The sequence below is a fragment of the Salvelinus sp. IW2-2015 genome, linkage group LG22 (assembly GCF_002910315.2).
Source record: "Salvelinus sp. IW2-2015 linkage group LG22, ASM291031v2, whole genome shotgun sequence".
NCBI lineage: Eukaryota > Metazoa > Chordata > Actinopteri > Salmoniformes > Salmonidae > Salvelinus > Salvelinus sp. IW2-2015.
In genome coordinates, this window is record NC_036862.1 from 13,792,560 (window position 1) to 13,914,959 (window position 122,400).

The window sequence follows — 122,400 nt, forward strand, 5'->3', positions numbered from 1 at the left end:
CCTGTCAAGAAAGCACATATACATGCCCGTCTGAAGTTTGCCAATGAACATCTGAATGATTCAGAGGACAACTGTCGCTGAACGTGTTGTGGTCAGATGAGACCAAAATGGAGTTCTTTGGCATCAACCAACTTTGCCGTGTTTGGAGGAGGAGGAATGCTGGCTATTGACCCCAAGAAACCATCCCCACCGTCAAACATGGAGGTGGAAACATTATGCTTTGGGGGTGTTTATCTGCTAAAGGACAGGACAACTTCACCGCATCAAAGGGACGATGACGGGGCCATGTACCGTCAAATCTTGGGTGAAAACCTCCTTCCCTCAGCCAGGGTTATTGAAAATGGGTCGTGGATGGGTTATTCCAGCATGACAATGACCCAAAACACACGGCCAAGGCAACAAAGGAGTGGCTCAAGAAGAAGCACATTTAAGGTCCCGAAGTGGCCTAGCCAGTCTCAGACCTTAATCCCATAGAAAATCTGTGGAGGGAGCTGAAGGTTCGAGTTGCCAAACGTCAGCCTCGAAACCTTAATGGACTTGAAGAGATTTGCAAAGAGGAAGTGGGAAAAAATCCCTCCTGAGATGTATGCAAACCTGGTGGCCAATACAAGAAACATCTGACCTCTGAGATTTCCAACAAGGTTTTGCCACCAAGTCTAAGTCATGTTTTGCGAGGGGTCAAATACTTATTTCCCTCATTAAAATGCAAATCAATTCATAACATTTTTGACATGCGTTTTTCTGGATTTTTTTGTTGATATTCTGTCTCTCACTGTTCAAATAAACCTACCATTAAAATTATAGACTGATCATTTCTTTGTCAGTGGGCAAACGTACAAAATCGCAGGGGATCAAAATACTTTTTCCCCTCACTGCATATAGCGACTGCGCAGCGCAGCTCGCCGACACAAAGTATTTGCAGCACCACTCGCACTATTTCGATGGGGTCGCGCCCCTGTGCTGCCGATAACTAGATAACCGTGACCAATGATTATTATGACGCTTAAAGAGGGTCTTTCACCTTGTTAACTGGAAATAGCAGTCTTTTTAAAAATGCGGTTTGAAGACTCATTAATTTCTTGGTCAACAGGCTATGACGTCGCTTCCATTTCATTGTAGTTTCTGTTCATTGTACGTTGATATTATTTCCAGGTCAATTTCAGTTTCCTGTGCGGCTTGTTTGTAGGCTACTAAAAAATGGCCGGTGATGGAGGCGCTCTGAAGGATATCAAATGAGATTAATCCCAGTTCAGGACTAGAGAGGGTTTTTACAAAACTGCTGACCCTCTCGGATTCACAACAACGAGGCGGACTACCTCGGGGTCTGTCCGCAGGTACCACGGTGGGCCCGGGGTTGACCGGTTCGATACCCGGTGGTGGTTATGTTCGGTGCAGGGGCCCGGAGGTGCCCTCCTCCATGCCGCAGCCAACTCCTCTCGGCGGGTTCCTCCCTCCTGTCGCTCCAAAGCCACCGGAGGACCCGATGAAGAATCCGAGAAGTGTGTTTAACATCGGAAGAGAGCTTTACTACACTTACACAAATATCAAGAAGGTAAATTGAATAACGGCGTTGCAAGTAATGAATCTATTAATGACTTAGATCTATATAAACTAACGTTAGCCAATTTGCTTTATTTGTTGTAAACTCACCTATTTTCTCGGGTGACAGTAGCCGCCATGTCCCAGATTATATGCTCGTAGTCGTGTTAATCCAAATTTGCATATCCAGTAAATCGTGATCACGTTATTTGAGCAATCAATGGTGCGACATTATTGGGTTATTTTTTCATATTTAACCATTATTTAACTAGGCAAGTCATTAAGAACAAATTCTTATTTACAATGACGGCCTCCCGTAGACCACAGAAATGTACATGCACGTAAAGGCGTGTAAGACGCGCTGGAATGCAACACTGTTGCAACATTCAGAAAACAGTTGCAAGAATGTAGCTGCCATGATGCAAGTCGGCGTCTTTTTGATAGCAAATGTTGCATCCGGGGTTTACACAACAATCAATCTTAGTTTTGTAATGCAAAAAATGCCTCAATGGGGGGGATCTCAATATACAACAGTTTATTTCCTCTAATATTCTATACTCAAAAATGTATTTTAAACATGTACAAATTGAACTTTCACAAAGGGACAAACACTGAAGTAGAACACAGAAACAGGGAAACATTTTTGAAAAGCGGAACCTTATACCTTCACTTGTTCTTTTAAAAGCTGCTTGCTCCTAACTCTCCCCTCTGTGATGTCTGATGGCGACCTCAGTAAACCATGACAAGCTATCTACACAAGGGCACCCAGCCCACCGCATGACTTCAACCAGTACTCTGCCACAACAGGACGTATGGCCCTCATGGTGGCTTCTCAGCAGCCAGGTTTCAATAACCACCCATTAAGAAGTGAGACAAGCAGACTTCAATGGGAGAGTCGTCTGTCTGTCTGGTGTGTTGTTTTGTGTCTTTGCTTTGTTGTCATGTCTGGTGTGTCTTGTTTTGTGATCATTGTCTGTGTGTGATCTTTGTTTGTCTGATCTCCCTCTTTGACCTCTGAGATTGCCAACAAGGGTTTTGCCACCAAGTACTAAGTCATGTTTTGCAGAGGGGTCAAATACTTATTTCCCTCATTAAAATGCAAATCAATTCATAACATTTTTGACATGCGTTTTTCTGGATTTTTTTGTTGATATTCTGTCTCTCACTGTTCAAATAAACCTACCATTAAAATTATAGACTGATCATTTCTTTGTCAGTGGGCAAACGTACAAAATCAGCAGGGGATCAAATACTTTTTRCCCTCACTGTATAGCGACTGCGCAGCGCAGCTCGCCGACACACAAGTATTTGCAGCACCACTCGCACTATTCGATGGGGTGCGCGCCCCTGTGCTGCCGATAACTAGATAACCGTGACCAATGATTTATGACGCTTAAAGAGGGTCTTTCACCTTGTTAACTGAATAGCAGTCTTTTAAAAATGCGTTTGAAGACTCATTAATTTCTTGGATCAACAGGCTATGCCCGTCGCTCCCATTTTCATTGTAGTTTCGATAATTATTTCCAGGTCAATTTCAGTTTCCTGTGCGGCTTGTTTGTAGGCTACTAAAAATGGCCGGTGATGGAGGCGCTCTGAAGGATATCAATGAGATTAAATCCCAGTTCAGGACTAGAGAGGGTTTTTACAAACTGCTGACCCTCTCGGATTCACAACAACGAGGCGGACTACCTCGGGGTCTGTCCGCAGGTACCACGGTGGGCCCCGGGGTTGGACCGGGTTCGATACCCGGTGGTGGTTTAGGTCTGGTGCAGGGGCCCGGAGGTGCCTCCTCCTCCAATGCCGCAGCCAACTCCTCTCCGGCGGGCTTCCTCCCTCCTGTCAGGGTCTCCATGGTGAAYCTTCAACCGGAGGACCCGAGTGAAGAATCCGAGAGAGTGTGTTTTAACATCGGAAGAGAGCTTTATTTCTACACTTACACAAATATCAAGAAGGTAAATTGAATAACGGCGTTGCAAGTAATGAACTTAMTAATGACTTAGATCTATTATAAACTAACGTTAGCCAATTTGCTTTAGTTTGTTGTAAACTCACCTATTTTCTCGGGTGACAGTAGCCGCCATGTCCCAGATTATACTGCTCTAGTGGTGTTAATCCAAATTGCATATCCAGTAAAATCGTGATCACGTTATTTTGAGGCAATCAAGTRGTGCATTCATTATTGTTTTGTTATTTTTTTCATTTATTTAACCTTTATTTAACTAGGCAAGTCATTAAGAACAAATTCTTATTTACAATGACGGCCTCCGTAGACCACAGAAAATGTTACATGCACGTAAAGGCGTGTAGACGCGCTGGAATGCAACACTGTTGCAACATTTCAGAAATACAGTTGCAAGAATGTAGCTGCATTGATGTTGCAAGTAGCGCGTCTTTTTTGATAGCAAATGTTTGCATCCGGTTTTACACAACAATCAATCTTAGTTTGTAATGCAAAAAATGCCTCAATGGGGGGGGATCTCAATATACAACAGTTATTTCCTCTAATATTCTATACTCAWAAAATGTATTTTAAACATGTACCAAATTGAACTTTCACAAAGGGGACAAACACTGAAGTAGAACACAGAAACAGGGAAACATTTTTGAAAAGGTTCTGTTGGATGACCTTATACCTTCACTTGTTCTTTTTAAAAGCTGCTTGCTCCTAACTCTCTTCCCCTCTGTGTTGTCTGTGTAGGCTGTGGACCTCAGTAAACCCATAGACAAGCGTATCTACAAGGGCACCCAGCCCACCTGCCATGACTTCAACCAGTACTCTGCCACAACAGAGACTAGTGGATGCGACCTCATGTTGCCTGTTGTTTTTCATCCCTAGAGGCTAGTACAGCCACGCGCTTCAATATATACACTGAGAGCTGCCGGTTCATTAATAAAGAAGGAGACAAGCAAGCCTTCAATGAGGAGGTGCGTCTGTCTGTCTGTGTGTGTCTCTTGTGTTTTTCTGTCTGTGTGTGTCTTGTTGTTTTGTCTGTCTGTGTGTGGATCTGTGTTTTTGTCCTGGGTGTGTTTCTGTGTGTCTTGTGTTGTGTGTCTTTTGGTGTGTGCTGTTGTGTGGTGCCCTGTGCATGGCGTTTGTTTCGTGTGTTGTCTCGCGATCTTTGTTTCTGTGTTTGGTGTGCGTTTTGGTTCTCGCTGTTTGTGTGCGTTTTGTTTCTGTCTGTGTGTGTTTGTTGTGCGTCTTTGTTTCTGTCTGTAGTGTGTGTGTTGGTTGTGCGTCTTTTGTTTTCTGTCGTGTGTGTGTGTGTGTACGTCTTTGTTTCTGTGTGTGTGTGTGTGCGTCTTTGTTTCTGTGTTGTGTGTGTGTTGTCGTCTTGTTTCTCTGGTGTGTGTGTTGTGTGTGTGGCGTGCGTTTCTGTCTTGTGTGTGTCTTTGTTTCTGTGTGTTTGTGTTGTGCTTTGTTTCTGTCCTGTGTGTGTGTGTGGTCTTTGTTTCTGTCTCTGTGTGTGTGTGGTCTTTGTTTCTGTCTGTCTGTGTGTGTTTGCTGTGTGTCTTCTTTGGTTTCTGTCTTGTGTGTGGTGTCTTTGGTTTCTGTGTGTTTCTGTGTGTTTGTGTGTGTCTTTGTTTCTGTCTGTGTGTTGTCTTTGTTCTGCTTTGTTTCTGTCTGTGTGTGTGTGCGTCTTTGTTTCTGTCTGTGTGTTTGTCTGTCTGTGTGTGTCTGTCTGAGTGTGTCTTTGTGTTTGTGTCTGACTCTGTCTGACTGTCTGTGTTGGAGGGGGGCTTTGAGCTATAGCCTATGTCTGTGTTGGTAGGTATGGCCTTGGTTTTGAGCTATAGCCTCAATGTCTTAGTGTTTGGGTAGGGGGTTGAGCGATCCTAAGCCGCCTCAATGTCTGTAAGTTGCGCGGGGGTTATAGAAAGCTTATTAAGGACTATGGTCTGTTGTTTGCCATTATGCTTTAATTATATTGTAAATATTTTGGAAACTGCAATACTTTTTCAAGAGCTCTTCTTTGAAGTAACTTGCCTGCCTTCTTGGAGAAATTTATGATTCTTAAAGGCCCAATGTAGCCATTTGTATATAAATATCAAATAATTTATGAGTAACAATTAAGTACTTTACTGTAATACATTTCCATTAAAATGGGGGGGGGAATATTTTTTAGCAAAAAACATTCTAWAGCAAGAATGTTGCTAGTGAAACTGAAAAAAATCTGTTATTGACAGAGAGGTTTGGAGCTGTCTTTGTTATTGGTTTATTAACTAATTTACAGAATGCTGATGTCACCATGGAAATCCAAAACTACTGGAAATGCAAACCTGCTGATTAGAATGTCCTGTGTAGATTGTATTTTCAACCAGCAGCTATCAGGATTTAACACTGATAACATTTTTCATCAGCTGTTGTACAATATGATATTAAAAACATAATTTTGACTGCACAGGGACTTTAATTAAATTCAGATGATGGAGTGTGATGATGATAAACAGTACTTCTCTTTGCCTTTGCTTGGTTCCTCCTCTGTCAATGAACCTCCTCCGGAGCACTGGATCTAAATCCGCTCTCTCTGCTGTTCTATCTCTGTCACAGAGCTCAGATATATCAACATGCCTCACTTTTATCATAGGATAACATAGAAAGTGGATAATATAGAAAGTGGATAACATAGAAACCATAGAAAGTGGATAACATAGAAACAAGTTGATGATATACAGTGCCCTCTGTAATTATTGGGACGGTGAAGCATTTTTTTCTTCTTTTGGCTCGATACTTAAAAAGTTTGGAAAGAATGACCGAGGTTAAAGTGCATACTTTAAATTTGAGGGTATTTTCATCCATATCGGGTGAACCGTTTAGAAATTACAGCACTTTTTGTACATAGTCCCTCTATAGGCGAGCAAAAGTATTGGGACAAATTCACTTAGTGGGGAGAACAAGTATTTGATACACTGCCGATTTTGCAGGTTTTCCTACTTACAAAGCATGTAGAGGTCTGTCATTTTTATCATAGGTACACTTCAACTGTGAGAGACGGATCTAAAAGCAAAAATCCAGAAAAATCACATGTATGATTTAAGAATTATTTGCATTTTATTGCATGGACATAAGTATTTGATCACCTACCAACCAGTAAGAATTCCGGGCTCTCACAGACCCGTTAGTTTTTCTTAAGAACCCTCCTGTCTCCACTCATTACCTGTATTAAACTGCACCGTTTTGAACTCGTTCACTGTAGAAAAGACAACCTGTCCACACACTCAAATCAAACAGACTCCAACCTCTCCACAATGGCCAAGACCAGGAGCTGTGTAAGGAACTCAGGGATAAATTGTAGACCTGCACAAGGCTGGATGGGCTACAGGACAATAGGCAAGCAGCTTGGTGAGAAGCAACAACTGTTGGCGCAATTATAGAAATGGAAGAAGTTCAAGATGACGTCAATCACCCTCGGTCTGGGGCTCCATGCAAGATCTCACCTCGTGGGGCATCAATGATCATGAGGAAGGTGAGGGATCAGCCCAGAACACACGGCAGGACCTGGTCAATGGACCTTGAAGAAGAGCTGGGACCACAGTCTCAAAGAAAACCATTAGTAACACACTACGCCGTCATGGATTAAAATCCTGCAGCGCACGCAAGGTCCCCCTGCTCAAGCCACACGCGCATGTCCAGGCCCGTCTGAAGTTTGCAAATGACCATCTGGATTGATCCAGAGGAGGAATGGGAGAAGATCATGTGGTCGATGAGACAAAAATAGGAGCTTTTTGGTCTAAAACTCCACTCGCTTGTTTGGAGGAAGAAGAAGGATGAGTACAACCCCAAGAACACCATCCCAACCGTGAGCATGGAGGTGGAAACATCATTCTTTTGGGATGCTTTTCTGCAAAGGGGACAGGACGACTGCACCGTATTGAGGGGAGGATGGATGGGCCATGTATCGCGAGATCTTGGCCAACAACCTCCTTCCCTCAGTAAGAGCATTGAAGATGGTCGTGGCTGGGTCTTCCAGCATGACAACGACCCGAAACACACAGCCAGGGCAACTAAGGAGTGGCTCCGTAAGAAGCATCTCAAGGTCCTGGAGTGCCTAGCCAGTCTCCAGACCTGAACCCAATAGAAAATCTTTGGAGGAGGCTGAAAGTCCGTATTGCCCAGCGACAGCCCCGAAACCTGAAGGATCTGGAGAAGGTCTGTATTGGAGGAAGTGGGCCAAAATCCCTGCTGCAGTGTGTGCAAACCTGGTCAAGAACTACAGGAAACATATGATCTCTGTAATTGCAAACAAAGGTTTCTGTACCAAATATTAAGTTCCTGCTTTTCTGATGTATCAAATACTTATGTCATGCAATAAAATGCAAATTAATTACTTAAAAATCATACAATGTGATTTTCTGGATTTTTGTTTTAGATTCCGTCTCTCACAGTCGAAGTGTACCTATGATAAAAAATTACAGACCTCTACATGCTTTGTAAGTAGGAAAACCTGCAAAATCGGCAGTGTATCCAATACTTGTTCTCCCCCACTGTATGTGTAGTAAAAAGTGTTGTATTTAGTCCCGTATTCATAGCACGCAATGACTACATTAAGCTTGGGACTCTACACATTTTTTGGATGCATTTGCTGTTCGTTCTGGTTGTGTTTTTATTTCAAATCCAAACTTTGAGTATAGAGCTAAAATAAGAACTAATGGTTCACTGTATGTCTGGTTGTCCYGACAAACCTTAGTCCTGGACTTAAATCACTTTGAGTGGAGAATCTCCCTTGAACATGCTTCTTTGTCCAGGACTGTAATCTATGTCTAGGAAGCTGACCCATAGTCTTTCACTCCAGATGTCATTTCATTTAGGCTGTTGTTTTTTAACACTATTTTATGAGGACATATAACCTCTAACAGTTCAGATATTAGTTACAGTTGTTGTGACACCTGGCGTCCTCTTTCAGAGAAATCTCTTACCACTGTCACTGAACATAGCATATAAGCTTATCAAATGTACCAGTGTTGCTAATATCAAATTCTTCATGTTGCCTTTCAGAGGATGATAGACAAGTCCAAGGTGACCTGTCTGAAATGGCTGCCCAAGTCCGAGAACCTGTTCCTGGCCTCTTACGCCAGTGGCCACCTCTACCTCTACAACGTGGAGCACCCGTGTGGCACCGCCGCCCCGCAGTACTCCCTGCTCCGCCAGGGCGAGGGCTTTGCAGTCTATTCCTGCAAGACGAAGACGCCCCGAAACCCGCTGCTGCGCTGGGCCGTGGGCAATGGAGGCCTCAACGAGTTTGCCTTCTCGCCAGACGGCGTGCATGTGGCGTGTGTGGGCCAGGATGGCTGCCTGCGCATCTTCCACTTTGACTCCATGGAGCTGCAGGGCGTGATGAAGAGCTACTTCGGCGGCCTGCTGTGCGTCTCCTGGAGCCCTGATGGCAAATACCTGGCCACGGGCGGCGAGGACGACTTGGTGACGGTGTGGTCTTTCGCAGAGAGCCGCGTGGTGGCCCGGGGACACGGCCACAAGTCCTGGGTGAACGTGGTGGCCTTTGACCCCTTCACCACCAGCCTGGAGGACGAGGAGCCCATGGAGCTGAGCGGCAGCGAGGAGGACCTACAGCAGGGGCCGCTGCACTTTGGCCGTGTGCGCACAAGCAGCACGCTGTCACGCCTCTCCCGCCACAGCTCCAAGGGAGGCTCGCCCTCCGTCACCTACCGCTTCGGCTCGGTGGGCCAGGACACCCAGTTCTGCCTGTGGGACCTGACGGATGACGTGCTGTACCCAAGGCTGCCCCTGTCCCGTGCCCTCACCAACACCTTCGGCCCCACCATCCCTCCCTCGGTCAGCAGCACCATCAACAACACTACAGGCGGAGGGAGTGGAGGGGTCGTAGGCGGGGTAGAGGGCCACCACCACCCCACCACTAACCCCCACCAGCCCCCCACCATGCCCCTGCCACTCCCCCGCTCCCTGTCGCGCTCCAACTCCCTCCCCCACCCCGCCGTGGCCAACGTCTCTAAGGGCCAGAGCACGACGGAGGGCGGGGGAGGGAGCGGAGGGGGCAACGCCACCCCCTTCAGTATCGGCCGCTTCGCCACGCTCTCCCTGCAGGAGCGTAAATCGGACAAGTCTGGAGGGAGCGGGGTGGGCGGGGAGAAGGAGCACAAGCGCTACCARAGCCTGGGKAACATCAGCAAGAGCAACGACAAGATCAACGTAGCGCCACGCAGCAGTCGCCTGGACGCCGCCAAGGTCCTGGGCACCACCCTGTGTCCGCGGATGCACGAGGTGCCCCTGCTGGAGCCCCTGGTGTGTAAGAAGATCGCCCACGAGAGGCTGACCGTGCTGGTGTTCATGGACGACTGCATCATCACCGCGTGCCAGGAGGGCCTCATCTGCACCTGGGCACGGCCGGGTAAAGTGGTGAGTCCTGCGCCCAGCGTCCGTAACGTTATGGTAGCAAAACATCTATCAATGAATAATGCTCTTTAGGCTGTCCTATCAGCTTTTAGTTTACTAGTTTATACTCCAAGTTATTAGAAAGGACTTGAGGGTATTTATGGATTACTTGCCATGAGTCTAAACTTTCTTCCTTCCTTTCTCTCCCTCCCTGATGCTGCCTGCCCCCTCCTCCAGAACTTGACAGCACAGAACGGGAACTCTCCCAGTGGCACGGTAGTATAGCTGGAAGTGGAACTTTGACTCCCCTCTCCCCCACCAAACCCCATCATGGCTGAAGAGGGGCCAGCATCTGCACCCTATCATCCCAGTATTGACCCCTGATGTATCCCCTTGCCTCTTCTCAGCCTCTCACCGCTTCTCTTTAGGAAGACTACAAAACAAAAATGGGGACCGTCCCTCTTTTCCCAGAAGCATAGAGAAGGCCGACTCCTCTCCACCCTGCAAACACGAAAGTAATTGTATTTTATTTATTTACCTTATCTCAAGACTGAAGTAATTTATATTGTAAATAATACGAATACTCTATCAATACAAATGACAAAGAGTATCAAAATATTGACTCAAGCGAGTGGAAAGACATAAAATATTACTATATGAAGATCCTATATTGTACATAGCGACACAGTTAACATTGAATGTCTGCAGTTAGGGACCTGAAGATAGTGTTTTTGTGTGATAGAGGTCCTTGATTTGTCGTCTCTTGAAGCAAACTGGTTTGTCGATGAAGATGGATGCATTTAGGGTCTCCGGCATCAAAGACTTCACCCTTGTGCAGTACAGAGAACAATCTTCCTATGGCTGCTACTGTACTCTTCAGCTGAGACTGTCCGCTCCCAATGATACTTGTTCCTAACATTACTGCACAGTGACACACCGTACGCTTTCAAGCAGTGTAGCATCCATTAGCCTCCATTCCCCCTCACACCTGTAATGCCTCTTGCAAGATTTTGCACATTCAACATTGGTCATTTTAGCCCACAAAAGGAAACTGGAGGCAATTTGTCTTGTGATTTTCCGTTTGTGTTTTGTTAATTGACATGGCTTTTATTTCATGTCATTTTAAGCTACTGATTCTAACTCGGCTGTATTATTTGTGGATTATTCTGTGTACGTGACATCCATGATATTTTACCAACCTGGATAAATGACAATGATCAGTGGGTCTTGCATCAAACCATTGTTTTACCTAGAAATGATTTAATGTGTGGGGTTTGAGGTTCGGTATGCTGAAAGGCATGCGACTGTCATGAATCAAAGCTACCGGTGTAATAACACCAGACTAGAAATGGTGGTGGACCAACTAAAATTATTTGTAGAGAAGAAGTGACTGTGTTTAGGATCTGGCCAGTTAAGATAAGAACACTGTTTATAATGGAATGTACACTGAAGACTACCATTTTATTAGTGTGTGTATGTCCTAATAACAGTTATGTGAAATGGCAAAAGGTGACACTAAAACCATCAACACTAAAATCATTTACTGTACACTGAAGAATACCCTCTGATTGAAGGCCTTTTTCAATACTGCAAGAGAATGGGAACTAACCATTTTATGCCAAGGGAAGAAAACCCATTACATTTGTTTTTCTTTTTGACCGTTTACAACAGACCATAGCATGTAATGTCATTTTTTTTATTCAGTGTGCATTATACACACACACTTACATGTGAGGTGGTAAAGTTAGTGGCAAATTATATCACAGTATTAAGTTTGTATATAGGGGGATCTGTTATTAAAATTCTAAACCCAAATGCTACCTGTTACTCTCAGGCTATAGCCGTCTCATTGATTTGCAATAGGAATATCTGAATCGAATTCTGTTTTTTGTAGTTATAAACTCTCCAAGCTCTTGCACTTTATAATCCCAAAATATAGTGCTCTTGTCATCCAATATCTATTATCTTGTTGTCAAAGTTAAGTTTTTCATGACTTTGATAAATGTGCAGCTGTATGACAGAACGCAACTAGTTTCTTTAACATTGAAACCCTGTCATGATTGTAATCATCGTGGGCATCTTTCATGACAAATGTTGAGTCAAAAACATGCCAGAGAATGGTAATTTAAAGAAAGAGCAATATGTAGACAGATATACTTGCGTTTYACAGAGACAGACAGGCTTGTTTGAGTTTGCAATGAGAGTTTTTATTTCACTGAGCTGTAAGATTGAGTCCAGAGAAATTACATTGAATAGGATTAAAACCGTCTCTTGCTCAGACAAGGTAAGCAGAGAAACAAACCACCTTATGCACCCTGACTTTCAGTACAAATGACATGGAGCACATAAATGACATAGATCTGTCAATACATCTGACTTAGTCGTTATTGTTTGGAAAACACTTCACATTACCTATGCATAACTATGAAGGAGTAACCTATGGAGTAATAAGTAAATACAGTCACGTAGTAATGTTTGGTAACGTGTATGAAGAACATCATGAAAAGTGTGAAGGTTGCTCACTTTAGCATGTCATTAAGGGACATGCTCCCCTTGTACTGTAAAATAGTTTGCACACCATCCCAAGAATAATTACGACCACAAATAACTGTAGCGACCCTGTGTTTGTTTATAAGCGCGGATATCGACTTTACCACTACCAGCATGCTTTTGTGGCGCAGTTGATGCCATGCACGGCTAAGGTTGAGGGTTCGCCGACCACCACGGACGAGCTCACTCTCTCTGCCTGTTTCATTACACTACGATCAGAGCCAGCTGCAGATGATCAACTAGGGGGAAATAAGATTTTCAAAATGTAAATGCTATATAATTATATAAAATATATGCAATGCATTTTCCAACAACACATTTCTGTGCCAATGCCCCAAACAACCAATAAGCAAAGCATAGCATCCCCGATTACCGACTTTGGGCTCTTCAAAATRATGGTTTGCGTTTACAACACCAAAATCAAATAGACTATGTCAATCTCYACAAAAATAAAATACAWCCCTTCCTACCTTGTACACAGTATCGAAGGCTTGACAATCTCAGAATTTCAGTCYTTGGTGTTTTGTAGCAGATATCTCTTTCCATTCATCAGTTTGAATGCTGGAAGTATATTAGAGTAGAGTGGACGAACGTGCGCAGGTCGGCTATAGGAGACTTCTGAAGTAGCCTAATCAGATTAAAACATGGTACTGGGCACAGCACATCATTTCAACGTGGAGAATTTGGGTAATATTAGGTAGAAACGTTGATTAATCAGATTCCAACCTATTTTCAACCACTCAAAAACTGCCAAAAYTTTGTTGAATTGCCAATGTGTTATCACTATGCTTTCAACCATATAAAAACACAACCAAATTCCAATGGAAAATCATTGTAAAATGTTSTTTATTTAAGTACAACTGAATGTGTTATCACTGTTCTTGATCTAATAGCACAGCCAAATGACCTGGATTGCKGAAAATTGAGATTACATTAAAGTACATGGTGCAAGTGATCAATGCGTTTGAGGTTTTATGTAGATTATTATAACAATTGAAGATTTCTACAGACCTGCAGAATTGTGTTTGGTTGTCAGCGCAACCAAATAWCAATTTATGAAGGAGATGTATCTTCTGATTGGATAGCTCCATCTGTGCCACTGAGCCTGGCTTTAATTCCAGTTTGTCTACAAATTAATAATTGATATGTTGGATTCACGTCTTCATTTCAACCAAATCTAAATTGAGGAATAGGACTACATTTTAAATGTATTTTAAATACAGTTTGATTTGATTTAATCCTATTCTTTAACTTTTATTTTTGGTTGAGATGTGAATCCAACATATTTTATACAAGGTTTGTCTATGTTGAAATTACTTACCACCATGACATAATCCTGTGGTTGAAATGAGTTCTCCTCAAAGCAACAGTTTACGTTGATGACTTTCTTCAAATCCAATGTATTTTCCACATAGATTACAAGTCACAATTCGTTGACAAATTACGTGGAAACAATTTGACTCCAATGCATCKCACAGTTGTGTCAAGTTGCCTGGATGTCCTTTGGGTGGTGGACCATTCTTGATACACACGGGAAACTGTTGAGTGTGAAGAACCCAGCAGCGTTGCAGTTCTTGACACTCAAACCGGTGCGCCTTGCGCATGCTACCATGCGCTGTTCAAAGGCACTTAAGTCTTTTGTCTTGCCCATTCACCCTCTGAATGGCGCACACACACAATCCATGTCTCAAGGCTTAAAAATCCTTCTTTAACCTGTCCCCTCATCTACACTGATTTGAAGTCGATTTAACAAGTGATATCAATAATGAATCATAGCTTTCACCTGGATTCACCTGGTCAGTCTATGTCATGGAAAGAGCAGGTGTTCCACAATTTGTCAACTTATTCATTTTGTGTATGGTTTCCTAGAATCAAGGGTGGCTCAATTTACCCTTTTAGCCCAACTTACACCACTCTCCCCTCCACCATGGACACATGTCCATTTAATATCAAATTTGGTGTGTCAATCTGTCTGTTATATTTGTTGTTTGTGCACCACGCTGTGGGCATTTGTGATGCTCTGGACTGGATACTGGCCCCTTTAGGGATTGGGGGACTCTGAGGACTGTCATGTTATTCACAGCCCTACAGGGGGCACTCTACTAACCTTCCCCTGGACAAGGTGAGTCTCACACAAGCTCAAAGTACTTTTCTTTATTTTAAAGGAGTCAAAACAATCAAACACCACATTTGTTCCTTATAGATACATTTTCAAAAGGGTGAATTAACTATTTGTGAAATTTAGCTGTTGCCAATATTACACAATGTTTGAGACACTACCCTTTGTATTATTGGCCAACGTGCAATCATTGGAAAACAAACTGGACGATCTAAGATTAAGACTATCCTACCAACGGGACATWAAAAATTGTAATATCTCATGTTTCACGAGACGTGGCTAAASGACAACACAGATAATATAGAGCTGGCTGGCTTTTCCTTGATTCTGTAGGACAGAGCAGCTACCTCTGGTAAGAGGTAGGGCAGGGGTGTGTGTCGATTTGTTAATAACTGCTGGTGCGCAATGTCTAATATTAAAGAAGTCTCAAGGTATTGCTCGCCTGAGGTAGAGTACCTCATGATAAGCTGTAGARCACACTATCTACAGAGAGAGTTCTCATCTATATTATTCATAGCCGTCTTTTACCACCACAAACCGATGCTGGCACTAAGACTGCACTCAACGAGCTGTATAAAGCCCTAACCAAACAAGAAAATGCTCATCTAGAAGCGGCGCTCCTAGTGGCAGACAAACAAATCTGTTTTACCTCATTTCTACCAGCATGTCACATCTGCAACCAGAGTGAAAAAAGCTCTAGACCACCTTTACTCCACACACAGAGACACATGCAAAGCTCTCCCTCGCCTCCATTTGGCGAATCTGACCATAATTAAACTCAGCAAAAAATGATACGTCCTCTCACTGTCAACCGTTTATTTTCAGCAAACTTAACATGTGTAAATATTTGTATGAACATAACAAGATTCAACAACAGAGACATAAACTGAACAAGTTCCACAGACATGTGACTYACAGAAGTGGAATAATGTGTCCCTGAACAAAGGGGGATAAAAATCAAAAGTAACAGTCAGTATCTGGTGTGGCCACCAGCTGCATTAAGTACTGCAGTGCATCTCCTCCTCATGGACTGTACCAGATTTGCCAGTTCTTGTTGTGAGWTGTTACTCCACTCTTCCACCAAGGCACCTGCAAGTTCCTGGACATTTCTGGGGGGAAGGACCCTAGCCCTCACCCGCCGATCCAACAGGTCCTAAACGTGCTCAATGGGATTGAGATCCGGGCTCTTCGCTGGCAATGGCAGAACACTGACATTCCTGCCTTGCAGGAAATCACYCACAGAACGAGCAGTATGGCTGGTGGACTTGTCATGCTGGATGGTCATGTCAGGATGAGCCTGCAGGAAGGGTACCGAAGGAGGATGTCTTCCCTGTAACGCACAGCGTTGAGATTGCCTGCAATGACAACAAGTTCAGTCCGATGATGCTGTGACACACTGCCCCAGACCATGATGGACCCTCCACCTCCAAATCAATCCCGCTCCAGAGTACAGGCCTCGGTGTAACGCTCATTCCTTCGACGATAAACGCAAATCCGACCATCACCTCTGGTGAGACAAAACCTGTCAGTGAAGAGCACTTTTTGCTAGTCCTGTCTGGTCCAGCGACGGTGGGTTTGTGCCCATTGGTGACGTTGTTGCCGATGATGTCTGGTGAGGAACTGCCTTACAWCAGGCCTACAAGCCCTCAGTCCAGCCTCTCTCAGCCTATTGCGGACAGTCTGAGCATTGATGGAGGGATTGTGTGTTCCTGGTGTAACTCGGGCAGTTGTTGTGGCTATCTTGTTCCTGTCCCGCAGGTGTGATGTTCGGATGTACCGAGTCAGCTCGGTCAGCTGTCCGTCCTGTCTCCCTGTAGCGCTGTCTTAAGCGTCTCACAGTACGGACATTGCAATTTATTGCCCTGGCCACATCTGCAGTCCTCATGCCTCCTTGCAGCATGCCTAAGGCACATTCACGCAGATGAGCAGGGACCCTGAGCATCTTTCTTTTGGTGTTTTTCAGAGTCAGTAGAAAGGCCTCTTTAGTGTCCTAAGTTTTCATAACTGTGACCCTAATTGCCTACTGTCCGTAAACTGTTAGTGTCTTAACGACCGTTCCACAGGTGCATATTCATTAATTGTTTATGGTTTATTGAACAAGCATGGGAAACAGTGTTTTTAAACCCTTTACAATAAAGATCTGTGAAGTTATTTGGATTTTTATGAATTATCTTTGAAAGACAGGGTCCTGAAAAAGGTAGGTTTCTTTTTTTGCTGAGTTTTCATGTTTCAAACATACCACTGTAGTCCCTGTGCCCAAGAAAGCGAAGGTAACCTGCCCAAATGATTACCTCCCCTTAGCACACACGTTGGTAGCCATGAAGTGCTGTGAAAGGCTGGTCATGACTCACATCAACACCATCGTGCCGGAAACSCTAGACCTGCTCCAATTCGCATACCGCTCCAACAGATACACAGATGACACAAACTCAATCGTAATCCACACTGCCCTTTCCCACCTGGACAAAAGGATCACCTATGTGAGAATGCTGTTCATTGACTACAGCTCAGTGTTCAACACCATAGTACCCACAGAGCTCATCACTAAGCTAAGGCCCTTGGGACTAAACACCTCCCTCTGCAACTGGATCCTGGACTGGAATGGGCAGCCGCCAGGTGGTAAGGGTAAGCAACAACACATCTGCCACGCTGATCCTCAACACTGGGGCCCCTTAAGGGTGCGTGCTTAGTCCCCTCTTGTACTACCTGTTCACCCACGAATGCGTGGTCAAGCATGACTCCAACACCATCATAATTGCTAACGACACAACATGGTAGGCTGAAATCACAGACAACGAGGAGACAGCCTATAGGAGGAGGTCAGAGACCTGGCAGTGTGGTGCCAGGACAACAACCTCTCCCTAAATGTGAGCAAGACAAAGGAGTTGATCYTGGACTATGGGAAAAGGAGGGCCGAACAGGCCCCCATTAACATCGACGGGGTTGAAGTGGAGCGGGTCGATAGTTTCAAGTTCCTTGGTTTTTACATCACCAACAAACTATCATGGTCCAAACACACCAAGACAGTTGTGAAGAGGGCARGACAACACCTTTTCCCCCTCAGSAGACTGAAAAGATTTGGCATGGGCCCTTAGATTCTCAAAAGGTTTTACAGCTGCACCATTGAGAGCACCCTGACCAGTTGAACCACCGCKTGGTATGGCAACTGCTCGGCATCTGATCGTAAGGTGCCACAGAGGGTAATGCGTACAGCCCAGTACATCACTGGGGCCAAGCTTCCTGACATCCAGGACCTATATACTAGGCGGTGTCAGAGGAAGGCACAAAAATGAAGCCCCAAAAGGGACACCCAAGTCATAGACTGTTTTCTCTGCTACCGCACGGCAAGCGGTACCGGAGTGCCAAGTCTAGGACCAAAAGGCTCCTTAACAGCTTCTACCCCCAACCCATAAGACTGCTGAACAATTAATAATATGGCCACCCAGACTATTTACATTGTTAATTATCTATGAAAAGTCATTTTTCAAATTCCCTCGACTAACCTGTACCCGCACACATTGACTTGGTACCAGTACCCCCTGTATATAGCCTTGTTATTGTTATGTAATTTTCTTGTTWCTTTTTCTTTTCTTTTTTACTTTAGTTTATTTAGTAAATATTTTCTTAACCCTATTTCTTGAACTGCATTGTTGGCTTGTAAGTAAGCATTTCAAGGTAAGGTCTACTACACCTGTTGTATTCAGCACATGTGACAAATAAGATTTGATTTGATCAATGTTCACCAATGCATTCTGCTTTTCGCCACCCAACTCTCTAAGCCAATATGTGGTGGTAGTCAGACAATGATAGCAAAATACCACTGATCCATCCATAGAAGTAGAAGAAGAAATTGGACCGCTCAAGTGGATCAATTTCCCTAAGTCGGTGAACATTGTTGGTCATTGCCTTTCAAAATGTCGACTGCATGTCGACTGCATGGCTACATGTCGACTGCATGAACTTTACAAAAAAACATGTAATCAAAGGTCCTGCAGTTTTTTTATGAAGTCACCTTCAAGTTGCTGCAGTTGCTTCTCACTGGCTGCACCATGCAGCCATCAGCCTGGCAAGTGGGAGGCACTATTTGTCAACCAATCATTAGGGTGTTTTTAAATGGTGAATCCCAAACCCGCCCCTCACCCCTGCCAACTAGCAGGGCTCCAGGTCGTCACGTGTTGCTGACGAAACTCTGAGGGTGACTTCCAGAGAGTGGTGAGGGGATCAATAAACCCATCGGGTGTGTTAGAGCAGTAAGGCTTTAACGCAGCCGACTGTAGACGAAAGTCAARGAGTGAAGTCGGAGGAGGGGCARGGTTTGCCTACAGCAAGAGAGAGACTATAAGGACACTGCTGACCTGCAAAATGACTATCCAAAATCTAAAACTGACCCTTAACTTTAACCTACACTAAATCCTTAACTACTTTGGTCCCAGGGATTATTTTAACTGGCTAAATCCTGTGTAACACCTAGTAATTACTTTGTATTTATGTAGATATTATATGTCCTCTGTGGTYTACTAGTGTGTTTATCTTCCCACTTGGATTGCACTTCCAAAAGCTTTAAAATTAGGGCCAAGTTGAGACCCAGACCCGAACCCTAACCTCATTTTTACCAATTCAGAAATGAAATGTAGATTTGCAGGTCAGGAGTGTCCATATAGCCTTTTCCCTACAACAAGGCTCCTAGCAACATGACAGTGTTGCCATTGTTTATAAAAATGTTTAATTGTTTGTAATGTCAAAAATAAACATGGAATAAGCAGCTACAGCGACTTGGAGGCGCTTGCATAAAAAACTGCATGACCTTTGATCACATGGGTTTTGCAAAGTTCATGCAGTTGACATGTTGATGCAAGGCAGGTTTYCAACACACTTTGAAAGGCATGACCACAGACAGAATTGATCAGCTCAAACTCCTCCATATAAAGAATAATGGGCCCGTTCGAGCTGATCACTTTTGTCATGTCGGTCACCGGCTTTCAAAGTCTATTACATTATTGGGGAAAAAATTGTCGGACTTGCAGCTTCATGTCCACTGCATGAACATAAATCATGTGATCAAAGGTCATGACATTTTGACTGCAGTCGACTGTTTTGTTTCTGCAGTTGCTCTTCACCAACTTCATCCTGCAGCCACCAACTGCATTGTGGGAGGCTCTAATTGTCAACCAATCACTATTGTCTTTTTGTTTGYCCTACAAAGACGTTACTGAAACAGGAACCAACTTTGCTGCAATTCATGTATACAGTGGATATGTACAAATTCATGTGATATTTGGGACTGTCACTAATTGATTGAACAATGTACACACATTTGATTTCAGTTTGTGCTTGCGTGATATGGAGGTTGGAGGCATGTTTATTTTGACATTATAAAGAAAAACRTTGATAAACAATGACCCCGCCATGTTGATCTGAGTCTTGCTGTTGGAAAACCACATTGGTGTCCGACCATTCGGCTGACACCAAATGCACCTCCCCCCGACTTTACTCCAAGTTATTCTACTGTCGTGGCTTCACTCAAACGAGCACAATAGACAAAGTTGTGCCAGGGGTTCGTTCAGTTCGATTGAATGTCTGCTACGTTACGTCWTGGTTTGTYCTGAACGGCACGTTTCCTCAGAACGTCCTTCAACGTTCTTGAACAGACTTTGAGGTACGTTTGGTGGGTATAGTTTTAAAGCAGTGAGTGACGTTTTTAAAGTGCCGGTCCCCAACCCACCATCTCTCCGTTTTTGAACTGGTCGTTCAGAACCGCACCATGTCCTTTTAATTGAACGTTGCAGTACGTTTTTTCTAACTGAACGCATCCCTGTTGTTCATGCGAATCTTCCCTCTCATTGGCTAGAATGTCTGCCAAGGCGGAAGCCAGTCGGGATGAGGCGTTGTTGTTAGAGCTTTCTCGAGTCAAACAGTATCAGCATAGAATTGAACAATAATAAAACAAATCAGAAGTCTGATCCTTGAAGTTTAAGTGTTTAATATGGATACGAAGGAAGAGCCTGTTGGACAACGGTAAGACATTTATAAATTAGTTATACATGTGCGTTTTCGGTTTCAATTAAACATCGTCGACATATCACAAGTGTTCTCATAGCCTATTGTCTGCCGACTCAAATAACTTGGACATGCGCACGAATGTACAGATACGAGATATCAAAAAGTAAAATCAATTTTTTTTCATTTTTTTCCCCAAGTCTTCTCCCAGGGGCGTCATGCACCCAAATTCGAGGGGGCACAAAGTATGTGCATTTTCAAACACCTGAAARGGCTTTTTCCTGCAATCTAGGGCCCAAAATATTGCTTGCCTTTCTGAAGTCTACGAACCTTGCCAGCAGGCATGTGTAGCACATGGGGATGTGTGAAACGTATTCCTCAGCCACTTCAGACTTTAGCTAGTTTTTCATGTGGCGCTGACTGGTAAGATGTTTCAGGGTGGCGGTCATGTGTGCTAGCAAGGCAGAGGTCCAGAGTTTGCGCCAGGTATGCTCCAACTCGGGATGAAGTGGTACTAGCTAAGCAAGCAACGTGACATCCTTTACACATGCCAGCTAAGATAATTGGACAAGCTAGCTACTCTAACTTGATTGATAGCCTGAAATGGCTTCTTGGTACCAAGTTATGAGGTTGGGATATTGGAAACCTATCTGGGCTAGCTTAACCCAACTTGATCAAATTGTGGCTAGTAGTATTACAGAGAAATATATATATATATTTTTTTACAGGACAAATCTGAGGGGGCACTTACCCCTGTGCCCCCTATGGGCATGACGCCTCTGTGTCTCTGCATTTAGATCTTGGCAGTGGAAATTGTGCAACAACTATTAGACAACCTTATTTAAGTATATATTTTACTACATAGTTTTGGTTGAGAGATTCTATATAGTTTAGGATAGGATTGAGCCTACCCAATTCACACATCTCAATATCATCAACTCATTTTGAGGCGGATTACATTTAGAGCCTAGTAAACCTGTAAAGTGTGGGGTTGAAGACGTCATTGACCTTATTCCAGGGGGGTAGAGAGGATAGGGTGGCTTATTCTTAATGTTTGTCCATAGGCTACCAGAGTGAAGACAGACATTTTTCGGAATAAACGTGGTGAGTGAAAAACTTAATGAAATAGCCRACTCCCTACCCGGTATCTTATTCTGCCGCTATACAACTTTGTATGTGTTGTTTGTTGGCAACCTTGTTATTTACGTTTTTGGAACAGATTCCTGTTGGACCGTTCCACAAATTATACCCACCCGAGAGTACATGTTCCATTGGTTTTCATTCATGTTTCCCAGGTCAAATTGACACTGCCTACAGTCAGTCTTGCCGTTAGGACTCCAATTGCCATGGGTCACTTCACATAGCCTACCAAAATGCCGGGCGGGGTAAATGCTCTGACGCTGCCCAAATGCTCTATCTAAATATTGATACGCCTCGCTTTCGATCTACGGTTTTGGAACCCTTTGGAGCCTACATTTTATATCGACGATAAATGATTTTCAAAAAGTAAAAGGTTAAAGAGAGGCCTAGTTCAGTCAATCTATATRTGGGTCGATTTACCTTAACCTTGAGATGTCTAAACTGAAGACCCACGGTGACAATATATTCTTAGGAGACTTCAGCTTGCAGTGGAGCATTGCTAACATCGGGTTGGCTGTTTACATTCATGACATTTGACGATGCGGACTGTGGCAGAAGTAATAAATAGATTGTTGTGGATTCTGTCACCGGGGACCTTGAGACACAACTCAAGTTCAGGGTAATTAGACCCAAATATAGATTTGGACTAAACTATGCCTGAACAACACATTTTATAGGGCTCTATCCTGTTCCTGTGGAGGGCTAAAACAGTCACACACACTTTTTTTCCCACAGTGTTGAAGTCGTCAGGCAAGCTCAGTGGGTCAATATTTCATTCCAGTGATTCCCCAACATCTTGTCAACATGTGCACCAAAAAATGTAGCAGATATCTCATACCAATCTGTCTGTATACATGTTTATCCTTAACAAGGCCCAGGTGTCCTTTAGGTGRCAAAAATCTCTCAAATGTCAACTTGTGTAAAATATTTCCATTAATTCCTGTAATTTATGACAGTATTTGTATGGCCAAAATGGCATTCGTTGATATATACAATCATTTTTTCATGTTGTCTTGAGTGTTTGAGTTTAGGTCAATATATGGTCAAAAACCTCTCCAAATACAATTATGTTTTTAGACATATTCACAAAATATCTTGCACTCTCTTTTGTAAAATCGGTGATACTATCAAGAGCAGTGTGTGGTTTCCTTTTTCCTTAATAATTTCAAAAGCCAACAGTCTGGCTGAGAGGTTCCAGCTCACTCAAATACCCCTCCCCCACTCTAGCATACCAGCCACTGAGCTATGAAGATCCCAGGAGCAGAAAAGGAGCTGACTCCATTGAACTGACCAATCAGCAGTCAGGGGGCTTGGCAGGCAGTGCACTCTAACCCCTTAAACACAACAACTGTTACTTCAAAAGCAACTAGTGTATTATGGGACAGTATGGGTAAGCTGCAGTATTGCTGTGAGATAGGAGTGTGACGTCTTTGCCTATTTAATCTCAGAGTCTATACAAGACAGGAGATAGAAGCACAATCCTCTATTGACAAACAAAATATTATTTTGCATAGTGTGGGCTGTAGCATTTACTTTTAAATTGTTTGAATAATTGAGTAACAATCAATCATGCACAATGCGCGGCCAGTGTTGGAGAAATACAGAAAACCGCTCATCTGTAGCCCAAACCGTTCAAAACTAAAGACCGGGGCTGTAAATGAAGCTGCTTCACATACACCTAAAATAACTTTGCGGGACTGGGGTTGGGTTCAGGACCAGTTCTTGCGGGAGCAGGTGGGAGTCGGACAAGAAGTCAGCGGGAGCGGGTGGACGCGGTATGAAAAGCAGCCTGAGCGGGATATAGAAATCAGTCCCGTACTGTACTGTATTATCTACTGTGGTGTACTACTGTGGTGTACCAAACTTGTGAAACATAGACTTCTATGATTGGTTCAGATTTTGTCTGGATTTTAAGTGAAAAATCAAAATTCTGTTACCATGGAAGTGCCCTTATGTTGCCTGTTACTTAGGCTAATACTTTGAGAACACATATCTGACCATATTAGAATCAAACCGAGCACGTTCTGTCACACCCTGGCCAATGACGAAACTCATTACTCTCACTTCATATTACCACAGCTGGTAAGGATCAATTACAGTTATTAAATAATCAATTACATTTTCTTTGGATAAACACAGATTGTGAGATGCTAAGGGACTGGGAGAACTCCTGAACCGTTTCACCCAGCCTGCAGTCATACATGGAGATACACATTGCTTCTGTTTAAACTTCCTGTGAAAAGCCAGGGGGAAAGAAGTGAGGGCACAATCTCAGAAGCTCTCTGAGACTATAGAGGACAGAGGGACAATGGAGGACACGAGGGGGGGTCTGTTGATTGGGGTCAGATGCCATAAACGGGTTAACAGAGCCTGCCTGTATCCCCMTGGTGCGAAGGAGGAAGCTAAGGGGAGGGAGGTAAGAGGAGATTAAGGGCTGTGGTTCAGGGAGGATCGTTTCCCTGCCCCCTCACAGACACAGTGTGAGACTCGGTGAACACTTCAACTACACAAAGAGAAAACAATTTAGGAAATACATTTTTGTTCCATCTGTTTGTATGTGTGAGTTTGAATATTTGCCTATTTGCTTGTTCGGTTATGGAGGTGTGATAGAGTAAAGAGAGGATCAGAGACGTTTGATGAAGAAGAGTAATAAACAATGTTTGAATTTTGTTTTGTCTGAGAAGGAAGTGAATATTACACTGTAGATAGTAAGTGGATGTTAATTATCTGGTTTGACTTTGTATACACAATGACTGACTTCACAGAAAAAGTATATTGAAATGTGTGTTGAAAGGGTTTTGGGCGTTTTGTGATTTGTTAGAATTTCACACATCGGAAAATTGGGTTACATTTGTGAACGCAAGAAATCACAAAGGATTTATCTTCATGAATGAACACCTCCTCAGTATGCCTTGCTCCTACACCGCCTTGGTCTGTTCTACTTCTCTTCCTGATTCATCACTTCCTCACCACTCCTTTTCTCTCTCTCTCCCTCTTCCCTCTGTCCAGGTCGAGTACAGCTCAGCGGAAGGTGCGTTCCCGGGATGCGGCGCGCTGCAGGCGGAGTCTGGAGACGGAGCTGTTCTACGAGCTGGCCCATACCCTGCCCCTCCCCCGCAGAGTCTCCGCCGACCTGGACAAGGCCGCCATCATGAGGGTGACGCTCAGCTTCCTTCGCATGCACCACCTCCGCTCAGGTGGGCTCCCATTGGCCAGTCATGTCCGTGTCCTGTGAATGGTTGAGAGCCTACTTTCTGTACTACTTTCCAAGTAATAACCAACTCCCAAGATGGTGGTAGTCTAGACCCTTGAGTCGAAAAGGTGGTGACATGACGTAGGACACGTGTATTTTCTAATGACGTGGGTTTTATGTCGTAGCAGGGGATACGAGTGAGGAGCGCGTCACAGATGGGGACGAGGACACGATGGATGGGTTCTACCCCCGGGCGTTGGCAGGCTTCATCATGGTGATGACAGAGGAGGGGGATATGATTTACCTGGGTGACAGCGTCGACAAACACCTGGGCATCCAACAGGTACATACAGCCGCACATGGTCTTGGTAACATCAGGGTCATGGGTTTGATTCCCACTGGGGCGATCCATATGAAAATGGATGCACTCGCTGTTGTAAGTCTCCTTGGATAAAAAGCATCTGCTTAATGGCATATAGTAGTACTATAGTAATATACAGTTCCACTGCTGTTGTGTGATTTTGTTTACAGTCAGTCTGTATCCACGAAGCTCTAATTGAGTATAGTCAAGTAGAATGAATCCGTTATAGACTTACTAGAATGTCGACTGCAGACTCGATACAAAAAGTGGATTCTCCCACTTAACGCATGGCAACGAGTAATGTTAATAATATTCAGTTATTAATGCATGTTTTACAACGTTTTTATTCATGGCCTTTGATGAWCAATTTGGTTGTCCAATTGGTTAGTTTTATGTTGCATAATTGATTTAACGGTTTGAAATCATGAGGCTTTTTGGTTTTTCAGTGTCTGACGTGAGTTAAACCACACGTGATATGTGTTCTTTATACATGCTTCCTTTTCTTCCTTCAAAACAGGCTGTGGTCTCTGAGAGCCCTCAAGTTCTACAGAAAAAAACAAGTCATCTCTCCCCCCCCTTTCTTAGCTTATCTTTCTTTTTATTATTTGACATGCAGGCTTGTAGTACAATCATAGCCATTACAAATAATCATCCCACAATAGTGAAATGGGAGCTAAAAGTTTATGGTCCCCTAGATTACCCTGCGGAACAAATTTAAAAGTCTGGTTGGTTGGATTACTAAGAAAATGCAGACATCATCATGTTTGTAGAAGTTAGCAAATAGATGCAAGCTACGAAGCACCAGGTGTGATATTCTCGGATTTGCAGTGCAGCTTTTCCTAATCTGCAGTTCATGGAAAAGGCGCCTGTGTGGCGTTGTATTGACATGGTTGTATTATTGTTGTTGTCCAGCTGGAGATGCTGGGCCAGAGTGTGTATGACTTTGTCCACCCATGTGACCAAGAGGAGCTACGGGATCTCCTGGTGCCTAGGCCAGGTGAGACAAACTACCCTTTGTGTGTGTGTGTGTTCATCATGCATCCTCACACAGAGCTATAGGCCTAAAGCCTGGGACCTATTCTCTCCATCCCAGGTGTATTCAAGAAGAAACCAGTGCAGCAACACACAGAGATGAACTTCTTCCTTAGGATGAAGAGCACTCTGACTAGTAGAGGGCGCACTGTCAACATAAAGTCTGCCACCTGGAAGGTACGCCCCCCCCCCACACACACACACACACACACACACACACACAGCTGAGCCCTAATGAGCCACCAACACCCCAAGCCCCGTACACCTGCGTATTCCACACCTACATAGGGCGTTAGGCTTTGGCTGTATACCGGGGTATTTTGAAATATTCAATATCATCAATACCGTTAACTATTTGTAGCTTGTTTTTTCATAAATGTGAATATTTGTTTTTAAATAAATACCTGCAGTCAACTTGTGCACTAAGTTAATAGATAAAGCAGATCGCGTCCTTCATTTTGCACGTTTCGTTATTTTTTTCATTAAGAAGTCGTTCCCCAAAGCAGTTGATTGAGCCAGTCACATGGTATGTTGGTTTACAAAGAGCACACTGAGCAAATGGAAGCTTTGTGACATGACGTGAATATTGATCTTCACACTTGAAATTCACACTTGAAATGCACAACTAATGCTTGCGAGCAAAATGTCTTATAACTATACATTTGACTATCTAAGATGTGCCATATCAATTCTCTTCAGCTCTGCATTTGGTTTGCTAACTTCCTCTCTAGCTAAGTTGCTAGCTTTCAAGATTTACAGCAGAGACGATCAATCCTCTCCTTGATCAAGATCCCCGTTGTCTAATATTTATTTTGTGCATGCAGAAAAATAGTAGCCTTTTGAGTATAACTCTATGAGCTGGGCTGTCTGTTCTTGCGATTCGTTTATGTCCGATTGCGCTTGGAGAGAGAGCGCCAGGCGCAATGGAGAGAGAGCGCATACAAGGGGCTGCTATAACGGTAATACCATGTACCCCGCTATGGTACAGGATTGGTATGAAGGGAAAGGTACAACTGAAATGCGTCTTCCGCATTTAACCCAACCCCTCTGAATCAGAAGGTCTGGATATGGCCAACCCTATTCGGGCCGTCTTTCACCATTCACTGAGATTCATATGTTGCTGTTACCAGTGGCGTTGCTAAGACATTAGCGAAACATCCGAGCTATAAACATGAGATGTGTTTTGGATTTAGAAGGCCAGGACACTTAATCCAGCTGAAAGGTTAGGTAGGACAGTCTGGCTGGCCTAGATATCAGGGATCTGTCTCCATTCTAATGATGAGACGTGGGGATTAACCATATCTCTCTGGTTTATGAGTCTGGTTCTTTACTTAATCCAGCCTGCCACCCTGCCTTACTTTCTTTCCTATTGGAGCGACTATCATTGGTAGTATAGATGGTGTCCCCTCACCTTCATTTCTCTCATTTCTGCTTGGCTCAGTGTCCAGCATCGAGAGGTTGATCCAGGGGATTACAGRTTTATTTTTGTGAAATTTATGTAGTTTTTGGGGAGTCATTTTTTTGGACCTTTTAAAAATACTATTTTCCCTAACCTTAACCCCTAAACCTAACCTTAACTTAAAACTCTAAAACCTAACCCTTAAACTTTAAATATAATTTTAACAAATTCCAGACAAGAAAAAAGTTAGTGTTTTCCTACCTTGTCAGGACGTTTGGGTGAATTGTTAGAACATTGGGGTCCTGATAAGGTCGTAAAACAAGTGCGCACACACACACAGGGCAGGGGTCCATCAGTGACCATGACTGTCAGAAAGCCTTGGCCTGGTTATACTCTGGATTCCAGTAGAGGTGTGTGAACAGTGTTGACTCAGCATTTGTGTTATTGAAATGAGTCTGTGTTCTCACTCTTGGCCGTGTTACAAGGGCATCACATCCCATTTGTATACTGCTGTTCCAGTATACTGCTGTTCCTCTCCATCTCTGGTTATTTGGTCTGCTCCAGAGCTCTGGTCTGAAGTAGTGCACTATATAGGGAATAGAGCTCTGGTCTGAAGTAGTCCACTATAAGGGAATAGAGCTCTGGTCTGAAGTAGTCCACTATATAGGGATAGAGCTCTGGTCTGAAATAGTCCACTATATAGGGAATAGAGCTCTGGTCTGAAATAGTCACCTATATAGGGAATAGAGCTCTGGTCTGAAATGTGCACTATATAGGGAATAGAGCTCTGGTCTGAAGTGTGCACTATATAGGGAATAGAGCTCTGGTCTGAAGTAGTGCACTATATAGGGAATAGAGCTCTGGTCTAAGTAGTGCACTATATAGGGAATAGAGCTCTGGTCTGAAGTAGTGCACTATATAGGGAATAGAGCTCTGGTCTGAAGTAGTGCACTATATAGGGAATAGAGCTCTGGTCTGAAGTAGTGCACTATATAGGGAATAGAGCTCTGGTCTGAAGTAGTGCACTATATAGGGAATAGAGCTCTGGTCTGAAGTAGTGCACTATATAGGGAATAGAGCTCTGGTCTGAAGTAGTGCACTATATAGGGAATAGAGCTCTGGTCTGAAGTAGTGCACTATATAGGGAATAGAGCTCTGGTCTGAAGTAGTGCACTATATAGGGAATAGAGCTCTGGTCTGAAGTAGTGCACTATATAGGGAATAGAGCTCTGGTCTGAAGTAGTGCACTATATAGGGAATAGAGCTCTGGTCTGAAGTAGTGCACTATATAGGGAATAGAGCTCTGGTCTGAAGTAGTGCACTATATAGGGAATAGAGCTCTGGTCTGAAGTAGTGCACTATATAGGATAGGTCTGGTCTGAGTAGTGCACATATAGGGAATAGGCTCTGGTCTAAAGTAGTGCACTATATAGGGAATAGAGCTCTGGTCTGAAGTAGTGCACTATATAGGGAATAGAGCTCTGGTCTGAAGTAGTGCACTATATAGGAAATAGAGCTCTGGTCTGAAGTAGTGCACTAATATGGGAATAGAGCTCTGGTCTGAAGTAGTGCACTATATGGGAACAGAGCTCTGGTCTGAAGTAGTGCACTATATAGGGAACAGAGCTCTGGCTGAAGAAGTGCGACTTAATAGGGAATAGAGCTCTGGTATGAAGAAGTGCATATATAGGGATAGAGCTCTGGTCTGAAGTAGTGCATATATATAGGGATATGCTGCCATTTGGGACGGAGCGTTCCTCTTGTATAGAATAATCCTTACATTCCTTTATTTTTTTCTAACACGCCATGTCAAGTCCCACTGTGAATGTTGCTTAACATAGTTATGTCTGCCCTGAATTGTCTCTGCCACAGGAATGGGCAACTAGCGGGCAGCCCGTGGCACAGCCCCCATTTTTTAAAGGCCCTCGTATCAATTTCCATACAACAAAAAAGCGAGCCAATGCGGCCCCTCATGATGAGTTGTGATTTTTTTGGTGCCCCCCACCCCCATCAAAGTTGCCCATCCCTGCTCGACAACATTCACATTGGGACTTATTGGTTCTGTTGCTCATGCATGTGCCCTGTTATGTAAATATGGATAGTCATGGTTATCAAACTAACCTTCCTGCACTCTGTGGCCCCCAGGTGCTGCACTGTACAGGCCACATGCGTGTGTGCTGCAGTGACGAGGACTCGTCACRTCCTGCAGGCAGCTTCATGACGGTGCTGTGTGAGCCCATCCCCCACCCGTCCAGTGTGGAGTTCCCTCTGGACCGCAGTACCTTCCTCACTCGACACAGCATGGACCTGCGCTTCACACACTGCGAGGGCAGGTGAGGCTGAGCAGACACACACACACAACACAACACACACAACAACACACACACACACACACACACACACCACACACAAACAGGGGTGAATTCAATTACGCCAATGTCTGTTTGCAAAACGTTTAGTTCCTGTTGAACCTTTTTGCAACAAAGAAACCATTTAATCCAAACACTTTCACGTGAACGTATAAGCCTGTTTTTCATTCTTAATGGAATAGTCATTTAAATGTGGCTAGTTTACAAGTTGCCGTTCAATATGACAAGTCTGAAAGTAATTGGGCAACAAGGCTGCACATCTATCAATGAATCAATTCTTCATGGCTCTAAAGGCAGGGTTTCCCCACACCCTCACCGGGGCAAACCTTTTGGTTTTTTGCCCCTACACTACACAGCTGATACAATAACCAAGTCATCTTCCAGCTTTGATTATTTGAATCGCTGTGTAGTCGTTAGGGGCAAAACACTAAAAACGGTAGCACAGGGGGGGGGGGGGGGGCACGGAACCGAGTTTGGGGAAACCCTGGGGCTCCATCCAAATCTTTCCAGAAAGAGACACGACTGAACAACAATTGTCATTTGAGAACAAAACGTAACTCAACAGCATTTGAAGTAAACAGTTTCGGTTGCAAAACGTTTTGCAATAGATTTGGCCGTAATGGATACACCCATGATTAAACGAGACTGAACGCTACACTCACTTTTAGGCTAATACACACATGCATAGCAACAGAAACCTCGCACACAAACACACACCCACATACACACTCTGTAAAGGGGATTGTGAAATGAATAAAAGCAGGGGTTGGAAACGGTTCAGGGAAAAGAGTGAACTAATTAGAGGGAAGGAAACAGAACCGGAAACGAAAGTGATCTCTAGGCTTTCGAAAGAGAAAAGTTATTTTAAAATCATGAGAAACYGGTAATAATATGAATTTATAGATTTTTTTCATTTTTTTCCAAAATAATCACAATATCTATTATATAATTCTGTTATTCAGTGAAGTTCTGATGCTAGTAATAGCCTAAACACATTCCAAGTCATGCCATGATGTTCAGGACATCAAGCCACCTAAAAGTTCACCCCTCTGTCTCGATCTCTCCCTACCCGTTATATTTTGGTTCCAACCCCTGAATAAAAGAGAAGAGTAGTCGCGGTTATAGTCAATCATAAATCAATTCGGTTTCATACAAGTTTCAACGGGAGACAGCCTCCAGCATAGAAAAGGTCTGCCTGGCCTCCTCGGAGAAGGCCCTTATATCCACTATCAGCAGACAACTGTTCTGTCTTCAAGGTCACTAAATCTTCTGACTCCACTAAATCTTCTGACTCCAAATAAGACCTTAGCCACTGTCGACACAGATTACCAGAAAGTATACCATCAGCACTTAAACAGGTCAAAGGTCTAAGAAGTAAAAGGATATCAGTAGTCAGTTACAACATAATTATAGACTAACAGAAGAAAACTACTTAACCAAACATGGAGTTAACATGGGGGTACATGGCTAATTCCGGTTTCACCTCCCAGGGGAATGCCTCGGTCCACGTCTCTCCGCTTATACAATTATATTTAGAACATATCATTAACAAATCAAGTACAGAAAATCGTGAATGAAATAATTCCCCACTACACACAAACAAACAGACCGCTGGAGATGGCCATCCCCATACCATGGGAACGGTTATAACCATTGTTTGTTGCCTACAATGTGGGGCTCATTACAATAACTCATAACTTAATCTGCTGGGGTAAATGAATCATTTTCCCTCTTGCAAAACTACCATACTGCATCATCGATGGGTTGTTGACTACAAGCTGACCTCTGACCCCCTCCTTCTGTATCCACTGTGTTGCCAGGGTGGCAGAGCTAGTGGGATACGAGCCAGAAGATCTGATTGGCAAATCTGCCTACGAATTCCATCATGCCCTGGACTCGGATCATGTGACCAAGAGCCTGCACATCCGTGAGTCTCTGAGCAGGGTGTGTGTGGATTGTAGGTGGAAGGGCCCATGCTAAAACATTGGTTTCACCGAGCTAGTCTCCTTTGTAACATTATCATGTGACATATAACAGTTCCGTGAGAGTCAGTGTAACACTGTAAGGCGTTATGCCGGTGAGTGACACATAAGTAAAATGACTTTGTGTGAGTACTGGGGACGACGTGTTGTTGTGACAGCTGTTGTCAGGCGGACTTGCTACTGCTCAGCCTTTCCTCCTGAGTGTCTGGGAAGCAGACTGAACAGTAAGGACAGGATTGGACAAATACAACTACTGCTAGACTGCGTGAATACATGGGGTGTTTCTCAATTTGCGTACTACTGTGAGAAGCGCTTACACTCCCCCTACTGTATTGCCTCACGCTGCACCTCCCATTCACTGAAACCTTCTTTCAGCCAGCAAAAATAGAGACGAGACCACACAGGCAAAAATGACCTAAAAGTATTGTTGTGCAAGGTAGATGTCAATTCTTTGTGGGTAGCTAGCTAACAATTGTTCGTGACTATCGGGCTAGCTAACAGTAGTGTCAAGTGCAGCGTCTGTTTGCTCCTCATTACACACCACGGACCAACAAATATTCTTTACATCAACAACATAGGAATCACTACAAAACTTATTGTATGACCTCTTATACACTATATTAGGCCCAGCCATTGGAACTTTGGTTTTCCTAGATATGGCTACTATATTGTGATCACTACATCCGATGGATCTGGATACTGCTTGGATCTGGATACTGCTTTCAAGCACATTTCTGCAGCATTAGTAAAGATGTGATCAATACATGTTGATAATTTCATTCCTGTGCTGTTTGTAACTACCCTGGTAGGTTGACTGACAACCTGAACCAGGTTGCAGGCACTGGTTACAGTTTGAAGCTTTTTCTTGAGTGGGCAGCTTGATGAAAGCCAGTCCATATTTAAATCACCCAGAAAATATACCTCTGTTGATATCGCACACATTATCAAGCATTTTACACATATTATCCAGATACTGACTGTTAGCACTTGGTGGTCTATAGCAACTTCCCAGCAGAAGGGGCTTTAGGTGAGGCAGATTAACCTGTAGCCATATTACTAGTATTTATATTAACAGTATTTAACATGAGATCCTCTCTAATCTTTACAGGAATGTGGTTCTGAATATAAACAGCAACACCTCCACCATTGGCATTTCTATATTTTCTATAAAAGTTATAACCTTGTATTGCTACCACTATCGTCAAAGGTATTATCTAAGTGAGTTTCAGAGATAGTCAGAATATGAATGTCATCTGTTACTAGCAAATTATTGATTTCATAAACCTTGCTTCTTAAGCTATGTATGTTAACGTGGGCTATTTTGAGAACTTTTCTTTTGGGATGCTTACTTGCTCAGCAGATGTAGACATTGCTCATGTATTTTATTGTTAGTGCAGGTTTGAGCTGCACTCATGGGTGGACTTCCCTTCTAGGGCACACCACCTCCAAGCTGGGTAAGTATAAATTGGTTCATCAGGCATGATTAACTGTATACAATAGCGTTAGGATTTCAACAGAGGCAGTCTCAGCAGTAAGAGGGAGATTAGGACTTTATTACTTGTGTTCTACCAACGCCGCTTGGTGTAATTCCATTTGCTGATAAGGCCATCTATGACAACTCTGCGACCACATATGGTAGGGATTACAACTTGAGCTGGGCTTGGGTCATTTGATAAGTCATCTGTCTCAACACAGGCTCTTATAATGCTGTGAAAGGATTCCAGGAACCAAACCGATTGGGATTCCCATGTCTCCTTTAAAATGTGTTGGTTTCCAAAAATGGTTCGGATTGTCAACAAAAATTACACACATTTGAGCTGCTAAATAATTTCACGGTAGCCAGTTGTGAAAGAGAAAGATCCTGCTAAATGCGTTCAATAACTGACATTCATGAGCAGGCAGATTCAGAGAGCCCAGGGCCAATATGATAGTTAGAGGCCAGCCAGTATGATCAGAGGCCGCTGGCCAGATATGATCAGAAGGCCACCAGGGCCAGATAATGAATCAGGAGGCCACAGGGCCAGATTGATCGAGTGAGGCCACAGGCCGTAGATTAACACAGTCGATATATCAGGACAGGCCAGTCAGAAAATCAGGAGAGCCAGAGGCATGATGGGCACGCTATGATGCGGCGATGCGAGATGCCACAGGGCAGATATGAATCAGAGAGGCCACAAGGTGCCAGATATAGATCAGGACGAGGGGCCACACAGGGCCAAAGATCATGAGACAATCAGAGGCCACGAGGGCCAGAATATGATCAGAAGAGGGCCACAGGCCAAGATATGATTCAGAGAGCCCACAGGGCCAGGATCAATGATCAGAAGAGGCCACAGGGCCAGATATATCAAGAGAGGCACAGGGCAGTATCGAGTCAGAGAGGCACCAAGGGCCTCACACTATCGATCACGAGACGCGCTGCCACAGGGGCCAGTATCATACAGAGACGGCCACAGGGCCAGATATGATCAGAGAGGCCACAGGGCCAGATATGATCAGAGAGGCCACAGGGCCAGATATGATCAGAGAGGCCACAGGGCCAGATATGATGGGTCATCTATTAGTGTCTAGCAGAGAGTCAGTCAGCTCTTTTAAAATCCAGTTTCAACTGTTCAGAGCTGCCCTTCATAATGTCATTAAAACCCACATGGACACCTGACGTAGGACATTCGGGAGCAGCTTAGTAATGTCATTTACTCCACCTCCGGGAAAGGACATTGATTTATGAGCCCTGCTCGGCCTTTTAAGAGTGCTATAGTGAAGTGGTCAACTTGAAGTGTGCCTGTGGGTGTGTGCGCGTGTTTGTATGTGTACATTGATATGTCCACTGTCCCCACCCATCCCAGTTCTGTCTAAAGGCCAGGTGTGCACCAGCCAATACCGTTTCCTGGCTAAGAGTGGGGGCTTTGTGTGGGCAGAGACCCAGGCTACAGTCKTCTACAACAACAAGACCTCCCAACCAGAGGCTGTGGTCTGTCTTAACTTTATCCTCAGGTAATGCCCCACCARCTCTACTCTCATCTCCTTTTTCATGACACATACGTTCACCCCTTTCCATTCTCCCTACCCTACATAATCTCTTTCTGTCTGTCTCTCTCTGCCTATCTATCCCTCTTTCTCTCTCCATCTCTCTCTCAGTGTGGTGGAGCAGGCAGATGTGGTGTTCTCAGTAGAGCAGACTGGCTGTGGGCTGAAGAGTGATCCTGTCTCTGAGGCCTCAGGGGAGACCTTGTGTGACAGTGACAACAGCAGCAGTGGAGAGCTCTTCCAACAGCTGAAGGAGAACCCAGAGGACCTCCTCCAACTGGCCCCTGTCTCAGGAGACCCCATCGTACCCGTCACAGGTCATCCTCACACTTTAATTCACACCTTAGTACTGTACCATCTTGTGGTTAGTGTCTCCCCTGAGGTTGGGAGTTTGATCCCCGGGTCGAGTACCAAAAGATTCTAGGGCCTGAGGCAGACCTGCGACAGACTAGTGTACTAGTAGATCAAGCTGCCTCACGTGGCAGCCTCCTGCCCTATGGGCCATTCTGGCTCAGACAGGGCTGGCTTACTACATATTCATTCACTGTCATAAGTGCTCAAAAGACTGTTTATGTTGTTTCTGCAGACTTTGCGGAGCTGTCGTTCAGCCTTCCATCAAGCCCTGACTCCGCCCCAGTTTTCCCACAGGACCTGTGCACCCCCGAGCTGTGGACGCTCCTCTCACCCATATTCGACAAGCCCACCTCATCACCAACACCAGCGCTGGTAAGAACTTTAGTTGATTCTTAAATGTCAGTGAGGATACAGTATCTCCTTAGAGTCTATAACATATGAACCCGGTGTGTTCTCACTGATGAGAAGTCCACTATATATCTGTCCTCGTCAGATCCCCATTGAGGAGCTGCCAATAGAGGATGAGGTGGAGAAGTTGTTTGCCGTCTGTCCAGAAGAGGTCGTGCAGAAGGAAGACCAGCCTGAGGTACATGCAGAACACAGCCGAACACTTAATGATGAGCATAGTTCTTTCCTATTTCTTCAATAAGTCAAACTATTTTGAGAGGGAAATTAGGAAGAGGGAGCCTATACCTGTGATTGAGCAGTCTGTCTCCTMTGCTGGCAGGACATGGAAGTGGTTGATCTGGACATGCTGGCTCCGTATATCTCCATGGATGATGATTTCCTGCTCAGCGTCCAGCTCCCTGAGCCCCCTGACAGCCCCTCCCCAGAGCCCCCCACTGCTACCAGGAAACGGTAAAAATCTATTCTACTCTACTGAACCACTGCTGTCTGGGTCACACCAGTGAGAGAGACGAGACGCCCGGTTGGATTGAGTGTTTGAGTGACAGACAGTAGTTTTGGAGTGACAGACAGTGGTGTTGGGTGTTTTGGAGTGACAGACGGTGGTGTTGGAGTGACAGACGGTGGTGTTGGAGTGACAGACGGTGGTGTTGGAGTGACAGACAGTGGTGTTGGAGTGACAACAGTTCGGATCGTTTTGGAGTGACAGACAGTGAGTGTTGGGTGTTTTGAGTGAAGCCAGTGTGTGGGTGTTTGAGTGAAGTGTTCGGCTGAAGGTTTAACGTTCCTAACTGTAACTTCTACAGGAGCCGAGGCAGGATGAAGACATGCCTCCCGCTGATGAGTCAGCACAGAGACTGAGACACTCGGTGTCTCCCATCGAGCAGGAAACTGCTCTTCTCAGCTACACCCTACTGGGTAAGGAAGGGGTTTAGGGTTGGGTGAGGAAGGGGGTTTAGTTGTGTGGGGTGAGGAAGGGGTTTAGGTGGGGTGAGGAAGGGGGTTTAGGGTGGGGTGAGGAAGGGTTTTAGGGTGGGGTGAGGAAGGGGGTTTAGGGTGGGTGAGGAAGGGGGTTTAGGTGGGTGAGGAAGGGGGTTGTTAGGGTTGGGGTGAGGAAGGGGGTTTAGGGTGGGGTGAGGAGGGTAGGGTGGGGTGAGGAGAGGGGTTTAGGTGGGGTTGGGTGGAGGGGTTTAGGGTGGGGTGAGGAGAGGGTGGGTAGGGTGGTGGGTGAGGAAGGGGGTTTAGGGTGGGTGAGGTGGGGGTTAGGGTTGGGTGAGGGTTGGTAGAAAGGGGGTTTAGGGTGGGGTGAGGAGGGGGTTAGGGTGGGTGAGGAGGGGGTTTAGGGTTGGGGAGGAAGGGGGTTTAGGATGGGGTGAGAAGGGGGTTTAGGGTGGGGTGAGGAGGGTGTTTAGGGTTGGGTGAGGGTTGGGTGAGGAAGGGGTTTAGGGTGGGGTAGGAGGGGTTTAGGGTGAGAGTTTGGGCGAGGGTGTATGAAATTACTTAATGAACAATGATGTGCTATTAAAGTTGAAACTGTGTGTGTGTTTCAGGACTGCCTGGAGGATATAGACAGCCCAGAGTTGGAGCCACGCAGGCGGAGTCAACTGCTGACGGACAGGGACCCCATCCTCGGGGAAGCCCAGGGACGATGTGACACCGCAGGTACAAACACACGGACATGCGTCATGGTACTACTGTATCTTAGGCAAATATTTAGGCTTCATGTGTGGCATTTGCATGCTATGTCATACTGTACCTACCAAATGCACTCTTGCTAATATCTACTGAAATAGGTGATGACCAATTCAACTCAGTTCTCCTCCTCTTCCCCTTCTCTCTCATGTTCTCCCCCAGCCTTGATGAGGGACCTCTTCTTGTGCCGCCCACCTGACCCCCTGACCTCCTCTCTGACTTGAGGAAGCAGCTGCCAATCATCCCCTGCCAGCTGCGGAGTTCTGAGATCATGGCGCCTCAACAGGATTCACACACTCCCCAACCAGACGTGCGCATTCTCTCTYCCAGCGCCTCCAACTCAGACTTCGTCACGCTGGCCAGCTATGTCCACAACAACAACAGCCTACTATGGTTTTCTGCAAGGATGCCTGTAGCTTAAGAAACCTTGTTCCTCCTCTTCTCCCCACTCTTGTATGTCTCATGTTCTAGGGGGCAGGTGGCAGTACTAGGTTTAGCCCCCCCTCCCCTCTCATTCAGGGTTGATAAAAGTGTTCTCAGTTCTTGCGAACACTTGTAGACTTTAGTCTAAACACTACACTTGACCCAATGGTGCTTCCGAGGTCAGAACAGACTCAAAAAACACGCGCACAAATCAAGCTTCAGACACACACGTCCAGTAAATCTGAGAGTGGTGTTTTAGGACACAGCGATGACCCTTCAGTTGGTCTACTGTTCTTCAGTACGGTATGTGGACCTTTGGGTTTATTATTATGATATTATTTTGTAACAGAAACGCACAACGGTTGTAAGATATTCCAATATTACCTCAGAACGATCGTCTATGGGTCATTTTTATAAGGAAGGATCAAATGAATTACTAACATCCTAAGCCATTGCTATTGACCAGTTGGATGCAGTACTCAGGCAGTTGTTGCCTCAACAGATGAGCTGTATGTCACGTACTCGACTGCCATCTCTTTCCAACCAAACAGACAAATTATTTCAGTGGCATCTTTTTACTTAGTATTTTATATACTTTACATGCTAGACTTTAGAAAGAAAAAAAACATGTATTAAATGAATGTTTTGTATGCTCGCTTATGGACTATTGTATAAACCGCAGTGTTTTCGTTGCTTTTATCATGTATTTCTAGGTGGTGCAAGATCTTGTCATATTCAAGCAGTAATTATTTCTTTTCGGAATATGGTTGCTGTTTTGCAAATTCAGTGGATAAAATATCTGATATACGCCTTTTGCGCATTCATTTCACGTACTGTAGAAATGATTACTTAACATCTTATCAATTACTCCCCCGTTGTTGTCTTTATTATGAATCTATTGTTTAAGAATACGAAAGAGATTGAAAGATAATTGGTTTGAAGCACACAGGATTTATTTTACCTGCATGATTAAATGATCCTATGGTGGCATTTGGTTCATCTCTATAGATTCATCAGAATGTGTTGTTTGTTCGCCCTGTATGATGAAAGAAGCAACATAGCCTTCTCACCTGTACGCTCTGTAGTGTAAACCTTGCCCTCCATATGTTTTTGGGGTGCCATTTGAGCTTTGGTTTTTTAAAGAATGTACTTTGCTTTTCATTACAAAATCATCTTCAATAGCAGGGTGGCATGGGGTTAAACCCCCCCCACTTTAGGTGACTCCAATAAAATGATTGAAGTACATTGATCTAATATTTTTTAATAAACTGATATAATCTAATGAAGTTAGATCTATACACTTTTTTTTTTAAATATACCAATAGGGAAAGAGAATTTCTCTCAAATAAAGTGGATTATTTATCCGTTTTTAATCAAGTAGTACAATTTATGGTGAGTATGTTTGGCAAAAAGTGTAATTATGCCCACCCACCTATTTCCCTTCAAAATGTGTTTACCTACGGATGGCACATATCAGTCTTACCCCAACCTACCCTATAATGATGTAGGTCTACCACCATTTGTAGTTATGTAATTTACATATAATACTTCTGTTTCTAAATTTGGCTTTTATCATCATTTTCAAAGACTAGTGTTTGTCTGTTTTGCGTATTATTCACTGAATAGGATATAAATGCACTTTTTATTCAAGAGGATGTAATGTAAAGAAATACTGCCATCTTGTGGTGTTTATGGTAGYTTCATATTTTCGTAGTGCAGGTTGCTGCCTGACTTCGGATTGCAGCATGTTTCTTTACTTGATATTTAATAATGCTCGTTTGTTTCCCCCCAAAAACCCAAGCTAATCTCGGAAACCCAGAACTAAAAAATCTCAGTTATGTTACATGCGTCCACGAGAGATTAGGTTACTTCTGACCTAGTTTTATTCAGTTAATGTAAAGTTTATGCAGTACCCCCAGACTAGTTATAAATTGTGTAACGGTGTAGTCTACACATTAGTCACTCTAAACACAGCACACCATGTGTAAATGGCATCACCTTTAAGTTTGGCGGTGCCAAATAAGTTGAACATATCATGAACATAACACCCATATGTATAATGGCCACAATAGTTACAAATTAACTGGCACTTTAGAGCAGAGGTGTCAAACATACAGCCCGCGGGCCAGATCCGGCCCACGAGGGGTCCAATCCAGCCCGTGGGTGGTTTGAGTAAAACTAAAAAAACAATAYTATACAGTATGTATTTTTTGGGGGGTGGGGGAAACAAACTCCATATACTTTAAAATGACTAAAACCAAATCTAAACTGTGTTAATGGACCTACATTCATAGTTTCTTGACTGTGTCCAGCTCACGAACAATCACAGAAATTAAAGCTATCCGGACAACGTTGAAGACCGAATGCGCGCATCTCGGAAAATTGGCTCCTTCTTCTTCAAGTACTTTTCTGTACATAGGTGAGCTTCCTTCATGCCAATCCCTCTGGTACTTTATTATTCCTATAAAAGAGGAAAATAATGGTCTTTTTCATCAGGGATCCCCCTTGTTTTCCCATCTATTAGATCTTTGGAGTGACATAATGATAATGTTGACTGTCTTACTGATGCAAACTATATTATGTGTAAATATTTCATTTTTCATGGTTTTTACCATAATGCACCAACTCTGTTTTGTCAATGGGTCTTTCCATTCACTAACTACAACCTCAAAATCAGGGCTAACACAGTAATTTCTCAACTGATTCCAGTAAATAGGTCAGTATAGTAGTTCTGCATTCCTCATAAGCGGATGTTGTACTTCTCCATTTGGACACAGTTAGCAGGCTTGACAAGTTAAAGTGAGTCTACTCCACTTCCCTCACAGTGCCTTGCCCTGGCCATCCTGCTTGTACAAAGTTCTGAGTAACATAACAGAAGAATGAGTTGGTCAGAATGTCAGATCCCATGTTACAACTTGGCTAAAACTATACTTTTTATATCATGGATGGTCAGTCCTACATCCTCTGACCATTTGAGAGTGGTTAAATTTCTCAGGCCCATCCTTCAGCTTTTTACTGAAACGGGGTGGCTTATTGTTTCAACTGCTGATAGCCGCTTTAAGCTGAAATTCCCACATAGAACTTTAACTTAATTATTCAACATGAGCTGGTTATTACAGTCATTTGGTGTCCCAAATGGTGCCCTATTCCCTACTTATTTTTTTACCCCCTTTTTCGTGGTATCCAATTGGTAGTAGTTACTGTCTTGTCTCATCGCTGCAGCTCCCGTACGGACTCGGGAGAGGCGAAGGTCGAGAGCCATGTGCCCTCCGAAACACAACCCAACCGCACTGCTTCTTGACACAACGCACATCCAACCCGGAAGCCAGCCGCACCATGTGTCGGAGGAAACACCGTACACCAAGCGACCTGGTCAACGTGCACTGCGCCCGGCCCGCCACATGAGTCGCTAGTGCGCGATGAGACAAGGATATCCCTTCCGGCCAAACCCTCCCTAACTCGGACGACGCTGGGTCAATTGTGCGCTGCCCCAAGGGCCTCCCGGTCGCGGCCGGCTGCGACAGAGCCTGGGCTCGAACCTAGAATCTCTGGTGGCACAACCACTGCGCCACCCGGGAGYCCTATAGTGCCCTACTTTTGACTAGGGTCTATATGGCTCTGGTCAAAAGTAGGGCACTTTATAGGTAATCGAGTGCCATTTGGGTGCAGACTGTGTCTCAGATCAACCATGCGATCTACTTTCCTTTGACTAATTCTTCCCAGAGAGCACCATAACTGAGTAAGGCCAAGAGGTTTTACAATTAGAAACAATGTTGACTTTTAGTCTTCTGTGCAATGCAACAATTGCAATATTATGTATATGTTACATTACATACATCCATTACATTTTTTTCTATTGAAAAGAAAAAGAGAAACAACTACATTCAATGTCTATAACAAATAAGTACATTCTGGGGGTTTCTACCCCCAAGTCTCCCCAAACTGGTCAATAATTCTAAGCAGATAGGGGAGAGGTGCAAGGTGGGAACAGGGTCGGTCTGCTGGTTTCTATATCGACGCTACAACTCTGCCATCATCGCAAATCATAAACCAACAAGAAGGACGTGCAGGTCCCTGTGATGTAACAGTAATGGCATTACCAAAGTCACCTCAACAAATGAGGCTCAGGTCCCATCACTGATGGGATATAAACCATGTCTCCATGGCAGGATACGTCTCATAACATTACAAATAGCCAATCAGAACTGGTGTGCTATGTATAAGGTTAAAACCTGAAAAGAAAGTCGATCCATGCTGGTAGGCTTGAATCCATATAAGTGCCTGAGCACATGATTTTACAAGTCAGTACATCATTGGTGGGTAACACAAATACGCCAGCCACTCAAATGTCCTTGTCATCGGGAAGTGCAACTTGTATGGCCCGCACGTCCACCTCACTCTGACTCTCTCTGGGACGGGATTGGATCTCCTCGTAAGGGGGCGGAAGGATCTCGGGGCTTTGATTGGATTGATGGATAAGGTGACTGGAATCTGATTGGTTGTGAGCTAATGATGGACCTGGAGCCTCCTGGGCCAATAGGAGCTGGGTGGGCCCTCTGCAGGGGGGCAGGTGTTGCCCCCAGCTCCCGTAGACAGCCTCCTCATAGGTGGGCAGAGACACAGGCAGGCCATCCACCATCAGATCCATCTGGTCAGAGGAGCGCCTGCTGAACAACAGTAGAGAGATGATCAGATCACTTCACAGACAGCACTCACACAGTGGGTGGATTTACCTACAATCTAACTTGACACTACAGCTATGAAACACCCAGCATTGATGATAAGATGACTATCAAACCACTGAATTTCCTTCATCCTCCTCCTCCTCCTCCACAGTCTTTCAACTTTCACTCATCAGATTATAAAGATGCTTTCATTACAGGATGTGATGCATTTCCAAGCCTCTACTGTACAAAGCCACTACAGCGCTGTAACCACCCAACAGATCAACACACCTGATTCAACCAATCATCAATCGTACACAATGTGTAATGGCGGATGGTTGTAAATCTGAGTCCATAGAGGTGCGCRCAGGTGTTCCGCAAGGTTCTATTTTGGGCCCACTGTTGTTCATTTTGTATATCAACAACATTGGGGATCTTATTGAAACAGCGGATGTTCATTTTTATGCAGATGATACTGTTCTTTATTCAAGTGGTAGTACTTTATCTTTAGCTTTTGAAAATGCCCAAAGAGCATTTAACATCATACAACAGAATCTGTATGATTTAAAGCTGATTCTAAATTCGGGTAAAACAAAATGCATGGTATTTTCAAATGCCAGGCATGTTACAAATCATGTCATTGCTACATTGGCTGGACATACTATAGAGCAAGTTAAAGTGTACAAATATTTGGGTGTGTGGGTTGATGATAAGCTGAGCTTCACTGTGCATGTAGAGAACTTGATAAGGAAGCTCAAGCTGAAAATAGGATTTTATTACCAATATAAGGCTTGTTTTTCTTTTGAGGCCAGGAAGGAGCTGGTACGATATACATTACTGTCGGTTTTAGATTTTAGTGATGTTATATATATATAACATCACTAAAATCTAAAACCGACAGTATATATATATATATATCTATATATATATATATATCTATATATATATAGATATATATAGATATATCTCAGCCACTACCCTGAGAGCACTTGATTCAGTGTATCATGCAGCCCTCAGGTTCATTACAAATCAGAAACGTCTAAGACATCATTGTGATCTCTACAGTGCTGTTGGCTGGTCGTCATTGACCTTGCGTAGGCTTAAACATTGGTATACACTGATTTATAAGGCCATATTGGGTAAAATGCCATTTTATCTCTGTTCTTTTTTAGTCAGGTCAGTAAATAAATATCAATTACGGTCCCATTCTGATTTGCTTCTAACAGTACCAAAAATTAGAACAGGACATGGTAGAAATAGTTTTAGTTACTAAGCTCCGTGGTCCTGGAATTCTGTCATGAACATTTAAAATGTGATGATCTAGTTTCGTTGGTGGAGTTTAAACACTTGATCGATGTATATATCATAGAAGAGTGTAAGGCCAGCTGTTTTTAGTCAAGACGTTTGTGTTTTTAATGTACAATGTTTTTGTTGTGTTTATAGTTTTGTTTAATGTTGTGTTAGTTTAGGTAAGTTGTTTTGTCTGAAACGTTGTTCCCTCTGCTGCTATTGGACCAGGTCTCTCTTGGAAAAGAGATGTTATCTCAATGAGAAAAAACCTGTATAAATAAAGGTAAAATAAAAAAGAAATGAAAAAAATCAAGACCTTGGTTAGCTGAATCAGGTGTGTTAGTCCTGGGCTGGAACAAAACCTACGTACACATGCTCCAGGACCAGGGTTAGTAGTGACAACACCGCTATAGAGGATCCAGTCATATGAATATAGCTGTGTGAGTGACAGGGATAAGAGCCAGTCATATGTGCCTACCTGTGTGAGTGACAGGGAAAAAGGCGGGACTTGATCACCAAGCAGGCCGTGGTGGTGAGAAGGAATATGGACACTCCCACCGCCGTCGTGGCAACGCTGGGGAGTGAGTGTGCCACCTGGTCCTCATAGTTAACATGTATGTCTGAGAGAAAACACAACACAAACAATCAACACACACACCCATCAACTACCTACAACACACTTAGCTGTGGTCCAGTGCGTTAGTGTGTGCACTCACTAACGCCCCCGAACGCACACTGTCACCCTGGACCAGAGCTACAACACACTCAACAAATACATTCAGGAAGTACACACGTCATTTAGGTGAAACATACTACTGATACACATATGGACAGTATAAAACAGGGTCTCTCAAAAGGGAGTCAGTCATGCATCTGCAGGTGTGGTTTCCTATATCCATGACGCACTACATTTCCGTGAGGTTTAATATGGCAGAGGAAAGAGACTGGTTAGTTTGGTGACTTTGCTCACTTCCCGTTTCTTGATGCTGGTTTCCTGCCTCGATGCATCACAGGCCGAAAGAGGAAGCAAGAGGCTCTAAAGTAGCATGTTAAGAATCTGCTATGTCGGCTTTTGCATCTCAAGGGTCATTGACCTCGTGTGGAACTACGGGGTTGGTACCAGAAAGTTACGACAATCAAATCTTAGCACTTAACAGGCCACACACCATCCTGTTAACCACCCTAACACACTGCTCAGCTCTAGTGCCACTCAATGCTCATGTAGGCTATACTCAAGGTCATTGAAACTATAGCACAACAGTCATGGAGTGGTATCGAGTGCATGCTTCCACTTGCCTCTTCCACATTCAATAAGACATGGGTGGGCAATTCCAGTCCTCGAGGGCCTGATTGGTGTCACAGTTTTGCCCCAGTCCCAGCTAACACACCTGACTCCAATAATCACCTAATCATGATCTTCAGTTTAGAATTAGAGTAATCAGCTGTGTTTGCTAGGGATGTAGAAAAAGTGTGACGCCAATCAGGCCCTCGAGGACTGGAGTTATCCATCCCTGCAATAAGAGGACGAATGAAGGAGGGTGGTCATAGCATTGCTATTAATCAGCTTATGAGATGACTATGTGGAAGAAAGCCATGTAACATTTAAATCATCAACTCATAACCTCCATGCATGCATATACCCAAACCCAGAATCAGCCAAAGTAATTGTTAGGTGTCTGAGTTAATGCATTTACAAAGGCGGTGAGTGATTGAGTACAGAACCTACCTTAAATCACACTGCAACCTTTGACCTGACTGTAGTTAACCTAACACTTATCTCATATCAGTCACTCATGGACATACTCCACACACATGCGCTAGACCAGGGATGGGCAACTGGCGACCTCCTTTTGTAGGCCCGCGGATCCATTTCCAAAAATAAATAAGCTGCAATTTCAACATTTGGTTGTGTGCATCAGCAGTTTTTCTCTTGTTATGTCAGTCACTGACAGTCACTCAATTAGCCCATTGAGTGACATTTTTTAGATTGGTAAATTAGTATAGCAGCCAGCTAGCTAAATGTATAGTAATCATGGTCTAATACTGACCAGGGGACCCCCATTGATTTTGTTAGTCACTCTCACTCAGATATCATATTAAAAACTGTTTCTCTCTCCGTCCCACGGCAAAATGAGTAGAATTGCAGGAAATTGACTTGTCATTTTTTCCCAAATTTTTTAAAATCTTCCCTCCGCCCCATGGCAAAACATGTAGAATTGCAGCAAATTGTCTTTAAAACTGCAACATTTTATCTACGCCCCATGGCAAAATTGCAAGAAATGAACAATAAAACATCAATGTTTTCTCTCTGCTGCCACTAAAATGTTTTGCTCGCAAAGTGGGGCTCTGACTGCATATGTGGGTATGGATGTGGGTACACAGACCCGTGAGCCACCGCAGCCCCTCATGATGAGTTCAGATTTATTGTGCCCCCACCCCCATCAAAGTTGCCCATCCCTGCTCTAGTCCATTACACTAGGAGCAAAGGTTTACCCCTCCTCCCACACGGCCGTAGTGACTCACCTGGTGTGGACAGACAYGTGGGCACGCTGGGGATCCATTTGCCGTGGCGGCAGCGCGAGCTGTGCACCTCTTTTGGGATGGTGTAGCCGGGCTCACAGAAGTAGTAGATCAAGCTCTTCTGTGGGAAGCCTCGGCAGGGGGAGGGCTCGCAGCGGAAGCCCCCGTGTTCTGGCACCAGAGGGTGGCTGCAGTTCCCTAGCCTGCCTGCGGATGAGGCATACAGTTTAGTTGTCAGACCTTGTTGTTAAATCTAACCGGCAGTTATTGTATCTCAAAGATCTGTGATTCAGGTTGAAGAGGAAAAAAGCTTTTGGTAGAGAGTTTTTTTAATAGATACGGTCGTATGGATGGGGTAAGACCGGTGGAGTCTGGGAGGAGGAGTCTTACAGGTCTGGGGAGAGGGCTAAGTATCATTGCAGCATGATGCAGGTTGTATGTCCAGATAGCTATAAAATTAGCTCTTACAGATGGATTACAGCTTTTGGGTGCAGTGGTGACTGTTTCAACAAGTGCATGGTGGTGCAACTTGGATGCCTAGCAGAGGTGATGACCGGGATGGGCAATTGTGGGTGGTTAGGGTGGGTGGTTGGGGAGGGAGACGGGTACCTGTGGCGAGGTCTGGAAGGGCGACCAGGAGAAAGAGCCCGTAGCCCAGAGTGACGTGTCCACACAGCCATAGAGACTCCCGCCGCGCAGACATCAAAACAGTCTTCCTGCAGGTGCAATAAACAGAGGACTCAGTGCCCTGCAGATAGTCACGCACATACATATGCATACAAACAAGCATGCACGCATGWGCACACACACAGTTGCAAAATATCGACAAATATCTAATCATGCACTTGGAAAGCCTCCCCTTTTGCCCTAACAAAATCAGGGGACAGTGGTTCACAGCTGCAGCTACCATAAACACCCACAGCCTGACTCTGAATGAGTGAATCATTCCCCAACCCTGTACCCTTTAATTTCCAGAAACTGGAACTAAACTTGGGTTATTGTTTAACACCGGACATTTATCTACATTACTTATATGACTGGTCGTGTTTTTTTTTTCTTCACCTGGCCCATATTTCCTCTCTTAGCACTGAACTTCACACACAGGTATGGCACAAACACAAATCCCATGGTGGGTTTCGGAGCGCTTTCATATTGGGGGTGCAAGTCATCTCTGGAACAGCAGGGGAGGTCCCTGCCAACACCATGTGTGCCGTTCTCACATAGCCTACAGGTGTAGGATCTTAAATTGAGCCAGTTTGCTACAGCAGGAAAATAATCCTGCAGCAACAGGAAATGTGAATTATTTTGTGGATTATAATTAATTTACATTTTTTAGGGGTTGATACAATTTTCATAAGGGAAAATCCAGTCTGAAATTTCTAAACATTATTTACAAATTTCCGAAGCCTTTTTAAACCTCAAACACACTACAAATGTTATATTTCCTGCATTGCTGGAAGGTTCTCCTGCAACAGAGTGAACACATTACTATCCTACACCTGTATCTATCAGGCAGTGAGCTGTGACCACAATGTAGGTGGGTGGCATCTTACTCACCATCTTATTAAAACATGCCTTCTGTTCATGAACAAGCTGTGAAGTATGCCATTAGAAATTGCTCCAGTTCCATTATAAAGCACTACTTTAAAACGCAACACTATAAAATGAAATGTAATGAACATCTATCAATACATTTACTAATGTAGACACAATAAGTTGTCATCAACAAATCTAGTAAAAAATAAACATGTTTTTCTCCTCTGTATGGATTTGGTAACTGTTTGTCTTCTGTGTGCCTGTAATGATTCCCATGTTTGATAGGTTAGTTAGTTAAGCAACAAGGCCAGAGGGGGTGTAGTATATGGCCAATATACCACGGCTAAGGGCTGTTCTTAAGCACGARGCAAGGCAGAGTAAAAATAAATGTTTTGTCATACCCATGGTATACCGTCCGATATACAACGGCTTTCAGCCAATCAGCATTCGGGGCTTGAACCACCCAGTTTATAATCAGTATTATAAACTGGGTGGTTCGAGCCCTGAATGCTGACAGCTGTGGTATATGAGACCATATACCAGGGGTATGACAAAACATTTATTTGTACTGCTCTAATTACGTTGGTAACCAGTTTATAATAGCAATAAGGCATAGCTAAGGGCTGTGTCCAGGCACTCCACGTTGCAGATCTGCTCTGATTGTCAAACTACCCAGCTGCATCCCTGTGAGATGGTTCTGCAAGTGTCATACATGTATGACATTGACACACAGTAACACTTTTCATGCCATCCCACTCATCCAAGAGGTATAAGCAAGTGTTCAATTATAATATGACTCACACTACCTATGTCTTTGTGTTGTCATGTAAAGTGAGGAAATATTATCAATGGTCATTTTATGCGTCCTATCAAAACACATCCAGGCACAAATTATAAGGAAGGACCTTGTAGACTACGGCAGAATATGGTAAGCAAATGCTATTGTGTTAATCAAAACCAGGTAGGCTCATAGAAATAAGGCTAGTGTTTGTGGTACGTTCATGACAAACCGACTAAATAGCCTACCAGCGCTCGCTGAACATAAATGCGAAACGGAGCGGAATGCACAGGTGCATACCCAGAAATCCCCAGATATCCCCAAATAAATACAAATGCCAAAGCTGACGCATTTATAACATATCCAGAATACTAATATTAACATTAAAAATCCCAATTTTCTTTAGCCGACTAAACTCAACTCCCAATAATTCAAAAAAATATTCCTACAGCCTACATCAACACTCTGTCCTACAGGCTCGCTATATCCTACATATCACATGCTCTTTTATTGGGGTTAAACTTATCTTTAGGCAAGTTTAAAAAAAGACTTGGCTAAAGATAACCTCTCACCAATAAGGCTACTCACCTGTAGATTCTAGATAGGAATATTCCGTCCAAGGACTAGTCCAAAATGGTATAAATCAAAACTTCCCCGTCTGTTTGATATACGATCCGCTCGAGATCAAAATCTAATTTGTTTTATTCGACAAACCTCCAGATGAATGGGGCATATAGCAACAACTGGATCTATTTCTCAGCTGTGTTTTTGACAGTATCACAGGCTCCAGTCCCGACTACGCGCGCTGGTGACATTGATCGAGTTAGTTTTGCAGGGTGGGTGGAGTTGCCTCATTTTAGGCCATTCCATTGGTCCTTAAGCGAACTCTCCACCGGGCCATGCAAAACGAACTCAACCACTGTATACAGTGCGTCTTCACACAAACCCCGCCCTGAGCACGCGTCCGCTGGACCTTGTCATATTCAGTAAATTCGAGCTATATTTCGCAGAACTGTGGAAATTGAACGTTCAGTTCATCGCAGTATAATGAGGGGTCATTGTTTTGGACCACGCTTTTCACAAATCCTCTGTTTACAACACTGTCCCCACCGTGGTCGCCTGCTAAGATGAGTGAGTATACAGTGCAAGGCCAGATGATACAGAATCACATCTGACAGAATGACTAGYCGGAAGTGCTAAACATATAGTGCGCCAATGCAACAGAATTTAGTTCCTTCGAGATACATTAATATTGTATTGTGTAATATTTGACCTTAACATATTTCTCCAATGTATCAGGTTGAGAAATATGAAAATAGACAAACGTCTGGCCGTACCTAAGACACAATATAACTAACGAACTTATTAGCTATCAACCACCTATAGGACATGGGCTCCAGCCCATACCTTCAAATGTATGACGATTTAAAACCATAAATCATAGCCAAATGTTATCAATCATCAACACCATCATAATCATCCTCACATAACCACAGTCCAAGTATTTTTATTTAACCTTTATTTAACTAGGCAAGTCATTTAAGAACACAAACCTGGACGACGCAGGGCCAATTGTGCGCCGCCCTATGGGACTCCCAATCACAGCCGGATGTGATTCAGCCTGGATTTGAACCAGGGACTGTAGTGACGCCTCTTGCACCGAGATGCAGTGCCTGACCGCTGCACCACTCGGGAGCCCAAGATGATTAGTACCATCTGAGACAAAGGCTATTGCTATAACACAACTTTGAAATGGTTGACATCCTCAAATGGTCACACGATACACAATGATAGTGCATGACAAAAAAAAATACATTTTTAGAAGAACTGTATTTGCCAAAAATATTTAAAATTGCAGTAAAAAAAAAATCATTACCAGCAGAAATGCAAAAATCCAGGGGGGGTTGGGACTCAAGAAAAACGGTCAACCATCACAAACTTGACAATACTGACGCCTAAATGATTTAGCACACAAAAAAAGTGTGAGAAAGGATCATACAAACAAGTAAGAGAAATTCACACAAATATATTTCCAAGTAGGCCAGTCAGTAGGTGTCACAGCTCCTAATTGGAATTTGAGCATCCTCTCAACAAACACAAACCAACGATAACAATGAGTTTACTCTGAGGCACTACAGATTCCCGGAGATTTGTAAAATCATGTACATTTGCAATTAACAGCAATTACAAAGAAAGGGAATCATATTGATCATGTTACTTTCTGAACGTTAAGGCATTAACACACAAAATAACCGGGGGAAAACTATGTTAAGCCGTTCTAACCTTGACAGGCATTCCATTATATAGAAGCTACAGGAATGTCAAATACCAACTGCGGAATGTATGTGATTGGTTTCATACCAGCCACTGAAAACTGTAGTTGACGTGAGTGAAACCAATGAGACGATTCAATTCTGTAGTTTGAGAAATGATACGTCTGTTTTTTGTTGTTGTTGCATTCATCTTTACAGTATTTGATAAAAAAAAACACAAAATACCAGTGTGCCATCACTTCACGGTAATAATTAGTTAAGCGATTTAGAAATATACCGTATGCAAAGATGGATTTAATGAGTATCAAAATAGTATTTGTTTAGAAAATTTGTTTATCAAAATGCTGCACAATTATAGTTACAAAACTTTGTGAGCAATGAAAAGTGATCAGTTTAGAATATTGTTGAAAAAGCAGACAGTGAATTACTAACTTTGATTGTCATTCTTTCAGCCCATCTTTTCACTCAGTTTTGCAAAACTAAACTGGAAGAACATTTATTTTTTTACACATGGAACACAGACGGATCACATCTTACTCAGGCRTGCCAATCATGTCACTTTTAAACAGACGTCCACTTGTCTTTCGGAAATATGGAATATTGACAGAATGTTAAAACCGTACAGTAACCTCTGACACATCTAATTAACAACAGTACTTCACAATGTAGTGTTAGTGTCTACTTATGGAGTCTGTTCCGATTTCCTCACTGAAACTCAGAACAGACACATTGGCTACTCTGCTGTGCACTAAGGCCTCGTGGTCTTTGGATGCTCTCTAGGGTGAATGTACATATGCGACTTCGTCTTGCTACTCTAGAATGAGGGGGAAGCGCAGAGAAAAATGAGGACTAACGATGAATAGGGCCCTATAATATCTGTTCGATTTTTTGCCCAAATTCTGTTTTTCCAAGTTTCCCTCTGTTTTTTCATGTGTTCGCTCTCAACAACAAAAAATCACGTTATAAATAGAAAAACAGCAGCATTTGATGTTCTAAGTCCACCACAATGCTTAAACCACATCAGGAGATCACTCTCGAGGTCTGTGAAAAATCAAAGACATTAAAATTTTGGGCTGTAGTGTACACCAGCCAATAGACTTGTTTGGTTAGCTGTGTTTCTGTAGCGTGTGATTGCAGTCTGCTGAACTATTTTTTTTATTTATTAGAAGACGGTGATTATTTGCATCATTGCTAACGGCTACACAAAGTGGTAGACAAACGTGCACTCAGACAGGGGCATTACCATGCCTTTGCTTCTGAAAGTTGAAGGAAAATACAAATCACTGATGCAATTTGTTAATGTCTTATAATAATCTTGGCTAAAAACTACATTTTCAAATACATTTAGTTGATTTCCTACCAAAGTTCAATAAATGTTTTAATATTATTGAATTCCGTTTTAATATCTGGATTTGTGATTCCACCCGCATAGACTTTTGTAGGGCCCTGCATGAAGTGTGGGTGGGTGATTGTGGTGAGTGTTTACTATTTGAGTTTGCATCTGTGGGTCTGTTTTCTGCCATACAGTTCCTGTCATTGCTACATTGTGGATAAGAGTTCAGTTCTAGCATCTGTTGCACACTTCATTTAGCTAAGCGCGGATTTTCACCTTGTGTGTCCGTTTCCTGTTCTAATAAGCCCTTAAAGCTGGGATCCTTATCCAAAATGGTGAAAGTCACGTCCATTTGCGATATTACAACAAAGTAGTAACTGCAAACACCCCCCCACCTCATTGCACATACGATAGAAGAGGACAATATTTTCTGCTTTGTTTTTTTTAACCATGCTGCTCGATGCTCCTCAGCTCGGCATCAAAAAAATAATGGTGGTGGGGCAGCCGGTGGCACTGTTTCCCCCTACTGCAGATTCCATCTTTAAACACAGAGCCAGTTTGTGGCTCAGCACTACATTCACATAGTCCAGAACCATTGTCCAGACTGGCCAGGTCAGGCATTTAAGAAATGAATCATTAGAAAAATGACAAAAAATATACTTTCTGTATATACAGGTGTGTGTGTGTGTGGGGGGGGGGCTTTCATAAGGGTTGTCACTACTATAAACTAACAGCTGAGGTCTACAGCAGCAGATCGAGGGGTTACAGGGAGCACAATCTACATTGCTAAATTCCTGAAGTATAAATACGCCTTTAGAAAAAAACTGCTGAAACTCTGCCTTGATGTTCAATTTATCATGATATTCTATTGAACACAGGTATATTAAAATAAACAAATTATCTTGTAATAAAAAATAATTTAAAAAAAACTATATGATATATTGGAATCAACCAGGAGTGCAGCTTCTATCTCAGAACAGTGCTTCAAATCTCACTGTAACCCCCCCAAAAATAATCACAAAATAGAGAAAACAAAGCGGATATATCTATGCTACAAGAAAAATAAAGAAAATAATCTAAAACACAACTCCAGTGTCTACTTTTGCTTAGTGTTTGTAACAGGAACCAAGTGTTTACTTTCATTAAAAAAATACTTCGATGCATCATGTGGTAAGAGAAAAGCATGGTCCTCCTTCAGTAGTCTTTTCTGATGTCCTGTCTATTGGAATAGAGTTGAGTCTGGGCCATGTAGTGAGGAAGTCCTGTAGTGTGGAAGCATGGTTCATCCCTTCAGCTAGGATGCTAACAGTGTTTTTTGTGAGTCACCCCAGCAGCACTTTCCAAGCCTCATTCTGCACCAAACCGCTCAAGCTATACATCCTTGTAGTGTCAAAATCTTTTCTCCCACAGGAAAAGGGACAGCGCTCCTTTTCATTTCAAAAGGTTCTTTAAAAAAAAATCTTGACCAGTAAAAATGCTAATATGAGCTGGGCAGTGTTTCTCCGCTGCCCCCCCAACCTCCTCGCTCCAGAACAGTGTGAGTCCGAGGTGTGAGCTTGGGGAGTTGAGGGTCCATGTGACACTACTCCGTAGTGGGCGAGAGGTCTCCGCTCGCTCTCATCTCATGCGGTTCTGCCTCATGAGAGGCACAATGCAGGAGGGCGGGCCAGCCTTGCTCAGGAAGGGGTGCTTGAGTAGCTCATTGGCTGAGGCCCTCTGGGTGGGGTCTCGCACCAACAATTTGTCCAGGAAGCCCTTGAGGAGAGGAGAAACCTGGGAAAAATAACACCAAAGGATGACTATCAATTTCAAAATGTTGAATAACAGGGCCTTGTGTGAGAGAGAGGCTCTTTGTAGTGTGCCTAGTACCTTGTGTAAGTTCTTGAGTTTGGGTGGTAGGTTGTCACGGATCATCTTCATAGCTTTGAGGGGGGGCTCATTGAAATAAGGGGGCTCTCCGTCCACCATCTCGATCACCATCACCCCCAAGGACCAGATGTCCACCTACGGGGTAGAATATTGATCACACAGTGATCAGCGATAGTTTCGAATTATAATGCATGCACACCGACACAACTAACTGGACATTACCTCAGGCCCATAAGGCAGTCGTGAGATGAGCTCCGGGGCCATCCAGTACGGTGTGCCCACCAGGGACTTGCGCCGCTGGACCTCTTTCGACACCTGGGCGCAGAAGCCAAAGTCTGACAGCTTCACCTGGGATGGGCATAGAGGAAAGGGTCAGAGTTTTTAATGAATTATTTACGGGGAAAAAAACAGGCATTCTAAAAATACTGCCATCTTTACAAATGACTAAATTACAGACTTTTCAGCTGACACGGACGTTGTGTGTTATAGATTGACAGGCTTAACTCTTAGCGTACCACAAACATTCCTCTATCTAGCAATGTGCTGCTTTACAGTATTACACATCACAGTAGAACACCTCCCAGTTTTCTGAGAAAACCTTTGCAATGCCTGGGTGGATAAATATCCTGTCTGCCAATGGTGACCTCTGAAGAACAGGGCTCACTGACTACAGCATGCTTTGAATTGGTAAGGGGAAATGTGAATACACACAAACTCGCGCAAGCACACACACACACACTCTTCTGCCGAGAATCAGCTGAGGGTAACTGTCTACACTTCCCCTTGGGTCAACCACAATAAGAGTTAAGCACAGCCCTTAGCATGCCAACCATGACAGCTACAAGTGACTTCAGGGGGCTTCAGGTTGACACTTGGGCTCAATAAAAGATCAAACGGTTGTATCTACAAACTGTTGTCGGGTAACGTAAGATCTAAATTAACAGCGTGAGCTTCAAGCCCTCCATTACCTCTCATACTGTATATTACAATACTTTGGGAACAAACATGACTGCAGCAAGTTCCTCTTTTCCCATATCCTAATTTTCACAGCTGGTTTCATATCGTTTCGATATGTAAATGAGATAGCCTGTTATGACTGGGTGGTATGGGGAGGGTTGTCACGATACCAGTAACCCCAATACTCGGAAGTATATCATGGCAAAGAAACAAAACATGAATCAGACATTCTGTTGGATACACAGAGCCTTCTTTTGTCACTCAGAGTCACATGAGTTATTTTCCAAAGCTAGGCCTATATCACACAATATTTTATATCATACAGCAGGTTTTTCAAGGACCATAGAGGTCAGTCTATTTCGTGTTTTCTTCTTTTGCCATGGAAAATTATCATATCATTGTGTATGAAGCAGGGTTGGGGTGAGTGAGGTGTACATACGCCAGTCTTATAATTGTCTATGAGGGAGGTGGTGATGTAGGGTTGGGGTCAAATAGCAAAAAAAACAACCCACGACTGAAACTTACGTCGATCTCAGATCAATTGTCTGGGGACAAGTTAACCTCCCTTTCATGTAAGAAAGTCATGACCATCATGTTTGACCAATTCTAGTCCCCTTGCTTAGGTTCCTACCTGGGATCATTTTTATGTAGAAGTACTGAGAAGCTCAGTTATGGTGACTTTTTGAAAGGACATTCTACTCCAAAATTAATGAAAACATGATGCAGACACCAGCTGAAATATAATTTCTATCGCCTAAAATGGGCCCAATAACATATTGGYAAAATGTTAGTTATTTTAACATATTGGACCATGTCCATATAACCTATGCATGGTCTATATTATCAGATGTGCTATTAGCAAGAAGCATTATCACCTGTAGCCCAACTGATGAAGCATAGTGGCTATAAAATGTACATAGGCTGAAGCATTGGGTTTGTCCTTCTGCATTCACCCTATTGGACACAACATCCTGATTGTTATTGATTATTATTATTTTATTATAAATACATATAAATTAAAATTCACCATTAGTGTCATTGCCCTTGTAAGATGACTATGCCCATTTAAGTGGTCTGTTGCACAGCTGCCCCTAAACCATGCTTGAAACTAAGTGTAAAACTGCATTTGTACAACTATGCCACGCGCGATTAAAGGAGTAGAGAAATAAAAGTGGGAGCAATGTAAAACCGGGATATTAGTCTTAAATAAAAAAGCATAAAATAAAAAAAGGCCAGTACTGCTTTCAAAATACATTTGCCAAAACTGATTTCAAAAGTGTTTCCCGCTATTGCATTAAGAATTGCTGTGCATTGACTGCTTGTCAGAATACGTTTCCCTCCTACGGCTCTCGCAACTTGAATGTGCCTCGAGAGGAATATAGTATCTAGCATAGAACACATAAGATCAAGACGACTAGGTAACTATTCTACTATGGGGTTGTTGTATTTTGTTTTAATTACAATACTACATGGGAAAATAGTAGCAGTGGAAAGTTCCATCCTGAGTGATAAAGTAGAGGCTTTGAATGACTTTGCCAGCGCATTAAAGAATGTCAGTTCAGTGCACACAGCTTAACAGAGAAAATTAAATATTTGAGAAGAAACTTATTTGGGAATATATTTAACAGAACAGACATGGCCCGGAACACCCCCCATATATGAAGGAAATCCAATGCAGTCACAGAACTTTAACCTCTGAATTCAGGTATACGTACTCTGCCGTCGTGGGTGAGCAAGATGGAGTCACTCTTGATGTCCCTGTGGATGACACCCTGGGTGTGCAGCACTGACAGAGCCTTCAGCACAGACAGGCACACTGTGGCTATCTGCTCCTCATTCATCCTGGACACACACACACYKACAGGTCATTAGCACTCAGAGCTGACAGAGAAATAACATCTCACACTACAGGTTGCATTGCAGTGACATGAGGGTGTAGCCATGCGACACTACCACCTAGTGGTGAAACATAACTAAACAAAAKACTTAAGAGTGGTTATTTTTTATTTACCTAGGCAAGTCAGTTAAGAACAAATTCTTATTTACAATGAGGGCCTACACCGGCCAAACCCGGACGAAGCTGGGCCAATTGTGCGCCGTCCTATGGGACACCCAATCACAGCCAGTTGTGATACAGCCGGTATGGCCGGCTGTGATGCAGTGCCTTAGACCGCTGCGCCACTCGGGAGCCCTTACCATTGCTTGTACTGTAAAAACAGCTACGATATGAGCAGTTGAACACTATYTGACTAGTATGAAACACAGACATCTTAAATCTAATCACCATAGCCCAGGGCTGCCCATGGCCCTTCCTTGAGATCTACCGTCCTGTAGGTTCAGTCCAAATCTATTTAACACACCTGATTCTGCTCACCAAGACCTTAACTAGCTGAATCAGGTATGTTATGTTAGGGTTGGACTGAAAACCTACAGGACGGTATAGTTCCAGGAAAAGGGTGGGCAGCCCTACCATAGTCTATAGTCCTGCTGGTCAGTTGTCAGAGCAGCAGATCAACGGTCATTGCTATCCGGGATCCTTGGTACATCCAACTCTGACATCACCCCATTGAAGTTGAAATTTAAAATAGTTGGGGTTTAGGCTATGGAAATCCCAAGGATGCCAGATAGCACTAAACCGCAGATCAACAGACAAGCACCTGGTGTGTGTGACAATGTCAGTCAGAGCCCCTCCCTCCAGGAACTCCATGACGACCCAGAGTTCATCTCCCACCAGGTAGCTGTTGTACATCTCCACCACGTTGTCATGGTGATAGTCCCGCATGATCACCACCTGAAGAGCACAGGAACCAGCGTTACTAAGGAGACCGTGGGCAATTACACGGCACATGACATCACTCATTACACCACTGCAAAGATATGCATGAACCGCACCCCCCATGCAGGACAAATCTTTCAAACGTTAGCAAATCAGCTCTGTAATAGCCACTATAAAAGATTATGGATCACAAAACTAATAGCTTATAAATTCATTATACTGTATTCCCTGAACATCAAAAATCTTAAAGACCTTCATCATCTCAATTGCATTCTGTTCAAGTCAATACATGCCGTAAAACCCCACCTCATTGAARAGCAGCTCCCGGCGCTGCTGCTTGCGCAGGTCCATCTTCTTGACAGCCACCAGTTTGCCGGTGCTCTTGACGGTGGCAATGCACACAATGCCGGTGGAGCCCTCTCCGATCTTGATGTAGTGGTCCAGGTAGGTGCGCGGGTCACCCGGGTCCACCACCATCTGCAGCGCGGCACGGAACTGTTCATGGGACACCCGCTGGGGCTCCCTCTGGGGCGATAGGGCCTGCTGTGGTGGTAGGGCAGGGGCCGGGGGGCGGGGAACGGGAGCCTTCTGCTGCTGGTGGCCGTGTGGGGGCTCAGGGCCCAGGACAGGGTGGGAGGTGTGGTGGGGGTCTCCTCGTAGCTGGCCCTTCTGTGGTGCTTTTCCCCCGTCTCGGCTGGAGGCACTAGAAGGACCGTTGTGTGGCGGTGCTTCGTGTGGTCTGGCTGGCTTCAGCTCCTAGAAGGGAGAGAAAATGACACTGTATGAACAACACTTATGTCAGAGGTCTGTTAAAGACATGCGATAGAACATTAGCGGCACTGGTTTCCATATCTCCCAATGTCCTGGTGTTCTCCAAGCAGCCTGTCAGTACCTGGCTGGTGGGGCTCCTTCCTCCTTCACTGTCAGCGCGGGGGTAGGTGTTGAACGGCCTGCTGCTCTGCTGTGCTGTTTTTATCACCCCCTCTGTGACAGGCAGGTTAGGCATACGGATGTTGGGCCCCGAGAGAGGCCTCTTATCCCGGGGCGACTGGGGGCTGCCGTCCCTGCCCGTGTAGCTGGACTTAGGCCTCTTGTCGCTGGGCCCGTCCCTGCGGACTACCTGGTCGTGGTGGTCCAGTGGGTCCATGTCACTGGGCTTTGGCGGGGGAGGGGGTAGGCCGGGACGCTCCCTCTCTCGGTGCCTGCTGCTTGGTTCCTGGCCCCGGGGCTGCTGCTGTGGCCTGCCGTCCTCTCGCTGAGAGCGGGGTACCCGCTGGGGCTGCCGGGGGTCTCCACCAGCTAACTGGTCCGGCCTGGGCCGCTCCCTAGTGCAACAGAGAAACGGTAAACAGGTTACATCTCTCTGGAGTGGTGGAAACATTTCTTCAGAGCCATTTTACAGCTGAGATCTGAATACCCCGTGGGCCCCTACTGCCGACACTGTACCTGTCTCTGATGTCTCCATAGTGATCTGGGTGGTGGTGTGGCCGGTGTGCCAGGTCCCCGTTCTCATGGCCTCCTCCCCCCGAGGACCCGGAGTCTCTGCGGGGCTGGATAGGGGGGCTGCCTCGCCTCAGGGAGTTGGAGCGGGTCACCGACATGGTGTCAAACTCATCCAGCAGCCATGTCAGCGAGCCGTCCACAGCGATCTTACTACCCCGCACTATGGTCTACAGGAGGGAGAGGCAGAGACACCAAGTAAGGATGGGTTGAGATCAGACCAGTCAGGACAAGAGAGACTTCCTGGACTGTCACAGCTTCATTCTAAAAAGAGATATGATGACCGGCAGATTCTATTTTCAGTGATGTCTTTCGCCTTCACTGCGTTTATTGTTCAGGAAAGAAGACAATCYTGTTTACTGTTTAGGTTCTGTGGATTCAGACTGTGATCCAAATCTGACGTACAGTGAGCTGAGACAGCTACAGTTCTGTGCCCTTTCCCATGGCCTACACACTGAAGGCAACAAAGCCGAAACGTCTGTGTACGCTATCCCTGATCAAGTGAAAATAACTTTAAAAAACATTGAAAATTAAGTAAGAGTCATGTGACATCTTCGAGTGCATGACTCATTACAGCTTTTTACCATGGCATTCTCTCAAATTACAACAACAGAGAATGCCACTACAGTGAAAATATCACTTCATGTTTGTGACACGCCCCTTTCCTCCCACATCCCATTTTGATGACCCCTGACCTTGCGGGGCTCCACCGTGGTGATGACGGTGACGTCGATGAAGGGCTTGGGCCTCTTGGCCGTGTCCTCGATCAGAGACTGCCATTGCCGCGGCAGCCCCACAAACTTCTGTTCCTGCTCGTCAAAGTCTGTGTGCACGCGGTGCTCGAAGTTGGAGGGCGCCGAGATCTGGACACGGGGCTTCTTCTTCTTACTGAACATGGCGGCAGCTGGGCATCAGACCTGGAACACAGAGAGGAGAACAGGGATGTATTCAATAGTGCACAGCGTGGTAAACTGTAGCAAAACATTTTGCAAGGAKAAACAGTTTGCAACTAAAAAAACAAGTTTCTTATGTGACAATTCCAGGTGGCTCCCTTCCCTCTACGGTCTGTTTGCTTCCGTTTGTTTCCAAAATAATACACGCCAGGAATGACTTGGGAACAGCGTTAAACACATCAGCAGTTCATCATTGATAATACCAAGGAAGTCCTGTTTCTTTTCAATAGAGCTGAGAGGCTAACGCATGAAAACTTGGTCTGTCATGTGGCCACATTGACACTTCAGACTATAGAGCTGAAAACKTTTTCATGTAGACTGACATAATCACACAGTGAATATCCTTTGGCAAATGCACAGAGAGAGAGATCAGAGTACACAACCGTGTATGTAACTTCGACAAGTTGACATTAGAATATGACAGTATCATTTATAGGGACATCTCCCATAAAGACAAATACCTTATACAAGTAGCAGCCACTTTCTTCAGAGCCAAAACATTTATTAGTCAGGTAAGTATTACTCCAGGGTGAGCACAAGGCCCCCAGAAAAATGACTTCCCCTTTCCTTCACAAGCACATTTTCCCACTATCTTATTTCTCTACGCTCAAACATTCTGGATTCCTTCTCTTGCTTTAGATAGAGGCAGCTCTCCCTGAATCCAAACACTGTGCTGCCTGCCTGCGATATGCTGCCCGTTCGTGTCCACGGTCCAAGACCCACCCAAGCTGCAGGGAAGGGGTGCTTGGCGAGGGGATGAGGGATACCACCTGACTGGCCCAAAAAGCAYAACTGACTCAGTGAGTGTTTGAAGTGTAATGGGATCATCCACCCATCTGCACAAACCTGTACAAAGGGCCAGAGAGGAGGTCAACACGGGCCTTCCATTAACTATTTAAAAGCCACCATTGCTGGTCAGAGTTGAACGACTAAGTCAGCATGATGACTAAATCAAATGTAACAAATAAGGCGGCTGCTACTGACAGTACCGGTAGATGATTTATTTGCGTCGAAAAACTGCTAGAGGGGCCTCCCGAGTGACGCAGCGATCTAAGGTACTGTATCACAGATCCGGGTTTGATCCCAGGCTGTAGCACAACCGGCCGTGATCGGGGGTCCCATAGGGAGGCGCACAATTGGCCCAGCGCTGTCCGGGTTAGGGGAGGGTTTGGCCGAGGGGGGGGGGCTTTATTTGGCTCTTCGCGCTCTAGCGAGTCCTTGTGGCGGGCCGGGCGCCGGCAGGCTGACTTCTGTCGTCAGTTGAACGGTGTTTCCACCAACACATTGGTGCGGCTGGCTTCCGAATTAAGCGGGCGGGTGTTAAGGAGCGCGGTTTGGCTGGTAATGTTTCGGAGGACCCATGACTCGACCTTCGCCTCCCGAGCCCATTGGGGAGTTGCAGCGATGAAAAAAATAAAAAAGGTTAGATGAGTTTACAAAAACTGYCTGAATGGGAAACATACTGAGCAGCAACCACAGAGCCCCACATTACAAGTCTGTCAGCAAGATTCAGTTAAGWGGTTTTCTGAAGTATTCGGTTGCTCCTCTGAAACCCTGCCTTAGTGGAGCCAAGCAACAAAGYGGGAAATAGTTTAACACAGCCAAGGAAAAATGATTATTCAATGTCAGACGTTTRTTTGGCCATCAGCAACTGCTGAGATGACAAAAACATGTCCAAACTGATATTCAATAATTCTGAGTCAGAGAGACTGACAGAATTGAGTTGCATTATGATCTGGTTGACAACTTGGGTGTCATGAAAACAGCAATAACATGGCATAGGCTTAGGATAAGTGACAGAATGAAAGCGGAAAGCACCACAAACCACATGGTGGAGCTCAGGCTGCAGCCTGCAGGCAGTGCACCGGTGAGACAGGTTTGAACAGGTGAGGCCCAGCTGTGAGTGACGCAGCAGCAGGTGTAGTAGCACCTCCCCCAGAACAGACCTCTCTCTTCCGTGTTGTACACTTCCCCCTACAAAGCAGGTAGCAGGGGAAGAGAGATTCAAGTGTCCATGCACTCAGACTAGACAGACAGTTACAAGACAGAAAATAAGATGCCCCTGGGAGACCAACAGATGCACACATTTTCAACTATAACTGTGCCAATTTATCATTTCCATTTTCTTCTTCCAGTCTGTCAGGAAAGCGGTCATAAAGCCTAGCTTGTATAACTACCATTCATTGATAATTTCCCTCTGTGTATGAAGAGAGTAGAGCTGCAACCACCCACGCAGTGAAGGAAAAAACGGTGCCGTTCACGACACACTATCCCGTTTATGGAGTCTCTCACATTAGCATACTATTATGCACCGGTGAYCAGTAAGAAAGGCACTTCAGTGGCAGCGTAGACCCAGATGGGTCATGGCCAAAGAGCTACCYTCTGTCCAAGCACAAGGGGTGGTCCACCAGACTCCAGGCACCGCCATGGGTGTCAACTTTGTGCTGTAGCAACGCAAAACACTTKATTTGAGCTCTGTGATGGGTTAATGCGGGGCTCTCAGTCAAAGTAGTTAACATCAAAACAATTGTGCTCAGGGCAGGCCCACTCTGGAGGAGGATAAACCGTAAGGCATGACTGACGAGGCGGCCATTCAAAAGGTAAGCCCCTCATCATTAAGACTGCACTGTCACCACACAGATCCGGACAACGGCACCTCTAGTCGTCAATTGTCTTATTCTGTTAACTCAAATGGTTTTCCRCTGTCCCATTTACGCATACCATTTTACAAGGACTACACTTGAAGGTTAAAGGATATGTAAACATCTCAAAACCAAAAATAGATTTAGGTGWTGACTTATTTCCAGGAAGGCTTTTTAAAGAGAACCTGTATGAGTCATAGCTAATCACTATTCCAAATGCACGCATGTCAAATATAGTAAGAGTACACACCTATATTGTATAGTACAACACATGCATGCCTTTGACATGAAAACGAATCAGGTTAACTATTTTCATTGCATTTCTATCGGCAATGTTCAGTGTGTTGCATTCCCTCCTGATTGCAAATGCAGTAGGTTGTGTCATCGCGGACACTATGCAGGGTTTAGAGGTGACAAAATGAGGTCACATCTTCAGGGATTTGTCTCACCTCGTCCTGCATCCCTCTGCCTGTAGCAATCATCATTCTGTCAACTTATCATGATGTAGCTTAGCCTAGATGTTTGTGGGCATGCTCCACTGTCCCACCCTTTCATTTGAAGTTTAGCCTAGTGCCCCGTGATGAGTCAGAAATGCTAACTAACAGAATTCTACCCTCTAACTGAGGTTCCCTGATTTAGGAAGTGCAGTGGAAACAGTGTGACCTTGGAGCCGACCCAGATTCCAGCCAGAGTGCTTCTTATCAAGACTTGCCTATCTGTTGTTGTTTAACAAGCCTGGTGTTAGGGTGCAATTTGCAGCAAAACAAACGAGGATAGGTCTGTGAGCAATTACCGTAAATGTAGGAATTAAGAAGAGTACCAGTTTCCCATCCACAAGCCTGTGGGCTACAAGCAGTGACTATACTGACAGTGTCAGATCCAACTAAATAACAGCTACTACACCATTGGTTTCATGACCTTGTTATGCTTTCTTTAGTGTCAAACATTACGTTAGGCTATAGCTTGCAAAAACACTACCAAAAGAGAAACTATGGTCTGAAAAATATCGTTACTTCGCGGTGTAGCCTACCTCCCTCAATTTCATGAGCGTAATCCCGTTGTTTCTTATCACTTTGACAGTTGTTTACATGTGAAACAGCACTAGGGAAGTAGTCTCATGATCGTATAGCAAAATAAAAKTAAAACAACAGACATGATGAGCAGGTTTACGAACCAAACGTCAGATGGGAGAAAATAAATACCAGAATTCCACATGCTGGTGGTAAAGATTATGTGTAGCTTAATGTGTAGTGAGAAATCACTGCGTTTATTACTCATGTAATGGCTGTACATAGAGCATTTGTTGGATTTGACCGCTATAATAACGTTTCAAGTTGATTTGAGGCTAATCTTATGAGTGAGTTTTGACCTCAGAAATACAAATATACATTCTGCAGTGGAGATAAACTTCTCACGGTCGAGAAGCATATTATCTTAAATTCTATTCGATATTTTGACGTAAGAATGACTATGAAAACAATGATTAACGACAGTAAAACTGCCTTTGATTTACTCACCAGAATGTCTATCCAACGCGATACAATACACCTGATACCATTTCACGATCACGCATGAGAACAAGGAAGAAAATTAACCCAGGCAGCCTCGCTCTGTGAGGAAAGACTCTCCAAAGTGAGATCAAGAAGTTATTTCCGCAGCGTTTCAAATAGGTAKAGAGCTGCTGTTAGTGCACACGCCGTATTTATCCAAAATGTACGTTTATGATAAAACGACTTATGAATAACTTCCGAAATAGAACTGTAAACCTCTAAAATCAATGTTGTCGCATTCCGATGGTTTCACTAACGCGGGCCAGTATCATGACGTCACCGGGAAACAGGGGTAAAATGAGAGTCACGTCTGACTCATTCAAATCCCGGAACGCCCACTGCCTGCGGTGTCTGTTCAATGATCAGTCTTGGTCTTCTTACTAGTCATTATGATTGTTATGTAATCTATTATATGACACGACCAAGCTGAAAGCTTGACCTAGGCACATCAGGGGGAAACAGGAATGTTCAACTACTGGTAAATACTAATGTACTCGCTTATTTATTATAGCACTGTCTTATCAATACTTTAACGGCATCTTGTGAAATACCCAGAGTGACTGCTAATTTGAACAGGATTGTCTGCGGATGAACACAAGCAACCAGCGAAGAGAAAGGCCTCGGAACAAAAACATGCACTGTAGCTTCCTCCATCAAAACTGTTCATAGTGTAAGCAAATGTTGTCAAATTATAATGTTGAAGCAAATTACTAATCTTTTTGACAAGATCTCATGACTGCCATCATAATGAGTTGCTGCTAATGTGCTGGGGAACACTGATATATATATATATATAAAATATTATTGTCACATACACATATACAAAAGTATGTGGACACCCCTTCAAATGAGTGGATTAGGCTATTTCAGCCACACCCATTGCTGACAGGTGTATAAAAATCGAGCACACAGCCATGCAATCTCCATAGACAAACATGGGCAGTAGAATGGCCTTTCTGAAGAGCTTAATGACTTTCAATGTGAAACAGTCATAGGATGCCACCTTTCCAACAAGTCAGTTAATCACATTTCTGCCCTGCTAGAGGTGCCCCAATCAACTAAGTGCTGTTATTGTGAATGSAAACATCTAGGAGCAACAACGGCTTAACTGCGAAGTGTTAGGCCACAAGCTCTGAACGGGACTGCCGAGTGCTGAAGCGCATAAAAAACATCTGTCCTCAGTTGCAACTCTCACTACTGAGTTCCCAACTGCCTCTGGACACAACGTCAGCACAATAACTGTTAGTCTGGAGCTTTATGAAATATACAAGCCTAAGATCACCATGCGCAATGCCAAGGGTCGGCTGGAGTGATGTAAAGCTCGCCACCATTGGACTCTGGAGCAGTGTAAACGCGTTCTCTGGCATGATGAATCACGCTTCACCATCTGGCAGATGGATGCCAGGAGAACGCTACCTGCCCGAGTGCATAGTGCCAACTGTAAAGTTTGGTGGAGGAGGAATAATGTTCTGGGGCTGTTTTTCATGGTCCGGGCTAGGTCCCTTAGTTCCAGTGAAGGGAAATCATAATGCAGTTTGGAACTCTGTAGTGAAGCCACTAATTTGAAGGGGTGTCCACACACTTTTGTATATAGTGTATTCAGACCCCTTGACTTTTGACAGTTTGTTACATTACAGCCTTATGCTAAAAATGTATGAATTCGTTTTTTACCCTCAATCTTCACACAAAACCCCATAACACATTTTGAGATTTTGGCAAATTTTCAAATATAAAAACAGATACCTTACTTAAATAAGTATTCAGACCCTTTGCCATGAGAATCGAAATTGAGCTCAGGTGCATCCTGTTTCCATTGATCATCCTTGAAGTGTTTCTACAGCTTGATTGGAGTCCACCTGTGGTAAATTCAATTGACTGGACATGATTTGGAAAGGCCTATATAAAAAGGTCCCACAGTTGACAGTGCATGTCAGAGCAAAAAGCATGCCATCGAAGGAATTGTCCGTAGAGCTCAGAGACAGGATTGTGTCGAGGTACAGATCTGGGGAAGGGTACCAAAAACATTTCTACAGCATTGAAGGTCCCCAAGAACAGTGGCCTCCACTCGTAAATGGAAGAAGTTTGGAACCACCAAGACTAACTAGAGCTGGCCCCCCTGGCCCAAAACTGAGCAATCGGGGGATAAGGGCCTTGGTCAGGAAGGTGACCAAGAACCCGATGGTCACTCTGACAGAACTCCAGAGTTGCTCTGTGGAAATGGGAGAACCCTCTAGAAGGATAACCATCTCTGCAGGACTCCACCAATCAGGCCTGTATGGGAGAGTGGCCAGACAGAAGCCACATGACAGCCCACTTGGAGTTTGCCAAAAGGCACCAAGATTGAGCTCTTTGGCCTAAATGCCAAGCGTCACGTCTGGAGGAAACCTGGCACCATCCCTATGGTGAAGCATGGTGGCAGCATCATGCTGTGGCAATGTTTTTCAGCGGCAGGGACCGGGAGACTAGTCAGAATCGAGGGAAAGATGAACGGAGCAAAGTACAGAGAGATCCTTAATGAAAACCTGCTCCAGGACCTTGGACTGGGGCGAAGGTTCACCTTCCAACAGAAGAACGACCCTAAGCACACAGCCAAGACAACGCAGGAGTGGCTTCGGAACAAGTCTCAATGTCCATTAGTGGCCCAGCTAGAGCCTGGACTTAAACCCGATCGAACATCTCTGGAGTCCTGAAAATACCTGTGCAGCAATGCTACCCACCTAACCTGACAGAGCTTGAGAGGATATGCAGAGAAAAATGGGAGAAACTCCCCAAATACAGGTGTGCCATGCTTGTAGCGTCATACCAAAGAAGACTCGAGGCTGTAATAGCTGCCAAAGGTGCTTCAATAAAGTACTGTGTAAAACATATTAATACTTACGTAAATGTGATCAGTTATTTATTTTTAATAAATTTGCAAAAAATTCTAAACCTGGATTTGCTTTGTCATTGTGGGGTATTGTGTGTAGATTGATGAAGAAAACAATTTAATCAATTTTAGAATAAGGCTGTAACGTAACAAATTGTGGAAAAAGTCAAGGGGTCGGAATACTTTCAGAATGCATTGTATCAAATTTGCATAAAGTAACATTTTCTAAGTTCATAAATAGTTTCAAATTGTTAAACTCTTCAGTTTTGCATAAGGCATGAAGATCTGTTAATAATATGACCACCCTACCTTAAATTGGGTTAAATTACTGTAATTATGTATTCCGTACTGCCTCATTTGCAAATTAAGTTCCTCATTTGTATAATTTCCTGTTTGCTATTCATTGACTACAGCTCAGCGTTCAACACCATAGTACCCTCAAATCTCATCACTAAACTAAGGATCCTGGGACTAAACACCTCCCTCTGCAACTGGATCCTGGACTTCCTGACGGGCCGCTCCCTGGTGGTGAAGGTAGGTAGCAACATCTGCCACGCTGATCCTCAACACTGGAGCTCCCCAGGGGTGCGTGCTCAGTCCCCTCCTGTACTCCCTGTTCACCCACGACTGCATGGCCAGGCACGACTCCAACACCATCATTAAGTTTGCAGACGACACAACAGTGGTAGGCCTGATCACCGACAACAACGAGACAGTCTATAAGGAGGTCAGAGACCTGGCCGGGTGGTGCCAGAATAACAACCTATCCCTCAACGTAACCAAGACTAAGGAGATGATTGTGGACTACAGGAAAAGGAGGACCGAGCATGCCCCCATTCTCATCGATGGGGCTGTAGTGGAGCAGGTTGAGAGCTTCAAGTTCCTTGGTGTCCACATCAACAACAAACTAGAATGGTCCAAACACACCAAGACAGTCGTGAAGAGGGCACGACAAGAGGGCACGAAAAAGATTTGGCATGGGTCCTGAGATCCTCAAAAGGTTCTACAGCTGCAACATCGAGAGCATCACTGCCTGGTACGGCAATTGCTCGGCCTCTGACCGCAAGGCACTACAGAGGGTAGTGCGTACGGCCCAGTACATCACTGGGGCTAAGCTGCCTGCCATCCAGGACCTCTACACCAGGCGGTGTCAGAGAAAGGCCCTAAAAATTGTCAAAGACCCCGGCCACCCCAGTCAGACTGTTCTCTCTACTACCGCATGGCAAGCGGTACCAGAGTGCCAAGTCTAGGACAAAAAGACTTCAACAGTTTTTACCCCCAAGCCATAAGACTCCTGAACAGGTAATCAAATGGCTACTCGGACTATCTGCATTGTGTCCCGCCACCCCCTCTTTTACGCTGCTGCTACTCTCTGTTCATCATATATGCATAGTCACTTTAACCATATCTACATGTACATACTACCTCAATCAGCCTGACTAACCGGTGTCTGTATGTAGCCTCGCTACTTTTATAGCCTGTCTTTTTACTGTCGTTTTATTTCTTTACCTACCTATTGTTCACCTAATACCTTTTTTGCACTATTGGTTAGAGCCTGTAAGTAAGCATTTCACTGTAAAGTCTACACCTGTTGTATTCGGCGCAAGTGACAACTTTGATTTAAATGTAACTTCTGTGTTCTACAGCAACCCTGAAAATGTCATAACAATATGACCACTATCTTAAGATATTGGACTAAATGTGTTGAAATTAAGAATTCAGACAGGTGATTTGGTGCCTTTTTGACAAGGGATTACCATTTACCTGTCCGTGACCTTTTTGACCTTTTCTGATCATGTGAAAATAAGATCTCAGCAATGGTAAATCCTAACCTCATAAACTAAAGTGTTCTGTGTTCCTGATAAGCTGCTCTATAACATGGAATACAAAGTATAACACCAGAAAAAACATTATCATTTTGAAGGGGCAATCGTCTACATTGGGTGTACAATTTTCTATTATTTAATCTGCAGTTATTCTTCTGCTATCTATTCTGTTACCAATAACATTTACATGTTTAAAGTATCTTCTGATTACAATTATTATGTCTCCTCTTTCAACTAAATGCAATCTATTAGATTCCAAAATGTATGTAGGTATATCTAGCTGTCCGATAACACATTCTGCCCTTTGTAAAAACCCAGAGTGCATTGAGTAAATGTTGGAAATAGATCTTGGTTTCTTTCTAAACCTAGCAATGTGAATGCAGAGGACTCAGGCCAAAAAATATGTGAAGTGAACTGTCAAAAGAGTTTAGTCCGCATTTCACACTGCCCTAACCCATCTGGACAAGAGGAATACCTATGTAAGAATGCTGTTCATTGATGACAGCTCAGCATTTAACACCATAGTACCCTCCAAACTCGTCATTAAGCTCGAGACCCTGGGTCTCGACCCCGCCCTGTGCAACTGGGTCCTGGACTTCCTGACGGGCCGCCCCCAGGTGGTGAGGATAGGTAACATCTCCACCCCGCTGATCCTCAACACTGGGGCCCCGCAAGGGTGCGTTCTCAGCCCTCTCCTGTACACCCATGACTGCGTGGTCATGCACGCCTCCAACTCAATCATCAAGTTTGCAGACGACACTACAGTGGTCGGCTTGATTACCAACAACGACGAGACGGCCTATAGGGAGGAGGTGAGGCCCCTCGGAGTGTGGGGTCAGGAAAATAACCTCACACTCAATGTCAACAAAACTAAGGAGATGATCGTGGACTTCATGAAACAGCAGAGGGAGCAGCTCCCTATCCACATCGAGGGGACAGTAGTGGAGAAGGTGGAAAGTTTTAGGTTCCTCGGAGTACACATCACGGACAAACTGAAATGGTCCACCCACACAGACAGCGTGGTGAAGAAGGCGCAGCAGGAGGCCGAAGAAATTCAGCTTGTCACCAAAAACAATCACAAACCTTTACAGATGCACAATCGAGAGCATCCTGTCGGGCTGCATCACCGCCTGGTACGGCAACTGCCCCGCCCACAACCGTAAGGCTCTCCAGAGGGTAGTGAGGTCTGCACAACGCATCACCGGGGGCAAACTACCTGCCCTCCAGGACACCTACACCACCCGATGTCACAGGAAGGCCAAAAAGATCATCAAGGACAACAACCACCCGAGCCACTGCCTGATCACCTCGCTATCATCCAGAATGCGAGGTCAGTACAGGTGCATCAAAGCGGGGACCGAGAGACTGAAAAACAGCTTCTATCTCAAGGTCATCAAACTGTTAGCCATCACTAACATTGAGTGGCTGCCAACATACTGACTCATCTCTAGCCACTTTAATAATGGAAAAATGTATGTAATAAATGTATCACTAGCCACTTTAAACAATGCCACTTTATATGTTTACATACCCTACATTACTCATCTCATATGTATATACTGTACTCTATACCATCTACTGCATCTTGCCTATGCCGTTTGGCCATCGCTCATTCATATATTTTTATGTACATATTCTTATTCATTCCTTTACACTTGTGTGTATAAGGTAGTTGTTGTGAAATTGTTAGGTTAGATTACTTGTTAGATATTACTGCATGGTCAGAACTAGAAGCACAAGCATTTCGCTACACTCGCATTAACATCTGCTAACCATGTGTATGTGACAAATAAAATTTGATTTAATATATTGTTGTCTCTACCATCTTGCCCTTTGTGCTGTTGTCTGTGCCCAATAATGTTTGTACCATGTTTTGTTGCTACCATGCTGTGTTGTCATGTGTTTGCTGCCTTGCTATGTTGTCTTAGGTCTCTATGTTGTGTTGTCTCTGTTGTCGTGATGTGTGTTTTGTCATATTTTATTTTTAATCCCAGCTCCCGTCCCCGCAGGAGGCCTTTTGGTAGACTGTCATTGTAAATAAGAATTGGTTCTTAACTGACTTGCCTAGTTAAATAAATAAATGGCATGGGGTAGTGTGGATACAAAGAGAACAGTTCTCTATATGGAAAAAAACAACAACAATGCAATGTGAATGGGGCTTGACATGTCAGATACTAACCAATCCAGAAGCTGGGTTCAAACAAAGCCCTTGCTGCCTTAGCCAATCCATGCAGACTTCCAGGTCTGGCTGAGGAATGTGGAAAGGTCAATGATAGAGGGAACGTGAGCTTCCACTGGGATACGGGTCAGTCGGTTCAAAGTGCTTTGATAGATTATTTAAAATGTAGTGTTGGCTGTCTGTCTGGACTTTGACAGTCAGAGAGAAGGGCCTCCCTAAAATTCTCATAAATACATGCCGTCACAGAGGTCAAGAAAAAGAGAGAACTATGAGATTAATTTCCTAAGCTTCCAGCTTGCAACTCAATAGTCATAATAATTGTTCTCTTTAGTTGAGCCTAAAGCACACTGCAGAGGTTGACAAGCCAGGCTTTCATTGCATAACGACTCGGGTGCTATTCAAACAACTTGTCAAACTACGCTAACAAGCATGTTTGACATATCAAGCTACGCTAATTCAGTTGAGAAACAAAACAATGACATTTCAAATTAGGAGAGTTCATGTTAACTGAATCGGTCAATCAAGTTAAAGGTAGAGTCAGCGATTCATGAACTAAACAACAGTATCGGGCTGACCTCCACAACAACTAAGAGGAACAAGAGTGGGGCTAAACTCCTCTGCTGTCTTTGTCCAGCTGCGGTCATGTTGTAGCTTAGTGAAGCGGACCCATGCACATGCTCAGCTACTCTGAGTGTGCATAATCTCACATTGCATTCATTTACAATATCTGTAGCTTGTGGTAACGTCACACCACGGAGTCTCAATTTTAACATGTGATCGTAACAAAACTGTCCCTTCCACCCAGCCTGTCTGCAGTTGARGCCAAGCCAACCTTAAACAAGCCCAAAAGGTTGACTCATACAATGTGATGACAAACTTGCCAGGTGACAAGGAAGAGGAAGTAATGAATTATGCAACTGCTATGAGAGTTGTGTTGCGAGAGATATGTCACAGTATGTAATTGTGCTGCTGGGCCCAGGAACTAGTTGGCTTGACTAGAGCAGGGATGGGGAAACTCCAGTCCTCGGTGTCCTGATTTGTGTCACTTTTGTCCCAGCTAACACACCTAATAATAATCATGACCTTCAGTTTAGAATGAAATTAGTTTAAATCAGCCGTGTTTGCTACAGATGGGGAAAAAGTGACACCACTCCGGCCCCTCGAGGACTGGAGTTATCCATTCCTACTCTAACCCTCCATCTCTTCTGGAGTTATCCATTCCTACTCTAACCCTCCATCTCTTCAGCTCAAACAACAAACCACACAAAGCCTAGCAGCCCATGTAGGGCTGCACCTCAACGTATTAGGTCCACACATCAAAAAGGACCTGGGAGAAATCACAGCAAACAGTAGAGATTAAAAAATAAACCAAACTCTTCAACCAACAGCCTCCAATTTCAAAGAAGCTCCGTTTGGGGGGTTGAACATAGATGCATGAATCTTACACACTGTAATTGGCAAGGTAATGTTGCCGTGCTTAGCCCTGTAATTAGCCTATGGTATGTTACCATCATCAAAACAATTATGAAGTAATTCTGTCAAGCACTTGTATGATCACATGTAAATAGAGGTAAAAGTGGGCCCCCTAGGCTAATATCTATCTTGTGCAGAGCAGCTTGGAAAGTTTGGTGTGAAATAGAAAAATAAATGGATGACATTAGTATCAAAATGGCAGTCAACGCCGTCTTTGCTCAGTCTGCACATTCAGTGTAGTATTTTTCATGCGTACAATGGCAGGGCCTATTCACTGGCAGGAACAAAAACACTGCCTCATTCACTTAGAATATTCCAGGGTTATGCGGCAGGTAGCCTAGTGGTTGGAGCGTTGGGCCAGTAACCGAAAAGCTGCTAGATCTAATCCCCGAGCTGACAAGGTAAAAATCTGTAATTCTGCCCCTGAATAAGGCAGTTAAGCCACTGTTCCCCGGTAGGCCGTCATTGTAAATAAGTATGTGTTCTGACTTGCCTAGTTAAATAAAGGTTAAATAAAATAAATATGCCCGCATAATGCAACAGCACCTTTTTTCTTGTTTTGCAACCACAATTCATTATTATATTCTCTCATTGTGCAACAGTTAAAGCAGAGGGGAAATGTGGCCAGCCCATTACCCACAATCCCCCGCCAAGCTGTGTACACAAGAACTTTCTATTACCAGGCAAGCAGGTCCTAGCTTGATTGTGGACCTCGCTGATTGAAGCGATTACACATTGCAAACATGGAAAACAATTCACTGTACTGTGTGTAGCCTATAGTCTACTACACTGAGCCTATATTACAGTCAGCATGACCTACACAGACAGGGCTTTGTTTAAGAGACATAGATGACAAGAGATTCGATGCCATCACTCTTACCCACACAGTGACATATCAGCCTTATCTGAAAACAATGCCAGCCAGCTGCAATCGCTGCTTAAAGGAAATATGAAACTGAAATGCAGAGTATGATAATGTGAAGCCAGGGCTGAAGAGATGACCAGTCCACACCACACATTCAGGACTACAGCATAATATCCTCTGATCACTCTCCCCCTCAGTGAGACTAAGTTGATCCGAAGAGAGTGAGGTAGAACTCAGAAAGCGAGACAGGAATGTGCGAGCGAGAGAGAGCGAAGCGCCACTGATGAGAAAGCGAGTCCATTAGATTGTGTCTTATATAACTATAATCAGAGAGAGAAAGTGAGTTAAAGACTCAACGAGGAATTGACTCTGTCTAGTTGAAAGTTGGAAAGTGAGACGCCTCCCTGGGTCAGATGAAAGCACTTTAATAGCCAAATAGTGAGGCATGATGTGAAAACACAGCAGTAGCTGTGCTAAAGCCCTTCAAATGAAAAGCTGACTCCACCTTTCGCCTGGGGCGGAGGGGAGAGAGAGGGCTCCTAAAAAAAAATATAATATGTAGGCCTAGAGGGTGTGGAATAGTAGTGGGAGGAAAAAAAGCAAAGCACATCATTATAGGCTTGCCTACATTACTTTGGTAGCTGAAATGAGAAGATTTCACACATAATGGCCCGAACATCTGTACATACACTGGAAGTCTGGTTTTAGGACTAGTCTAGGCCCTACATGTTGTGTGGATGAGTTAAACCTGAACATGTTCCTAAGTGGTCTACGAACATGACCAATGAATGCACGTAGGCCGTCCTCTATAAAATCAGCACTAGAGGCTACTTGATGCCTTCCATTTTCCCCCGAATCCTCTACTGGAAACGATTTATACAGCTGTGTTTTTCTCCCCTATGGAGGCAGCCTAAGGGCTCAGATCAAAAGAACGACAACATGCCGTCCGTGATCATGTGAACCCAGTGTGGCCTCTGATCTAGGGTCTCTCAACTACAACTTCACACTGCCGCCCCACTCCACTCTCTGTTCTCTACTAAAAAGGGGATTTATGCAGGCAGGAAAAAAGGAAAATGAGAAATGGAGTTAATTGAATCCTCCTGGTAGAAAGAGTTACAATTGTAAGCCTAACTATCGGTGAACTGAATGGTCTAGACATAACCACCCCCAAAAAATAAATGTGAGAGCACAGAGCAGTAATAAAATGGCTTTTCTACTAACTACCAGCGGAAGCATAGGCCAGGCGTCCTTTGGTCTCAATTAGAGGTTGACCGATTAATCGGCATGGCCGATTTCAAGTTTTCATAACAATCGGTAATCGGCATTTTTGGACGCCAATTAAAGAGGAATGCCGATTACATTGCATTCCACGAGGAAACTGCATGGCAGGCTGACCACCTTGTTACGTGAGTGCAGCAAGGAGCCAAGGTTAGTTGCTAGCTAGCATTAAAAACGTATCTTATAAAAAACAATCAATCTTCACATAATCACTAGTTAACTACACATGGTTGATGATATTACTAGGTTAACTAGCTTGTCCTGCATTCCATATAATCAATGCGGTGCCTGTTAATTTATCATCGAATCACAACCTACTTCGCAAAACGGGTGATGATTTAACAAAAGCACAATCGTTGCTCAAATGTACCTAACCATAAACATCAATTCCTTTCTTAAAATCAATACACAGAAGTATATATATATATTTTTTTATACCTGCATATTTAGTTAAAAGAAATTCATGTTAGCAGGCAATATTAACTAGGAATATTGTGTCACTTCTCTTGCGTTCATTGCATGCAGAGTCAGGGTATATGCCACAGTTTGGGCCGCCTGGCTCGTTGCAAACTAATTTGCCAGAATTTTACATAATTATCACATAACATTGAAGGTTGTGCAATGTAACAGCAATATTTAGACTTAGATTTGCCACCCGTTCGATAAAGAACGGAACGGTTCCCTATTTCACTTTGTTTTCAAAATGAGAGTTTCCGGATTTTACCATATTAATGACCAAAGGCTCGTATTTCTGTGTTCATTATATTATAATTAAATCTATGATTTGATAGAGCAGTCTGACTGAGCGGTGGTAGGCAGCAGCAGGCTTATAAGCATTCATTCAAACTTTACTGCGTTTGCCAGCAGCTCTTAGCAATGCTTGAAGCACAGCACTGTATGACTTCAAGCTTATCAACTCCCGAGATTAGGCTGGCAATACTATAGTGCCTATAAGAACATCCACTAGTCAAGGTATATGAAATACATATGATATAGAGATAAATAGTCGACGCGTCATAATTCCTATATTAACTACAACCTAAAACTTAACTGGGAATATTGAACCACCAGCATTCATATGTTCTGAGCAAGGAACTTAAACGTTAGCTTTTTACATGGCACATATTGCACTTCTACTTTTTTCTCCAACCCTGTGTTTTTGCATTATTTAAACCAAATTGAGCATGTTATATTATTTATTTGAGACTAAATAGATTTTACGTATTATATTAAGTTAAAATAAGTGTTCATTCAGTATTGCTGTAATTGTCATTATTACACACACATATATATTATATATAAAAATAAATAAATCGGCCGATTAATCGGTATTGGCTTTATTTGGTCCTCCAATAATCGGTATCGGTGTAGAAAAATCATAATCGGTCGACCTCTAGTCTCTATGTGATTTAAAGAATTTGTTTCCTATTTTATTTGCTTCCATTCCACAACTCTCAGAATTCATGGGGGAAAATTAGCCTATGACACACAAAAATGCTTATCAGAAATGTGTTGGTTCTGATAAATAGCCACATATCCCAGTGGTTTTGGGTAAACAAACTAAAAACACTGTTTCTGGACAGTGTGTAGATACCCTGTCAATCTCCTAACACAAAACTGGGAAGAGCTTAATAACTTGACACAGACTAGGTGGGGGAACACACTAGTCATGACTATTCCAAAACCCCTTACAGCTTATCACTGCGTCTGTTGATCTCTAACATCCATCCCTAACAAACAGTGGTGGTACAGAGCTGTTGGGGTGACTGGGTGTAGCGTAGGTATTTGTTTGGGTAGAGTGCAGGGGTTCCGTCTGTGTGACCCTCAGCAGCACTCAGACATGCCAGGAATGTGTGGAGTGCCCGGCACTGATCGCACAACCCTGCTTACTTGCACCCTGTCACACCAGCACTAAACATTTATCAGCTGCTAAGTCTCCAAAAGTAAGGATGGAAAGAGAGAGTGGTTGTCTACACTTGACACTTACATGCAAATTCTGCTATCAGAATACGAAGATAGCATTGAAATGTCGCTTTGGGGTGTGATGGGTGTTCAGAGCCGGCTGACCATCTCAGGAGGTGGTCAGGGATGCATTGTGTGCGGATTTCTCCTCAGTCTAGACGCAATCCGGCTACCGAAAGCGCATACAGTGGGCGACATCAGCAGCACTCCTCCCACAAGTATCCAAAATAAACGAATGTTTTGGGACCAAGAGACACCTTCTCACTATAACGTTATAGGAAATACATACCTAGCGTGTGAGGAACATGTTTGCTGGCCTCAAATGCTAGCCAGCTAGCTAATACTTTGAATAAATACTTTTTGTTTGGCTAGAGTTACGCTAACCAGTTTGCAATCCCTTTAGTGTTATTTGCTAGTTTGCTGGCTAGCTACAAAGATGGCTAGTTAGTTAGAGTAGCTGGCTAGTTAGCTAGAGTAGTTAGCTAATGCCATCAGTTGTTGTGTTATCATATGTTGCCTATTCCACCATTTGTGGAATTCATACTGACATCTGTATATAGCACAGGAAAAGGGAATAAGGACACGGTAGACATATTTAAATGTAGCAGCATGAGACGTTCAGAATTCCATGATCAGAATACAAAAGCTTCATGAACTGTCAAGTCGAGAGAGAGGAGAGGAGTGTGTGTTCAGGATTAGAGTTGTAACGTAAACTCACCCCATTCCGTACAAATGTGCGCAACCGCAACATTCAAACGAGGCTACAAAGAAAACTAATGGGACTGTAGCGAATGTGTTGACTTCAAAATCGGGGGTGTGAACTAGGTTTCTATTCAAGCGTTGATCGACATGGTAATGGCTCTATAGTATGGGAGAAAAGTTGAAAAAAACGGACTCTCCGTTACATCGTGACGTGTCATGTCGTAACGTACAGCACGCATTAGACAACTATTTCTGTCTTACAATCTCTCTCCACCAGGTGTAGCACTTCTCTCATTGTTTAAAAACAAGAAATGGACAGTGACGGGGGTAAGGGGGGATACCTAGTCATTTTTTGCGTCATCATTGCATGGGATCATCATTCTCAAAGCCGTTGTTTACTTCATAAATCACTTTAGCACCGCCCTAAAAACCGACTCAAATTCGACACAAACCTTCAAATAGGTATGTAATGACACATTATATAAACTCTTTAGTGTTTTATTTACATTTTAGAGTCAATAAGGTGATAAGTTGGACAGATCGAGTGAAAAAAAACAATTTTCCCACACAACATCTCTCCTTCTCACTATCACGCATTAGTTTTGCTTCCCCACCCGCCATTTTTTTAAAGACCTGACGGGGCTCATTGCCTGCTTGAATTATGCATAAACGGGCAGCGTTTAGGTCATGTAATTGATTCTGTTGGAAAGGGGAGAAATTGCGCTTTACAATGGTATTGACATTACAGTTGATCTGGAAGTATTACGTTTTTGGGGTGCTAAAATAAGGGCAATTGTACGGACCAAGGCGATGTACGAGTTTACATTACAGGGCTAGAGTTCAGGATTTCATAGATGAGATAAATAATAATAATTTGGTGGGTGCTTACATGTGTACTATTTTACACAAGTACAAATGTGTATTGTGTGAGAATTGGACATTTGTTTTTGCAAATGAGTCAGAGAGTGGGGTCACGGCCAGGGATCAGTCATTATTGATGGCGACCCTGGAGCAATTAGGGTTAAGTGCCTTACTCAAGGGCACAGAGATTTTTCACCTAGTCGGCTCGGGGATTCAAACCAGCGAACGGTTACCTGCTGCCTGGTTCGGCTTACAAGAAAGAGTAAATAAGGCCATAATACAAGGCCTGAATTCTTCAGTAGAGCAGAAAGCTAGATTAGACTGCAGCTAACATCAAAGGTCTCTGGATAGAACCTCAATTTTGACTTTCCAAACAAAGTAATTGCTCCTCCRGAGTCCAATTTTGTGTTATTGACTGTACTTTAGTTTATCCCACGTGTAACTTTGTGTTGTTTTTTGTCGTACTGCTTTGCTTTATCTTGGCCAGGTCTCAGTTGTAAATGAGAACTTGTTCTCAACTGGCCTACCTGGTAAAATAAAGGTGAAATAAACTACAGCACAGACTACACACATCACTTAGCTCCCCTAGGGCGTTTGAATAGTTAGATCAAGCTAGCAAAATCATTGTTTCTCAGCATAACAGCTACTTTGAGGTATACGGTTTCTACCTATAGCAGTGGATTACTAGCATACTTTAACCAATGTAATGTTTGTTAGTTTACCAGTTGGATTTGTCAACTCACTAAGCTAACTTAGAGGTTCTTATTGGCCGATAACGTTAGCTGCTATATTTTTACAATGAAAGAGTAGACTAACGTTAGCTCGTGACTCATTTCACTGAGTTTCAAGACCCATTATGAATGACTTTATATTGCATAAAGTTACTCTTATTCTAGACAAGTTCGTTTTTGGTTCACTAGCCAAACAAACTCATTCTAGCTAGCAACTAGCTAGCTAGTATTAATGGTAGCAAGTTGCTAACGTAGCTAGCTAAACTTAGTTTAGATAGCTAACGTTAAGTCAGTAGGCATAGCTGGATGAATGAAAGACAAATGATTCGTGTCATAATTACCTTAAATTTCCTTCGTGCACCGCTAAAATTGATAAAGTGGATAAATAGTTTATTGATTCGCTTAATAAAAGAAGCTGCCCAAAACTCTGTAATATTAGCCGAAGTCTCACTTTCCCGTCGTCATATTGAGGCTGCTGGTGGTAACACTACATCCGGGGAGCTGCTACGTTCGAGCTCCGTAGCAACCAATACTACCATGCTTGATTGATTCACTGAATGATTGTATTGTTTCATTGATATGACATCAGGAACTATTAACCTTGCCAAAATCACAGTTGGTTTAACACAAAAAGAAGGGTAATGACTAGGGAGTTCAGCATGGTTGCCCCAAAGCCGTACATTTATACAGTACCAGTCAAAAGTTTGGACACACCTACTCATTCAAGGTTTTTATTTTATTTTACTATTTTCTACATTGTAGAATAATAGTGAATACATAAAAACTATAAAATAACACCTATGGAATCATGTAACCAAAAAAGTGTTAAACAAATCAAAATATATTTTATATTTGAGATTCTTCAAAGTGGCCAACCTTTCCCTTGATGACTCTTGGCATTCTCTCAACCAGCTTCACCTGGAATGCTTTCCAACTGTCTTGAAGGAGTTCCCACATATGTTGAGCACTTGTTGGCTACTTTTCCTTCACTCTGTGGTCCAACACATCCCAAATCATCTCAATTGAGTTGATGTCGGATGATTGTGGAGGCCAGGTTATCTGATGGAGCACTCCATCACTTTCCTTCTTGGTCAAATAGCCCTTTCACAGCCTGGAGGTGTTTAGTCATTGTGCTGTTGAATAACAAATGATAGTCCCACTAAGCCCAAACGAGATGGGATGGCGTATCACTGCAGAATTCTGTGGTAGCCATGTTGGTTAAGTGTGCCTTGAATTCTAAATAAATCACAGTGTCACCAGCAAAGCCATCACACCTCCTCCTCCGTGCTTCACGGTGGGAACCACACATGCGAAGGTCATCCATTCACCTACTCTGCGTCTCACAAAGACACAGCGGCTGGATACAAAAATCTCAAATTTGGACTTATCAGACCAAAGGAAAGATTTCCTCCTGTCTAATGTATATTGCTCGTGTTTCTTGGCCCAAGCAAATCTCTTCTTCTTGTTGGTTTCCTTTAGTAGTGGTTTCTTTGCAGCAATTCGACCATGAAGGTCTGGTTCACACAGTATCCTGTGTAACAGTTGATGTTGAGCTGTGTCTTTTACTTGAACTCCTTGAAGAATTTATTTGGGCTGCAATTTCTGAGATTGGTAACTCTAATGAACTTATCCTCTGCAGCAGAGGTAACTCTGGGTTTTCCTTTCCTGTGGCAGTCCTCATGAGAGCCAGCTTCAGAATAGCTCTTGATGGTTTTTGCGACTGCACTTTAAAAAAACTTTTAAGTTCTTGAAATTTTCCGAATTGACTGACCTTCATGTCTTAAAGTAATGATGGACTGTCATTTCTATTTGCTTATTTGAGCTCTTCTTGCCATAATATGGACTTGGTCTTTTACCAAATAGGGCTATCTTCTGTATACCAACCCTACCTTGTCACAACACAACTGATAGGCACAAACTCATTAACAAGGAAAGAAATTCCACAAATGAACTTTTAACAAGGCACACCTGTTCATTGAAATGTATTCCAGGTGACTACCTCATAAAGCTGGTTGAGAGAAAGCCAAGAGTGTGCAAAGCTGTCATCAAGGCAAAGGGTGACCGCTTTGAAGAATCTCAAATATAAAATATATTTTGATTTATTTAACACTTTTTTGGTTACTACATGATGATGTGTTATTTCATAGTGTTGATGTCTTCACTATTATTCTACAATGTAGAAAATAGTAAAATAAAGAAAACCCCTTGAATGAGTAGCTGTGTCCAAACTTTTGAATGGTACTGTTTATCTAAATATACAGCTACGTATATGTATGTTTATGGGCAAACCATGTTAAATCGAGAATCACCACTGAATATGCTTTTAAGTTCAGGGTATGCTACACACCTCAACATAATGCCATGGGTATGCTACACCTCAATATAATGGAAGGTAAGCCCTGTAACTCCCCCTCATGGTCCCCTTACCAAAATACAAAGAGCCTACCTGTCATGTGCTTTTAGTGTCACCATAGCAACATATCTCCTCCAATAAGCTGAAAGAGCATGATGATGGTAGTAGAATATATCAACATGTTTTGGAAAAAAAAGGTTAAAGGCTCATTGGCTCATCAGATATGTGAGAGAACAAAGGAAGGGAGGGAGGGACAGTAATGGAGAGTGCTGACAGCCTGGGGGGCCTTTCCATCTAATCAATATGTTATTGGGCACATTGCAATACAGACTGACCCTGCACACTCAATCCACATTCTGGGATGTTATAGTGAGTGTTGATAGAGAGCGAATGTGTCGAGCTCTTCTTCACACCTTGGCACCCCTGCTGACATGATGGATGAACCAGGTGGTCTGATCAAGCGATCTGGTGTGGAAATCTTCCTCCAGGCCATGGAGGAAGGGAAGGTCCAGCTAGCCCACTTCATCCTAGCTGCACTGGGTGAGGCTGCGGTAAATGCCACCATAGAGGAGCAGCAGGGGCTGGCGACAGGCCGCACCCCACTGATGTGTGCCGCAAAACTCCCACGGACCGCAGATCGCACCCATTTCCTGAGGCTGCTCCTGGCTAGGGGGGCGGAGGTGGACCGTAGAGACAGCGAAGGTCGCACCGCCCTCAGCCTGGCCAGCGAATGCGGCCATTTGGATGCCGTCCGCCTCCTAGTCCAGAATGGTGCACACCCAGGCAGCTCAGACAGCCAGGGGAGGACGCCTCTCGCTTATGCCGCCCGCTGTCGCCACAGTGCCGTGGTCAAGTTCCTAGTGAAGGATCTGAAGAGCAGGGGGGAGGAGGGGATGGGGGAGGAGGCTGTGGGGGAAGAGACATGGCTTCTGGGAGAGGAAGAGGAACATGATGATCACTCACTGGAGGATCTCCATGGAGGGGTAGAGGGGGTCAAGAAGACCCAAGAGAACCCCTCAGAGGATGGACCCTCAGCAGTTGAAGCACAGGGTGGGCAGAGAAAGTCTTTGGAGACTGCAGATGTTGAAGGGTCAGGTAGTGGCTATTTCTATCTCAGACTGAGTGCTCCCCCAAAAGACATGGGCTACTTTCTCTGTGAGAACACCGTGGGTGACCTGCTCCTGGTTGACCATGTGATTTGCAACCCTTATGCCCTGGACGAGGAGCCTGGGGGTGAGTGTGTTAGTGGAATGAGCCGTGGCCACTGCTCCACTTGTTCAGCAATGTCCCCACTCCTCCTCCAGTCACTGACTGACCAGGTCATCCAGAACCCTCTGCTCTGCCAGTCAGGAGCCAGAGAGGAGTATGTCTGCCACTCCCAACCCTACCAATCACCACAGGGCTCAGGGGAAACGCCCAGGAGTAGGTTAATCTCTAGCTGGCTGAAAAGAGGACACTCCTATAGTATTGACCAGCCTCCCACAGAGGTCAACTCCACCAAACCCTCTAGTAGCTTCTGGAAATGGATGACACCCAGACGAGTGCTGCTGAGCACTGCTGGGCCTGGACCTCACATCCCTCTGACTGACACCTCTCCAGAGTCACACTCAGAAAACAACAATCCCCTACAAGATGAGTCTTCCTCCACCACCTCAGCATTGGAGTCCCACTACACATCTTAAGTCACCATGCTCCAAAACTGGTGCTTTCTGGAGTCACCAAGGACAGCAGATACAGCTGTTACAGATTGGAATAGAAAACTGGCATGATGTAATAGTCCACATTCTCATAATTTATATAACAATGACCCCTAGTGGTGAAACAGGTATCTTCTCCCTTATTAGTATTGTGTTGAAGGGGAAATGTTCGATAATGACCACATCTTTTACACATTTTCTAAACTGTAATGAAATATTCGTATTATTACCTATATATTAATATCTTTTAGTGTTCTATTAGAGCACWACAATTGCAATTCAGTGTATTGCTATTTTTATGCTATTCTTTTATTAATTGACAATAATAATAGATAATAAAGACAATTCTACCTTTCTAATGACTTGAACTTATTGAATTTCCATTGGTCCAATGGTCTTGAACCCGGAGTGGATATTGTTATCAAGAGAATTCCACACAACCAAACTAAAAACATTGAGGAAATGACACGATTTCTTGTGGAAATTAAACTATAGCAGTTAGTGAGACGGTTAGGGAAAATATCCTATCTTGTTTCTAGTGAATGTAATGAGAGAACATTAGGGCACAGTGCTCCCATTGCAGGATCCCATGGCATCGTAGAGCACCAGTGTCATTTTCTAATCAGTGTTGTTCAGTGTACTGTTTAATATCAAGTACAGCAGCGTAGTTAATACTTCTTTCCCTACACAGAAGGCAGAACTCTCATAGAGCTGATCCTGACAGCAGGAACATGAGGGGAATGTCTGGTGGCAGACTTGTAGAGGTCAGATCCAGTCTGATCCAGCTTAGACAGGTCCCTCAGTTCCCTTCTTAACAACACTTACCGTTGTCAACTTCTGTCAGGAGTGTCCACCCTAATCCACCAAAAATTTAAGTGTCAACTAACAGGCTTCTTCAGGAGCCATCACATCACAGCTGTTGAAAAAGTGTGACCTCCTTGGGGCTTTTGATCCGTCATGCTGAGTCATACATGGGTGTCGCCTCAGAGCGAGGAGATGGAGGCAAAGGCAGCCAGGGAGAAGGAATGGGTCCTGACAACTTTCAGTGCAATTGAATTATTGATTGAAGGAAGTGTTGCAACTCTCTCCCGCTTTCCCCATATGCCTTCGAGACATAGGGAGAGAGTAGTGGGTTACACCGACTGACTGTTCAGTGGTAACAATAATTGTCAATCATAGCTACTGTCATGATGTTTGAAAGCAGTGGGCTAATGGTAGGCTGTGTTTACTTCTCTTAGCAATAGACCACCTGAAGTTTGATAAAACAAAGAAAGATAGACAGGCAATGACAAAAATTGACAAAAAAGAGGTGCCGATCAAGAGGAGTTTACATAAACACCTGGGGTTCATAGAGGACAAACCGCACTCTTTCATCACTATTGTGAACCATGTAGGATCATAGGAGACGCTTGCCTCATTAAAATACAGAGGCAGATGTAGTGTGCCCAATTCCTGTCCTCCATGGAGCAGTAACAAAAGAAACATCTGCTTGATTCTAATTGATTGGCTTTTGAGAATATCATATTACACACAGAGAATAATGGAATTCAAAACATACATTGTGAATGTTTATGTACTTAGAAACTAAATGTTGTCTATAATGAAAAAGTAAAACAACTGTTACATTTTTGTTATACCACCTATTTAAATTGTACAGGGGGGGGGGGGGGGGGGGCCTGGCTCAAAAAAAAAAAAAAAAAAAAAAAAAAAAGAAACATAAATTTATTGGGAAACGGGGGGAGGGGGGGGGGGGGGGGGGGGGGGGGGGGGGGGGGTACAGTGCAACACAATAGATAACAGATAGTCCATAGGGGTGTGTCACAGGCTACAACAGTTTTACTGAAGGTGAATTATTTGTCTATGCTCTGGAGTTACGCGCTAAACTGTCTCTACATTTCTATAGTAAGAGATAATCTGAGTGGATGGGTTAATTGACTAAATGTCCCTCCCTCTGCATCCGAAAAGCTACAGGCAATCACAAGTCTTTAGGCTGTCAACCTCTAATTTGATTCCTCGGTAGGCTAACCTGTATAGTTCAGCAGACTGCTGCAAAAATCCCAATATCCTTCTTCAAATAACGTCTTGCTGTCCCCTCTGTCGCGGTACACCATTGCTGCGTGTGCCTGGGTTGTCTCCAGGTGTCCTAAAGCGCATCTAAAAAGTGTCAAGCATTGCGCGGGATATCACCGCGGAGGATAGTCTACGGACCTAACGCAGTCATAACCTTGGCTGGCACATTGTGTTATTGGTTACTGCCGGGATGGTGACATTGTCCGATGCCGGGCTATTGACAGGATCCGGACTCCAAAAGAAAACATAGTAGATTGCCAGAATAAAGGCAGATATTGACACGCATAGGAAATAAGCAATCGCCATCGCCACTTTCACCCAAATCTTTGTGGTTGTGTTGGCATGTTTCACCCGCTGGTCGCCGGTATAGCTCGGCCTCCTGTTCATATCCCCGTTCTGCTTCACCGTGGTAACATGTGTGTTGGCTTTCATCTTGCAATTGTTATATCCTTGTTCTGGCAATGAATGTAGTCTGTTCATGTGGTAGTGTCCAAAGCCTCCAAATGATATCTTCCCCTTTCAAGTCAGGTAGGCATTGTGGAAACCGCTGTCACTGCTCCTCGTGGGATGATGCTTTAATTAACCCCCTCTATAAACTGGACAGGGCGACTGGAGCGGCGCACCAGAAAAGCTCACAATTTAAAAGGTTCAAATGGGGCGGGTCAAAAGCTATAAAAGCACATTGATTGGATTATAGTTTCACAGTTAGCAGTTAGCCTACGTCCCAGAAATATGATAGGTGCATTTGCCTATGTTTATCGCACAGACCCCTATCAAAATGTTGTCCATGAGGGTTGTAGATCTAAAAATCAAGTTAGATTTATTTACCAAAATATTAACATAAAAATCTAAAGGGGATTCATTTATTTTATTTTCATATTTCTGGTCTCGTGGATGGTGAAATAGCTTTAAAAGCATCAAACAATATTCTCCCTGGAGCGTTCACATTATAATCCCTACACTCACAAGCGGCGCACAATACGTCAGGCAGCCGTTTGAGGTTGCACTTATTATTTTATTGAACCTTTATTTCACTAGGCAAGTCAGTTAAGAATACATTCTTATTTACAATGACGGCCTACCAAGAATACATTCTTATTTACAATGACGGCCTACCAAGAATACATTCTTATTTACAATGACGGCCTACCAAGAATACATTCTTATTTACAATGATTGCCTACCAAAAGGCAAAAGGCCTCCTGAGGGGAGGGGGGCTGGGATTAAAAATAAATATATATAGGACAAAACATACATCATGACAAGAGAGACACCACAACATTACATAAAAACAGGCTAAAGACAACAACATAGCAAGGCAGCCACACACCATGGTAGCATCACAACATGGTACAAACATTATTGGGCACAGACAACAGCACAAAGGGCAAGAAGGTAGAGACAACAATACATCATGCAAAGTAGCCACAACTGTCAGTAAAAGTGTCCATGATTGAATCTTTGAATGAAGAGATTGGGATAAAACTGTCCAGTTTGAGTGTTTGTTGCAGCTCGTTCCAGTCACTAGCGGCAGCGAACTGAAAAGACGAGCGACCCTGGGATGTGCGCTTTGGGGACCTTTAACAGAATGTGACTGGCAGAACGGCTGTTGTATGTAGAGGATGAGGGCTGCAGTAGATATCTCATATGGGGGAGTGAGGCCTATCAGGGTTTTATAAATAAGCATCAACCAGTTGGTCTTCCGACAGGTATACAGAGATGACCAGTTTACAGAGGAGCATAGAGTGCAGTGATGTGTCCTATAAGGAGCATTTGTGGCAAATCGGATGGCCGAATGGTAAAGAACATCTAGCTGCTCGAGAGCACCCTTACCTGCCAATCTATAAATTATGTCTCCATAATCTAGCATGGTCATCCATCTGAATCAGGGTTAGTTTGGCAGCTGGGGTGAAACAGGAGCGATTACGATAGAGGAAACCAAGTCTGGATTTAACTTTAGCCTGCGGGTTTGATATGTACTGAGAGAAGGACAGTGTACCATCTAGCCATACTCCCAAGTACTTGTATGAGGTGACTACCTCTAAACCCTCAGAGGTAGTAATCACACCTGTGGGGAGAGGGGCATTCTTCTTACCAAACCACATTACCTTTGTTTTGGAGGTGTTCCAAACAAGGTTAAGGGTAGGGAAAGCTTGTTGGACACTAAGAAAGCTTTGTTGTAGAGTATTTAACACAACATCTGGAGAGAGGCCAGCTGAGTACAAGACTGTCATTTGCATATAAATGGATGAGAGACCTTCCTACTGCCTGAGCTATGTTGTTGATGTAAATTGAGAAGAGCGTGGGGCCTAGGATTGAGCCTTGGGGTACTCCCTTGGTGACAGGCAGTAGCTGAGACAGCAGATTTTCTGACTTTGTACACTGCACTCTGAGGTAGTTAGCAAACCAGGCCAGAGACCCCTCAGAGACACCAATACTCTTTAGCTGGCCCACAAGAATGGAATGGTCTACCGTATCAAAAGCTTTGGCAAAGTCAATAAAAATAGCTTTTTCTGGATGTTTGGAGTCATACCTTGTGGGATTGGTAATAATCTGAGAAAGATTTAGGGAGTCCCATTGTTTCAGGACTTGGTCAAGTGGTTTAATAACCATGTCCCTGTTTAGGTCACCTAGCAGAACAAATTCAGACTTAGTGTAAGGGGCCAGGATAGAGCTTAGTTTAGATAGGGTACAGGCCGGTGCTGATGGAGGACAATAGCACCCAGCAACAGTCAACAAAGTACTATTTTAAGTTTAATGCTTAAAACCAGCAAATCAAATTGTTTGGGGACAGACTTGGTGGAGACAACCGAGCACTGAAGGTAATCCTTGGTAAAGATCGCCACTCCCCCACCTTTGGAAGATCTGTCTAGCCGAAAAAGGTTATAACCAGAAAGGTTAACATCAGTATTCAAAACACTCTTCCTTAACCCCGTCTCAGTAATGACCAACACATCTGGATTGGAGCTGTGAACCCACACTTTCAATTGATCCATTTTAGGTAATACGCTTCTAGTGTTAACGTGCAGAAAACCCAGGCTTTTACGAGAGCAGAAATCAGTGAAGCAGATATCGGAGCACAAGTCAGAATTGGGGCTAGCAACAGTAGATGGGCCAGGGTGTACATGCACATTTCCAGATATCATCAACAGTAATACAATCAAGGCACGGCATAGGACAGGGAGAGCTCTGCGTAAACAATAGAGTCAGAGTCCCGAGTGTGGGAACAAACAGTCTGTCCCACGGTTGGGTAAAGAAAGTTCGTAGTCAACAAAGCATGCAGGAGTCATGAGGCAAATAGCAAAATAAAATWAAAAAAAATAAAAAAGATTTGGGGCTAGCCATTAAGTTCAGTCACTCGCTCCAACAATGCGTGTGATGGAGGTGAGCGAAGGCTCGGCAGGGAGGGGGGAGTGTGGTGGGGGTACCTGTACCAGACAGGGTGAGACAGGCCAGGGCAGACGGTGAACAGATAGCCAGGTGGAATCCAAGCAGCAGTGCAGCAGGCAACGGGAGTAGATGTCACAACCACTTGGGAGAAACTTTTATTTCTGGAGGCAGATTTCTTGTAGAAAATCCCAGTGGATGATCTCTGAACAGCAGGATGGGGCTTCAAATACTCCTGCCAAGTGTTGGTCCCAAAGGCTTCAACACCTTTCACTTCACACCTCAGTGCTAATTGAAGTTATATCTGGTCTGTCCTAGCAAGCCTGGCAGCCTTAACTCAGCATTCAGTCTCCATAAATTAAAATATATCATTGTAATGTACTTTATTTTTATTCTTGGCTTTCAAAATAGCATCAGACCAAACACTACTCACTCAGTTCCAGGTTGGATGGTGTCCTCAGGTCTCTGCTGTTTGTTTGCTAGAGCATCTGTATAGCTTGGAAACAGGAAACCTTGGCAGCAGTAATCTATCTGGTTAATTTTGGTCAAAATTAGGTTGTAGGTTTGGAGTTTTTATCTGGAGCGAAGGCCACGCTGTGGAGGGTAGCATCCTGCATATGTCCCTGACGAAAAACTCATTACTCCAAATCTATCTGTTTGTAAAAAACATGTTGAAAAATGTGAGAGCTCACATGCAGCCGTCTCTCTCTGCCTCCCCAAGACTATTGTAAATCACAAGAAACATAGAGACCTGACCACCATACATTTATTTGATATGAAAACTAAGAAGCAAAATAAACAGAATACATTTCATGTTGTACATTTGACAGTTGCGCATGAACCAATGAGTTTACTGCCAAATCACAAATTAATACTTAAAGAAAAAGCTATCAAATGTAATCTTCTGCTTGATTGATTAAAGTGTCAATATCTTGGGATAAAAACTAATTCATGGTAGTCAACAGATAAACAAGTCTTGAATTTCAGATCATGCTAGTTTAGATAGGCCAGTTACACTCCACTCCAAAAACAAACCCAAATAATGCAGTTTTATATTCAAACACAGATATTATAGAAGTGCAGGAAAATTTGATGCTTATAATACAATCACTAAGTCATCAGAAACGGAAAAGAATGAGGATATCCAAATGAAAATCACAAAGAACAAAAATAGATGCCTTTTTTCCCACACAAAACATTGGAATGTTTAGTTGGAATTGAAAATACTAAACTACATATTGCATTTCCTTGAGTTCTTGATCCATTCAATTCATTTCAACTCTTCATTCCTTTTTAAGAAATACAATTAAAGCATAGTTTAATATCTGTGCTCGTGTTCATTATAGGTGAGCCAGATTGAGTTCATGACCAAGAGTAGGCTAAAAAAGCCAACGAGACTTAAAAATCTAAATAAAATCTTGGTCTGTTGAGGTACATGTTCTGATGCCCCTTGATTAAAACTAGAAAGGCCACTAGCGATCTATCGCAAATGAGAAACGAAAGGAAAGCTTTGGATGGTTATTAACAAACATTGTCAGGGTCACTTTATGCCTGTGCTTGGTTAAGTACAGTGTATCTCACTTAGAAATAAACTAATATCATTTTAACTATACTCCTCTTGGGGTCCCAAATCTAAACCAACTTTGTTACATGATTATTAGGAAACAGAATGTACATTTTCAATGCCATGGCTTAAATTTGTTCACATGATTTGTTTCATGACAAAATACAACWAAAAAGTATTGAGTTAAGGATAAAGGGGACCAAACCCTACCCATACAAACTCCACAAAGAGAGGGTTTGTGTCGCAAATGGCACCCTATTGCCTCTATAACGCACTACTATTGACCATGGCCCATAGGACTCAAAGGTAGGGCACTATATAGATATAGAGTGATATTTGGGACACAAACTTAGTGTCCAATAACATTCAAACATTAATTCAGCTTTAACAGGCAAACAGGTGAGGACATTATTGGGTGGGTTAGGGGGGGGTCTTGGGAATCTTTAAAGTAAGGGCTATTAAAACAAGTGTGGATAAACTGTAGTCAATAAGCTGTCTATATTCAGGGAGGAGAATGCTCTTTCAACTGTTAGCATTCCAAATATGTAATTTTTTTGCCATGTTGAAGAGGCATAACAGTCTCTTTGACCTTCCAAAAGAGGTGGAGTTTTAAAAAAAATGCTAAGGTTGAACAATTGAGGTGAGAGAATTTCATATTTGTCAGTCTTCGCTAATTGTAATAGTTTGATTTGTTAAATCATACACATATATCAAAAGGTAAAAACAAGTTGGGGCTTTGTTGACTTGACATCACAGTAACATCCTAATTGGCTGCTATAAAACCTAAGCCATTTACCATAGTGGCTCAGATGAATGGCAGTATCACTATTCTATGCAATTTGCAGCTCCTAGTCAAACAGTACAGAACATACGTGGTCTGATTATTGAGGAGAGGGAGATGTTTGGAGGCCAGGTGCCTGGCCACGTCCCTCCAGGATGTCTGTGATGGCAGCTCCGGTCATGGTGCGCGAGGCCCGGTTTCCTTTCTTCTTGTAATTATTTTCTCCCCTCCTCTTTCCTCATCCTACCATCATCTGTGAACCACTAGCACTGAAAAGTCAGTTTCCCAGAGCAGCTCTCAGCCTGTCGATAGAGAACAGAGGGAGTGTGGGGGTCACTGGCTGCAAGCTGGCTTAATCTGCTGTCTGGCTGTCTGCAACACTGCTAACGCAGCACCACATGCATGGGACATCATGGCATGGTATGGTAGGGCATGGTCCTGGTCTGGTCTGGTATTAGCTCTCAGCAGACAAATAAGTACCAATAATTGTCCAAAAATGTATGTAAAACTCATTCATGATATTATAGTACTACGATATACACTGCTCCAAAAAATGAAGGGAACACTTAAACAACACAATGTAACTCCAAGTCAATCACACTTCTGTGAAATCAAACTGTCCACTTAGGAAGCAACACTGATTGACAATAAATTTCACATGCTGTTGTGCAAATGAAATGGACAAAAGGTGGAAATTATAGGCAATAAGCAAGACACCCCCAATAAAGGAATGGTTCTGCAGGTGCTGACCATAGACCACTTCTCAGTTCCTATGCTTCCTGGCTGATGTTTTGGTCACTTTTGAATGCTGGCGGTGCTTTCACTCTAGTGGTAGCATGAGACGGAGTCTACAACRCACACAAGTGGCTCAGGTAGTGCAGCTCATCCAGGATGGCACATCAATGCGAGCTGTGGCAAGAAGGTTTGCTGTGTCTGTCAGCGTAGTGTCCAGAGCATGGAGGCGCTACCAGGAGACAGGCCAGTACATCAGGAGACGTGGAGGAGGCCCTAGGAGGGCAACAACCCAGCAGCAGGACCGCTACCTCCGCCTTTGTGCAAGYAGGAGCAGGAGGAACACTGCCAGAGCCCTGCAAAATGACCACTTGTGTGGGTTGTAGACTCCTTCTCATGCTACCACTAGAGTGAAAGCACCGCCAGCATTCAAAAGTGACCAAAACATCAGCCAAGAAGCATAGGAACTGAGAAGTGGTCTGTGGTCACCACCTGCAGAACCACTCCTTTATTGGGGGTGTCTTGCTAATTGCCTATAATTTCCACCTTTTGTCTATTCCATTTGCACAACAGCATGTGAAATTTATTGTCAATCAGTGTTGCTTCCTAAGTGGACAGTTTGATTTCACAGAAGTGTGATTGACTTGGAGTTACATTGTGTTGTTTAAGTGTTCCCTTTATTTTTTMGAGCAGTGTATATAATATGCATAGATTAACATAACCCAAGCTACTCAACATTGATAGTATGTGTCCAACAACCAAACATGCCTTTTCTGCAATGCTCATTTGATTGCCTATTCAACGCAGAATTGGGTAACAGTCCCTCTCATGGACCAATATTAGTCTCCCTCAAAAACATAAAAAGAACTCGAAGAGAGGCGGTTTTAATCAATCAGGCTCAGAGTTCAAAAGGGTTTCCATTACATCCACACCATCATGTCGGTCAGACTGCGGCTAATCTCCTCATAAAAGCCTTTCAACGTTAATTGTGCCTCTTCCTGTACTTCACCAATCTCCACCCTCATTAGACTAATCGGATTTGGCGCAGTGAGCGTCTTCATTCAGCCAAAGCATAGACACCCAGGTTTAGTCCAAAATGGCACCCTATTCCCTTTATAGTGCACTACTTTTGACCAGAGCCCTATAAAAGTAGTGCACTATCAAGGGAATGGGGTGCTGTTTGGGATGCATACCCAGCCATTAGCTGTGGTGATTACCACCGGAGAAACACTTAAAAGGCTGTAAGGAGAAGCCTAACAATGATGACAAGGACCAGACAACAAGGAAACATTTATCTACTCAGAAGAGCCGTTTACAGACTATGGGAGTTTTCACTACATTAGCTTCAATAACAAAAACAGTCATAACGGTATCATGTTGTGATACAGAGGTACTGCTGTCAATCACCTCATATGTGAAGTCATGGCGTCAGATGGGTGCAATAACCTACAAAAACCAAAACCAAGGGAAAAAAACAATCCATGTTGAAGCTATCGGTCTACAACAGAACACTCATAAGGGTTGGGGGACGGATTCTACATTCTAGTACTCACGACTAAACATAAACTAAAAATCTAGTCATAGAATCCAACCTTCAAAATGGCAATTTTTTGGGGCATTTAAGCTGCGTTGTCAAAGTGTAGTGCATTGTAGCTCCACAGGGAAATGCTACATTTATTTGTTCTGTGTATCAGTAAATATGCCATCTGGGCTGTTACAGATGAACTCTACTGATGTTTTAAAGAGTATAAAAACTTCAGTCATTAATAAATGATCCACTTCTAAAAAGGCATGTCATTGCTAATTCTTAGCACTCTGCCCTCAGAGACAAAGGGAGTGCGCAATGAATGCACATTATCCTACACATCGTTAAAAAATGATTTATAGAGTGCATTTTATACTGTGCTAATGGGCCACATTTTATCATGTAACTATTCATTTATTTTTATTTTTAACTAAGCTCATGAGAAAGCAATAAATGGTTTCTGAAAACATTAAAGCTAGAATCCTTAATTGAAACAATAACAAAGTGGTCACACCGCTTCTGTTTTGGTATCACGCTAAGGGATGGGCCTGGAGAAATGTAACTGCTCTCAAATTCATAGACAGAGCTATGGATGCAGACACTGACCATCCATGATATCGAGATGATCGTTTTAACCATCTTTTGAGGCTATAGTGTTTGTTTACAAACATTGGAGTAAAACAAGCTTATATTTTGGGTTCTCTCATAGAGTATGACAGTTGAACTAAGTTCATGAGGCATTTTTTTTTTGTGTGTGTACTTTTTACACAATTTTTCTCCCCAATTTCGTTATATGCAAATTGGTAGTTACAGCCTTGTCCCATCGCTGCTCCCGTACAGACTCYGGAGAGGTGAAGGTCGAGAATGTGTGCCTAACGGCATCTCTAAGTTATACTCTTCAAGAATCAAATGGGCATACGTCATTAACTTATACGTCCAACAATGGATGTGGCAACTAAGTACTCTAGCTTTAAGTGAGAAACACAGGAATCGTTATGTTTGTCATTGAATAGCTTTAAAGAGATGCGGTATTCACCTTCCTAGGAATGTCAAAGTGGAGACRCTGGGAAAGGCTAAATTATGCATTTTGATGACATGAGACAAAATACATAACAAACAGCGCAACATTTTTTTCCCCCAAACACATATTTGTTTGGTGGTTTCAATTGAGTAATGCACTGTTTAAACATGTTCCGTTACCATCCAATGAGTGTCTGGTTCTGGTTAGCATKATTTGCATCATTCCATTTCAGGCGTAGTGAAGTCTAAGCCAAACAGAGGTCAATTTAAGAAGCAGAGAGCATGACGAGGAGAAATTAACGGAAGAGCAAATTTGATTATATCATCCTTCTCAAGCCACTCTTCATCCATATGTCAGTCATGCGATTAACAAACCCATGAAAAACAGAAAATATATATGATTCTGCTCATTCGAGGTTGGGGACAGGGTGGGCAGCATGCGTAGTAAATGCATTAACCCACAAAACAAGGAAATGAGAAGGAGAACCAAAAGGAAAAGTGCTCAAGGGGTAAAAAGACAGGGGTTCACACAGTGAAGTGTGGTAGCCATAGTGAAGGGGACGGAGGTTAGTACATTCAGTTCCCCAGGAGGAAACAGCAAGGCGGAGGAGTTTCACAGAGGATTTGGAGAAAAGAGAGGGCTTCAATTGGCCAAAGAATGCCAAGTGATGCAGTGAGTGACAGACGTTGTTTGTGGGGTCATGCCAGTCAGCCAACTTCCGACAGACAGATGGAGAGGACAGAGAGAGGCGAGTGGCGAACAAAGAAAAATAAATAAGAGGGAAAGATAGAGGGAAGCAGGGAGGTACGTTGGTTTGTGTTTRGTGGTTAGTGCTCGGCGGGAGTCAGAGACTTCTTACAGAAAGCCACCGTCTCAAAGTCAGTGATATGAACCGCACCTGAAGATGACTGTTCCGAGGTGTCTGGGGCCATCTCTGGGGCAGTGGCCAGCTCAGACAGGCTCTGGTCATTCTCCAGGACAGGGGCAAGAGTGGCGGCAGGGGTCTCCTCCTCATCTGGGTCAGATGGTACAGGGAAGGAAGAACGAGTCAGACACATTATTTGATTTTTACCACAGCCTTCAAGTGGTCATAAATATAAAAAAGTCAATGCTGCTTTGCCTGCATTTATATTCTGTGTGTAATTCAGCCCTATGGGATCTTCTAGTCTCCATTTTAACAAGAAAGGCAGAGTGCAGTCGAAAACATGATATTCATGTGTTTTATATATATTTCTGGAGGCTGGAATAATATTGTGAAATAGTGAAAATTATGATAATGCCCTTTTAGTGTAAGAGCTGTTTGAAAAGACCACCTGAAATTCTGCCTGTTTAGGTGGGATGGAGTTCTGGCCTGCCTGGTGACATCAAGCCAATTAGTTAATAYACCAATAAGAAAGAAAGTTCTTTCTTAATAACACTAATAACAGCTAGTTTTGAGTTTTTCCCTCCCCACTCAGACCACTCACAGACGGTCCTAGCAAAATTCTTTCTTCTTTGCTAAGAAGCTATTTTTGTTTCTTTTTGACCACTTTAATTGAAAACAATTAGTAAGGTACTTCATTGTTACCCAGAAATGATTTGATATTGAGATAAAAACAGCTGGTTTGCAGTGTGATAACTACCCTCTGTGGGGGTAGCAGGTGTCTCCTGGGCTGGTGGAGTGGTGGTGGTCTCCTCTTTCTCTGGAAGGTCAGTGGGTGTAGCAGGTGTCTCCTGGGCTGGTGGAGTGGTAGGGGGTTCCTCTTTCTCTGAAGGTCAAGTGGGTGTAGCAGGTGTCTCCTGGGCTGGTGGAGTGGTGGTGGTCTCCTCTTTCTCTGGAGGTCAGTGGGTGTTAGCAGGTGTTCCTGGGCTTGGTGGAGTGGTGGTGGTCTCCTCTTTCTCTGGGAGGTCAGTGGGGGTAGGCAGGTGTCTCCTGGGCTGGTGGAGTGGTGGTGGTCTCCTCTTCTCTGGGAGGTCAGTGGGGGTAGCGTGTCTCTGGGTGGTGGAGTGGTGGTGGTCTCCTCTTTCTCTGGGAGGTCGTGGGGGGTAGCAGGTGTCTTCTGGGCTGGTGGAGTGGTGGTGGTCTCCTCTTTCCTGGGAGGTCAGTGGGGGGTAGTAGGTGTCTCCTGGGCTGGTGGAGTGTGGTGGTCTCCTCTTTCTCTGGGAGGTCAGTGGGGGTAGCAGGTGTCTCTGGGATGGTGGAGTGGGTGGTGGTCTCGCCTCTTTCTCTGGGAGGTCAGTGGGGGTAGCAGGTGTCTCCTGGGCTGGTGGAGTGGTGGTGGTCTCCTCTTTCTCTGGGAGGTCAGTGGAGGTAGAGACAAGTTCTAATGATGATGATGATGATACAGGAGTTTTTTCCTGGATCAGAGTTTCCTCCGGTGGAGCAGCAGTGACCACAACTGTGAGTTATAGAGAACGATAGGGGGGGTGGGGGGTATGAGTGTGGATAAAGAAAACCCAGAACAGACAACTGACAGAATGCTGAGCATCAAAATACACATATTCTTCTGATCAACTTTGCTGGTTTATCCTGAATTAAAATGGTAGCACATTCAACAGCATGCCAAATGTACGTTATGCTCTTGCAATATAATACAACCGTCAAACCAGTATATAAATATCTGTACCTGTCCGTGTGTCCCTCTCCTTCTCTGGCTCTGCTGGCTTGCTGGGACTGGGGGTTGGGCTGGGGCTGGAGTTGCGGTTGTCTTCTTGGACCTTAACCTGGGCAGGGCTTCCCTCAGTGCTAGGCGGTTTCAGGTGGTTCTCCKCCATACTGATCCGGGGGGACTGCATCTCCATCTCCTCCCCCCAGTCTGTGACCGGCTGGTGGCCGTCCAGGGGAGAGAAGGGGCTGAGGGGCTTGGGGCCAGCGGGGGAGTCCTGAGCCTCCTGTTGGGAGGGGATATAGACCTTGGGCCTCGGGGTGCGCTGCTCTTTAGGACTGGCTGTGGAGGGGGGAGTGGAGGGAGGAGATGAGGTGGCGGCGGACTTCCCTGCTGTAGTTTCTGGGCGAGGTCCCTTCGTCGGGGACTGTCCGTCTTCCCCTTCCTCATCCCCCTCATCGTCTCCCTCCGAGTCATCAACCCCGTCCATATCATCGTCCTCTTCGTCGCTGGCATCCTCCCACTCATCCTCATCCTCTTCTGCGTCACCACTCTTCTCCTCCATCTAAGAGGGAAAGAAACAGACAAGTCACCTCTTAATGTGGATCATGGAAAGAGATCATGTTCAAAAACAACACAGGCATACATGTGCTTTAACACAGACCCCAGTGTAGGGTAGTGGGAGACGACATACCTTTTTTGATGAGGGAGCTTTGGGCTTCGCTTCCTCCTTCTGAGTCTTCTCCTCCTTCTTGGGTTTGTCTTCCTTCTCTTTCTCCTCGTCCTTCTCCTTCTCCCCGTCCTCCTCCTTCTCCGCCTCCCAGCGGTTATCGTGCATGCTGTCAAAGAGATCCAGTCATTGGAATGGAGAGGAACCAAAACAACAGATGCAGTCAGAGCCTTAGAAGAGAAGCTATACCTGTAGCTCTGTCTCTGTCCTCGTCCCCTACCCCGCTCTCCACGGCCCCCCTCCCTGGGTCCTCTACCCTGCCCCAGGAAGTCTCCGAACGTGGGAGCCTTGGGAGGCGCCTTCACCTCGTCTGCGGGAAGTAAAGGATGAGGGAGGAAGAGAGTTCAGTTTAGAGGGGTTGGGGTGGAAGACTAGGTTTCAAGACCTTGAAAACAAATTAATGGCAGCCCCAGTACTGACACAGCAGCGCTGCTCTGAAATGGCATCATATTCCCTTTATAGTTAACTACTTTTGACCAGGACCCATAGGGCTCTAGTTAAGAGTAGTGCACTAATAAGGGAATAGGGTGCCATTTGGGGGACACACATTTGTCTATTCGTCACTTTGTTGGATGGGTTGTAAAGAGCTGCTGGGTTTCGAGGAAGGGATGGAGAAAGACTGCAACACATAGCAGCTCAGAGACGCCACAGAGCGACAACTGTGAGACAAACACACACGGACACACAGCCAAAGCAAGTGCATTCAATGAGGGAGGCTAGTTCCATCCTCGGGAGAGCATCTGAGGGGCAAGGCATATATTCAGACTACAGACACACTAGTATTCCAGGCTAGGTTGTGCTTGATCAACCCCAGTGGCGGCATTCCATGGTTGTCTAGAAGTCAGACGTGATGTCTAGAATAGGGCTCAGTCCCAAATAGCACCTCTATTACCTATGTAGTTCACTACTTGGGAATCGGATGCCGTTCGGGACACAACCTAACACACACCAGAATGCGGGGGGACACACACGGAACACACACCAACTCAGTCCCATGCCATTGGCTAACCTGAGGCCCCGCCGTGAGGCTGCGTGCGGGAGCCACGCCCCCTGGCTGTGGGGAGGACACACAGAGTGACATCACTCACATCACTACACACAGGGCCACCACAACAACACTATCTACCATATACACAAATAATACACTATGTTAATGGGGCCTGGATAAAAGTGTTCTTCAAATGAGAGTGTTGCTCCGACAAAGCATCAACGTGTCTAAGGGAAAGGTTTGAAGTGTTGTTTGTGTGCATGCACTTATACGTGAATGGGTGAACGTGTTTGTTTGGGACAGAGAGGGAGAAAGGGTTGAGTAKAGTCCGCCGTCCTTGTCCGTCAGTGATTGTGGAACAGTGGTAACTAACAACGCCTTGTCATCGGAGTCTGGGGGTCGGGGGTGTGACTTGCCTCTCCTTCTGCCTCCCTGGTCTGGCAGCATGGCCTCTGCAGCCACAGCTGGGTCCTCCTTAAACCTGTGAAAGCGCCACAGGGTCAGACCTTCTCACCCTGTCACACTGCATCACCACTGGACCTGTCAATCCCTACCTGCCACCACCCCCACACCTATCGCACCTTCACAAGAAACAGAGACATGCCTAAAGGACCATCAGACTTGTGAACATATTCCTTAGCAGTGTAATGCCGCTTTCCATGTTATCTGTCTGTAGCTTGTCAGGTGTGGAAACACTGTTGCTGTTATGCATTTTGTTTTCTTGCTTTTTGTGCTATTGCGCTGTCTATCTGTCTGATACGTGTAGTTTGTCCTATGCTGCTCTGCATGTGCTCGCAGCTCATCGTTTATCTGTATTCTTAATAACCTGCCGAGGGACTTGCGGTTGAAAATTWGCCGGCTGGCTAAAACTGGCACTTTTACTGAAACGTTGATGAATGTGCACTGTCCCTGTAAAAATAAAAAATAAACTCAAACGCAACCCCTTCTCACGGCCAAGCCTCTGACCAGCCTCCCCAACATGCACCTGTACGGACCTCCTAATCTCACATGGCCTCATGCTCTCATGGCTAAAGAAAGAGCTAAAGAGAGGATGTGTTGAATGTGATTCACATTTATCCACTATTATTTAGATATGTGCTAATCCAGACATCTTGCTCCTGTGGTTCTCCCTTTCTGGGCTGCATCTCAGGATGTACAGTAAATTGAACACAACATCTAAAACATGAAGTGTGGCATCCGGTAATAATGAGATACTTAGGAGCGGTGTTGTCATTCTTGGGCTTCAGTATGCCCTGTCTGGTTTGGTTCACTGAATGCCTGCTGTTGTGGTGTTTTTGTGAATAAAGCCCTGGCTGTCTCCGTGATCAGAGCGTGTCAGTGGTGTTAGCGGTCCTCCTCCAGTCAGTCACTCACAAGCCGTCAGTCTTCTGGGCGTCCCATTCCCGTCTCCACTGGCCTGTGGCGTTCCTGTGCCTGGCCAGACGCTCCTCGTCAATCTCCTCACGCTCCTTCTTCCAGCGGAGGTACTCGGCCCGCTCCCGCCCCGTCATAGACATGGTCATATCCATGGAGCCCTTAGGGCCTCCTGGTCTCCGACTCTGTTGGAGAGAGAGAAAGTGTAAAGTAGCAGGATGTAAGAGAGAAGGGAATTAATAGCACGATGCAGAGAAAAAGGAAAGTCATTATAGACGGATAAATCAAACTTTGTTCTAATTTTGAATAAAGGAATCGTTTCAACAAAAAGAAGAAGACAAACACAGAACATTTGACCGATCATGTCTTCTACAAAACAGAACAGAGCACTCACTGTCCACTCCTTCTCCAGCTCAGATCCCGTCTTCACATTGTCAAAGTCTACTCCGCCCCAGTTTCGGACATGTCGGCGGCTGCCCTCCTTGCGGTCCATGTCCGGGACTGGGCCGGAGCGCCGTGGGTCATCCAGGAAGTTACGGATGGGCTTGTCTCCCTCGGCAGGCTGCAGAAGGATTCCAAAGACAGCACCCTTACATTATCTATTTCAGGTCTTCAACGCTAAACTGTCATCAAATAATCTGATTGTAATCCGATTTTTACAAAATGGCTTCCTGTACATACCCTTTGTCCTCTTTCAAACTCTGCAATCTTCTCCATCTCCTCGTTCATCTTCTCAATGTTCTGCCTCCTTTTCTCCTCCCACTCCTACAGAGAGGCACAATATTTTAGAAAGAATAAAGAGAATAGAGGAGTATGCCATCCCAATTRGCTAAATTTCACACCCATATATTCTAAATCTTGTTCAGTCTTTTTGTTCAATTACTATAGTATGTACTCATCTTCCCATTACTCATGTCATTGCAAAGTAACCAACATCATCATCACCAAGATAAACAGTACAACCATCATTATGGTTATGTGWAGTTAACCGACCCTCTCTGCCCATTCATCACCATTTCACCTGTTGTTGTTTTAGCTGATTAGCTGTTGTTGTCTCACCCGTTGTTGTCTTAGCTAGCTCTCCAAATCAACACCTGCGATTACTTTATGCCTCGATGTATGTCTCTCTCATATGTCAATATGCCTTGTATACTGTTTAGGTTAGTTATCATTGTTTTAGTTTACAATGGAGCCCCTAGTATCACTCATTATACCTCTGAAACCTCCTTTGTCCCACCTCCCACACATGCGGTGACCTCACCCATTGAGACCAGCATGTCCAGAGATACAACCTCTCTTGGCATCACTCAGTGCCTGGGCTTACCTCCGCTGTACCCGCACCCCGCCATACCCCTGTCTGCACATTATGCCCTGAATCTATTCTACCACGCCCTGAAATCTGCTCCTTTTATTCTTTGTCCCCAACGCTCTAGGCGACCAGTTTTGATAGCCTTTAGCCATACCCTCATCCTACTCCTCCTCTGTTCCTCAGGTGATGTGGAGGTAAACCCAGGCCCTGCGTGTCCCCAGGCACCCTCATTTGTTGACTTCTGTGATCGAAAAAGCCTTCGTTTCATGCATGTCAACATCAGAAGCCTCCTCCCTAAGTTTGTTTTACTCACTGCTTTAGGACACTCTGCCAACCCTGATGTCCTTGCCGTGTCTGAATCCTAGCTTAGGAAGGCCACCAACAATTCTGAGATTTCCAACTACAACATTTTCCGTCAAGATAAAACTGCCAAAGGGGGAGGAGTTGCAATCTACTGCAGAGATAGCCTGCAAAGTTCTGTCATACTTTCCAGGTCTATACCCAAACAGTTTGAACTTCTAATTTTAAAAATTAACCTCTCCAGAAATAAGTATCTCACTGTTGCCGTCTGCTATCGACCCACCTCCGCTCCCAGCTGTGCCCTGGACACCATTTGTGAATTGATCGCCCCCCATCTAGCTTCAGAGTTCGTTCTGTTAGGTGACCTAAACTGGGATATGCTTAACACCCCGGCAGTCCTACAATCTAAGCTAGATGCCCTCAATCTCACACAAATCATCAAGGAACCCACCAGATACAACCCTAAATCCGTAAACATGGGCACCCTCATAGACATTATCCTGACCAACTTGCCCTCCAAATACACCTCCGCTGTTTTCAATCAGGATCTCAGCGATCACTGCCTCATTGCCTGTATCCGCTACGGGTCCGCGGTCAAACGACCCCCCCTCATCACTGTCAAACGCTCCCTAAAACACTTCTGCGAGCAGGCCTTTCTAATCAACCTGGCCCGGGTATCCTGGAAGGATATTGACCTCATCCCGTCAGTCAAGGATGCCTGGTCATTCTTTAAAAGTAATTTCCTCACCATCTTAGATAAGCATGCCCCGTTCAAAAAAATGCAGAACTAAGAACAGATATAGCCCTTGGTTCACTCCAGACCTGACTGCCCCTGACCAGCACAAAAACATCCTGTGGCGGACTGCAATAGCATTGAATAGTCCCCGCGATATGCAACTGTTCAGGGAAGTCAGGAACCAATACACGCAGTCAGTCAGGAAAGCAAAGGCTAGCTTTTTCAAGCAGAAATTCACATCCTGTAGCTCTAACTCCAAAAAGCTTTGGGACACTGTAAAGTCCATGGAGAACAAGAGCACCTCCTCCCAGCTGCCCACTGCACTGAGGCTAGGTAACACGGTCACCACTGATAAATCCATGATAATCGAAAATTTCAATAAGCATTTCTCAACGGCTGGCCATGCCTTCCTCCTGGCTACTCCAACCCCGGCCAACAGCTCCGCCCCCCCCCCCCCCCCCCGCAGCTACTTGCCCAAGCCTCCCCAGCTTCTCCTTCACCCAAATCCAGACAACAGATGTTCTGAAAGAGCTGCAAAACCTGGACCCGTACACATCAGCTGGGCTAGACAATCTGGACCGTCTCTTTCTAAAACTATCCGCCGCCATTGTTGCAACCCCTATTACCAGCCTGTTCAACCTCTCTTTCGTATCGTCCGAGATCCCTAAAGATTGGAAAGCTGCCGCGGTCATCCCCCTCTTCAAAGGGGGTGACACCCTAGACCCAAACTGTTACAGACCTATATCCATCCTGCCCTGCCTATCTAAAGTCTACGAAAGCCAAGTTAATAAACAGATCACTMACCATTTCGAATCCCACCGTACCTTCTCCGCTGTGCAATCCGGCTTCCGAGCCGGTCACGGGTGCACCTCAGCCACGCTCAAGGTACTAAACYATATCATAACCGCCATCGATAAAAGACAGTACTGTGCAGCCGCCTTCATCGACCTGGCCAAGGCTTTCGACTCTGTCAATCACCGCATTCTTATCGGCAGACTCAATAGCCTTGGTTTTTCTAATGACTGCCTCGCCTGGTTCACCAAATACTTTGCAGACAGAGTTCAGTGTGTCAAATCGGAGGGCATGTTGTCCAGACCTCTGGCAGTCTCTATGGGGGTACCACAGGGTTCAATTCTCGGGCCGACTCTTTTCTCAGTAAATATCAATGATGTCGCTCTTGCTGCGGCTGATTCCCTGATCCACCTCTACGCAGACGACACCATTCTGTATCTGTCTCTTATACACATCTAGATGTGTATAAGAGACAGGTAATATGTGGACAACTATAAATACCTAGGTGTCTGGCTAGACTGTAAACTTTCCTTCCAGACTCATATTAAACATCTCCAATCCAAAATCAAATCTAGAATCGGCTTTCTATTTCGCAACAAAGCCTCCTTCACTCACGCCGCCAAACTTACCCTAGTAAAACTGACTATCCTACCGATCCTCGACTTCGGCGATGTCATCTACCAAAATAGCTTCCAATACCCTACTCAGCAAACTGAATGCAGTCTATCACAGTGCCATCCATTTTGTTACCAAATCACCTTATACCACCCACCACTGCGACTTGTATGCTCTAGTCGGCTGGCCCTCGCTACATATTCGTCGCCAGACCCACTGGCTCCAGGTCATCTATAAGTCTATGCTAGGTAAAACTCCGCCTTATCTCAGTTCACTGGTCACGATAACAACGCCCAAACGTAGTACACGTTCCAGCAGGTATGTCTCACTGATCATCCCCAAAGCCTACACCCCATTTGGCCGCCTTTCCTCTGCTGCCAGTGACTGGAACGAATTGCAAAAATCGCTGAAGTTGGAGACTTTTATTTCCCTCACCAACTTTAAACATCAACTATCTGAGCAGCTAACCGATCGCTGCAGCTGTACATAGTCCATCTGTAAATAGCCCACCCAATATCCCTACCTCATCCCCATACTGTTTTCATTTTATTTACTTTTCTGCTCTTTTGCACACCAGTATCTCTACTTGCACATCATCATCTGCTCATTTATCACTCCAGTGTTAATCTGCTTAATTGTAATTATTCGCTCCTATGGCCTATTTATTGCCTACCTCCTCATGCCTTTTGTACACACTGTATATAGACTTTCTTTTATCTACTGTGTCATTGACTTGTTTATTGTGTTATTGGCTTGTTTATTGTTTACTCCATGTGTAACTCTGTGCTGTTGTCTGTGTCACACTGCTTTGCTTTATCTTGGCCAGGTCGCAGTTGCAAATGAGAACTTGTTCTCAACTAGCCTACCTGGTTAAATAAAGGTGAAATAAAAAATTATGGAGACTATACCCCTGGTAAACCTCAACCTGGCACATCTATAGCAACATTGCCTCGCTAGTTATTAGCTGATATGATTTTGCTCACAGACCTTAGACTTCCTGTCACCACCCTGTGGTCCTCCTCCTTCTCTTTCTCGTCCTCCTCGGCCTCCTCTTCCTCTCCGTCCTCCGCGTGGAGCACGTTCACTGCGGCCGGGCCCCTCTCCTGGCCCCTCCATGACCTGACCCCTCTCCTCTCGTGGTGGACCCCTGTCCTCTCGTGGTGGACCCCTGTCCTCTCGTGGTGGACCCCTGTCCTCTCGTGGTGGACCCCTGTCCTCTCGTGGTGGACCCCTGTCCTCTCGTGGTGGACCCCTGTCCTCTCGTGGTGGTCTGTCATGGGCCTGGCGTGGGTCTGCTAGGGGTCTGTCAGGGCGTTGCTCTCTCCTCTCCTGCCGTGGTCCTCCCCCTCTCTGTCCACCCCTGCTGAGCCGCCCGGACGCGGCCCTCCGCGGAGGGCTTTCACCTTGGGCTCTGGGGCCGTCTCCCTCTTCAGAGTCCCGCCTGCCTCGAGGTGGCCCTTGTTTCCAGTCATTGATCACCCGTTTCTCCTGCAGGGAGAACACATGTTTTGATTAGACCCGCTTGACCCACTAAAAGACCGGAATAACCCTTGCATACATACAGTGCTATGTTGTCACTCCAAATTCTCAGACACACAACAGATGTCTCTGAAAACAAAGGTCAAAGATATAATATAAGGTGTCAGAAGACTTAGGTGTCCGAACTTTTAACTCTAAAACGTATCCATATCATAACCCATTTAGGGCAATACCACAGCACCCTCAACAAGTCCCTTCTTGTCTGAATGAGTGACCTTTAGTGTGAAGAGTGGGGTGGATCACAGCTGTAGGGGCCATCTGAGACCAAAACCTCAACAGGCTTTGATTAAAATGCACTCCAGCCTGTCTCTCCAGTCCACAGGAGGCTGATTAAAAAACATACTGTCTGACAGGAGGTGGTATGTACTGGAATTACATTCAAGAGCAGCAATGGCTTGAGAGCATCTCCTTCAGGTAAAAATACAGGGTGCTACCCAAATGGCACCCTATTCCCCCATAGGCTCTGGTCAAAAGTAGTGCATTATGTAGAATATAGGCTGCCATTTGGGACAACCATAGCCAGGGATTTGCATTCACCTCTACCTATGTAGAATGGAATTATATAACTTAGCCATCTGAATATACAGTAGATGTATAATCATCAAGCTGAAGCAGGGGTATAAAGTTGGAACCAGACACAATTTCCATGAGTGGTTTTCCATTTCCATCTCTCTGTTCATGGTGTACGTCATCACTTTCCTGTCTGTGTCAGGTGTACCACTCAGCTAGCATAATTTCACCCAGCTGCTGTAAGATATATGTCCCTCTCAAGTCCACCTCATTTCAACATCCTGATACCATTAGGTATCACTAATCTCATCCAGCTGCCACAGCAGGGGAATATGAATAGTTTGACTGACCGGAAATTGGATGTGAGCGGGCAAATAGATGGGCACCTGTTAAAGTCTATGAGACTTGTTCTGGTAGAGTCTATCTTTCAGAGCTCAGGGGGTTCTCTCCAAGCAAAGTGTTTGAGAGTGCACATTGTCATGGTTTTGGTCATCTTAAATCATGTTTGTTCAGTTGGCACAAACTGAATAAATATTTTTCAAATGGAAAATGTGTGTTCTTATTGGACAGGTTCAGGTAGTAACTAGTCCATATCTCATTTTTGTGCCTAATGAACATGACTGATTTGGTCATTAGTTAGCTTGGTCTAATATAGCCTGGTACTACAGTATGTGCTGAGACAGAGCCCTCATTCTGGCCTCACCCCTGCAGGTTTGGAGAGGTCTACGGTGACAGTGAAGTTCTCTTTCTCTGTCCTCCATCTGTCTCCCTCTGGCGGGCCATCGTGAGGGCGGCCCTTCCTGGGTGGGTGCGTCTTCACGGCAATCCCCTCTTGCTCCGCCTTCTTTTTGTCCTCTTCTATTTCCTGCAGAAAGATAACAAAACAAAGGTTGGCTGATTAGATACTCACAAAGGCGCATCAGTGTCTCTCCCTAACCTGATAAATCAAGCATGAATACAGGGAGATTCAACAGAAAAGTGACAAATGACCATAATATGAATATCCTGACAGTCAGAAAGCTATTTTGCGATGTGGCTGTGCAATTTACAGTACCAGTCAAAAGTTTGGACACATTCAAGGGTTTCTCTTTATTTTGACTATTTTCTACATTGCAGAATAATAGTGAAGACGACAAAGCTATGAAAGAACACATATGGAATCATAAAGTAACCAAAAAAACTAAAGTCAAAATATATTTTATATTATTCAAAGTAGCCACCCTTTGCCAGTGGTGGAAAAAGTATGACACAATTGTCATACTTGAGCAAAGGTATAGATACCTTAATAGAAAGTACAAGTGAAAGTCAGCCAGTAAAATACTACTTGAGTAAAAGTCTAAAAGCATTTGGTTTTAAATATACTTAAGTATCAAAAGGAATTTAAAATTCGTTATATTAATAAAAGCAGACAGCACCATTTTCTTGTTTTTAAAATGTATGGACTGCCAGGGGCAGACTCCAACACTGAGACATTATTTACAAAAGATGCATTTGTGTTTAGTGAGTCCGCCAGAGGCAGTAGGGATGACCACGTGTTCTCTTGATAAGTGCGTCAATTTAACAATTTTCTTGTCCTGCTAAGCATTCAAAATGTAATGAGCACTTTGATTGTCAGGGAAAATGTATGGAGTAAAAAGTACAATATTTTCTTTAGGAATGTAGTGAAGTAAACGTTGTCAAAAATATAAATAGTAAAGTAAAGTACAGATACCCCAAAAAACTACTTAAGTAGTACTTTAAAGTATTTTTACACCACTGCCCTTTGCCTTGATGACAGCTTTGCACACTCTTGGCATTCTCTCAGTTTCACCTGGAATGCTATTCCAACTGTCTTGAAGGAGTTCCCACATATGATGAGCACTTGTTGGCTGCTTTTCCTTCACTCTGTGGTCCAACTCATTCTAAACCATCTCAATTGGGTTGAGGTTAGGTGATTGTGGAGGCCAGGTCATCTGATGCAGCACTCCATCACTTTCCTTCTTGGTCAAATAGCCCTTACACAGCATGGAGGTGTTGAGTCATTGTCCTGTTGAAAAACAAATGATAGACCCACTAAGCGCAAACCAGATGGGATGGTGTATCACTGCAGAATCCTGTGGTAGCCATGCTGGTTAAGTGTGCCTTGAATTCTAAATAAATCACAGACAGTGTCACCAGCAAAGCACTCCCACACCATCACACGTCCTCCTCCATGCTTCACGGTGGGAACCACACATGCGGAGATCATCCGTTCACCTACTCTGCGTCTCACGAAGACACAGCGGTTGGAACCAAACATCTCAAATTTGGACTCATCAGACCAAAGGACAGATTTCCACCTATCTAATGTTCATTGCTCATGTTTCTTGGCCAGAGGCATATCTCTTCTTCTTATTGGTGTCCTTTAGTAGTGGTTTCTTTGCAGCAATTCGATCTCCTCTGAACAGTTGATGTTGAGTTGTGTCTGTTACTTGAACTCGGTGAAGCATTTATTTGGGCTGCAACTTCTGAGGCTGGTAACTCTAATGAACATATCCTCTACAGCAGAGGTATCTCTGGGTCTTTCTTTCCTGTGGCAGTCCTCATGAGAGCCAGTTTCATCATAGCGCTTGATGATTTTTGCGACTGCACTTGAAGAATCTTTCAAAGTTCTTGAAATTTTCCAGATTGACTGACCTTCATGTCTTAAAGTAATGATGGACTATCATTTCTCTTTGCATATTTGAGCTGTTCTTGTCATAATATGGACTTGGTCTTTTACCAAACAGGTCTATCTTCTGTATACTGTCCCTACCTTGTCACAACACAACTGATTGGCTCAAACGCATTAAGGAAAGAAATTACACAAATGAACTTTTAACAAGGCACACCTGTTAATTGAAATACATTCCAGGTGACTACCTCATGAAGCTGGTTGAGAGAATGCCAAGAGTGTGCAAAGCTGTCATCAAGGCAAAGTGTGGCTACTTTGAAGAATTGTTTATGTTTAACACTTTTTTGGTTACTACATGATTCCATATGTGTTGCTTCATAGTTTTAATGTCTTCACTATTATTCTACAATGTAGAAGACAGTAAAAAAAAAAAAGAAAAACCCTTGAATGAGTAGGTGTGTCCAAACTTTTGAGTGGTACTGTAGCTGTTTGATATAAGCTAATAATATAATAGGGTATATTATTTAGCAGACACTATCTGAAGCAAGTTATTGTGTGTACATACATTTTCGAATGGGTGGCCACAATGGGAATCGTACCCACAATCCTGACATCGCAAGTGCCATGCTCTACCAACTGTGCCACATAGATAATGCTGCTGCTACAACAGGACTATATCTCTGATCCTGTGGGAGCTCACCTGGTACCTCCGGACCAGAGCTTCATTCTTCTTGCGCAGAGCCTCGATCCGTCTGTCAAGCTCTGCATCCTTCTCCTCCTTTGTCTTGAGATCCACCACTGTAGACTGAGAAATGTAAGGTGTATATACATTTAGAATAAGATTCTACAACGGGTTGGTCAAAACAAGCACTATGATTGGTGCTGATCTACGGTACTCGGCTCCGCCTCGTACCTATGGCCGCAGCACAGCCGTGCTAAAACAGTTGTTTCCCACTGTACAATTGCTTTAGTATTGCATGTCATAGTTAACCAACTGATACTAGTATCAGCACATTTGATTCCCATTATGGTTTGCATTATCACATACTCAGAGAAGCTATTATGTATGATTATGCAATATTTGAATTAAGACTAAAATAATACATCATCCTAAACTAGTCAATCTGCAAAATTACAACACATAATATATAATTGCATTTCAGAAGCTCACCATGGCCTCTAGCCCGTCCTGATGCGCAGGCGGTGGGCTGAAATCCTGCCTCTTCTTGGGTTTAAAAAAGGTCTGTGAGAAATTCAGTCTGGAGGGTTGTTTACACAATAACCACTGCGGTGCATAGAAGGGGGGTGCAACTGTGAAACAGCCGTGTGTACCGCATGAACGGAGTACCAGKATGGAATTGGCCACTTAAAGACTATTGGTAGCCAATAATTACATAAAGCGAAGGTGTTGTAGCCTACGTGAATCCATAAATCCTTCATGAGTCCAAGCTGCGTTCTGTGAGAAAGCCTTCTTAAGCGTATTAGTGAGTGTACATAACCTAGAAAGGAGCTTAAAATGACACGCAAACCACATGTTATAGCAAATACCTTACACATTAGCCTCTCTTTACAAATTAAACAAGTAAGTAACCTTGGTTTTAATAGTTTTCTTTAGACACATGTGAGGTATGCACACCACACCGGGCCATGTCTACGCTATCAATAGGGAGTTGAAGCCCCCTGTTGGAAGTAACTGCATWAAAAATATGCAACATTGTTTATGAGGTTGGCGTAAAGATACAAAGTATCACAACACAGTCGAACTAGATTACCTTTATCAAAGCGAGTTGTGTTTACCGACAGTGTGATCAATACAATGTATCAGATCCAGCTCCACGACAATGTGTCCCCATACTAATTTCCTGTAATGCAAATTCAACTTCCTGCCAAATTTGGAACCTTCACAGTTTTTAAAGAGACAGTAAGCATAGCGTGCTATTTCAAACCTGCCTCCACAATGTGGGCTATGTTAACAGATAAATAGCCTATATATCTTGYAAATAAATGAACGGATAGCAGTTTATGTTTGATAATGATTTACATGAGTGAAAATGCATATAGTTTGCCTACATCTGCCAAATCCACAAGGGGGCGACAATGTCTACCAAAAAAGAAATACATCAATAATCCTGCGTTGCCTAGTCTGGTAGTCTACATCTATCAGTTATTATGGTTATTATAAGGGTTCGGGTTATTAGAGTCAGTGGCCTTATAATTAAGATACTTAACTGGATCAGGGACAGGGCAATATAACACCCCCTTCACATTTCAATGCATTCAAATAGATTCTATGAAGATATGAGATCTTCTGGCCACATGTTGCCAAATATTAATTATGGAAACAAAAAGTGTAATTGTGGTGAAATGGGAATATAACATTTTAAAATAACAATAATGTTTAGGTCTATAACAACTGAAACAATTTGGACAATTAAAACAATTGGTCCTTCCTTATACAGTTTAAAAATAGGTGCATGTGTCACTATCCCCTGAATAGGCAGGCAGACAAATGGAAAACGGATGATGTTAAAACCGAGTGACACAAGCACTTCATTTAGTTACTGACATCCTCTCAACGGCTTCCATGCCACGCACAGTTCCAACCAATCGCTCATTCCCTGCCACTGCTGCCCCTACGCTGTTTCCGGGCAGAAGAGATTTATAAAAGGAAAACAATCCGTGACAGATATGGTATCGCTCTCTCACACGCACGCTCTGTTGTAGGGACGCATAATTCGAGATTACCAATCATCACGTGGTGCATTCAGCAGATTCTTTATGAAGTCTTTTCCAGGGGTGTCATGCACCCCTTAAATATGAGGGGGAACAAAGTATGTGAGGATGCCTGGAGGCTGGTCCGGAAAGGTGCTATGCCCATAAATTGGAGACTGTTGTATTTTTCAAACACCTGAAACAAAATTTGAGGGGGCACAAAGTACAGGAAGATGGCTGGTGGCTGGTCCGGAGGGGTGCTATGCCCAGTCCATAAATTGGAGACTTTTCCAAACACCCGAAACAGCTTTCTCCTGCAACGGTTCCAAAAGGGTTATTCGGCTGTCCCCATAGGATAACCCTTTTTTGTTCGGCTCCAGCTAGGACCCTTTTTGGTTCGGTTCCAGGTAGAACCGTTTTGAGCTCCAAGTAGAACCCTCTGTAGAAAGGGTTCTACATGGAACCCAAAAGGTTCTTTAAAGGGTTCTTTTTTTAAAGAAACTACATATGCTTCTCTGCATTTCTGCTAAAATCTGTGTAAAAGATTGAAAGGAATGTGAGTCTTATTCAGTACATTTAGTTATTGCTTGCTTTTCTAAAATCTATCAACCTTGTCAGCAGGCATGCCAGCTAAGATAGACAAACTAGCTACTCTAACTTGATTGATAGCCTGGAATGCCTTCTTGGTAGCTAGTTATGAAGGTTGTGACATTGGGAACCTATCTGGGCTAGCTAAAGCCAACTTCATAAAATTGCTATGTGGCTAGTAGTATTACAGGACAAATCTGTTTGGGCACCCATGGGAATGACGCCTCTGGTATTTTCTATGGCAGAAATTATGATAAAGGTGCAACAGGTTAGTTAGAGTTGTGTCAAGAAAGTGTAGCCTACAAGAAATTGACAAGAAAGTGTAGCCTACAAAGAAACCGATGAGGTAAAACTCTAAATAACAATAAATCCACCATCTTACTCTCCATGGCTCATGCACTGATGTACTGAACACCAGGATGTAGGTCTATATTGCGTTTACATTTGAGTCATTTAGCAGCTGCTCTTATCCAGAGTTATTTACAGTAAGTGCATTCATCTTAAAACAGCTAGATGGGACAACCACATATCTCAGTCATAGTAAGTAKATTTTTCCTCAATAAAGTAGCTATCAGCAAAGTCAGTGCAAAACAAAAGTGAGTTGGTCATTTAATCCACTATGAATTTGAGTTTTGTGAGCCCTGCATGGCACATACACAAAATCCCATTGTTAAGCAAAACAAACAATGCATGCAAGATTTGTGTATCAATCATTTTACAAGGCCACCATGAAACTTGATCCTGGTATCACTGTGTCAACACTTCAAGAGAGTGAAGAGGAGAGGAATCAGTTACAGGTTTGTATTGACCGATCTGTTGACACAGACAATGACGTGTGGTCGAATTCTGTTACAGACCGTACTATTGTTTGTCCACCCACGGTCCAAGACCCTGGACCTGTCACTGAGCGAAAAGGTGTCCTATTACTGCTGTGCAATGGCTACCACCTCTCTGAGATCTGTAAACAGAGCAACCCAACAGAGACCTGGTGATGACCTAATTGTTTTGACAGGCAAACAACGGACCCCTGAGAGCCCATATGGGAATCCATAAGTCTACAGAGGGAGGAAAAAGTGCACTGGTTTGCATTGCTGGGCTGCTGATGAGGAGTATCCAAGATGCCATTTTAATTTAGTTTCTATTGCTAATCCTGGGTTTCAGCCTCGCTAGCGCATGGGAAAGCAGTGTGTGGATCTCATGTGAATTGCTGAAAATGCACATTCCTTCACATTGTGTTCAGCCTTATGATAACAAGGCATTGTAGGACTAAAAGCAGTCAGATGAGGGTACGATGGGAACAGCTGACACCCCTCAGCCACGAGCCATCTGTCCAGGGTCCTGGGTGATGATGATGAGGTAATGGTTGTTCCTGAAGCATCACACCTCTTTATCACTAAAGCCCTGTTCAAACAGGAGCATCTCTTCACATATTTCATGAATTATCCTACAATGCAACAGGCCCTGTGACCTCAACGTAAAGTCATGTCTGGGTTAGCCTTCATGAACAGTCATAAAAAAGTCACAGTCAATGCTTTTTGTGACATGCATGAGATGGATTCAGAGATACAGTATAAAGGAGGGGTGCAACACTAGAAGAGCACCTGGTAATTTTGCAGTGGTATATCACATTTTAAAGAAAGAAAATATGTATATCTATATATGAATATATGAATATATACCGTATATATTTGCATATTTGCATATTTGATAATCATGAGCTATACTGAATTCACACAGAATTTCAGAATCCATTTAGCTGTTTTGTTTCTGATAGGGCCTAACTGAATTTGGTGTTTGCTGTCAAGGGGGCCAAGGTTTCTTCAACCTTATCCAATATGATAAGACTTTGCTGAATTTACTGCAGAGACTGACATATATATGCACCATTAATTTGGGATGAGAGAGGATGTCATTGGTCCTGTCGATCTTTCTGTTAGCCTACATGTTTCATTTGTTAAGGTGGTTTATGCATCTGTAAAACCAAAACATAGGCTATACATTTTGTACACACAACATGCAAGGGATAATCAACGAGGGGCTATGAGTTCTTTGGAAAATAATGAACGACATGGAAGGTGTGTTCCGGAGTGAAACTAACCTTCCATGGAGTTTCCAATATATATACACTACCATTCAAAAGTTTGGGGTCACTTAGAAATGTTCTTGTTTTTGAAAGAAAAGCACATTTTTGTCCATTAAAATAACATCAAATTGATCAGAAATACAGTGTAGACATTGTAATGTTGTAAATGACTATTGTAGCTGGAAACGGCAGATTTTTTATGGAATATCTACATAGGCGTACAGAGGCCCATTGTCAGCAACCATCCCTCCTGTGTTCCAATGGCACGTTGTGTTAGCTAATCCAAATGTTTATAATTTTAAAAGGCTAATTGATCATTAGAAAGCCCTTTTGCAATTATGTTAGCACAGCTGAAAACTGTTGTGCTGATTAGACCAGTTGAGTATCTGGAGCATCAGCATTTGTGGGTTCGATTACAGGCTCAAAATGTCCAGAAACAAATAAATTTCTTCTGAAACTCATCAGTCTATTCTTGTTCTGAGAAATGAAGGCTATTCCATCCAAGAAATTGCCAAGAAACTGAAGGTCTCGTACAACGCTATATACTACTCTATTCACAGAACAGCGCAAGCTGGCTCTAACCAGAATAGAAAGAGGAGTGGGAGGCCCCGGTGCACAACTGAGCAAGAGGACAAGTACATTAGAGTGTCTAGTTTGAGAAACAGACGCCTCACAAGTCCTCAACTGGCAGCTTCATTAAATAGTACCCGCAAAACACCAGTCTCAACATCAACAGTTAAGAGGCGACTTCGGGATGCTGGCCTTCTAGGCAGAGTTGCAAAGAAAAAGACATATCTCAGACTGGCCAATAAAAAGAAAAGATTAAGATGGGCAAAAGAACACAGACACTGGACAGAGGAACTCTGCCTAAAAGGCCAGCATCCCGGAGTTGCCTCTTCACTGTTGACTTTGAGACTGGTGTTTTGCACGTTGTTTGATTTATGGAACACTAAGATAAATAGTTATCTGGGTCGTATACAGTAATAACTACAGCCATATAATGTTTATATATGGTTGTCATGTATAGTGTCAGACTCTGTTATAGATATACAGTATGTACAGTCTTAGCCTCCACTCTATGGAGACCAATGACTGTAGACAGAACTCTCGGGAAAGCCTGTTTATCACGCCCTGTCTCTTACACAATAGTGTATACCATGGTTGCTACAGTACCCCATGGTAAAGGTGCTACCTGCTGATGGTTTGCTCAGGTCTCAGGTCTGTCTCTCAGCACCTTGCCATTACCTTGTTTGTGGAGGCAGCTGTTTGCCCAGTGCCACCTCAGTGGGCCCAACTACGCCTGTTTAGCAGCCAATTAAGGCAGCAACAATGAAAAGTAATTTGTGAAATTGAGGTGGGGGGGGGTTCTGCAGTCTCCCATCTGAGTTGAAAAAAATAGGAGAGGGTGTGTGTGTGGTGTGTGGGGGGGGATAATGGATGATGTCATTGTGGCAACGCAAACATTGGCTCAGCTTACAATGTGTGGGGAGACGTGCTGGGGCCTTCTGTTTTGGTTACTACTACCAGACTGATACAAATACACACACACACACACACACAATAAACAATATTACATTGGATTTAAATAGCGCTTCGGAGATCCAAAGACGCATAAAGACACCTTTAACCTCTGGCCCTCCTACAGAGTTTTGACTAGATGGTATACAGTTTATGTCAGAATTGACATTTCGTTGCAGAATTTGTGCAGCAGGTTAGGATAATTAAAGTTGCAGGTTAGGATAATTTGTTTTAAGGTTAGGAAAAGGGTTAGGATTAGGGTTAGCTCAAGTGCAAAAAATTACAACTTTTTTTATTTTTTATTGAATTTAATTTTTAACCCCTTTTCTCCCCAATTTTCGTGGTATCCAATCGCTAGTAATTACTATCTTGTCTCATCGCTACAACTCCCGTAAGGGCTCGGGAGAGACGAAGGTCGAAAGCCATGCGTCCCAAAAATTACAACTTTTGAAGTAAATTTGACATAAACTGTATCATGTCTAGACATGACCCTCCTACAGGGGGGACCTGATGATGATGCACAGAACAGAGGGCATGGGAAAACAACAGGGAGATAACTCAGTACAAAGCAAATMATCTCATTTGCATGCTTGTCACTATCACAAAATTAGTAAATTACCTATTAGGGAGTGTGTATGTGCAGGTAAACAGACAGGACAAATAAATTAGTGCATGTTGTTGTGGCGCTATCATGCCCTTATTTGAGTTGCATGGCCTCCCTCAAATGATGTGCCCTCGTTTAACGCATGATGCAGCCAAGAATAAAACACCAATCACATGACCAAGGGCGTAACTTCATCATCCACCATTAACGGCATCGTCAGTGTGGCACCGCACAGCATACAGCAGCAGCATTATATATTCCAACAATGAAATTGTTGACAGCTTGTTGTTACATTTGATTATGAGGGCTCAGTTCCCGAAAAGCATTCGCTGTGCATCACAGTCGAAATGTTCACTTCGTGTTCTGTATCAGAGCAATAGAGCCCTAGAGCAGGATTCACTGATGTGTGAATACATTAATGATTTTGACTGACCAAGTGAGTGGCAAAATTAATAAATCATTCAGCATGAAATTAAATGCTAGGCCATTTGGCTGTTTCTTATCTAAATAGCACACCAAAGACGTTTAATTACTAGAGATGAAATAAAATATGTATGTAATTCATTCATAGATATGCATACAGATAATGTCTAAATTAATTTAACGAGCTGTGTGGCAAGGTGGGGGGAGTTGGTCGAGATTCATGTATATTGTATAGACCTTTTCTTCTGGTCTCTCGCGAGTCGTGTAAATTGACAAGATGCCAAGCAAATTTGCCCATGATGGGATGTTCGCCCGGACATGTACCTGCGAGGGGATTCCCCTTTTTTAGTGAGGACAATCTGTCATTTCCAGCCGATTAGGCACCGCAACAAAACCCGCACCGCGAGCACTCCGCAACTGAATGGTTGGGGTCAATGGTCGCACAGTCACATGTTTCACATCTGAGGTTAAAGGACAAGACAAGGGGATTTCCAATGCTCAGTTTGTGGTTCTTTTGACTGCGTGTATAGGCTACATTATCATAATTAAACGTGTTAAATGAAGCATATATAAATGAAGCATATATAGACTATAGAGACATAGGCTATAAAATTGAGCCTGCAATGTAACCTAGGCTACAAACCCCTAGATCCTAAATCTGCTAAATGTTTGCAAACAACCACACAAAAAAAGCAAGGCCTTGGGGGGGGGGTGTCATTTGAAAAGCACATAAAGACTACAATTTAATATCTCTAATCCAATATCAGCAAGCAGGTTGAATATCCCCGGATTAGGCAATTTGTCATAACTGGATTTCAGTGTTTCACAAAACATGTCCTAATCCCATATCATAATTTGGACATGTTTTCGTTTACGTGGGAGGTCATTTAAGGATTTGATTTCAAACTTATTAAAAGTATTAGCTGCATAGGCCTAGTCATCATTTTGCATTTGGTGTCTTTAATGTAAGGGATTACAAATACCATTTTCAATTGCATCATTGCAATTATCCAAATGAGAAATGGAAAAATATACATTTTAGGGGTAAATCTTACCCTAAAAGTTTTTTTTCCCCTGCACAAAAGGGCAACACGTTTAAATGAGAAATAAACATGATTTTTTTGCAAGTATATTTTTCCCCTATGTGTGATCATAAAAAAATCTGATCTCGAATAACAAGCATGCAATTGATAAAGAAGAGGGGTGCAATAAGCCAATGGGTGACCACCCCTAACAATGTGACAGGTTATGAGTGTCATTCAAGCAATGTGCAACAGGCCTACTCTACAATTGTTCATGTATGTGTCTGTGTTATTGTATCCTACAGCCCATGGTTATAATGAGGTTATAACCAATGACGTCATATATTACGTGTTATAATATGCAATGCAGAGGCACTTTGAACCCTTGTCATAGGCAGTCAATTGTCCTTATACCCCATCTCAACTTCACAACACACCAAAAGAGACAAACATGATTTATATGGTCTGACAAATGCATGCATTGATAATGACGCTGCTGCTGATGATTTACTATGCTGTTGACCATTCAATGTATACATAGGACAGGTTTAAATATATTACAGATTTTTGCACCCATAGGCTCGAGGCACCAGCTACTATCCAACCAGGCTTTGTTGACCGTTAACATAAAAGGTGCAACAGACGTGGTAAACTCACAGGAAAGCAAAAGGGGCGGGAAGGGGGCAGGGTTGGGCAAAAAGGTGTTTTGTTTCTTCCTTGAAAGTCTTGTCCGGGGTATTTAAACTGAGTAGCAGCATGTATCTTGTCGATGTGCATGTCAGGACTTGTTGTAATGCACGGAGGAGAGGGCGTGGCGAAACAGCCAACCGCGGGAGTGAAAGCAGAGTAATACCACTATGAAACAGTCTCTCCCCTGTTATCAACATTTGGACCATAGTTCGGTGATAACGTGTTTGATAAGCATCGTTTTCCATGTAATAAAATAAGACTATACGGTTTGAATTGGCTGACTGTTTTGAGAATCGCAGCGGGAAACGTGGAATGTCACAAACTGCAAGTGGACTTCCTTCAACATCCAACGCAAGGACAAGCCGCGAGTCAAACAGCTTGTTGGACACATATTCTGATGTCAACAAGCCATCGACAGTGCCTCAACTACAGACAGATTTACAGTCACGAATCATCAGATAAATCAAGTAAGTCTTAAAAGTTAGCAAATATTTTGATGATGCTGGTAGACTTGGCTACAGCTATACTGTACAGCTGAGTTTTGACAGGCTGCTAACGTTAGCTTTCAAGGTCGAGTTGTTAGATATAGCTAGCTACAATAAAAAAGGTCCTATCTAAAACCTCAGAGGGTTTTTCGGCTGTGGATTTAGCTAGCTGTCAAAATAACTTGACACGTCAAATTAGGCTATTATAGCTAGCARGCTACATTGTAATCGTATTGTAGTAGTTTCAGAAGATAGTTTTCGAGGCAATCAATGATGTAAGTTAACTATTTAGTATTATGAAAATAAAGGATTCACGTGGTAGGAGTCAGCGGCATGGATGGGTTTTCCTGTAATGTAGAAAGTGTGTTTGTGTGAAATTCAAGTGGCATCATCTTGTTGGTTGCTGCTTTCGAAAGCGTTTGTAGTCTCTTGTTTTACACACTTGGCTGTCATGAGTTTGATGTGGGAACTTTGGTGGTTGTGTGGAGAGGAACAGATAAGATAACATATGACAGCAGCCCAGTGATGCATTTCCACGTTCAACTTCGAGATATGGAATTCACGTTTTTATTCCATGTTAAGCGTTTTTTTTTCATCTTCAATTACATGACAGTCACAGACAGTATTTCAACAGTTGGGACAGAGGCAGACCCCTATCGCGTGGAACGGTTTATCCTGCGCAATCACAATCCACCTTCAATGTTTATTTTCCATACTTCATCATTTCCGTGTGAAACGTTTTATGTATTTTGAGTCGGATAGGAATGATACGACCTGTGTGTTACAACGTAAAAATAATATCAAGCTTTGCAATAGTTAATGGGATGACAGGAGTTTGACAAAAAAATACAATTTTACTACTGACAGAGTTTGGCGCGCTCAGTGATGTGAATGAGCGCGTGTCGACTCGCCGCTGGCTTGGCTGTGGATTTGTTTATAAATAATGATCGCACACACGAGGGCGTAGTTGCTGCCATCTAGCGGCCACATAACATATGGGTTGGTAGGTCAAACTGTCTGTCGAAAAGTCACTGTTTGAAAACATACATGTGCTAAGACATCCTGTATTTCCCGTGGAACAAGGTATTTTAAGCTTGTACCTTTAAACCCAATTMAATGTACAATTTTGCTTGATATTTGGTTCTGAGGAATTTCTAACTCTGCATTATGAACGACCACAGCACTGAGACCCCTAGGACATAGTTCTTCCTGACATGGTGTATTACCCAATGATGTATATAAACCCTGGATTGCTGATGCTTTGTATTGGCCATTGAGAGGCTTTGAAGCCACCGGTCGGCAATATTGGCTCTCCCAGTAGGAGCTGTCCTCCATCAGTAGCGGTGCATGGGTAAAATCAGTGGTGAAGCCAGGAAAAAAAACATAATTTATTACAACCTATGTGTTGTGATAATTGTGTTGTTTGCTCTATAACATGGTAGTTCATATGCCTTGCTACCGTGATATATAGGTCTAAGGCCGAGACAATAAGAAGACACAGTGGCAGAATAATTTCAACTGCACCTTTGTTTAATCATAAAACCGGAGAGCAACCTCTGTCCGGTGAAGTCCACAAAGCATATTGCATGTAACAAACAGTTACATGACCTACAGCATGGTCAAGCAAGTTAATGTTGCCAACATTTTCAGACTATTGATTTAGAACCAGAGAGAGTTACCTCAAGTCGGAAAGTTGGCTTATCTTACAGCTTAATTGTTTGCATACCTTTACACACAAACACASACTGCTCATAGTAAAAAGTTCCACAATATCCACCAGGTGACAACAGTTTGTAAAAGGGGCGATCAGTCATGGCCTATTACAATTTTGTTATGCATTTGTAAACATCAACAGACTGCACCTGGTATGGCCCGCCCCCAGATGGAGAGTGGAGTGGACCACCATGGTCGGGGCAGACAACACAGCTGCAGCATGCAAGTCCAGCGGCCAGACACCTGGCCTGGTGGCAGCAACAACCCTCTCCAGGCTGCATACCACCAGTCCTGCCAACTGCCCTCCAACATGGACACCCAGCCCAGGCAGGGCTCTCCACCCCCCCAGCCCCAGAGAGAAGCCTCCCCACCACCRAGTGCCCATCCACTGGACACCCCCAGAAGAGCAAGCACAGGTAGGTTATTACTACTAGTTGCTGGATACTGTGATGTTTCATATAGTCTATGTTGCTGCTAATACAGAGTTCTTACGCATAGGCCTAAATGGTAAGCCACTGAGGCAGAAACCATGGTCATGTTAGAATAGGATTACAAGTGGTAGCTGTGAATAGCTTACTGCTATGAGGAAATACTAGCATCAAAGGACATCATGCTCACATGCTAGTGCAGTGGCATTGGATGGGAAAGTTCCCCCTCAACTGTATGATGGAATGTGTGAGTCGATCGAAAAGGAAAGTTGATGAAATAGAGATGCATTGACTATGAAGCAATATAATTCAATGTGATTGTTATTATACTTGTAAGACTCGTTGATGTTTGTACATCTAAGTGAAGTTCCTCATCTGCTAATTTTCCACCAAGTAGAAATGGGTTGGCTAGTAGTCATAAAACCGTTGTCATCACGTGTAGGATGTAAATACAAGCAGTGCAGAAAATGTGCCCTTTAAGCATCCTCCCTTATATAGCCTAAACCTGATGATGCTTTACCTAGATTGCCTTTAGTATGAACTTGCTAACTAAGAAGTTGGCTCCTGGCAATGGCATGGACCCCAGATAGAAAGCTCTCAACCGAATGTTACACATTAGCTACTGTTTTATTCACTCAGTTTGATCTGGTGTGTCCATGCTTGTGGAAAGAGTAAACAAACRGCTAAACAATTGAGATGGGGAACCAATGAGGGGAGGGGCCTGGAAGAAGGCAGTCAGAGTATTGCATCTCGAATAGGAGCTTCACAGTCATTGACAGGTGTGAAAAGTTTAGCCTATGTTTTGACGGACACAAGCTACAGCATGTGGGTTATTGTCACTGTCATTTACTGCAATGGTAAGTGTGGATTAGGCTATTTCTCTGAATCTTGTCAGAGAAGAGCTCAGGGTTGTACTGATGTGGTGGGGTATTGGTGTGCATGTGAGGATTTTAGGGCTGCCGGCTTTGGTCTTGGGGCTATGGAGTTTCTTAGGAGGTGAGGGAAGCATTTTGAGCATGTGGCTATCTAACTGAAAGGAATAGTTTGGAATAGTATCTCTCTCTGGCGCTCTCTCTCTTTCTGGCTGTAAGTCAAACACTGTGGCTGGGGCATGTCGAGACTTGTCCCCTGCTCATGGCTTCCCATAGAGAGAAGTCTGCTCGACTTCCTTCAGCGGGATGTCAGCTCAACAAGCCAGTCAACCATCAAACCTGTCAATGCCCTCCCTGGTTAGAGGCATAGCCTACCCTCTCTCTCCCCCTGTTACCTTCCGCAGGGACCGCCGCTGGTACTACTTGACCATTTCTGTTTCTAATCCCTCTTTTAACCGCTCCCCTCCCTTGTGTTTCCTACTTTTGCGCTCTCTGGCTCTCACTGCCTCTTCCCCAGTCCCCGGGCAGACTGGTCCTTCCCCGCCCCTCAGCCTGTCCACCCTATCCCAGCCTAGCCCCTGAATCCGTCCGGCCAATGGCTTGATTCCAGTTTATAGTTACCCTGGCAACAAAGCAAGAGTTCCTCTCCATTCTCTCTCTCTCCTGCTCTCCTTCCTCTCTCTCTCTCTCTCTTCTCTCTCTCTCTCTC

At 43.8% G+C, this 122,400-nt stretch overlaps 4 protein-coding genes and 1 pseudogene across 10 annotated transcripts; 2 read left to right on the forward strand and 3 right to left on the reverse strand.

The window, feature by feature from the left end:
* The first annotated feature begins 2,846 nt into the window (after positions 1-2,846).
* LOC111949874 (WD repeat-containing protein 20-like) lies at positions 2,847-13,391 on the forward strand (annotated as a pseudogene).
* A 7,023-nt stretch (positions 13,392-20,414) lies between these two features.
* On the forward strand, positions 20,415-36,286 carry LOC111949752 (hypoxia-inducible factor 1-alpha). Of its 4 annotated transcripts, none has more exons than XM_023967103.2 (12): positions 20,415-20,570; positions 24,702-24,889; positions 25,071-25,228; positions 26,159-26,243; positions 26,340-26,455; positions 29,823-30,010; positions 31,867-31,973; positions 34,875-35,022; positions 35,167-35,372; positions 35,642-35,781; positions 35,903-35,995; positions 36,137-36,286. In XM_023967103.2, the coding sequence occupies exons 1-12, from the start codon at positions 20,539-20,541 to the stop codon at positions 36,269-36,271; spliced, it is 1,596 nt and encodes a 531-aa protein (XP_023822871.2). In that variant the 5' UTR covers positions 20,415-20,538; the 3' UTR covers positions 36,272-36,286. The 4 variants fall into 4 exon arrangements, with proteins under 4 accessions (XP_023822871.2, XP_070290145.1, XP_070290143.1 ...); XM_070434044.1 differs by having other exon boundaries at positions 25,074-25,228; XM_070434042.1 differs by lacking the exon at positions 20,415-20,570 and adding an exon at positions 23,057-23,467.
* Positions 36,287-41,924: 5,638 nt separating this feature from the next.
* On the reverse strand, positions 41,925-49,461 carry LOC111982627 (sushi domain-containing protein 6). Of its 2 annotated transcripts, none has more exons than XM_024014216.2 (5): positions 49,306-49,461; positions 47,013-47,119; positions 46,407-46,610; positions 44,362-44,503; positions 41,925-42,596 (listed from the first exon to the last, which is right to left on the reverse strand). In XM_024014216.2, the coding sequence occupies exons 2-5, from the start codon at positions 47,104-47,106 to the stop codon at positions 42,272-42,274; spliced, it is 765 nt and encodes a 254-aa protein (XP_023869984.1). In that variant the 5' UTR covers positions 47,107-47,119; positions 49,306-49,461; the 3' UTR covers positions 41,925-42,271. The 2 variants fall into 2 exon arrangements, with proteins under 2 accessions (XP_023869984.1, XP_023869985.1); XM_024014217.2 differs by having other exon boundaries at positions 41,925-42,593; positions 49,306-49,393.
* Positions 49,462-50,219: 758 nt separating this feature from the next.
* Positions 50,220-79,894, reverse strand: LOC111949356 (serine/threonine-protein kinase PAK 4-like). 2 transcript variants are annotated; one of them, XM_023966450.2, is made up of 10 exons: positions 79,655-79,894; positions 60,121-60,342; positions 59,372-59,595; positions 58,818-59,250; positions 58,232-58,681; positions 57,807-57,940; positions 56,865-56,991; positions 54,415-54,540; positions 54,193-54,327; positions 50,220-54,096 (listed from the first exon to the last, which is right to left on the reverse strand). In XM_023966450.2, exons 2-10 carry the CDS (start codon positions 60,319-60,321, stop codon positions 53,941-53,943), a joined length of 1,986 nt encoding a protein of 661 aa, XP_023822218.1. In that variant the 5' UTR covers positions 60,322-60,342; positions 79,655-79,894; the 3' UTR covers positions 50,220-53,940. The 2 variants fall into 2 exon arrangements, with proteins under 2 accessions (XP_023822218.1, XP_023822219.1); XM_023966451.2 differs by lacking the exon at positions 79,655-79,894 and adding an exon at positions 64,538-64,824.
* A 9,674-nt stretch (positions 79,895-89,568) lies between these two features.
* On the reverse strand, positions 89,569-110,435 carry LOC111949407 (coiled-coil domain-containing protein 9). Of its 2 annotated transcripts, none has more exons than XM_070434045.1 (15): positions 110,326-110,435; positions 109,725-109,775; positions 109,254-109,358; positions 106,625-106,786; positions 104,860-105,360; positions 100,802-100,885; positions 100,515-100,682; positions 100,121-100,305; positions 99,163-99,227; positions 97,948-98,068; positions 97,723-97,867; positions 97,050-97,593; positions 96,066-96,821; positions 95,342-95,458; positions 89,569-91,467 (listed from the first exon to the last, which is right to left on the reverse strand). In XM_070434045.1, exons 2-13 carry the CDS (start codon positions 109,725-109,727, stop codon positions 96,265-96,267), a joined length of 2,640 nt encoding a protein of 879 aa, XP_070290146.1. In that variant the 5' UTR covers positions 109,728-109,775; positions 110,326-110,435; the 3' UTR covers positions 89,569-91,467; positions 95,342-95,458; positions 96,066-96,264. The 2 variants fall into 2 exon arrangements, with proteins under 2 accessions (XP_070290146.1, XP_070290147.1); XM_070434046.1 differs by having other exon boundaries at positions 109,725-109,778; positions 110,326-110,412.
* Positions 110,436-122,400: the final 11,965 nt, after the last annotated feature.